General features: G+C 37.5%; 5 protein-coding genes, 1 long non-coding RNA gene and 1 other non-coding gene across 16 annotated transcripts in view; 5 read left to right on the top strand and 2 right to left on the bottom strand.

Moving 5' to 3' along the window:
- The window catches only part of LOC106872565 (nucleolar protein 10), a 328,579-nt gene extending 287,272 nt beyond the window's left edge, over positions 1-41,307 (top strand). The window contains exons 3-21 of one of the 2 annotated variants that reach the window (XM_014919596.3): positions 18,281-18,880; positions 23,636-23,681; positions 25,135-25,233; positions 26,493-26,608; positions 27,495-27,631; positions 28,479-28,544; positions 29,761-29,821; positions 31,093-31,169; positions 32,214-32,292; positions 33,272-33,421; positions 33,747-33,866; positions 34,866-34,944; positions 35,600-35,727; positions 36,803-36,901; positions 37,609-37,689; positions 37,896-38,084; positions 38,654-38,946; positions 40,108-40,210; positions 41,061-41,307. In XM_014919596.3, coding sequence (XP_014775082.1) covers positions 25,173-25,233; positions 26,493-26,608; positions 27,495-27,631; positions 28,479-28,544; positions 29,761-29,821; positions 31,093-31,169; positions 32,214-32,292; positions 33,272-33,421; positions 33,747-33,866; positions 34,866-34,944; positions 35,600-35,727; positions 36,803-36,901; positions 37,609-37,689; positions 37,896-38,084; positions 38,654-38,946; positions 40,108-40,210; positions 41,061-41,198 — 1,977 coding nt within the window. In that variant the 5' untranslated portion in view covers positions 18,281-18,880; positions 23,636-23,681; positions 25,135-25,172 and the 3' untranslated portion in view covers positions 41,199-41,307. Of the gene's footprint in view, positions 1-18,280; positions 18,881-22,516; positions 22,650-23,635; positions 23,682-25,134; positions 25,234-26,492; positions 26,609-27,494; positions 27,632-28,478; positions 28,545-29,760; positions 29,822-31,092; positions 31,170-32,213; positions 32,293-33,271; positions 33,422-33,746; positions 33,867-34,865; positions 34,945-35,599; positions 35,728-36,802; positions 36,902-37,608; positions 37,690-37,895; positions 38,085-38,653; positions 38,947-40,107; positions 40,211-41,060 lie in introns of those variants that run through there. The other variant, XM_014919595.3, reaches the window with a different exon arrangement.
- Positions 41,308-43,565: 2,258 nt separating this feature from the next.
- Positions 43,566-49,283, top strand: LOC106872563 (ATP synthase subunit C lysine N-methyltransferase). Its single transcript, XM_014919591.3, has 4 exons — positions 43,566-43,952; positions 46,090-46,227; positions 46,444-46,494; positions 48,078-49,283. Exons 1-4 carry the CDS (start codon positions 43,566-43,568, stop codon positions 48,270-48,272), a joined length of 771 nt encoding a protein of 256 aa, XP_014775077.2. The 3' UTR covers positions 48,273-49,283.
- Positions 49,284-51,867: 2,584 nt separating this feature from the next.
- LOC106872562 (tRNA-queuosine alpha-mannosyltransferase) lies at positions 51,868-63,299 on the bottom strand. Of its 3 annotated transcripts, none has more exons than XM_014919589.3 (8): positions 63,175-63,299; positions 60,582-60,749; positions 59,518-60,000; positions 58,227-58,336; positions 56,948-57,092; positions 55,714-55,784; positions 54,248-54,339; positions 51,868-53,108 (listed from the first exon to the last, which is right to left on the bottom strand). In XM_014919589.3, exons 1-8 carry the CDS (start codon positions 63,234-63,236, stop codon positions 53,013-53,015), a joined length of 1,227 nt encoding a protein of 408 aa, XP_014775075.2. In that variant the 5' UTR covers positions 63,237-63,299; the 3' UTR covers positions 51,868-53,012. The 3 variants fall into 3 exon arrangements, with proteins under 3 accessions (XP_014775075.2, XP_014775074.1, XP_089213078.1); XM_014919588.3 differs by lacking the exon at positions 63,175-63,299 and adding an exon at positions 62,433-63,054; XM_089356952.1 differs by lacking the exon at positions 63,175-63,299 and adding an exon at positions 62,722-62,888.
- A 20-nt stretch (positions 63,300-63,319) lies between these two features.
- Trnat-agu (transfer RNA threonine (anticodon AGU)) lies at positions 63,320-63,393 on the top strand. The gene has a single exon. It is a non-coding gene; the product is annotated as a tRNA-Thr (tRNA).
- Positions 63,394-73,712: 10,319 nt separating this feature from the next.
- Positions 73,713-111,128, top strand: LOC106872564 (ADP-ribosylation factor 1-like 2). Of its 5 annotated transcripts, none has more exons than XM_089356950.1 (5): positions 73,713-75,041; positions 101,193-101,360; positions 101,458-101,568; positions 103,554-103,678; positions 109,050-111,128. In XM_089356950.1, exons 2-5 carry the CDS (start codon positions 101,213-101,215, stop codon positions 109,209-109,211), a joined length of 546 nt encoding a protein of 181 aa, XP_089213076.1. In that variant the 5' UTR covers positions 73,713-75,041; positions 101,193-101,212; the 3' UTR covers positions 109,212-111,128. The 5 variants fall into 5 exon arrangements, with proteins under 5 accessions (XP_089213076.1, XP_089213077.1, XP_089213075.1 ...); XM_089356951.1 differs by having other exon boundaries at positions 73,948-75,045; XM_089356949.1 differs by having other exon boundaries at positions 74,626-75,003.
- LOC128248683 (uncharacterized) lies at positions 76,683-82,398 on the bottom strand. Of its 2 annotated transcripts, none has more exons than XR_016243008.1 (2): positions 82,308-82,398; positions 76,683-76,985 (listed from the first exon to the last, which is right to left on the bottom strand). It is a non-coding gene; the product is annotated as an uncharacterized LOC128248683 (long non-coding RNA). The 2 variants fall into 2 exon arrangements; XR_008264838.2 differs by lacking the exon at positions 82,308-82,398 and adding an exon at positions 77,630-77,768 and having other exon boundaries at positions 76,848-76,985.
- A 10,846-nt stretch (positions 111,129-121,974) lies between the features above and the next one.
- Positions 121,975-134,154, top strand: LOC106872566 (proteasome activator complex subunit 3). Of its 2 annotated transcripts, XM_014919597.3 has the most exons (9): positions 121,975-122,164; positions 125,687-125,719; positions 127,392-127,535; positions 128,489-128,537; positions 129,448-129,566; positions 130,128-130,196; positions 131,484-131,606; positions 131,899-131,985; positions 133,526-134,154. In XM_014919597.3, the coding sequence occupies exons 1-9, from the start codon at positions 122,141-122,143 to the stop codon at positions 133,604-133,606; spliced, it is 729 nt and encodes a 242-aa protein (XP_014775083.1). In that variant the 5' UTR covers positions 121,975-122,140; the 3' UTR covers positions 133,607-134,154. The 2 variants fall into 2 exon arrangements, with proteins under 2 accessions (XP_014775083.1, XP_014775084.1); XM_014919598.3 differs by lacking the exon at positions 125,687-125,719 and having other exon boundaries at positions 121,996-122,164.
- Positions 134,155-142,500: the final 8,346 nt, after the last annotated feature.

The following is a 142,500-nucleotide window of genomic DNA, read 5'->3' as shown; positions in this document are numbered from 1 at the left end:
GATTAACTTACACCCTCCCCCAAAATTGCTGGCCTTGTGCCAAAATGTGAAACCGTTATTATCATCTTGTATAACACAGCAACTTCGGTGGAGAATGTAACAACTTGTCAGTTGTCCACAACCGGTGCAATAAGGTAACATTTCTCATCCAGATTCCAAGAATTATGCAGAAGATTCGTGCCGTTCCAAGCAACAGTTGTTTTTTGGCGAAGGCTGTACCCTAACATAGCCGCAGTCTAATCATTGAAACCAGTCAACGAATAAAGAATAATTCTTTACCATAAAAAATTCTTTTGCTGTTGACGTTGAACTTGTTATATTTTTTATACTTAGTTATTGACAAAAATGTTTGTTTGTTTTGCTCAGTCAAAAGTTATTGGCTTTCATAATGGTAAATTCTTTGAGAATTAACGAGGATCTTGTGTTTTAGGCGTTCTTTGATATCGGATGCTTATTTTCTTTGTCGTTTATATATATATATATATATATATATATATATATATTCCTGTATCTCTTACATTTTTTTTCCATTTGCGTCTTTTCATTGTTGATTTCATTCGGGATTAAGAGATTTCTTTCCCTCTCCCTCTCCCTCTGTCTCTCCCTCTCTCTCTCTCTCTCTCTATATATATATATATATATATATATATATATATATATATATATATATATCTCAGTTTTCCATTTTGTTGACTTCGGTTAAGTTGTTCCAATGAGTAGATTTTTAAGAATTAGCCACTTTCCTTTGTGAATACTTTGGCTATAGCACAGATTACTCGCTTTATCCTGTCAATATCGATGCTACCATCTGTTTCCTGTTCGTTTCCAATGGACAAAGTTTTGTTGTTTTCTTTTTTTTTATTTTTATTTCTTAATTGTTGTTGAAATCTTATCGTCAAGTTTATCTTTCCTTAGTCCAGATCGATTTTAATTCTTTAGATGATTGGCGTATTCAAACTTACCAGATTTAGAATTTTCTACTGTTAGATCTTTCAGATATTCACTTTCATTCATATTTTTCTTGATAGCATTCTGGTTTCCGCTCTTATTGGTCAATATTCCCTAAGCATACCAGAGTTTGATTTTGCTGTGATTTTATTATTTATTTTGTTTCTTTTGCTTCTATATCTACCTTCTTTTCTTTTTTTCTTTTTCTTTTCTTTTTTTCTTTTTTTTTCAGTGTTTATAACTTGAATGTTGTTTATATTGTTGTTGCTAACCTTTATGTTCGTTGTTTGTGTTTTCGCTATGTATCATCTAAGCTTGTGTGAAGATGTATGTCCTGGTGGTTAAGGTATTGCACTCACGATTGTTGGGTCATGGGTTCGATTCCCGAACCGGACAACGAGTTGTGTTTTTGAGCAAAACACTTCAATTCTCGTTGCTCCAGTCCAATCAGCCGTAAATGGGTAACCCTGATGCGGAATAGTCTTCCGATCAGGAGGAATGTTGACTTGCTCGCTTAACTAGCAGGGTGGCTTCATTCGAAGGCTAAGACGATGCGAAGCGCATTGTGACCGGCGACGTGTAACAACATCCGATAGTCTGGGTGATACCGTGATACCGTGATTATCTAATCTTAGGAACGGTTGTGTGGTTGAGAAGCTTGCTTTGAAGCCATGTACTTCCCGGTTCGATCTCACCGCACGGCACCTGGGTCGAGTATCTTCCACTATAGCCTCGGGCCCACCAAAAGCTAACGGGTGAATTGGATAGACGGAAAGTGTGCGGAAGCCTGCTACGCGTGTGCGCACGCGTGTGTGTGTGTGTGCGTGCGTGTCTTTGTGTGTCTCACTCTCACACCGCTTGACAACACTGTTGTTCTTTCTCCCTTTCAAAAATGCCGTCTTGGAATAGGAAGATACCTAATCTGAAGAGAAAAGGTTTCCACGCGATTTCAGCTTGATGAAAGTAAATTCTCGACACTGTTTTGAGAACCGTTGGCAGAAGGAACTTAACTTTAACCGGTCGCAGTTCTACCAGGTCAAACCGAATGAACCAAGAGATAGTCGTTCGTTGTTGAACGGATCGACTAGCTTTCATATCGGCCTTATTCAGACAACATTAACTAATCACACACATCTGCATAGATACATGTGTGTATGTATGTAAGTAACTGCGTGTGCTTGCATACACACGTAATCATATGTATGTATGTATACGTCCAAACACTCATGTACACACACGTACATATATATACATACATATACATGTCTGTGTGTGTGTGTGTGTCGATATATATGTATGTACATATATATTCAGTTATTTGTGTGTGTATATATTTATATATATATATATTTTCTTTTATATATATATATATATATATATATATATATATATATATATATATATATATATATATATATATATATATATGCATATATATATATATACATACATATATATATTTGTATAAATATATGTGCATATATGTATATGTATATATGCATATATATATGTGTGTGTGTGTATGTGTTTATATATGTAGATATATATGGTTATTCATATATACATAAATACACACACATGCATATATATATATATATATATATATATACACAAACATATGCATGTATTGCTGGTGCTGTAATGGTCCCTTGGTGGGATTAGCTAATGGACGCCAATATTTTCACAACAAACTAACACCACACCGTTTTAGAAATTTTACAAACATCTTTCTGGAATTTTAGTGAAATTTTTTTTCCAAACTCACCGTCTCAGAACCTATAATTCCTAAAGTGATCATTTTCATTTTATCTTCTTTTTATATGACTTATTTATCTACGCTTGGATTTGTATATTTTGACGTTTATTCATATGTAAAGAAGATGAAAAACTCATAAAAATGTCATCTTAGTGTTCAGACAATATCAGGCTTTAATGGGTTTCAATTACTAAAAGAAACTGAGTCTCTAAACAGATATTCAGTGCATTAATATGTGCGCATGTGCGTGTGTGTGGTTGTGGGTGTGGATGAGTGTGTGTGTGTGTGTGTGTGTGTGTGTGTGTGTGTGTGCATGCATGCCTACGTGCATACATACAAACATACATGTATAGCATTAACGTATATAGATGTACATATAATATTATGTATATATATATATATATATTATGTATATATATATATAGATATGTATATATATATAAATATATATATAAATATATTCATATAGATAGATAGATAGATAGATATTATATATATATAAATATATATATATATATATATATATATATATATATATATATATATATATATATATATATATATATATATATATATATATATATATATATATATGTATGTATGTATGTATGTATGTATGTGTGTGCGTGTGTATGTGTATATATATATATATATATATATATATATATATATATATATATATATATATATATATATATATATTTGTTTGTGTGCCTGAGGATACGTGCGTGTAAATAAGGCGAGAGAGAGTGGAGAAAAGGGTTGAACGAAGGAATGAGTGAAAGCGATAAATCAGGGACAGAATATACTAAGTTTTAAGTTAGTGTAGCTGCATACGCACACCAACACAAACACATACATACATACATACATACATACATACACACATACATGCACATATACATGCACACATGCGTGCATACATCCATGTTGTTTCTTACGAGTGAGTAGATATACATACACGGTCACACACAATGTAGATGACGTGGTGAGTGTAAGAGAAGGTAAGAAACAACAATTAGCAGAAAAATATGAGGTTTTTAGTGAATCTTGGTCCACCGACACAAATACCCACAACCCACACACACACACACACACAGACGTGCACACATTAAAGGTATAAGTATATGTGTGTGTGTGTGTGTGTGTGTGTGTACGTATGTGTTATTTCGTGCATGCATAGTTTCTGGTATGTTTATATACATATATATATTAAACATTTATACTTCCATAGATATTCGTGCACAAATACAAACATCCACTCGCATAACTACAATAAATATTTGATTAAAAGCATTTAACTCAAAGAGGCAAACATAAAAGTCAAATAAACAAGAAAGATAAACACAAATGAGATACTTAGACGATGTAACTATCATGTAGACAACGGTTTCACGGTACATTGAGACATCCACTAAAGTACATCACCGGAATGGCTTTTACATGTTTGTTCTTTGTGGTTCTAGGTTCGAATCTTGCTGTAGCTGACTTTCTTATAAACGCTTTTGTAGTCGTTAAAATGAATTCTAATCATCATGTGCTGAAGTTGACGAGCTTTTTAACGCTTAGCCTCTATTTGTCTTCATTAATTAAGTTTATAATTAAAGGCATTCAAACTGTGATAATTGTCTTCTCTCGTTTTTATTATTATTATTATTATTGTTGTTCAGTAATTTTATTTTTATAACGTGCTTTCACTTCACTACCGAACGCAGCTCTGTGCGCCTTGGGTATGTGCTGTGGTTTGCTGTGGTGCTCTTATGTTTACTGTATTGAAAGTGTTTTACATAGGATGTGTGCAGTACCCAGTAGTGCAATTTTCTGTATGTTATATATATTTGTAAGTCCTGGTATTTTTGTTATGTATTTGTCTGAATATTTTTTTATTATACCTAAGGCACCTACTATGATAGGAATTGTTTCTGTTTTTAGATTCCACATTCGAGTTATCTCTATTTCCAGGTCTTTGTATTTTGAAAGTTTTTCCATTTCTTTTAGAGAAACGTTGTCATCTGCTGGTATTGATACATCAATTAGAAAGCATTTTTTTTCTTCGTGATCTTTGACAACTATATCTATTATTATTATTATTATTATTATTATTATTATTATTATTATTATTATTATTATTATTATTATTATTATTATTGATAGTCTTTGCACAGCTTCCAGCGCTGGAGATGTACTACGGTGCCAGCTGTTCACTACCATTGAACTAAGGTAATACCCCTTATTTCTCGAGCACCTTCCGGAGTATTCGAGTGGTTCCAAGCAGTGCTGTTTTCTGCAAGTGCTCCACCCTTATTGCAGCCCCTATTTGTTCCACGTACTTCTCAAGATTATTATTTATTTTTTGCACCAGTTGAAGACACACGAGATGTCGAAATATCGTTCACTAGATAACAGGGGCACTCTTCTTTTAATTTTGACTCTATATCTTCAGGAGGAGTTACCTCAATCCTTTCTATATTAACCAAAATGAAGTAGATTGACAAATTATTTTTTGAACCAGCTGACTTTTCCATACAACTCTTTATATCTGCATTAAAGTCTTCATGGTCTCCTGAGCGACAAGAGACGAATAGTAGAGAAAAGATGAGACCTTCATCATTAACGGCCTTTCTTTTCTCTTCTCGACTGGTAAATTTCTGTCAGTAATCAGCAAACGCCAAAGAGGCATCGGTAAGTTTCAAGTAACCAGTGATCAGGCACCAGATTCTTGGGTATGGGTTGATCTTTCCCAAAGAGGGCCTGCATCAGTCTTAGAGAATAGAGCAAAGCCAGAACAGTAGATGGCAGTGTGTATGTACTATGACTCCTTATCAGGAATTGCTCAGTTTCTGTAAAATTCATTTGGGAACCGACTTTCAGCTTTGTTCATTTGTTTCAATACTCTTTAATGAAGAGGTTATGTTCCTAGATTACTCCAGGATAGCCTTCCTGTCTCCCGCGTAGTAAATCAGGAAAACATTTCTTCGTGCAAAGCCAACAGCTCTACTTGTTACTCAAGAGAATCCGTTGTCTTTGTCATTCAAAATAATAAAGATGGTCATTCGTTCAAGATGACTCTAATAGGGTCTGTAAGCGCCTGGCCTTTTGTCAACAACAAAATCATTTTCGCAAGAAGGCACTGGTTCGCAGTGTCCAGCGTAGCAGCTCAACAAAACGGTTCCTGATATAAGCCTTTTCTGAGATTCATTCTCAATATGTCAGGTAAGATGCTGAGGTTAGCTTGTTGTTATAAATTTACCAGGTAACAATCCGGATTGTTGAAAGACGATGGTTGGTAAAGCAACCGGAATCAAACTCGTTAAACAACAGATAATGATGTGGCTTTCAATAACTTGAAAATCGAAACCGAATTCCAGTTTCGATTGGCCAAGAACTTAACTCTTTCTCATTATAGTTTGCTTGGATACAAGACGCTGCCATTGCTTTCTTACTTTGATGCAAATGCCACAAATTTATAGAGATGTCTTAGAATCGTTGTTTCATAGAATACGAAATGACGAAAAATGAGATAAACACTGGTAGTGTTTACACTAACGATATAAAGAAACACAACTAAATAATCAGTGTGTAGGTCTCTAATTTCCTGAGCTCAAAGTCTGCTTTCAGAGAAGTGTTTTTGGTTTTGGTTTTTGTGTGTTCTTTGTTGTTGTTTTTTTTTGTGATGTATGCAATTAGAACCATATCATAGTTTATCACCAATATCTGGGTGTATATTAATGAGCAAAAACAAAACAAAACTTGCTGTAGAGAAATCTCACTGACCAACCAAGTCACAACGTTATTTCTGCACATTTCAAAAACACTTCTGAGTTATTGAAAGCAATAAAACTGTATAATGAAGAAAGAAGGAGAAAAGTGAATAGAAAATGTGGGATGGAGAGAGGAGGAGATAAGAGAGAGAGAGGGGGGAAGAGAGAGAAGCTCATAAAAATAGTAAGAGATAACAGATACATAGACTGAAAGAAACAAATAAAATGAAGGAATGTATGAGAAAGAGGAAAGTAAAGAGAAAGAGAGAGAGGGGGAGAAAGAAAGAGAGAGAGAGTAAATATTATGTAATGGAACAGTAATAGAGTCGTCCGTTTCCGGATGACCGAATGAATGATCGTGTTTATGGAAATGTTGTTATATCTGTGGTTATCTTTATTTTATTGCAAGTATCATTTAACGCCTTCAGGATATTCGTGGTCGATATAAACAGAAAGACGTTCTACTGTAAGACAATGATTTCTATGTAAGTTCAACTGTCTAGTTCGGCGCCTGGCCATACAGAGCTTATACACAGCCAAGATTGTATTTTCTCCTCCATCCCTCCCAGAGTATAATTTCCAGCAATATAAAGCTATTGATACGATCTCTTCACAAAGAAATATGAAAGTCAAAAGAAATAATTCTGTTAAAATTATGACTCCATAGGCGCAGGAATGGCTGTGTGGTAAGAAGCTTGCTTCCCAACCACATGGTTCCGGGTTCAGTTTCGGGCAAGTGTCTTCTGCTATAGCCTCGGGCCGACCAAAGCCTTGTGAGCGGATTTGGTAGACGGAAACTGAAATAAGCCCGTTGTGTGTGTGTGTGTGTGTGTGTGTGTGTGTGTGTGTGTGTGTGTGTGTGTGTGTGTGTGTGTGTGTGTGTGTGTGAGAGAGAGAGAGAGAGAGAGAGAGAGAGAAAGAAAGAGACGCTATGGCAATTAGTTGTAAAGAAATTTCCGACAGACTAAATGTCCAGCAGCGTTCTACAGCTGGGAAGAGATGCAGGCTATCCTGGGTCAACGTCCTATTGGATTTGCATCCTTCACACCGAAAATTACAATGCATCAATCCTTGTTTATCACGGCTGTTTGGTTCCAAACAGAACACCACATTAAAAGAATCAGTTTATATGGATCTCATATAATGAGATATAATGAATATAATGAATATAATAAATATAAATGAATAATAGAACACATGGGGGGAAAGGTTTCGTTCCAAGAACTCCAGTTGTTCTGAGCATTGTAAATGGTTGCTGGGGAGCGATTTTGCAGTTCAAGCAGAACCTTTGACTGACCAGATCAATTCATGATAAGTATCACAGTTCACAATTGATTGTGCCGTGTTATACCGGATCAGTGATGAATGAATCAGTGTTAATCGAGGGTAGATGCACAAGAAAATATGCTCCCTATTGTGGATATGAAGTCTCATCGTGCAGAACCCTTTCCTGTGGTGGGAATCAAGTATTTTGTAATTCGGGGATGGCCGAGGTATCGCAGGCGTCTGCACCACTTCCGTGGCTGCCCGACTCGTGTGGGCACAGATTCGCTGTAAGATAGACGCCATGATTGTTCAGTCATCCGCGCAGCTGCGCCCTTCGTCTCTGCTGCTCCTCTTTCAAAAGTCATCAAAAAATCACACACACACACATGCAGAAACATACACACACACGCACACAGTTACACACACACACATACATACGCGCGCACACACACACACACACACACATATGTGTATGTGTATGCATATGCGCGCCTGTGAATGTACTCGTGCAAGAGTAACTATAAAGACTGACGAAACATGGTCGAATGGTTAGGAATTTTGCTTCGCAATTTCAGGACCCTTGGTTCGATCCCACAGCGTAGTTATCAGACAAGTGTCTTTTGCTGTAACTTCAGATCGATTCAAGCCTTCTGAATGAAACTGGATAGATGAAAACTGTACGGAATCTCTGTAATTTAAAAGGTACAGCTTTGTTATATACCGCGTCCCGCTGATTTTTTTCTTCACATGATTACGTTAAGGATGCACAAGTCTATGGAATACTCAACCATTATTTCAACGAGTAATGAGGTAATTCAGTTGATCAAACATCTACTCATCATCGAACCCGACGAAGAATCGAATGCATTTCTGCGGAAGTGTGACTGTGTGGTAAGAAGCTTGCTTCCCAACCATATGGTTCCAGGTTCAGTCTCGCTGTGTGGCACTTTGGGCAAGTGTCTTCTACTGTAGCCTCGTGCCGACCAAAGCCTTATAAGTGGATTTGGTAGACGGAAACTGAAAGAAGCCCGTCGTATACATGTGTGTGTGTGTATGTGTCTGTCTGTCTGTGTTTGTCCTGCACCACTGCTTGGCAACCGGTGTTGGTGTGTTTACGATCCCATAACTTAACGGTTCAGCAAAAGTAAACCGAAAGAATATTTTTTAAATAAAATAAGTAGTAGAGCCCATTCATCCGACTAAAAATTCTTCAAGGTGATGCCCCAGCATGGCCGCAGTCTAATGACTGAAACCAATAACAGATACACCGATAAACGAAATAGAAAATAGTTTCAGATATGGAAGACGCAGTAATTCACATGAAACATTGAATGGAGAAAAGAGAGAAGAAGAAGAAGAAAAAAGCATTGATTGATGTAGAAAAGTTTGAAACTTCAAAAATTAATGACATTTTCCAATCGGTAACAAAACACACCTCGTCAAGTATTTGATGGAGATATATCTTTAAAAAAAAAACAAATCTACCAGGAGTAAACATGAAATTATTTAGAATCGTATTTCCTAAAAGATGTTAGCGTGAAAAACTGATGGAATTCGACATTAATAAGTAGAGTATAAAACGACGTCGATTAGAAACATTTGTTAATCACATTAAAACTGGTTCCTTCTAGCATTTTCGGTGGTTTGTTTATTTGTTGGTCTGTTTGTTTGTTTCCTCAATTCGTTTTTTTTTTTTTAATCTTCTGACATCGGAAACTTTTCTATTGATTAAATTTGTTATTAACTTTGACCACTTCGGAAAATTTCTCGGGGGGAAAAAGAACACGTTTCTTAGTATATGATTTGTTTTCCTGTATTATTCACTTTTCCTTGTTTTTCTGTTTTCTGTTTTCTGTTTTTTATTCATGTTGATTAATACAGCATACAATGTGTCGCCACTTGCACGAATATCCACTGAAACACCACAGTCCATCACCGCCATTACTGATGCAGACGATTCTACACCTCACTTTCACTCGCCTTCCACGTGGTATCATTTCGAATTAAATATATCAATACGATCTGTTCCCCCACTAATCTTCAATTCTCTGTACGCATTGTATTTAACAATAAGCATACCAAGTAAAGATGTGTTGCATATGTGTAAGCATGTGTGACTGTGTATGTGTGACTGTGTGTGTGTGTGTGTGTGTGTGTGTGTGTGTGTGTGTGTGTGTTACCGTTCCTTTTAGGTAAGATCAACAAAAAAGCACTCCATCCAATGGGAAATAAATATAACTTAATGCACACAGTATAAAGGTAAGAGCTACTAATAGTTTCTTGCTGTAAAGGCACGTGTCTTCACAGCAAGAAAGTATTTGTAGCTCTAATCTTTATACTGTGTACATTAAAAGATATATGTGCGTGTGTGTATACATATACATATATATATAGATAGATTTACATATATATACATATACACATATTTATACATATATATACACACATATACATATACATGTATATACGTATATATACACACACACACACACACACATATATATATATATACATATATATAAGCATATATATACGTATATGCATATGTATAGACACACACACACACGTATATAAAAATGTCTTTTATGTCGAGTTATAAGTAAAATTTTACATTCAACTGAAGGATTGGTGACAGTGACTTTGAAGTCCATTGAATACTGAGCAGGCCGAAACTTCGAAATCACTGTCCCACTCTACTTGTAAAAGTATAATATGTATACATGGTTGTATGTACGCAATATTGTGTAGTTCATTTGGTCGACAATCTCTTCCCAATTGCTTAACAGAACTCAAAGAATTTGGATCACTTTAATACTTGATATGTGTGTGTGTGTGTGTGCGCGTGTGTGTGTGTGTGTGTGTGTGTGTGTGTGTGTGTGTGTGTGTGTGTGATTCATAAACGTTTCTTTCCTTCTATTCTCTTATTACCTCCCTTCATTTACATACCTCTCCCTTGTTCTGGGCGCTTTTATACACCAAAAAGCACTTCCTGTTCGTCCCTTCCCCGCCCCTCCCTCCTCCTCCTACTGCTCCTTTAACCGAAAGCGTGACGGATCTCTTACGTTTAAGTCACTTCGATATTAATATATTGATTGTGAAAGGAACCAACAATGTTTAACATAAATAAATCAACAGGGAATTCGCGCATATCGAAATAAATACACAGATTGTATGTATGTATTATGGATACATACATACATACATACATACATACATACATACATGCATACATGCATACATACATACATGCATATACATATGTATATATATGTGTGTATATATATATATATATATATACGCATATATATATACATATATATATACATATGTATGTATATGTATATACATATATATATATATATATATATATATATATATATATATATATATATATATATATATATATATATATATATATATATATATATATATATATATATATATATATATACATGTATATAGATATATATATATGTGTGTGTGTGTGTGTGTATGCATATTATGTATGTAAGAATGTAAGTATACACAAACACACAAAAATGCATGTATATATACATAGATACATATATACATACGTAGGTAGGTAGGTAGGTACGTTCGTACGTACGTACTTACGTACATACATATTATTCTTAATTTCTGATGGTCTTCAACGGCCATGTTTTTTTTTCTGGAAACCATTCTTGGAGATTAATTGTATGGAAGCCACCATTTTCCTTGTTATAGCGTTCCCAAGTTTCCAATCTAGTGACCATAAACTTGAAATTAATTAATTTACTATTTAATGGCACCATGTCACACAATTGTAATCATTTATTTCTCTCTTGCGTGCCCCCATCTGGCTTAAATAGATTTTGAGTGAAGGATTGCTTTGGTTGCAATCTGCATTTCAGATTCATTTTATAGCCAGGGGAAGACGGCGAGCTGGCAGAATCGTTACCGTGCCGGACAAAATGCTTAACGGCATTTCTTCCGTAGACTTCGCCTTTAATGCCTTTCGGGGTTGATAAACTAACTACAAATGGAGCATCGTGGTCGAGCTAAACGATCTCCCCTCCACACAAAACTGATGGCCCTGAGCCAGACTTAGAGATGAGAATATAACTAGCGAACGGGGATAAAATATATGGTTCAGTTCGCTATAAAAGCGAAATTCTGTCTGTCCGTGTGGGTCCCCTGTATCTCAATCTACATTTGTTCTACTTGGATATATTATACCTTTTTGGAATCAGGATGATCCCAGGATTGAAAATCTGCCCTTCATTTGGCTCCTGAACATCCAGCATTGAGATCTCATGTAAAAGCATTTGGGTTGCTATTTCTAGCAAGTAAAGCTTGGCTGATTCATGCCATCTTCGATGGCGTTTGTCAGATGACGTCAGAGGTGAAGGGGGAGATAAATTTACAAATCGCTTTGTTAATTTCATGTCGAGATAAGAACTTTGGAACAAATTGGCCAACAGTTGGAATTCAACTTGGGACTGGAACAATAGAATGATTGCATTACGGAATTAATTCTCATCCGTTCTTCACCTCTGATCAAACACCACCGGGGATTATAGTCATTATAGATGTATTATAATCATGCTAATTAGGTCTCTTCAGTTTTGAGCCGAAGGCCCAATGAACCCTCCATAGGATCTAACTTAAAAGTCCGCGCGGATTAAGGCTTTTAAGCTAGTGTTAAATAAGTGAAAGCACGTGGCTTAACAGTTAAGGCTCACGATCGTAACGTTGTAAGTTCAATTCCTGGAGTCGAGTTGTGTCCTTGAGCAAGACACTTGATTTCACATTATTCCAATCCATTCAGCTGACAAAAATAAGTTGTACCTCTAATTCAAAAGACCATATTTGCCACAATCTGTGTCACGCTGAATCTCCCTGAGAACTAGGTTAAGGGTACACGTGTCTGTGGAGCGCTCAGTCACTTATACGTTAATTTCACAAGAAAACTGTTCCGTTGAGTGGATCAAGTGGAACCCTCATTGTCGTAACCAAGAGACTGCCATTTATCTTCCCCCTCATCCATCCGTCACTCAATAATTCCTGCTTCATACTTTAATCAATGATATTGTCCTCACGTTGAATGTTTGAATTATGTTTAGATTTTAGAATCTTCTCCATTTGGCGAAAGTATTCTTTACTGAGAAATCCCATCGTTTCTACACTTTTGATTTTGTTGAATTTCCTGTCAAATATTTATATTTGTCTTCTACGTTTAATGATTTAAAGTTGATCATCATTATGTTGAGCTATTCCAGGGCTTTTTATGGGGTTTTCCCCCCGCTTTATGTCTATCACTGCATATTTTTCGATTCTAAAAGTCACTGCGATGTCATTATTAAATATCCGAACATTATTAAATCATTATTAACATTATAAAATATCCTATTTGTGCAGAAACGCAAGCACAAGACCACCTTGCTCGGCAAAGCTGCACCAACTGAGGTTCCACCTCCTACAGACAGAACAGGATTGCAGGGGCCCATAGAAAATGCGAACTGCGCAAATCCAGAGCCAACTGCTCGCCTTTAGTCCCAACAGACCACCAGTGCCAGATCCTTCCAAGCGTGCATCGAACTAATTGGTCACAGCTGGACATGCCCTGCCCCGTCTTCTTCTTCCATTTGATGTCTTTGGTCATCGTCGACAACGACGAACGAACTAATAACAGTTTCTACGAAGAAGTTCTTTATGTTGCTGTAAACTTTAAATTACCCATAAATAAGAGATTATTGATATTATTAATACTATCATCATCACCATCACCATCATCATCACCATCATCATCATCATCATCATCATCATCATCATCATCATCATACGAAAACTGTGTTATACTCAGCAGAGGTGTTATCCTGAGATTTGGTAACAAAAAGTCTCCTCTAATTTCAGGAATTTGTCATGCAATTCTTGGAAAACACGTGACACTTTTCTGCAAGTCGACAATACGAGTCTCAATTCCAATATTCTTCAGCTTCTTCGGTTGCAGTTCGAGCGACTTGCTGAGTATATCAATCAACACGGGAACAATTTCTGCCAGTGCCTTCTACGACAATCTTTTCATTTCTCTCTCTCTCTTAGATCCTGACATTTTTCGGTTTATCTCAGATTCTTTGATATCTTCTTTCCAATAATAAAGGACAACAAAGTCGTTGTTCTTTCTGTCCTCCGCCATGATATCTAATCCCCTTACTTCAATAATACTATCATCGTTCTCTTCGGAGAAATTCCATCAGATATTATGAATCACTCACGAATGACAGCCTCTAGATCATGTTCATATCAATTTTTACTCACTTGATGCGGCCCTCAGGCATCAGTCTGCCGACCAGCCTCGTCAGCAGATGTCGTACTGCCACGTGGTGCGTCTTTGCATTGCAGTGCTTCTCCCCTGTTCGTCTATTTTTGCGATGGCTGAAACGAGGGAACAGCGTGTTTCGTGAAATTCTGTTTTCTGCTGGGGAAAACGGCAGCCGAAGCAGTTGTCATGCTTCAAACAGCTTACAAGGATGCTGTCATGTGCAAAACATAAGTTTACGAGAGGTTTTCATGCTTTAGGAATGGTCACATGTCGCTTGAAGACCAGTCTCGTTCAGGACGACCATCGACCGCCCGAACGAATGAAAACTCATAGACTGATCTTGGAGGACCATCACCAAACAATTGACGAACTTGTTCATGTGACTGATGTGTCCTGGAACTCCTGTCAACGAATTTCGGGCGAGGAATTGCGAATGAAAAGAGTTGCAGCAAAATGTGTGAATCGCTTGTTCACGGAGGATCAAACGCAGCCAAGACTGAATCCGTGTCGTGAACCGACAGAGCAGCTGGAATTTGTTCCAGACCTTCTTTGGAAGGTCATCGCTGGTGACGAAAGCTGGTTGCTATGGAATTTGCAGACGAGGAAGAGATGGAGTAAAAAAACGATGGAGGCATCAAAAGGCATCACTTCGCAAGAGTTCCAGGACTGCTTCGAATAGTGGAAAACGTGTCTGGACTGATGCATTGCTTCAAAATGGAGAATACTTTGAAGACGATAAAAGAGTAAATATATAAAACTAAGTGAATAAAATAATATTGCAAAATTCCGGTTTCTTTTGGGTACCCCCTCGTGCAAGACTAACAGCAGCGCCACTATCGTCACCTCTATCGTTTTTAACTAAGATCAAGGCGAATTTTATGAGATGGATTGTTGTTGTTGTTGATGATGATGATGATGTTGTTGTTGTTGTTGTTGTTGTTGTTGTTGTTGTAGTCTTTCACACTTTCTTTACAATATCGCATTGATTATTCTTTCCATTCACCTCTATCTCTTCTTCGTCATTTTCCTTATCTTGGTCCTTCTCTTATCTTTTCCCTTTCATTCCTCGCTTTCTCGTATCTTCTCTTTTCTTCCTTTCTCTCTCTATCTCTCTCTCTCTCTCTCTCTCTCTCTCTCTCTCTCCCTCTCCCCCTCTCTCTCTCTCTCTCTCTCTCTCTCTCCTTCTTTTCCTTTTTTTTTTCTACTTTAAGCAATTCTTGATCACGATCTCTTCTGGTCAACGTTTTGTTCGTGAGAGATGCCACCAAAGTGTAGGCCTGCCTGCCTGTCCTGATATCTTACGGAAGGCAAATCTGAAATTTCTTTTCCTACACGCCTCTAATGTAAAGTTGACAGATTGTGAGAGTCTTTTGATTAATATGTTCAACTTTATAATCTTTGTACTTGGAAGCTGAATAGTTGCAGAACTGTTGACCAACAACTTATTATGATATCTTAATACGTTGCTTCCTACCGCGAACCCTTAAGTTATTTAATCTTTCTATTACAGTCACCAATGCCCAACACACACAGCTCAAATCAACATGAAGAAGATTTCTTTGCGTGACATCTTGGGCAAGCGTCTTCTACTATAGTCTCGGGCCGACCAAAAGCCTTATTTTTGTATGTGTGTCTTTGTGTCTGCATTTGTCTACCTATCACCGCTTGACAACCGATGTTGGTGTGTTTACGTCCCCGTAACTTAGCGGTTCGGCAAAAGACACCGATAGAATAAGTACTAAGCTAACAAAGAATAATTTTTGATGTCGATTTGTTCGACTAAAACCCTTCATAAAAGTGCTCCAGCATGAGCGCAGTCAACTATCTGAAACAAGTAAAAGAATAAACGAATAAAAGAATTCACACACACACACACACACACACATTGACTCCCGACTGTCTCATGAAAATAAAGACTCCTTCAGCAGAAAATCTTGTGATCTATAATAAATACGCCATATTTATTTATCTGTTTAGTCCTGGGAAGCAAACAAACATGTCGTGTTGATCAACAGTAGAATCTTAAAAGTAGCATTTTAAATAATATGGAAGCAACTTTTGCTAGCTATCGGCTGTTTTCTTTAACACAATGTTTGCTTTTAAAAATATCTTTTCTTCTTTTTTTTTTTAATATATCTCTTTATTTATACAACTCGCTTTGTTTATTTTATTCTTATAAATATATTTTGTATAAATTTAATCTGCATGTGTGTTTATGTACGTTTGTATTGTAACAGACCTTTCAATAAGACGTTGACCGTTTTAAAACTATAACTATTATTAGTTATTTAACCTTGAGGAAAATCGTTAAGCACAATTTACTTGCTTGTCTATTTTTCTAGCTTATTTTGTTCCGGTTATCCACAGAAAAACATCTTATGACGACTTTTCCTATAAAATTTACTGCGTTCCTACTGTAAATAACGGGTATGTGCGTTCAATTTTCCGTTCTGCTGATGATTATTGGACGTACGAAACATTTATTGGTGCCTTGAGCAATTTCGGTTAAATATATAATCTTAGTATAGATTGGTAGATGGAAACTGAAAGAAGCCTGTCGTGTGTGTGTGTGTGTGTGTGTGTGTGTGTGTGTGTGTGTGTGTGTGTGTGCGTGCGTGTGTGTTTGTGTGTCCGTGTTTGCCCCCCACCATCGCTTGACAACCGATGCTGATGTGTTAACGTTCTCGTAACTTAGCGATTCGGCAAAAGAGACCGATAGAATAAGTACTAAGCTTACAAAGAAAAAGTTCTGGAGTCGATGTACTCGACTAAAGACGGTGCTCCAGCATGGCCGCAGTCAAATGGCTGAAACAAGTAAAAAATAAAAGAATAAATTATACAAGCTCACCACGCCGTCGTCAACAGGCATAGAGAGAGCTGCACAGAATGGCTATTGGCTTCACAACGGTTGATGGAACCAGAAATCAGAATCCGGTTTCACCGAAATCAACCGAAACTGATTTCTACAAAACGATCGACCTTCAACACCGTAAGGTTTAAACGTGATCTCATTAAGCGATTTTATTGTTGTTGGTTTTTGTTTGCTTTCTCTTTTGTTTGCGTTTTGTTTTTTTTTTGGTGTGCTTTTCACATTTGATGTTGTTGTTATTGTTAATGACATAACTGTGATTATATTGCCTCTCATTTCCGTTTCGTTAACTTAATATAAACTGCAAAAAAATATATATCACAAAATAACTGTTCATTACAAAATCAATCCCACCGCTACTTAGAGAATTTTTTCATTCGTTGTTGTTGTTGGTGGTGGTGGTGGTGGTGGTATCATTATTATCAGTAGAAGTAGTAGTAGTAGTAGTAGTGAAGAGAATTATTATTATTATTATAATTATTATTATGTTGTTGCTGTTGTTGTTGTTTATAATGTTTTCGTACTTTTAGTGTAACTTTTGACTGAATTACAAATATTTCCGTGGGGGCGGAAACGCCAAAGAATTGTAAATTGTTTAAACGATAAAAAAAAGAAAAGAAAAGAAAAATATAAATAAAATATTAATATGTAGAAAATACGAAGATGAAAGAAAGGGAAACAATTAAATTTGATTAGTAATTAAATTTGATTAGTAAAGTCAACCAGCAAATTGTCTTTTTCTATTTACTGTCATAGGTGTTGTTGTTGTTGTTGTTACTGTCCCTGTTGTCGTCGTCGTCATCATCATCATCATCATCTTCATCATCATAAAAGCACTCGAAAGTGATAATACCGGAGGGACTCTCTTTCGGAATTTAATAGGATCAGTGAGTAATGTGTGTGTGTGTGTGTGTGTGTGTGTGTGTGTGTGTGTGTGTGTGTGTGTGTGTGTGTGTGTGTGTGTGTGTGTGTGTGTGTGAGCGTGCGTGCGTGCGTGCGTGCGTGCGTGCGTACATGAACACAGTTTGGCCATGTGGTAAGAAGCTTGCTTACCAACCACATGATTCCGGGTTCAGTCCAACTGCATGGCACCTTGGCCAAGTGTCTTCTACTATAGCCTCGGGCTGACCAAAGCCTTGTGAGTGGATTTAGGAGATGGAAACTGAAAGCTCATATATATATATATATATATATATATATATATATATATATATATATATATACGTGTTTGTGTATGTGTGTGTGTGTGTGTTTGTGTGTGTGTTTGTGCTTATGATAGTAGGAGAGGTGGATGGTGGGAGGAAGGGTGGCTTGGGCAGTACCTGAGTGATGACCATATATAATATATTCTTCTTTTATTCTTTTACTCGTTTCAGTTACCTGATTGCGACCATGCTGGGGCACCGCCTTTACTCGGTTGAGTTGACACAATGACTAAATCCATTCCAGTCGTGAACATCTTGCTTTTCTGAGACGCAGAAAACCTTAAACATCATTATCTAAGATCCCCTTCTCTAAAACTGTTGAGTACGATTTAAGATTGCTTAAACTGTTGTTTCTATTAGCTAGGCTCATAACATACACTAAACAAGCCTCTTGCTGGCTCGTTTCGTTTCCGTTGTGTCATTTACGATATTTCTATGTTACTTTAAGACAGGTAGTATTTCAAGCGAACACTTTTCTTCCACTGTAGTATATTCTCTCTTCTGGTGGTGTTACTACTTTCACAATCGTTAACCTCACCGCGATAATTGCTAAACACTTTTCTGTGATGCAGATGTTGCTGCTGTGTTATTAGCCAGACTTCACAGGTTGTTAATACAGACTTAAGATCTCTACTTCCTTCCTGCATTGGAAATGTAGTCTGTCCACATCCCTTTCGGCGTTAAAATTTCCGCTTAGCAGTTGTCGATTCTTACTTTCGTACATCATGCGTCTGTAGTGACCAATTTGGAAGGATAAATCGAAGAGACACGGTAAGTAATGTAAATGTATTGTTTTCAGGATGTTTTACACTGGAAATTCTTAGAACTATATTTCTTTTTTTTTTTCTTGGGGTTATTTATATCTTACATTTTCTTAATGGATTCTTATCTATGTCTTATCTCGTGCAATAATCGGGTAACTTTCTAAATGTGTGTGTGTGTGTATGTGCGGAGTGAAGTTCAACAACTAAGAGAGTAATGATATAAATAAGAAACACACACGCCTTGTGAAATACAGGTACCAAGGGTTTCCTGATCAAAATAAAAACAAGACGGTTTTGTAACTGCGTTCGATGTAATCGAGGTTTTAATGAGCATGCGCATTTAGAAAAAGACAGAGGGAAACCAAAGGGTGATAATCAACTGCGCGGGTAATATAAGTAGTTTTACGAATATCAAAAAAATTACTCAACCAAAACCGGAATGCGTTGTGATGTGTTTAGAGGTTTAGCCTTAATTCCCGCTAAGATATGTTTTGTAACTTGCGGACATGAAGAAACAATCTCACTCCTGGTATTTAGTCAGTCTCCGACGGTTTTTAAGTTGGTCTTTTTTTAAGACACAGTTTTTGAAGCAAGCATACGGAACATATGTGAAGATGTATGTATAACGCCTATATACGCCTGTGCGTTTGTGTGTGTAGGTACTACATATACATATGCTTATGCATGCATACATATTATATTCACCTCGTATTTACAATTGTTCTATTACACTAATGCACAAATATATACGTTGTCATGTTGCCAAGCGAAACGACGCCGACAGTCAGTAAATAGCAATAAATAATTGCGCTTAAAATTCGTGTTTCTTGTCATATATTCTTCGAACGAACGCAGCAAAGAACAACAATACTTTCGTTACGAGATCGAAGCATGTCTTCAGCTTGCTTAAATGGAATAGGGTTTCTTGCGCCTCTTCTATTACAGGCTTGACTGTGTGGTTAAGAAGCTTGCTTTGCGATCACGTAGTCTCGGGTTCAGTTCCACTGCAAGGATTATAGATCAGAGATACTATTTCATACAAAAAAGTAACAATTAAATAAGTGTTGAAATATTTATCTTTGTGAGTATTAAAAGTTTAATTAGTAAATACTTGTGCTGTAAATGAACAATTTAAAATAAGATAATTATTTGTTTGCTCGTTAAATTCGGTGTAGTAAATGTAGACGTAGATATGGAGGAAGGGATATTTTTAAGTAGCATAACAGCAGACAGAACAGACGATACTCTCAACTTTTCTAATCTAGGCACAAGGCCCGAAATTTTGGAGGAGGGGACCAGTCGATTAGATCGACTACAGTACGCAACTGGTACTTAATTTATCGACCCCAAAAGGATGAAAGGCAAAGTCGACCTCGGGGGAATTTGAACTCAGAACATAAAAACAGACGAAATACCGCTAAGCATTTCACCCGTCGTGCTAACGTTTCTGACAACTCTCATTTGCCAGAAAATAACTCTCTCTCTCACTCTCTTTCTCTCTCTCTCTCTCTCTCTCTCTTTCTCTCTCTCTCTCACACACTCTCTCTCTCTCTCTCTTTCTCTCTCTCTCTCTCTCTCTCAATGAGGATTGTTTGAACCAGCTCAATTTACGAGGGTCCGCGTGAATTCATTGAGGCATTGGCCCTGAAGGTTGGGATACTCTTGCTATACCAGTACCCGTCACATTCACTTGATGGGATTAAAATGATTGTGTTCTGCTAGAGGGTAATTGTACTAGAAAGGAGAACAGAAGGAAGAGGACAAGAAATGAAGAGAAAAATAGGGAGAAAAGTGGGCAAATGGTGTGAGGTTGAAGAGTATAAAATGAAAAAGATACGCTAGACGAGGAGAAAAACAGAGAGAAATAACAGGAGAGGGCGCTCGCGTGTAGCAGTGAGACACATATATATATGTGAAGACAGTCCCACGACATAAAAACACAATATTTAAGCACCTACAGTACACACACATACGAAAGCACGTACATCTAATAGAAAATGCACACACAAACATACAGAAATAGATACATTTATACATTGAGACACACACACACACACACACACACACACACCACCACCACCACCACCACCACCACCACCACCACCACCACCACTGCCACCACTACACACATCTCATAGCAATTAACTACATTAACAAACGAACGAAACATATAAACAGACAAAATCACACAAATACAAAACAATTTTTTGAACGAAAATCTGGATAAGTTGAAGCAATCGGGAAGAGATTATCAGAAAGCTATTTCTTGGAGAATTAATATATATCTATGATATATTTAAAACATTTAAATATTTAATTATATATTTTATGAATAATATATTTCAAATGTTTCTAGAGTACATGTTTGTTTTTCATGAAAAATATACACATTTTACAAATTTAATGCATTCGGTTTTTGTTTCCATAGTTACGGCAATAATAAGCAGTCTGATGTTTTAAACAAAATCCGGATTCACTTAACATATACGCATACATACATACATACATACATGCATACATGCATACATACATACATACATACATACATACAAACAAAAATATCCTGTTGTTGATGTTGAAATCCCAATGAAGGATCCTTGGATCTAGGTTAGAAACCGGCTCTTTTTCTGTTGGCAAGAAATCTTGAAATAAAACTGAATACTGACATACATACATACATACATACATGCATACGTACGTACGTACACACACACACACACACACACACACACACACATCCATCCACACACACATCCATATACATACATGCATACATACAGTCAGAAACCCAAGCAAAATAAAATTTTAAAATAGTGTAATAGGTGTACAACAACATGTCCTTCGAACTCCAGTGTTTGACCAAGGTGCCATGCAGTGGAACTGTACCCAAAACCGTGTGGTTGGGAAGAATATCCATTTTCTATAGGGAAAAACTATCGGATCGTGCGAATTGTCCTGTTCCTCGCCCTTCTCTGTTCGCCAGTAAGTGTTTTCAACCATAGCCTTGGGTCGACTAACGCGTACTGGAGGCCGAAGCTGGCATTTCAGACTAAAAAATTATCTATGCTATGAAGAGGAAAACAAAAATTTGTACACAAAATTTTAACGATTCTGTCTTCTACATAATGGTATTAACAAAAACAATTGAAGTGTAGATGTTTGTAAGCCATTCAAGAACACACACACACACACACACACACATGGAAAAAATATGGTCCAGGGGGAGTAACTCTTACAAAACTCTTTTAACAAGTTAAAGTCCGACAATCTGACATCGTAACTTGGTTCTGTCTTAAAATAAAACTGGAGAGCATATTAAATAGTGCAATCAAATACCTGTAATAAATATGGAATAGTCATAGATAGAACGCTTTTCATCATAGGTCTACGCATTCAGGACTGACCTGCGACTAAAACATTTCTGTAAAGACAATAAAACGTATTAAACCTGAACATTCTCCTAATGTCCTCTGCTGTGAAGAATGAAACCACTGAAGTTCGTCCATAAATTAACGAAGAAAAAGAAAAACAGGAAGCTAAAAAGTAAATTAATGTAAAACGTAATTTGTATTAAATTAATGACATATACTGCATAAGCGGGAGTGGAATATTTTACCATGAGAGAAAAAGTTCGGTTGACACCGGTATAAATTGCAACATGGTTTCTCAATGTGGACTATTTTATTAAATGCCAAGTTTTTATTTCCAAAATGCAATTTTCTTACGCCAATGAAGTGAAAATATACAACTTGAGTGCAGGGAAATCCCTTCCTGAGGTAAATCATTAATCTTAAGTGTTTTTTTTCTTTTTTCTTTGAGTTTACTTCGATATCATTTATGTAAAACTTTCGTCTCATTCACGTGGTGTTGTTTCAAAATAACTTTGTTAAACGATATTTCGTTCTTCGGTTTCGATCGGTTTTTAGAAAGAGATTCGAATTTAAAGAAATACATTTAATTAAAATATGATTATATTATTACAACTATATTATATAATCAAATTGGGAAAACATAATTACTGGTTATTTATTCCTAAAATCTCCGATTCTGTAACAAATGTACGTTTTTACTCCAGGATTTCTCATTTAGAGTGGAATTGCTGATTAGAAGGATGAATAATTAATGAAGTAACAACAAAAAGAAGCAACTCCACCAGCTATTGAAACTAATTGGCAAACTGTAATCACTTGAAATTTCTATTAAGTACATTGTAGGCGATGAGATTAGAACCCAAATACCTTAACACACTGCCTCCCATCATCATGTCTCGCGTGTGTTTGTATGTGCTATGTATATTCTTTCAGCCCTTCGGAGTCGATGAAGTAGGAGTCCAGTGCAGTGAAATGGTGGAATTGTTAGATAAGTTAAGTCTTGTGGAATCAACTCTGGCTCTTTGCTTTCTAAGTTCAAATTCTGCTAAGGTGCTAAATGGCAGGGCCAATCACTACGAATATAGGTATATCGCATGTAACTGTAAATGGCTAGTGTGGAGAATGAGGAACTACAAGTAGCATGGATAAGCGATGAACAGTATTTTGAAGCTTTCATCCAACAGTAGATCAACAAAACTTGAATAGAAGGCTCATATTTTCTGTGATCACCAGCACTGACCTGGGGCTAAATAGTAACAAACGTTGTTATTTACAAGGTTTTTTTTATTAATAAATGTGAAATGTAAGATACATTCTGAAAATATGTCAACATCTCGTTCTTAGCTGATGTTTTTGGTAACTTTTCAGTTCTCTTTTATTTTCATTTCCAGTGGCTCACAGACAGAAAGAAACGACAGTTACAGAAAAATGATCTTGGTATGAATTTTTATCCTCTCAGACATTTCCATCATGATTGTTTATTTGGTGCCACCTGTTCCCATAGTTGGCTCTTCGTTCACTCAACACCTTAGGGATCATAGGAGTTTGCTTGATCAGAGCTAAGGAACAATATCAGTAGGGATCAGTGTAAAAGTTTCAATATGATTGGTCAACCTGCTAAAAGAACATACACCATTTAAAAAAAATAATAAATAGGGGAAATACATTGGATGATATAGTCCTTGATACACTATGACTTAGGAACAGACAGCAGAAATAGTTGTGAGATCACAATTCAAACACCTTTGGTAATCGATCAGTTTAATCAAGGTTGACCTTAGACTAAGCAGCAGCAGTCTGACTGATGTTGTTACCATGACAACAGCATTTAATCTGAAAAAAGTGAATTTACTATCCACAAAATTTACAGTTAGACAAGTTATGAGTGTTTATTGCCAATAACATTGTGGACCAGTAACTGTATACTTCAAAGAATTCATTTCAGCATTAAACAGATACGTCCAGTTTAAATGCTAAAGAGTTAAAAAAAAAGTGGGGTATCAAAACAACCCCTAAATCAACCACTTTTTCACACACAACTGTTGTCCATGATTGACATTTCAACTACTACAACTCTCTACTAGAAGTTGAAGATATCAAAATGAATCCTTGACCCACTTTATATTCAGGCAATGTTTTGTGACCTGTTAGAAATAGTATCCAAGCCTCTCTCAAATCATGCCATACTAGGCAACAACACATTGGAGAATATATGTGTTGTATACCCCTCAAAGAAATAGACTGGATGGTCGTGACTGGGACTCTTTTGGTTACAGTCTGTTTGATCAGAACTGATCTGAAGCTAAACAGAAACATGAAACATTTACCAAGTTAGAGACATCATCGTTTAACGTCTGCTTTCCATGCTAGCATGGGTTGGACAGTTTGACTGAGGACTGGCAAGCCAGGAGACTGCACCGGGCTCCAATCTGATCTGGCAAAGTTTCTACAGCTGGATGCCCTTCCTAACACCAACCACTACGAGAGTGTAGTGGGTGCTTTTTACGTGCCTCAGGCGGCACTGGCATCAGTCATGCTCAGTGAATAACAAATGCTCTGATAAAACTCTTTACAGAGTGAATGAAGATATTAATCACTTTCCTTTGATAATTCTTCTTTAGGCGCCATGTCCTGAAAGTGAGTCATGGGTGACCATATCCTGGCACAAATCTCTATTCTTTGTTTTCTGTCACAGCCTCTTTCTTCCAACCAGTCAAGCTTCTCCTTCTTCTGTTTCTTTTCCCTTCAGCCTTTCCAGTCGTCACTAATTTCTCCCTGGGCCCTCTTTCCTCATCACGTAACTAAGAAATCTCATTTGCTTGGCCCTTATCTCTCAAAGTAATTTTCTATTTGATAATTATATGCCTTAATTCTTTCTTTGTCTTATTAGATATACGTCAACGAATTGAGTTAATCCAGGATTTGGAAATGCCATCTCTGAGCTCAACTATCAGTGTTACACCAGATGGCAACAATATTTATGTCACAGGTTAGTAAACAACAGATTCTTTGCTTACAGACTTTAAGATGTGAGTATATGGCTGAGAGGACAAAGAAGGAGTTTGGGTGACCTATGTTTCCATATATTCTCTGTCTTTTTAGTATCACTCACAAGGCTTGTGTTGACATGAAGCTATAGTAAAGATACTTGCCCATCTGTGTTAAGTTGGATATATATAAAGATTACCTTTTGGCACTAACACTGCTCCCATCATTAATAATTAATTTTCAGCACATTAAAAGCACCCAACACTCACTGTAAAGTGTTAAGAAGGGCATCCAGCTGTAGAAACCAAGCCAAATCAGACTGGAACCTGGTGCAGCTCTCCAGCTCTGGTCAAGCTGTCCAACCCATGCCAGCATGGAAAACAGACGTTAAAGGATGATGATGATGAATGTATACAACAAGAACATGACTTGACACCTTTAACCTCCAGATCCATTTTCAATTCATTTGAAGTCAGTCAGTTTTTCACTTTTTACATTTTGGTCAATTCATCCTTGAGATACAGGCATCGTTGTGTGAGAAGTAGTTTGCTTCCAACTGCATGGTTCCAAGTTCAGTCTTACTGCATGGCACCCTGGGTAAATGTCTTCTACTATAGCCTCAGGTTCCTTATGAGTGGATTTGGTAGAGGAAAACTGAAAAAAGCCCATCATATATATATGTGTGTGTGCCCTTGTGTCTGTATTGGTCCCACAACTACCACTTACATCCCTGTAAGTTAGTGGTTTGGTAAAAGAGGCTGGTAGAACATGGCCACAGTCTAATCACTGAAACAAGTGAAAGATGAAAGACATCTCAATCCACACATGTTAGAAGAATGTCAAAATATATTTTACATTAGGTTGTCTCATTCCCCTAAACTTCAAATTCAAATTTTGCCAGGTTCAACTTTCGGCTTTAATCTCTTTTAAATTGCCTTTTTTTTTTAAGAACAATACCAGTAATATACTGGAGCCATTTTATGGGTAAATAAAAATATTTACTCTTTCTGTGGAAACAAGTAAATTAATGAGATCATACGAGGGTGAGTCAAAAAATAATGCCATTTTGTTTAGGACAGGTATAATTACCAACACAGGAACATGTATCATACATCAAAATGAAGCTGGTCCTCTGTGGATCACATCCCTACTTCTCAACATAGTCACTGTTTCTCTCAACTTAGTTAAGCCCCCACCATTCTAGTTCTTGAAAATATTTACATTTGTCTTTTTATTTCACTAACTTTGTTTGTGTTGCAGGTTCTTATAAGCCCCGTGTCCACTGCTATGACCTTACAAATCTCTCAATGAAATTTGAACGAGGCTTGGACAGAGAAGTCATAAAAACAAAAGTACTTTCTGAAGATTATTCTAAGGTAATACACCCCAAAATGGTTTGAATTAAAAAAAATTTTTTTTTTTATATATATATATATTTGATATATACGCTACACTCTCGCACCCATTACGCTCTCAGAGTGGTTGACATTAGGAAGGGCATCCAGCTGTAGAAACATTGCCAGATCAGATTGGAGCCTGGTACAACCTTCAGGCTTGCCAGTCCTCAGTCAAACCGTCCAACCCATGCCAGCATGGAAAGTGGACGTTGAACGATGATGATGATGATAAAAACTGCCACCAAATCTCAAAAGACTTCTAACAAAGACAGTGTTCACATTAGAGAAAGAAATAATGCAGGTAACGAATCATGGAAACACTTATGGGATGTCTGAAATAATTGAGCCAGGAACAACCAAAAGATTCAAGAATGAGAAGGAATTAAAGGTAAATGCAAACATGAATTGCAAAGCAAAAAATCTCATCTACTGCATCACATGCCTACAATGAGTGAAAATTACATTGGAGAAACAGGATCCAAATGAACCAGCCATGTGAGAGTGCACAAACAGCAAATTAATGATTCCTCTCTTAGAAATGTTCTATGTTGTGAACATCTAGACATTTATACAAATGAAAAATTTTTTTAATTTCCTTTTTATAAAATGAAAGATGAATATTTTGTAAGAATTCTAAATCTGAAACTAAATCACAAATAGTCACCAACTTCCTTTATATGGATGATGATGATGACCTGTGAAAGCGTTTACACACAATACAAAAGGTTCATGTCATTTTGTTTTTCAAAATAACTTTTATATATTTGTATGTGTATGTAAGTTGAGTTAAGATACATAGCTATCTATCTATCTATGTATATATAGATAGAATAAATATCTCATTACATTCTCTCCTCTCTTCCAGTTGGTGTTCCTTGAAGTCAACCGATATGTGGAGTTCCATAACCAAGCTGGCACCTACTACTGTACCCGTGTTCCAAAATATGGTTTTGATATGTCTTACCACACGTCTCTCTGTGATTTGTTTATTGTTGGGGCCAGGTTTGTATATTAAGGAACAATTTTCCAACATTTTAGCATCAGATAATGGTATTTAGAAAAAAAATATTCCGCCATCAATCATCTTTTCAGGGAAATAACAACAAATTCACAATGGAAAAAATGCTTTTACTACATTTTGGATTGTAGAATGTGATATGGCCACTGTATTTAGCTCCCCTTCCCCCAACACACTTGATTGCCACAGTGCACGCCATCAGAAGAATCATTGCATTTTGCATTTTACAATATATCTCCTTTCCTAAGTGAAGAACAGCAATTGGGCCTCCAAGATGCAGTCCAAATGTTTGCGACAGAGTGAACTCCATTTATAGTACCAAAGAGCTCTTAATCTATAAATAGTATCTAATCTTTCAACAGAATACTTGTGTGGCATAAGTCATTTCCAGAAGCTGAAATTAAAAGAAATACAAATCAAAATTCAGTTAACAAAAATTAAAATATTTCAATTAAATTTTTTTATCAGCTGTACAAATTTCTATTTTTAAATCTCACAACGAGAGATATTCAGTAACAGTACTTTAGAGTAAAGATTGTTTTGCCAACATAACATGGCAGTCCTGGTTTAGGACGAATGTTGCTGTAATTTAGCCCCAGGAGACATCGTCTCCAGCTGGTTATGTCTCCTGGGGCTAAATTACAGCAACATTCATCCTAAACCAGGACTGCCATGTTATGTTGGCAAAAACCTGTGCAATTTCTGATTAGTAATAAATTTTTTTATTTTACTTCACCATTTAACATTTGTTTCTATTCGTGTTTTCCCTTTTTACTTTTTCTGTTGTCGAAATAATCTAAATTTTTATAAATTTCTTTCTTGCTTCTCCAGTTCCCAGGTTTATCGTTTAAATCTTGAGTTGGGCAGATTTATGTTACCATTTCAAACAAATTCAACGTAAGTTTTAAACACTTTTGTTTAACTCTTTTACCAAATATTTCCTATGTGGACCCAGCCCACCTCTATCAAGTACACCAATTCAGACCTGCACCCCTCCCACACCCCTCTTCATTATCCTATGTCTCTTTCCGTTTTAAAACAGTAGAGTGTAAGTTAAGGGAAATAGGAAGAGTTACCTTCCTTGCAATACAAAATCACATAATGGTTGGAAATCGTATATTTTACATATTTTTTGCGATCGCGAAATCTTAGGTTTAATCCCACCGTGGGGCAAATGTTTGTTGCCATATCCTCAGTTGTGTGAAGCCTTTTGAGGGAAATTGATTTGGTAGAAACTGTGAAGAAGCCCAACTTGTATATGTATGTGTGTGTAGCTTCATCTTGATATTATGTGATACTTGGAAATAAGCATCATCATCACACAAGCAATGCTGTTCCTTTCCAGTCTGACTTTGGGGAAATATTGCCTTGCTTGGAAACAAGTAAGGGTTGGTGACAGGAAAAGCATCCAGCCATATAAAATCTGCTTCAATAAATTTTATCTGACCCATGCAAGCCTGGAATAGTGGACATTAAATGATGGTGATTGATGTTTTAGTGGCCAGTGTGACAATAGCAGAGGTTGGTTAACTGAGTGGATGTGGTATTGGAGCAACTTGCTCATAGGCCGTGAGGTAAATCTGGTTTAAGTGTTTCTCGGCAGAACATTTTATTTACCATTTTCTTGGGACACCTAGCTACCAGGTTTCTGGTTTAGATCAGTATTAGAGAGTGTTAACCTGCAATGAACTAGCATCCTGTCCAAAACATTTTTCTCTCATCAACTTTGAAACCAGAATTAAGCTCTGTCCCTTAACTTCTCTTCAGAGATTGGGAGGTAGTGATGCTTGTTTGTCTGTTTTTGTTGCCTTTTTTGTCTTTTATATTTCACAATATGATGCAGCACGGAATTTTGTTAGTGATCAGGTCGCGATCTCAAAGTGACGAAAATATTTTGTCAAATCGAATTTAAATGTCAAAGTGAATCTAACGGTTTTTGTGTGTTTCTTAAATGGCTTATAAACACCTTCCACGCTGCAATTGTTTTCGTTCCAGCACACGATCTCAGACCAGGTCACTTGCTATGCAAGTACATCTCCGTAATATGATTTCTAACACTGTGTAACAATTTCATATGCCTCAATACAAACAACTTTTATTTTTCTCTTCACAGAACATCAAATTGCTGTGATATGAACATGTATCATGAACTCTTCACTTGTGGAACAAGAGAAGTAAGTGTGTTCAGTTTTTTTCTTTTATCTTGTAATTATTTAATCAGTTAATTGTTTTGCATAACAATTAAAAGGATCAGGTTATGACCTTTGTAGACCAACCCCTGACATAATCATACTTCAACTTCTTGTCACTGGCACAAAGCCACACTGAGATGGAATTTATCCAGTCAATAATCAGCTTGAGCATCTATAGAACAATATTTGGACTGGATGGAATAGAATTGCAAAGGTGTGCAATTCTTTTGTGTAGTTTTCCATTCTTCATATCAAAAGCTGTCTGCATAAAGTTTGTGTAACAATGGTGCTTTTATAAAACAGTGACAACTGGACATTGATGGTAAAGGATCTCTTGTGCTCGTGGTTGGTTGGTTGGTTGGTTGGTGATTGGTTCAATATGCAGTGTGAATCTTTAAAACTAATAATAATAATGAGTTTAGTGTTTACACTGCTCAGGTGCACAACAACTCATCAAAAAAAAAAAAAAAACCAAAGGTGGGTGAATGGTAAATTCAATAATGAACAGGTAGTGAACAGTGAACGAGTCACTAAAAAAGTTGGGGTCATCAAGTGTACAATTGGCAAATTTTGGGAAGCAGGGAAGTTTTGAAAGATGTAGTGTCCTGACAGCTAAATGCTGGTAGTTTATTCCATGCTTCCGCAATTCTGAGCATGAAAAAATGTTCCTGAAAGTCATGGATGCTGTGTTAAACAGGTGGAACTCAAAAAGTGGCCCAAGGTTTCAATTACAGCAGAATGAGTTTTCAAGGAATTCCCTGTTTTATTATAGTTTAAATTTGTCATTATGTTGGTTTCAGATCAAGTATATCTATGATGACAAGTATCTTGTAGCTTTGAAATTTTGATGATGTGATTGTATATTTTTAGAATTACATTGTCAGGTAGGTGTGAGAGGCCAGATCTTGCCAGGTAGAATATTTGGACAGGATATGGTCGGTTTAAATACTAAAGGGTTAAGGCAGTGAGGTGTGATTTCAGGGATATTTCTTTGCTATTTCTGTCAGATACTGCTATGAATTAGTATTTCCCTTGGTGGTTCATGTTACGGACAGCCTTGCACTTATTATTAAAGAGAAAAAAATGATAATTAAATAACTACAGAGACATCCAACAGCCACCCACTGATGGATATTCACACAAATGGCTGAATTTTCAGAACAATCCAACATTTACCGTTAAACAAAAGTAAAAAGAAAAAACAAAGGAAAACAGAAGGGGTTAAATTTTGTTCCCTTATTTTCTCATTTCAGGGTACCATTGAATGCTGGGATCCACGATCCAAGACCCGGGTTGGCTTGCTAAGCCCTAACTTTAAGGAACACATAAAGTAAGCAGGCTTCTTCTGATTTTGTTTATCGTTTATTTTTTATTTGATTCGGTCATTAAACTACAGCCATACTGGAGCACCACCTTGGAGAACTTTTTTTTATCGAATGAATTGGTCCCAGTACATATTTTACTTTTGTTATTTTTAAGCTTCATAATTATTCTGTTGATCGCTTTTGCTGAACCACTAAGTTATGGAGATGTCAACAAACCAACACTGATCATCAAGCAGTGGTGGGAGACAGACACACACACACATATATATACCATCATCATCATCATCATTTAGCATCTGCTTTCCATGCTGGCATGGGTGAGACAGTTTCACTGAGACTGCTAAGCTGGTGAGCTGCACCAGGTTCCAGTCTGATCTGGCATGATCTACTACGGCTGGATGCTCTTCCTAACACCAACCACTCCACTCTAAAAGTGCAGTGGATGCTTTTTACATGACACCAGCATCAACCACAACTACAATTTCACTTGACGAGTCTTCTCAAGCTCAACATATCACCGAAACACATATACGACAGGCTTCTTTCAGTTTCCATCTACCAAATCCACTCACCAGGCTTTGGTTGGCCTGAGGCTATAGTAGAAGACATTTGCCCAAAGTGCTATGCAGTGGGATTGAACTTGAAACCATATGGTTCGGAAGTAACTTCTTACCCCACAGTCACATCTGCTCTTTGGTTTTTTTTGTGAGAAAACAACATTCAGTATAGAGGCTAGTATATGTTTAGCCCTGAGTCACTCCTGATTGAGCAGGCCATGACCACCTCATCTTATTTATCCAGGTCTGCAATATTCATGGTGTCCTTTAATTTTTTAAGATAGAAAAGTGTAGTTTGAGGGGTTTTAGCTATTATTTCTAACAAATTGTTTGACTAAGTAGAAGCTCTCTCATTAACTTGGTGATGATGATGATGATAACAATGTTGATTTATGTCATATCGTTTATGTAATATAATGAGTTGGTTATCCTTGCAATTAGAAGAGAAAAACTTCCTATTGTTAATCTACATTATTTTAACTCTCTTTTCAGAGTCGACAGCAAACCTGCCGTAACAGCTCTTAAATATCAAGATGCTCTGAAATTTGGTATTGGAACCAGTTCTGGTCATGTTAGTCTTCTCCGTTATGTCTTCTTTGTTTACCTCAAGTGCTATTGTTAATATGTAACCCAATAGAACCTGTCACATGGTTGGGCTGTCGGCAATGAAACTGGTAACCTCACTAAGTCTGCTTGGTAAGGAGAGTGATTTCTGTTAGACACCCTGATGGACTAAAGAACAAAACCTGTCAAAAAGCAAATGAACTCATGAGATCAACAGCCATCTTATGGCTGGGAGTAAGAGACCCCTAGTCTTTGTTTAGACATCTCTCTCCAAGAAAAGGGAACTTCTGATGTAACCTGTGACTTCATTTGCCTCCAGTGATGTAGACTGGTTCTTTTGAGACAAATGCATACTTCTATATTTTAGAGATGAGGAATTATTTACATTTGACGGATATTTGTCCTCATCTTGTTTGTTGTTAACACGTTTCGGCTGATATACCCTCCAGCCTCTATCAGGTATCTTGGGGAAATTTCAAACCTGGGTTCTAATTCCTAAGGTATTTTCTGGTGTTTTTGTTGCTGTTGTTGTTGTTGTCGCCGTCGTTGTCGTTCAGGTCACTACCTGGAATCAAACTCGGAATCTTGGGGTTAGTAGCCCGCACTCTTAACCACTCCATTGTCGTCACCATCGGTAATTATTTTATCTATAATCTGGCACTCCATCAGTTATGATCTGATCAACTAATGTGCAAATGGCTGAGCACTCCACAGACACACATACTCTTAATATCGTTCTCAGGCAGCTCCAGCATGACACAGAATGTAATAAGGCTGGCCCTTTGAATTAGAGGTACAACTTATTTTTGCCAGGTAAGAAAACTTGAGCAACATAAAATAAAGTGTCTTGCTCAAGGATATTATATGCTGCCAGGGATTGAACTCATGGCCTTACAGTCATGAGCCAAATACCCTAACCATTAAGCCAACCTGACATTTTGGCCCTCCTTTACAGTTTAATGTTAATCACTCTTCAATGATTTCAGGTATTATTATATGATCTTCGTTCCAACCAACCACTCTTAGTCAAAGACCACCATTATGGTCTCCCCATCAAATCAATCTATTTCCACAACCAAGAAGATCTTGTACTTTCACTGGATGCCAAAACTCTTCGCTTCTGGAATCAACTCACAGTAAGTTTACAGTTTGTAAATGCTGTACAATATTTGTTGTTATTGACTAAAATAAGTACCAGTTGAACACTGGGGCTGATGAAATCAACTTACACCCTCCCTTGAAATTGCAGGCCTTGTGCCAAAATATGAAATCATTAACTCCTGCTTATTTTATCATAATGGCTCACACCAAGGTGTGGGAGATATTGACCCATATATGATATCGAATTCCACTATAAAACAAAAACAAATTAATTTTATTAATTAAGTGGAAAAAATTATTTTTGAGCATGCGTCAATATTATATTTCTTTTTATTTATTTTCTGTGTTTCTTGTTTTCAGGGTAAAGCATACACAGCTATTGAGCCAGGTGTACCCCTTACAGATTTAGCTGTCTACCCCAACTCTGGTATGGTGTTCCTAACGAATGAAGCTCCTAAAGTCCTCGTCTATTTCCTACCAGTAAGCAATCACTTTCACTAAGTTCCTTCTATTTGCCTTTATGTTTTTATATATTTATGAGTGCAGGCATGGCTGTGTGGTTAAGGAGTTTACTTGCCAACCACAGGGTTTCAAGTTCAGTCCCATTGTGTGGCAGTTTGGGCAAGTGTCTTCTACTCTGAGTAGATTTAGTAGACAGCAATTGAGAGAAACTTGTCATATATTTATCATCATCATCATTATCGTTTAACATCCGCCTTCTATGTTAGCATGAGTTGGACGGTTTGACTGAGGACTGGTGAGCCAGAAGGCTGCACCAGGCTCCAATCTGATCTAGCAGAGTTTCTACAGCTGGATGCCCTTCCTAATGCCAACCACTCCGAGAGTGTAGTGGGTGCTTTTTTATGTGCCACCGGCACAGAGGCCACTGACATCGACCATGCTCAAATGGTACTTTTTACGTGCCACCAGCACTGGCATCAGCCTCGCTTGAATGATGCTTTTTATGTGCCACACACACATATCATTGTATCAACCATACAATCTAGTGTTGTTATACACTGCTGGCCACAATGCACTTCCTTGCATTATTGTAGCTTTCAAATGCTACCACCCTGGTGACTGAATTGTCAGAGCAACAATCAGAAGGCCAGTCCGTTGGAAGGGTGACCCTCTTACAGCTGAGTGAACTGGAACAATGTGAAATGAAGGGTTTTGCTCAAGAACACAATCTGCCACTGGTCTGGGAATTGAAACCATTATCTTGCCATCATGAGTGCAACACGTGTTGATGTGTCTCCTTGTCGGTCATTTCCAGTATTCTGCAAAAACGTGTGGCCATTGGAAAATTATTAGCTTACTTGGAAACGAGCAAGGTTTGGTGGCAGGAGGGGCATTATATATAAAGCCTGCCTCAATAAACTTTAGCCAATTCCTGCAAATATGGAAATGGCGATGTTTATATGTTGTCCAATATGAAAGACTCACAGTTTACTGTTATTGTTCATGGTTTCCTTTCAGTCGATTGGTACTGCTCCAAAATGGTGTTCATTTTTGGATAGTTTGACTGAAGAACTCGAAGAAAGCAAAATAGAAACAGGTAAGTTTGGCTTTAATTTTATTTTGTCTTTGGACTTTTATGTTGTTGTTTAAAACCTCTTCAAATTCTAAAGGGTTTTTTCACTTTGTGTAGGCACAGTCATGGCTGTGTGGTTAGGAAGCTAGCTTCCCAGTTGTATGGCCTTGGGTTCAGTCCCAATGCATGGCCCCCTTGAGCATGTATCTTCTATAACCCTGGGCCAGCCTAAGCTTTATGAGGGGATTTGGTTGATAGCACCTGAAAGAAACCTTTTGTGTGTGTGTGTGTGTGTATTTGCCTCCAACACTTCTATTGTCACCCAAACACGCTGAATGTCCAGTCAGTCGTGTCACATTGAGTTACAGGAAATTTCACCACAAGCAATTTTGCTGTAGGAAAATTTATTGTAAAGCAAAAAAAATTTAGCTGTTTTCTTGAAATGGTAACTTTCTCAAGTAACCTACCAATCAGAGAAAGATAATTGCCCAAAACTCGGTTATCGTGTTCTTGTGTTTCCTTAACAGAAAATTTTCCTACAGCAAAAGCATTTGCGGTGAATTTTCCTGACACGGTCACATCATAGATTTCCAAACAGCTCCACCAAATCTTCTCTCCACACATTGCTACACGAGTCAAAGCTTTTTCTCTAATCTCACACGTTTGGTAAATATTTCAGTATATGACGACTACAAGTTTGTCACACGAAACGAACTGGAAGAGATTGGTCTGTCACACTTGATTGGTTCCAAGATGTTACGTGCCTACATGCATGGTTACTTTATGGACACCCGTCTCTATCATAAGGTAGGGGCAACTGCTACCATATTTTTCTTCCTTTCTTTTTTTTTTTTTTCAGAAGAGGAAGAAAGACCTTTTTCCCATATTTTACTTAAAATTAAGATTTTGCTGTTTATATCAGAACTTAGAAACTTCAAGAGACTTAAAATAAATCTTATGTTTTTTTTGGGGGGGGGGGGGCAGGGTTCGAGGGTGGAACTCAAAATAGATAAAGCTATAATAATAACATGTAAATATTGGGTTAAAATATGCCCATCGATAGAAAAATGTCAAAAGCTGCTTGTGGGACTTGAACCCACTTCTGTAAATATGACAAGACATTCTACCACTGGACCAAAGCAATTTTTTTAATTTCTCCATCCATTTTAGAAGTTTTGTTTGTACCTATCAGAATTGTTTGTTGTTTATGTCATAAGGATTTAGAAACTTTGAGAAACAAAAAATAGATCCATTTTTTTATCAGTGGGACTCAAAGAGGATCAAAAATTCAAAGGATTTGTAAAAGATGGCAAGAAAATGAGGAAAGCCTGTGATTCTGCAGAATGGAGAGGAGGGTACCATAACCATGAACTTATTAAGTTTGCTCAGTTTGGTGAGGTTAAGGAGACTAATCTTCAGTTTAGGTTTTTGTAAGGCATCATTAGCATGAAGTTTGTAGGTGAAGCGGGTCTATACATTGTAGGGGTTCCAAGAGAGGGAGAGAGGCAGGGCTGTTTCAGTTAAATGAGGCATTCAGTTATTATCAAGCGTTATTGCAGAACAAACAGGATTCGTAGAAATTCCACTTTATATAAAATGTTCTTATTTCCATTTTAATGCATAAATTTATCGATCTTCTTGACACTCATTATTTTAGATATTTCCTTTACGTCTTCAGTTTTCTTCCATAGTGAAGGTTGCATAAAGTGTAACCCTCAGATACATGCATTGAAGACAGGTAAGAACAAACAGAGGAAATAATATGTTATTATCATTATATAAATAGTATTTACGGAAAGGAGTGTCGTTGAGGGTTTGTTTTTATAATTTCTTAATAACAATTATCATTATTATTTTTTTATTTTATTTTATTTTTTGCAAGGCAAAAGCAATCATTGAACCGTTTGCATACGATAAATACAAGAAAGAAAAAATTCGAGAAACGATTGAGAAAAGTCGAACCACTCATGTCAAACTTGAGGTTTGTATTTTAATAACTTGATGAAATGTTAGAGTGAAAGGTCAAATGTGCGAGAGTTGATGAAAGGTCAGATTTGGATGTCTTTTTAACCTTTCAGCATTTAAACTGGCCGAATCCAGCCCAAGTATTCTGCCTGTTTTGTGTTCAAACTAACCAAGTCTGGTCTTTCACACTTACCCTACAATGTCATTCTAAAAATAAGCACTTGCATCGTCAATTTGAACTTTGGAAGAAATAGGAATAGCATTAAGAGAGCACATTGGAAATGAGATTATTCAAGAGCAGAGTGAAAGATGTGATTGCAGAGTCCCAAAAGCACAATTTCCTCTGGGCTGGACATGTCATCAGGTTCACAGACAACAGGTGGACCCATACAGTTGCCAAATTATATCCAAGAGATCTGAAATGGCCACTTGGAAGGCCTCCATGCTGATGAGAAGATGATCTAGTTAAGCAATCTGGGTCCAGATAGAAAAGAATGGTGCAATCAAGACAGAATTGGAAGCACATTGTGACCAGTGGTGTATAACAGTATCTGACGGTCTGGTCAATACTGTGTACTGTGATATGTCAAAACATGTCCACGACTTTTATCAATGATAACATTCGTTCAATTACTTTCTCTTTTCCTACATACATTGCATGCACTGAATATAAATATGTGTTTATATCATTTTTGCCTAATATGGTTAATGTTCTTGGTGCAGAAACTGCCTCCTATCAACAAAGACCTGGCTCTCAAGCTGATGGAAGATTTAGAAGATGAAAAACAAGGCGCTGATGCCAAGGTCAGTAACTACAAGCTTCTGTGCATGTTCTCTATATATTCTCAACAGATATGTGTGTATATATATATATATATATATATATATATATATATATACACACACATACATACATACACGTGTATAAACATGTATATATGTTTGTGTGCCACCAAAGATCTCTATGAATGGTGCCATCTATTGAAATATTTTCTCTTATTTCCCCACAGAAATCAGAAAAGCTGCCAAACCTCTTGAAAGACAAACGTTTTGCCGCCATGTTCCACAACAAAAACTTCCGAATCGATCGCACCAGCAAAGAATTCCACTTAATCAGTCCCCTAATTACGAAACTTGAAAAAGATCTTCACAAGAAACAGAAAAAGAAAGAAGTCAAAGATCAGTTCAAACCTGTTGAGGTATGCACCCTGGCTCTTGTTACTCCCTCCCTCCTCGTTCTTACTCTTTCTTCTGTCTCTTCTCTCTTTCTTACTATTTCTCCTGTCTCCTCCTTATTGCTACTCCCTCCCTTCTCTTTCGTACTCTTTCTTCTGTCTCCTTTCTCCTATCTCCTCCTTATTCCTACTTCCTCCCCTCTCTTTCTTACTCTTTCCCCTGTCTCCTCCCACCTTATTGCGTCTCCCTTTCCTCTCCTTCTTCCTCTCCCCCAACGCCCATATTCCCACTCCCTTCCATCTATAACTCTTCGCAATTCATTTCATATTATCTTCTTAGTTTTCTCTTTCTTTTTCTCCCTCCCACTCTCTCTCTTTATACCTCTCTAACCCTTGTGCTCCTCAAACTGACAATGACTGCCCCCTCCCCCTTCATCTTGAATCTGTTTCAGTCACTGGACTACGACCATGCTGGGGCACCACCTTGTGAGGGTTTAGTCAAACAAATTGACCCCCAGGGCTTAGGTTTTGTTTGGTACTTATCCTACTAGTTTTCTACTTCATTCATGTTGCTAACTTTCCATTCCTTACAGCAAGAAGAATTGGAAGGTAAAGCGAGTGAGGACGAATCCAGCACTGACGACAGTACGAGTGAGGAAGATGAGGTGAAAGTAAAGGAAGAGTTAAGGGAACAACATCGAAGGGTTGAGGGGAAAAAGAAATTGAAAGAAAAGAAGAGAACTGTTGAGAAGGACAAGAGAGGAGGACATGTTAAAAATGATTTGACCAACACTGAGAGCAAAGCATCTGCTGAGAAATCAAAACCGAAATTCTTTGAACTCAAAGAAGGTGATGATGTTTTATCAAAAGCAAAAAAGAAAAACAAGTTAGTATTTCTCTATTTCTAGTTTTCTTTTGGTTTTGTTTTTTTATGGTGTTTTGTATATTTGTACATGCGTGGCTGTGTGGTAAGAAGTTGGCTTCCCAACAACATGGTTCTGGATTCAATCCTGCTGTGTGGCACTTTATGTAAATGGATTTAATAGAAACAGAAAGTGAAAGTAGCCCATCATAAATGTGTGTGTGTTTGTTTGTGTCTCATTGCCTTGGCATTGCATAACAGTTGTAAACGAGTGTCACTGTTATACAAGCAGCTATGTCATTCATTCCCAATCTTCTGTAAAAAAAAAAAAAAACATGGTTGGTTCCCCATCCCATGGGGGTGGAATCTTACCGGACGTGGAAACAGGTGAGGGTTGGTGACAGGAAGGGAATGTGGTTGTAGAAAATCCACATCAACAAATCCCACCCAATCCACACAAGCATGGAGAAGTGCTCGTTAGATCGATGACGATGACGATGATGATGATGATGATAGCCTAACACTGATGATTGTTAGTAAGTTCTTGGCATGGTTTTCATTTTTAACCCACAACAGCAATTGATCAGCTGACTAGTTCTGTGTCATAAATCAGCTCAATCAAGGATGACCTGTGGTTAAAAAACTTTACTCATCACTTACATGTCATCAATCTGCTTGATCATGACTGACCTAGATTAAACAATAACAACAACATTACTGCCACCTCCACTGAGATTCGAACCACTCAGTCATTTTGCAACTAATATTTTATGGTTTGTAATGTGTCAAGCTGGCAGAATGGCCAAAATGTTTTGTGGTATTTTGTCTGTTCAAACTCCTCCCACCCATCTCCCTCGAAATTGCTGGCCTTGTGTCAATATTTGAAAACAATATTTTGTAGTTTATTCCAAGCGTGATCAATGCCAGGCACGCTTGACTGGCTCCTGTGCCGATGGCGTGTAAAAAGCCCCCACTACACTCTTAGGGTGGTTGGCGTTTGGAAAGGCATCCACCTGTAGAAACATTGTCAGACTGGACCCTGGTGCAGCCACTGGCTCTCCAGACCTCAGTCAAACCATCCAACCCATGCCAGCATGGAAAACAAACGTTAAACGATGATGATGATGATCTGTATCTACATTTCTGTTTTCTTTTTGTTTTTTTTGTTGTTTTTTTGTCTTTTAGGAGAAGTTTGTTTGAACGTTTGAATGAAGAGAATGAAGATGAAGCCAAAGCGAACCGAGATACTTTATCAGGACACATGGAATTCTCGTTCACATTGAAGAAGGTAAGTTTCCTACAGACTGTGTATCTTCTCTATGGGAGCCGGTCCCACCCAAGTCATGACTCCTGGGGGTCCTCCTGCTGCTTTCCAAAATTCTGTCTCCACTGGGATTTGAACCTGAATTGTTCTTTCGTTCCCAGGTCTGTGTTTCAGCCACACATCCCCCCCCACACACACACAACAGGTTTCTGTACAGTTTCCATGTACCAAATCAATTCACAATGCTTTGGTGTATCCAGGACTATAGTAGAAGACTCTTTCCCAAAGGGCCATGCAGTGGGACTGAACCTGGAAGCAAACTTCTCGACCACACAGCCGTTCCTGTGCATGTCTGATCCCATGGATTGGATTCTTTCTTTGGAATAAAATAAATAGGGTGTTGTGATCCCTTTTCTGGGGCTGCAACTTTAGCAGCCACACTGATGACATCCTCAATGACACCTAATTTAACAGGGGTATGGGGAATAAGGTGTCTTGCCCCAAGATATAAGAAAAACACATGCAGCAGATTTGGATGTGAAATCTCAGAATTAATTATCTGATAGCTTAAATCACTCAATGGACATTTACCATGCTAGTAATAACAGCCAAAACAGACTCAAATTACAGTTTATCATCTTACAAATAAAGAAAGAACACTGATTAATGTAGTCCTAGATACACTATACCTGAAGGAAAAAACAAAATCTGGAAATAAACAACAAATAAAATAATTAGAAGCTTTAAAAAGGAAAGGAAATTTATGAATATTTTTTAACTGTGGCCATGCTGGAGCCCTACCTTAGTTTTCCTTTTGTTTTTAATTTTTTTATATTGTCATTTTAAATAAAATGGTTTCTGTTCTTTATTGCAGGACAAAGATGAAGAATTGGAACATAGAAAGAGAAAAGAGCATCATTTGGAACGGAAGAAGCTTCGTAGATCTGCTCATGATATCACACGCAACTTCAAATCGAAACCAAAGTTCTGGATGGGGAAACGGGTTGGATAAAATAAACAACAACAACAATAATAATAATAATTATCATTATTATTATTATTATTGTTATGATAAGGGGTTGGTTATAAATAATAATAAAAAAAGCAATTTTTATATTTAACTCCTTCTCTTTGATTCTTTGGTATAATGGAATGGTTGTTTCATTATTGCATAGGTTATATATTTATAGTATTTTGTAAATACCTTTTTGTTTATAACTCCTTGCCCATGACCTTCTCACCAAAATGCCAATGGTGTTTAAACCCAGGTTACCTTCATTCAAACGATTCTATGGTCCACAGGTAATTGCTGTTTTAACTTGGGTCTGTCAGCCAAACGAGTGGACATACCTTACAATCCATTGTTCCAGTCTCAACAATCCTCCATACTACGCACTGGTGAAAATGCTGCACACTGTGGATTGTGGTGGCACAGTGTGACAGTCTAGACGTGTTATACTCTCTTTCTCCAATAACCATAGACACTGCAGAAGTAGACAAGGTAGCTCAAGTCTTGAAGGAGTTTCCAAGCGACTGCTGACCCTGCAATAATTGGTAGCCAAATCCCTGACTATACCATTTTAAGTATGGTGGAGCAAACAAGATAAAATATTTGTGGAGTGGTTGGAGTGCATGGTGCAGTTTTCTGCCTAGCCAACTCTTGTCAAACCATCCAACATGGAAAGCAGATGTTAAATGATGATGATGATAACTGACCAAAAAGGAAGACATGTTAGTCATGGTTAGTAAACAATTCCTGTTACTAATGGTGTTGCTTACAGTTCCTGTTACTAAATGGTGGCAGGGACAATGTAATAGGCAGATAAGAAGTGGAAGAGTTGTTATTTCCGTTGGCAAAATGGGAAGATACTCTGGGGAATGTAGTTCTAGACACATCATCTTCAGCATTAAGTGTCCCCCTTTCTATATGTGCATAGGTCAGACAATTTATTGCAGCAGATTTTCTACAGCTGGATGCCCTTGCTGTCACCAACCTTCACCTGTTTCCAAGCAAGGTAATATTTCTCTATGGTTTGACATGTTTTTCTGAAGTGGTGAAGACTGACCTCAAAATTTTAAGCTTCTTGGAAGGGATGACAAGGGATTTAGATTAACAGCAATATTCTGTGCTTGAAAAGACTCCTCCATCTCAACAGAACCGAGATTCTTTCAGTCCTTCACCCACGACTCCTCATAAACCCATTCTTCCATCAATCTTCTGTGGAACCCTATTTCCTTCCTTCCTTCATTTCTCTTCCACTAAACTGGTATTCCCTACACACCCATTCATTCCCTCTTACTAATCATGTCTCACTATTCGCATTCTAGCACTCTTACAGACCAATTCAACCTTTTCTGTTTCTCTGTCCTATTCTGTCTCATATTCAGATTGTATCTCGACCCCCCCCCCCCCTCAGATGGCACACCACATATATTTACTTCTTCAGCAAGACACCTGCTCCTGTCCCCCTCTCTTGCTTTCTTATCCTTCAGTACTATAATATCCCAATCACTTGAGGCAAGGAGTGTGTAGGGTCTTGTCTTACAAATTGCTTGGTGACCTTACAAGTGCTGAGGGTCACAAAACAGCACCGGGTACACTCTGTTAAGTTGTTGGTGCAAGGAAGGGCATCCAGCTAATAGAAACCATCTGTCCATGTCAAACCATTCAAGCATGGAAAAGGAGACGTTAAATGATGATATATATCATCATCATCATTTAACGTCTGTTGTCGATGCTGGCATGGGTTGGACAGGTTTGACCAGGGCTGGTAAGCTGGAATGCTGCACCAGGCTCCAGTCTGATTTGCCATGATTTTCTACGGCTGTGTAGTGTAGTGAGTGCTTTTTATGTGCCACCAGCACAGGGGCCAGAAGAGGCTGACACGGACCACATTCGGATGGTACTTTTTACATGCCAATGGCACAGAGATCACAACTACAATTTCCATTTGATTTTCATTTTGATGTTGATGTACTTGACTCAATAGGTCTCCTCAAGCACAGCATGCCAACCAAAGCCTTGGGAGTGGATTTCGTACACGGAAACTGAAAGAAGACTTTCGTATATATTTGTATGTTTGTATGTGTGTTCCTACCATCGTTCAGCAACCAATGTTACTGCGTTTACGTCCCCGTAACTTAGCGATTCGGCAAAAGACACCGATAGAATAAGTACTAGGCTTACAAAGAATAAATCCTGGGATCGATTTCTTCGAATAAAGGCGGTGCTCCAGCGTGGCCGCAGTCACATGACTGAAACAAAGTAAAGCAATTAAAAACTATGCCATTTTAATCCTGAGCAACGCCGGGTATCTCTGCTAGTATGTATGTGTGTCTGTGTATATATATATATGTATGTAAAGCTATTTCGAAAATCATGTCTTTGAAGAAAGACCAAATCTTCCTCGAAAAAGCTTTTACCCTGAAATACAAGGGAGATAATTACAGTTCACTATTTACACTTGAAGCACGTTTCGTCCTCAGAAGCACCATGAGTGATGTTGAGGTAATAATATCTGCTGAAAATCAGAATATAAACACGAAATATAAATTAACTACGACTGGGGCAACAATATTAGGAATATCAGGTGCGATAGCAGTGGGTTTCTATGCGGTGGTGACACCTTTCTTGTCTCCAGCTCTTCGTAAAGTGTGCCTTCCGTTCGTCCCAGCAACCACGACTCAAGTTCAAAATGTGATGAGGGCATTAAGAGGCTCAAGTGGTGGGACCTTACTTGACATTGGCAGTGGTGACGGTCGCATTGTAAGTTCGATCTATCTTTCTACTTTAAACATACCTCATCTTGCTAATTTTGTATTTTAATGTAACCTTCCAGCTAAACATTTGATGAAACAACTTCTGGTCCGTACAACAGATGGAGCTTCCTCGTTGTCATTTTACCTGCTAAAAATAGCAGTCAAATCTTTTTCAGATCACCTTCTATCGTCCCCCCCCAAAATAATAAAATGACAGGTAAACGAGAGCAGCTAAACTATGGTCTTCGCTTTATTAAAATGTAAATATTGTAGGCTCGAAATTTGTGCGAGAAGATAAAGTCAATTAAGTTGACCCCAGCACACGTTGGGCACCTTATACGTGGAAATTGCGCGGTTATTTTGAAAGCGATAAGTTTCTTGGAATTATTTTGTGGAATCAATATCTCAGTGCAGTAAGTACTGTGTTTCGTTTAGTGGAATTGTGGGCCCCGGTGCCCGAAGTACAATAGTTATCCTCATTGTGGGTCTTACTGAACGAAGCCCAACCTTATGAACTCTTCTCTGATATGAAACTAAAGATGTAGTCCAGAACTTTAAAATTTTGCTAGTGTTGCCAAAGACCAACGTAGTTATACCGGACCATGCTAATAACGTAGCTAACATCTTCAGTTTCGTTCTATCCTGTTTGTTTCAAGAGTTACACACGTAAACCTTGGCAGAATAATGGCGATTCTGTTATTGGTTTCAGTCATTGCAATGTCTCTTTGCCGGAGCGCTTCTAAGATGCAGTATTTCTCATCGACCTCGGAAGAATGTAAAGATAAATAGATCGAGAGCGGGATTTGAACTCACAGCGTGAAGGGGCATTGCTAAAAGCGACAAAATACACTGGGTTACAAACTTTCACAAAAGTTTTGGTTGTCTTATTGTTTTGAGTAATTTTAATGCAGAATTTTGTGCTGATTCCAAAAATGTGTTTCTTTTTTTCTCTCCCATCGACCGTTTGCGAGATATGTCGAATTACACTAATATACACATATCAGCATACATCACGTATCGTACATACCATCATGCATCAATTGTCTGTAAACAAAATCTCTAACATCACTTGATCACAAGTTGTTGCGTAACGTAACTCTTGCTATAAAACATTTTTCTACTCTACCAGTAAATCATTCATTCCCAAAGTTTATATTTTACCTCCATTATTCGCATCCATCCCTGCCTATTGCACACTCGATACAGATGAAGGAAGAATATGACAATGTAAAATTGCTCCTTGAGAAAGTATAAGTTTAAATGGGATGTTTGTGGCGACTTTAAAATGTTTGCCTTCTTACTTGGATTACAGGGTGTGTACACTAAGCATTCGTGTTTTCTTTGCCTATGGGGCGATCATGAACATTACCAGAAGGCTGAGTAGCCCTCACGAGATGACCTCCAGCCAGGAAAGCTAAATGTTATAAGACAGTGAATAGTCAAAAATGGCCTTCATAGAGAAAACTGTCTCTGTTTCCACTGCAGATGACACATACGCAGCTTTACAAACACAGCCTGCACACCCACCTTCACATTCCATGACTACCATTGGGATTGATCAGATACCAGACAAGGATTCTGGATTATTTTTCCAGTTTTTTTTACTTAATTTTTGAGAGCGGTCAGGTCCATTTTTAGTATTCTCGTTTGTGAGAGCAGTCGAGTTTATTTCAGATAATTTCTTTTTAAAAATCACCTCTGGCTAATCATTGAGAGGACGTTGGTGTTGCCTTGGCAGAGGTTTGCGCTCTCTGAGTGCTTTTGTTACAATGATGAAAGGCAAAATCAAGCTCAGCAAGATTTATTGTTTAGTTCCAGTCAACCCTGACTAGGCAAGCTTATGACCCAGAACAACCCAACCATAACCATCTTGCCTTTTTTTGGGGGGGAGGGGGTTACCTTGCACTACATTATCTTATGTGCCTTTCCTTCATTTAAGACAGTAAGGTGCAATTTGAAGGAGATTTGGATGCTATGTCCTGCAAAACGTAAAGTGATTAAGCAGAAGTTCATTCATTAACTTGACCATATCAGAATTTAACACTTTAGCACTTAATCAGCCAAAACGTTGTGTTAACAAGAAACAAGATGAGGACAAAAATCCGTCAAATGTAAATAAGGTCTTGCTTTGTTCTTTACTCCAGGTGTTAGAAGCAGCAAAGCATGGTTTCAAGGCGACAGGCGTTGAGCTCAATATCTGGTTGGTGCTCTACTCTAAATTTAGGTCATGGCGACTGGGATTGAACCAACGAGCTGGTTTTGTAAGGCAGGACTTGTGGAAGGTAGGTCTTTTGTATAGAAACATTTCTCTACGAATCCTCATCATTTAACATCCGTTTTCCATGCTGGCATGGGTTGAGCAATGTATATATATTTATATATGAAAGTATTTTAGCTTTTACTTGTCTCAGTCATTGGACTGTGGCCATGCTGGGGCACAGCTTTGAATAAACCTTTATTGCCATTTTCATTGTTATTTTTTCTTTATGTATTTTCAGACTGATTTGTCAGAGTTTGATAACATTGTAATCTTTGGAGTGGAACAAATGGTGAGCTTTACATGTTTATTTTAACTGATGTTTGTTAATATTTATTAAAACTTTCACTCCTTAGGGAGCTCAGGCCATCAGTGACATTCCTCCACTGTTTATGAGCCTGGGCTGTCTTCTCTTCTCCCAGATCTTTTTCATTTTGAATTATCGTCGATGCTTCTGTAACCGTGTTTTTTTATCTTGATTGGAGTGTTGGCCCTTTTTACTCCTGGGAAGAGGTGGACCGTCTTAGTCTGACCCTTGTCCTTTAACACATCCAACTTAGAAGGTCCTACCGGAAGCTTGCACTCTGCTAGCATAGCTCTCAGGATACTGAGGCTCACAATAAGCTCTTGGGATATTAAGGACAAGAAGTGTTCCTTCTCCCTTGTTTGTATGAATAATTGTTGTTTGGCTGTAGATCAGCCTTGATCAACCAGAACTATGTTCTACACATGACCAACTCATCATCTTTCTGTTTTTAGACAATATTCATTGTGTCCTTCCTTTTCATAGGGCAGAAGAATGTGACTGATGAAATTAAGCTGCTTTTTCCAGCAAGACAAGTGACTCAGTAGAGACCCACACATTACCACTTGAGCAAGATTCATTTCTTTTGTTAAACAAATATTTTTTTTCCACATGAATGACTTTCCCATTACAAATAACCAACCAGCTATGAAAAAGCTTTTTTTTTCTATTCTGTTTTGTTAAGAAGTCTTAGCAAAGTGGAATTCTTGCTCAAGGGCCGCAATGCAGTGGTTGTAAGAAAGTTTTAACTTATTAACCACACAGTCCAAATTTAAATCTTACTACAGACCTAATTGCCTGGCTTTGTGCTGTATTAAAAATGATTAAAAGTTAGCCTTGTGCCTATGTAAGAAATTATTCTTATTATTATATAGTAAGGTGGTGAGCTGGCAGAATGGCTAGCAAGCCGGGCAAAATGCATAGTGGTATTTCGCCTGTCGCTACATTCTGAGTTCAAATTCTACCAAGGTCGACTTTGCTTTTCATTTGTAGTGACCCCTGGTGGTCAAGCAGGAAAGCAACACAAAAAAGGGATTTAACGAGAGTAATCTCCCTCGACATTCCAATTACCTTCCAGGGACTTCCAGTTCATCCCTTATATAAAGGAACACAGGTGACCCCTCTTTCTTGCATGCAATTATAAAAATTATAGGATGTCACATACCGACATCACTATACATCCTTTCGGAGTCAATAAAATAAGTACCAGTTGAACACTGGGGTCAATGTAATCGACTCATCCCCACCTCCCCCAAGCTGCTTTTGTGGCAAAAATTTGAAATTATTATTATTGTTGTTATATATTAAGACGGTGAGCTGGCAGACGGTCTTGTTGGTAGACTTGCAGCATTTTTGTCTCAAATTCATTCATACATCCTCGTTTATCGTGAATGTTTGGTTCCAAAAAGAAACCATGTTAAATCAATCAGAGATAAATGAATAAAGGAGCCTGTTCACAGTTGAGTGTACCATGTTGTCCCAGATCAGTGATAAATGAATCAGTGATAAACGAGAATAGATGTACGTTTTTAAGTCCAATATCATTAACATTTTATTTCTTGTTCTTTCAGATGATGCCACTAAAAGAGAAACTAAATAAAGAAATGGACAGCAGCATGTCTGTTGTGGCCTGCAGATTTCCTTTTCCTGATTGGGAACCATACCAAACTATAGGAACTGGCATTGATACAGTGTGGCTTTACAGAAAATCTTCTTCACCCAGCATGAAAGAACACAGCAATGAAGACTTGAAGATGGAAAGATGACTTGCAAACCACGATTATACTGAAGCAATTTGAAACTAACAAGTTCCAAACCAAGACAACACATCCATCTCCTCTGGTCAGTCACCTTCTTTATCATATTGAAGGCCTCCCTTGTGGTAGTTGAGTGATGTATAACGATTACTTCCAGTTGAGGTAAATGTTTCATTACGAATGAAATCATTATTTGGTCACAGACCATTTTACTGGACAGGAGAAACCAGTTTTAGTCACTGGCCAATGAGAAATAAACAAAGTTCTTCACTTTGCAGCTACCCTTCACATTGAAAGCATTTGTAAGCTGGATCGTCACAGCATATATACACAGATGTGCAGATTCACTTGTATATACATCTGTTCCTGTATACACACCTCATTCTCAAACACATCCCTTGTATATATTCCCACAGTATACATGTAAACTAATCGTGCTTTCCCTTACAACACTAGTAGTAGAAGAAAGTTCTCCAGACATTCTGCTGTTAGTCAATATTGAACCAGGTTAAATTACATGGCTTACTTGGTCAAAACAAACATTTTATGTGGAAGCTTTTTTTACCAGCCACATTATTTTACCACATTGACTGGTCAATCAATGACCAACAGCAAGCAATAAAAAAAATATTTCAGTCAGTTTTTCCTGCAGATTAAAATCTATTTCTATAAACTTGTACTCTATATTTTACTAAATTACCACATCTTTTTCTTGTCTTGCAAATAACTTGGTGACCTCACCATTATCAGTGACGCAAGAAAATATATACAAGAGTAGATAGACAGCCGACAACTAATGAACTGCTGTCTCTTAGAGTTGATTCATCCATTTGTAATGGGAATTTTCTTGATTTCAGCTTTTCAACAAGTTGTGTTACAATATCTTTACTCATTTCATCTATTCTTCTACTAACAGTATTGTTACTGAGTAGCATGGCTTGAACCACTTTGTCATCTTTTTCCAGGACTGTTTTAAAAAATGCTGATATTGATGGTTTAATAAAATCCTCTGCAATAGTATGACTTGTTAATTTTCGTATATGTGTGTGTGTGTATATTACCAGTACCATAAATCTCTCTCTACCTTTTTCTCTTCTTTCACTGACACTACCCTTTACCTCCACACCATTCAATTCTTTCGTCCCTCACCTCATTTAGCACCACATTTCTCGTGTACCAGGATTTTTGTCGGCAGAGATAAAAGAGAAGCTACTTTTAGACACCCACACACGCGTAAGTCTGTCTCCAGTTTATTTCTCCATAGAGAATTAAGATGGCATTGCTTTTAGTACTGACCAGTATTTATTTTTAAGTTTGCTTAGAGTGTGTATAGCACCTTGGGCAAGTGTCATCTTCTATAGCCCTGTGAGTAGATTTAGTATATGGAAACTGAAAGAAGCCCATTGTATATACATTTATATGTATCTGTCGCCCATCAGTGCTGGTGTGTTTATGTCCTTGTAACTTAGCAGTTCAGCAAAGGAGACAGACAGAATAAGTACTGGGTTTAAAAAGAAAAGAAAAAAAAACAAGTACTGTGTTCGATTCATTTTCAAGGTGGTGCTCCAGCATGACCACAGTCTTATGACTGAAACAAGGAAAAGATAAAACATTATGCTCACATTTAATGGTTTCTGATTAAGCTACAAGGCCAGCAATTTTGAAGGGAGGGGTTAGTTAATACCACAGACTGGTACTTTATTTTATCAACCCCAAAAGAATGGAAGGCAAAGTTGATCCCAGAATGTAAAGAGCCAGAAGAAATACCATAAAGTTGTTTTCTAATACTAATGGTTCTGTTAATTAACATCACATATAATAGAACGAGTTTTATTTTGTTTTTGTATTTGGTTTGCCAGATTCTTTATGTGAATTTGTGTTTGGGGAGAGCCATTCTGTTTTAATGTCTTATTAATTAACACACACACTGGTTCAATTTCCACTCATTTACTTATTTATTTAATTTTTTTTTTTTCTTGTAACCTCTTCAATAGTTTTTGATTCCGTCCGTTATCAAAGCTGCACTTGTGTGTGCATGTGTATACACATATATGTATGTATGAATGAGTTTTAAGTTGTCCATATTCTCCAGCACACAATACAAACCATTTCCATAAAAAAGAAAACACAAAACTTTTTTATATAAAATTTTTTTTTACAAAAAGTCATAACATAAATAATTTTTTTTACAGTACTGATAAATGACTTTCTTGGAAAAATACTCTTCCATACAAGTTACAGACTTTGAATTGGGGGAAAAAAAACTTCAAAAAAAAAAAAAAGAGTGATTGTTAATGTGAATCTTTCAAATCTAAAAGATTGAAATCTGCTGTGCATGAAGTTGGTGTGGTACCCCAGTGAGTCCCTCAGTTTTAGGGTCCTAGGGATTTCATCATGCAGTGTCTCCATATGAAATCATTACTGGAGCCTGGTGTTGCCATCCGGTTTCACCAGTCCTCAGTCAAATCGTCCAACCCATGCTAGCATGGAAAGCGGACGTTAAACGATGATGATGATGATGATGAAAAGCAAATGTTGAAAGAGTCATGCAAGCTACGAGAGCAGCCATTCACCTGACAGCAAACCTCTTTAACATCCAGCAATCAACTGCATCTTGTCAAATACAAATTAAAATAAACCTGAAGCGAATTTAAATATTTACCTAAAATAAGTAAATAGGTGACCAGAAGCTTCCTTCCCAACCACATGGTCCCAGGTCCAGTCCCACTGCATGGTATTTTGAGCACCTGCTATAGCCACGAGCTGACCAAAGACCTGCAAGTGGATTTGGCAGACACAAACTCGTTGTGTGTGCGTCAACTGGTGTTGGAATGCTGACATGCTGGTAACTTAGTGGTTCTTCCATGAAAAACATGGGGAAATATTACCTTGCTTGGAAAGAGGAAGGGCAACATCTGGTTGTAGAAAATCTGCCTCAACAGATACCATCTGACCAATGGAAAAATGTGCCTTAAATGGTGATGAATCATTGCAAACATTTACATTCAACGTGTGAACTGATGGACTGATTGTATCTCAACAAACTACAGCATCTTACTACAGTTTGTTGATTGTGGAATGATTTCACTGAAAAAACAGTAACTTTTATATTTCAATGTCAAATGAGCCCAATTACTCATAAAGGTAATATTAAAAATGGTATGATGGCATTATTCAATTAAAATAATACTTAATTTACTCCAAAATAATTTTAAATTATACTTGAAACAATGCGGTTAGACTAACTACATTATATATATATATATATATATATATATATAGTTATGTTGAGAATTTTTTTCAGTTTTCAAACAAATGTTTAACATTATAGTTTGTCAGAAGATTAGTTATGTTGTTGATATATTTTATTTGTGGAGTGAGATCGTTGCCAGTGCCCCTGGACTGGCTCTTGTGCGGGTGGCACATAAAAGACACCATTTCGAGCGTGGCCGTTTTCGTGCGGGTGACACGTAAAAGCACCCACTACACTCTCTGAGTGGTTGGCGTTAGGAAGGGCATCCAGCTGTAGAAACTCTGCCAAATCAGACTGGAGCCTGGTGTAGCCATCTGGTTGCACCAGTCCTCAGTCAAATCGTCCAACCCATGCTAGCATGGAAAGCGGACGTTAAACGATGATGATGATGATATATATATATATATATATACACACTATAAGGATACTAAGTCAACTGCAAATGAGACAATTATGATTTTCCTATAAGTTACTTCCTATGATCTGTATATTTATTTATCACAAAATCTCTTACAGCCTCGTGTAACTACATGTATTCTCATCCAAGATAGAGATGAGTATCAATGTTCCCATGTGGCAGGCTTGATAATTATTGAGATTTCTTTCTACATGAAACTATTGGTAGCCTTTCCACCTTGTTTCACATTTATGTGCTTATTCTGGCATATATATATATATGTAAAAAATAGAAGTTGAAAATGCCCTGAGAGTAGTTAAAATTTTTTTATTATATTTAAAGATTTAACCGGTTTCACAGTTTACACTAATTTTCAAAAGCTGAGATAGATGTGTTATGCTGCAATTGCCTTGTTTCTGACTAGTGTTTGAAGCTTGGCCTATTTTTACAGGGACCATATGCCTCAAATTAATACATGTTTTGGATAAGACTTGATTGGTAGAGGATAGTGATTTGTAGTGGGGGAACCTACAAAAATTTTTAAGACTATATCTATTTTCACACACACACGCACCTGTATGTGTGTATTTTCTCATGTTAGAATAAAAGTAGGGTGTCGCTGCAATGTTGAAGCAAATGCTTTCGTAATTAGATGCTCTTTCTGCTGCTGCTAAGCCCTTCAACTTAAAGCAGAACCATTAAACAGACTTAGGTGCTTTTCTAAGAGAGAGAGGACACACCATAGCAGTCAGTTGAATCCAAACATAATCTGTGTGAGACGACTACAACTCACAACCTCGCAGTCAACACACATACAAAACATACATTGTATCTCACAAAACACTGTATTTCCATCACCAACTGCTGGTCTTCTCCACTTCATCTTCAAATAATGAAATATGATATGTATTTTTCTATTAAATATATCGCACTCACACCTTACATATATATTTTTCTTGCAAAAATTGTCCCAGATTTATTTCAGATATTTCACAGATTTGGAAGATGAAGTGCTTCACAAGCAGCCAGGAAAGCAATTTTTACCGTAAGGTCAGTATGGAGTGTGTCCTCGACTGAAAAATCTTTGCCCTTAACATTCTCAGTCTATTTTTGTCTGATCTGGAGAGACAGTTCCTTTCAGAACCTCCTCATATGATTCTTTGAGTTGTTTCCACATAAAGCGTTGCAAATCAATCTGAAATATAAAATCATAAGAGATAGATTAATATATAAAGAAAACAAATACAAATAACATGACCTCACCCGTTTCCAAGCAAGGTAATACTATCTTTTCAGAGTTTGACATGTTTTCCATGGATAAATGGAAATGAGTAGCCTTGCCTGTTTGTCAGTGATGCTCATTTACAGCTCTCGTGGGAGCTCTAAACAAGGATACACTCACACAGATAGGCTTCTACCAGTTTCTGTCTATTAAACTCACTCACAAGGTAAGCCCAAGGCTACAGTAGAAGACTTACCCAAAGGTAACATTATTTACATTTGATGGATATTTGTCCTCATCTTGTTTGTTGTTAACACAATGTTTTGGCTGATATACCCTCCAGCCTGATGAAGGCACCTGATGGAGGCTGGAGGGTATATCAGCCGAAACATTGTGTTAACAACAAACAAGATGAGGACAAATACCCATACCAGCATGGAAAATGGATGTTAATCAATGATGATGATGATGATGAAGAGGATTTCTTTTAAACATGGAATGGGTATGAGGATCCATTTGTGTAGAATATGAATCAAAGGGGTCTGTAGGTCTAAAATATGGTTGGGGAACACTGCTTTAGGGGTTGATAAAGTATTGATTAATAGCTTGCCGCCAGATTTCAGGCCTTGTTCCATTCTAAGTAAGTTCGTCTCTGTTGAATTCTCCAACATATCCTGTTGGATGTTGAATGTAGTTAAAACAAGGGTTTGGTGAAATAATTAAGGCCTGCCATAAGACAACTGCAGATTAACAAAAAAACCTTGGTCGTGTGATCAATCAGCCTATTAGATGTTCTTATAGACATCATTGGCTACAATGCCCTTTACATCATTTTAGCTTTCAAATGATACCACCCTGATGTCTAGGCAATCAGGCAAACAGCCCCTCCACACTCGATTGGAAAGCTATTCTGTTGCAAGTGTGACCCATTTACGGTTGAGTGGACTGGAGCAACATGAAATGAAGTGTTTTACTCAAGAACACAATGTGCTGCTTAGTCCAGGATTGAACCCATGGTCACCAGATCATGAGTGTAAGACCCTAACCACTTGGCCAGGCGCCTTTAAAAAACACCTCAATAAGGATAGAAATGAAAATTTCATAAGCTTTACCTTTTCTGGTAATTTTTTAGTCAAATGTGGGAATTTACAAAATCTCTTCAACTTTTTAAACAACTGATGTTCTGTGTTATAAAGGTAGCATTCTAAAAATAAACAAAAAGTAATTAGATGAATCAGTTTAAATATGTAATTTACAAAAGGAAATAGAAAAAAATACCATCATTTTTTAAACAAATATTTTAAATATTCGTTTTGTTAATTTTAAATGATGAAAAAGAAAACTGATTTTATATTTCGATTCTGCTCACAATAAACACACGTACGTACGTGTGTGTGTGCGTGTGTACCTGCTTATGTTTGCAATTAAGAACAGATGTTGCCATTGTCAATAAAAGGACCAGTCAATAGAAATCAATTGTTGAAATTAAGTAAATATTTAAGTTGGCTAAAACTGTCACTCAGAAAACAGCCATCTTGTTTCTCTGGTGGATATCTTCACAGAATAAAACTGACAAGGACTTCAACAACATTCAAGAGATAGGAGGAAAACAAACAAACAAAAAGAGAAAAAGGTGAAAAATGTACAGACTGGAGGAAGATAGATACACACACACACATATATATATATATATATATATATACATATATATACACACACATACATATACACACACACCCATATACACACAAACACACACATACATATACATACATAGATATCTGATCGGGAGAAGAATATAGGCTTTAACAGTTGGTATTTCCGTATTTAATATGGCTGTGTGCTTAGGAAGTTTACTTCCCCACCGCAAGGTTTCAGGTTCATTCCCATTGCGTTGCACCTTGGTCAAGTGTCTTCTATTATAGCCCCAGGCTGACCAATGCCTTGTGAATGAAATGGGTAGAAGCCCTTCACGTGCATGCATCTGTCTCTCTCCTTTATGGTAATGAGTAATAAAAGAGAAGCAGTGATGTTTACTAGTCAGAGAGTGAGCCATGCTATGGATAGTCACAGAAGTGGTAAGAGACAGCCAGGGTGCTGATAAGCGGGAGTGATGGCTGGCAGTAGAGAAGGGTGATGCGAGAGAATAATGAAGGTCAATAGTGGTCTTGGATAGAGGGAGCACTAGAGAAGGGCGATAGTAATTACATTGAGCTCAGAGCTCAACTGGCACTTATTTCATCAACCTTGATAGGATGAATGGCAAAGTCAACCTTGGTGGAATTTGAACCCAGAACATAAAGCTAGACTAAAAGCTACTGAGCATTTTGTCCAGTATGCTCAAGACTCTACCAGCTCACTGCTTTCACCTTAATTACAATATTAATATTAATTATAATAAAATGAGGTTTGAAAACATGCACCCAATGGGAAGTATATTTGTCTGGTCTATCATTGATAGAAAATCAATAGCAATAAGATACGATAAAGAATTTCAGTTAAAGTTAGACATTAAGCATGGAAGCAAAGTGTTGTAAGAAGTTACATTATAAGACAATAATACTTGGAAGATACTTACGTGGAAATATTTCTGGATAAACTAATTTATTTGGACAGAGAGGGTAACAGCCATAATAAACAGCTTCAAGCCTGGAGCAATAAAATTGAAAATAACGTCAACACCAAGAACAACAATATTGGAACACAACTGAAAGGTTTGTCTTGGTGTAGAATATGGATCCTGTCAAACTGTCCAAACCATGCCAGCAGGAAATATAGATATATGATGGTGGTGGTGGTGGTGATGGGGGGAGGATTATTTTTCCCTGCACTTCCATAGATTCTTATCTTTGGGTTTTCAAGAGAATATAAAGTCATAAGATGAGAGACATTGACACCCCACCCAACCACCACCCGATATGACAACAGTGTATTTCAGCTAACCTTCGCTTCAGCCAGAACCCTAACTCACTACTACAAGCCCACAAAACACTTGTCAGTTTTACTATGCTCCCACAGCTTATAGCGGTTATCTTTATCAACCCCGCAACACCACTTCAGAGTTGATGGCCTTAGTCACAGAAACAGTACATCGCCAGTTCCTGAATCTGGCTGACATCCTCTCATTTGGTTGTCTGTTACTACTGACATAGACACTAAATTGTCTTAGTTGTAATGGTAGGTTCAGTTAAGAAATAGAACATGAGATCCAGTTCAGCATCCAGAAGGAGGAGAGAGCAACTGAAGACCAAGTACACTTGAGTCCACATAGAGTCCAAAGGTTGGCGTTAGGAAGGGCATCCAGCTGTAGGAACCTTACCAGATCAGATTGGAGCCTGGTACAGCCTTCTGGCTTGCCAGTCCTCAATCAAACTGTCCAACCTATGCCAGCACCGAAAGCAGACATTAAACAATGATGATGATGATGAAATGCATAGCATTAAAATCATTAGTATGCCTTGCGAAATACTTCATTGTATTTCAACCAATTTTTACACTCTGGGTTCAAATGTTGCCAAAGTCAACTTTGCCTTTCGTCCGTTCAGGGTCAATAAAATAAATACCAGTAATACACTGGGGTCAATGTAATCGACTTACCCCCTTCTCCATACTTGCTAGCCTTGTGCAAAAATTTGAAAGCAATATTATTTACCCAACTGTACAGATGAGAGGTAAAGATATTACATGGCAAACATGAAAAAAAAAACCTTCACAATTAGGGTTTTTTTTATCTGATGAGACACTTGAGGCAGATCCCAAAGATATTAGATGTGATGGTGATCAAAGAAAAATGAAAAAGCACATATACTTACATTGATACTCCAAAGAATTCATGTTTTGCAGTGGAGACAACAACATCTGCCGTTTTTAGAATTTCATAATAATCTTTCTTGTCGTCAACAAATCCCCAAGTTTTGAGATGAATTTTTAATTTTTCCTTTGATTGTATAAAAACATCTGAAATATATGAATGAAAGATCTTATTAAATGATTATTTTAAGTTAAAGACAAAATACTGAATTTCTTTTTTTTTTTTTTGCTATTCTTCCCATTCTTTATTCAGCATGTGGCAGTTTTCATAAGATATCTCTATTTATGCACAAAATATATGATGTTGTTTAAACCCAGGTTAATCCTGATTGTACAGACTTATGATTAAAGATATTCAAGTAGAAGTATTCAGAAGTGTTAAGACTGATCCTCTGGTGGTGTAAAATACTCACAGCTGTGCCATGTAAAAGCACTGAGGCACATTCTGTAAAGAGGTTGAGCATCCAGCTGTAGAAATCATGCCAAATCAGACTAGAGTCTGGTGCAGCCCCTCAGCTTACCAGCCCTGTTAAACAGTCCAACCCATGCCAGCATGGACAATGGACGTTAAATGATGATGATGATGATTGTCTTTATTTGAGATGACAGAAAGATTTGGCTGCTGTTTCTAGCAAGTCAAATAACCACTTAGAAGCTCCTTTGATGGCTCATAATACACAAATGAAAATTTCTGAATATTATTTTAAAATTTTTACAGATGATTGAAAATAGGTTAAAATGAAAAAAATAATTATTAAAACTCCTTTACTTCAAGTAGAAATGGAAATACTCGGTGTCCTATAAATAGGACACTGAGATAATGTGATATAGCTTATTTAATAATTTCATTTAGTGTCTTATAAATAGGACCGTGGGACCTAATGGGTTAAAACACCAAGATAAATTTACAATTTGGTTATTAAGCCAATGAGTCCCATAAAGGGATTTGACTCAAGATCATAGGGTCATGAGTTCAATTCCCAGCATATACATTGTGTCCTTGAGCAAGACACTGTATCTCACATTGCTCCAGTCCACTCAGCTGACAAAAATGAGTTGAACCTGTAATTCAAAGGGACCAGCCTTGTTACATTCTATGTCTCACTGAACTTCCTTGAAAACTACATCAAGGGTATGCGTGTCAATTTCATGAGCATGCTGTTTGGTTGATCGAATCAACTGGAACCCTCAACATCATAACTGATGGAGTGCCAAGCCTACCAACCCATTCTTCTAAAAAGAAATACAATACTTACGTTAATTAAACATTAGAGTAATTACCTGGAACTTCAGAAAAGCTTTGGCCAATAACAGAAACCCAGAAATCAAAATTTTCTTCATGGAGCCAATTCAAAACATTAAAGAATCTTTCTGGATCTTTATCATGTTCCCTGACAAAAAAAGTTTTTAGAATGTCCATCATCATCATCAATACACTTTAACGTGTTGTGTTTTTCAAAGTAGCACTAATTAAATGGGTCAACCATAACTAACATTGGTTTCATATTTTGGCACAAGGCCTACATCGATTACATCAACCCCAGGATTGTGAGTTCAAGGGTTACATGGTAAAGAGCAATGTGTTATTTATAGATTACAAATTCCCAGAACCATCTCAGAAGTAGATTTGGAAATATGTAGGAGCTGGTAATGTGTGCTGAGAGGAGTTGGACGGTTTGACTGAGGACTGGCAAGCCAGAAGGCTGCACCAGGCTCCTAGAAAAGACTGCAGTGAATGGTAGCATCAGTTATGATTATGGTAACAAACCGGCAGAATCATGGTCACGCCAGGCGAAATGCTTAGCGGCATTTCATCCAGCTTTGCATTCTGTGTTCCAATTCTGCAAAGATTGACTTGGCCTTGCATCCTTTCAGGGGTCAATAAAATGAGCAGCACTCAATCACTGTGGTTCGTGTAATCGACTTAACCACCCCAACACCCTCCCCACCCTGAACTTGCTGTTTTTGTGCTAAAACTTGAAATCCAAAAGAAATAATTCATTTTAATCGTTGAACCCAAAATAGAGAAAGCTATAAATGACAGCATGTAAATAATGGTTCCAATAAACAAATTTGGTAAGACAAAGTTTCTCAAATGCATAAAGAATTTTGAAGGATTGCTTTGGCCCCATGGTGGTAGAATGCCTGTCATGCTTACAGTAGATGTGAATTTGAGTTTCAAGGGCAGCCTTCAGCTTTTCCTATTCAAAGGGGTCTTTTAACACAATATTTACACACTATAAGGTGGCAAGCTAGCAGAAACGTTAGCACACTGGGTGAAACGCTTAGCGATATTTTGTCTGTCTTTATGTTCTGAGTTCAAATTCCGCCGAGGTCAACTTTGCCTTTCATCCTTTCAGGGTCAATAAATTAAGTACCAGTTGCGTACTGAGGTTAATCAATTGACTGGCACCTTGCCCCAAAATTTCAGGCTTTGTGCCTAGAGTAGAAAAGAATATTTACACACTCTTATTTATAGCTTTATGTACTTCAAGCTTGACTGTTAAAAACGAATTAGTTAAAAATATTTATTTGAGAAGATATAACAATCTAACCAAAATTATTTACTTACCAACGATGAGGCCAAACAATATGTAATATTTTACCATTCTCTTGAACAGATAGCAATATCTCTGGTTCCAAAGTTTTATCCCTGATGTAATCTACAGTATTTTGCCAATCAACTGCAGAATGAGTGCCATTAGTCAAAATTTCATCTTGTCTTCCATTGATCAAGACTTCATTGTTCGTCTCAGATATTTGTTCTGTAAGTGTTGAGGATGAGCCACATTCTTCAGTTTCTTTCAAAACTTTCTCTAAGCATTTATCCATCATGCAGCCGTGGGTTAAATGGGAGTATTTGTTTTCTAGCAAGCTTTCTGTTGGACAGTCAGGAAAGGATAACGGGAAATATAGGACTCGGCACTTTGGCATGATTTTTTTCATGAGATTCTTTGGATGATAATCAGGAATGATGTTGAGAAATCTGTTGATGTTCTGTAGAAATGTGTTCTTATTGAATTCAGAGTTGAACACTACAACATCAGCAACAACACTGTTGAAAGTATAAATTGAGATGTGTCAGATTGATGGCAAAGCAGAGGGAAAAAGGTAAAACAAACCAAAAGTTATTATCAATATTTCAGCTTCAATAAACCCTCATTAATGAATAGAAAAAAAAAGAAAAATTGTTAAGTATTTCTTGGTAGATAAAGCAATTAAGGATATGAAAACAGGGAAAGCCCCTGTGTAAAGAAGTGCTGATCTCTAACTGTGGAGGGAACCTGTGGTAGAGGTAGACCCAAGAAGACATGGGATGAGGTGGTGAAGCACCAACTTAATCACGAAAAACTCTGTTGTTTCTTTAAACCTCTTAAAATGTTTGATTACATTGTAATTAAATTGAAACACACAGGTAGTGTATCCTATTAAATATAATACATTCTTACAACAGTTAACACAAAGTATACTCCATTCTCCATTCCTAAACAATAATGAATTTTTGCACAAAGTTACAAATCTATAAGGAGAAAGCAGGGTTGAATAAATCTACTCCAGAGAAGTCAACGCAGACAGATAACTAGTACTTAACTAGTTCTGCTTTAATAATCGTAATAATAATTAGAATGTGCTTACCATGATAAAATCTGATTGTACCCATATTGAAAATCCCTGGTCTGTTCTTTCCTGACAGGATAAATTAGTTGGTTTTCATGAAAATAGATAACTTTATGAAGTCGAGCCAAATCAGGACGCAGTGCTACCAATTCAGCAAGGTTCAATACGGAACTTGTAAATAAGGAACTGGGGAAAAAGAAGGGAAAAAAAGGACATTAAAATTCTTATTTTGTATTATTATTCACTTTCCAGTGACATTAAGTTCTTTGGTTTTATTTTTTTCTCTCTTCAGCGCTATGAAGCAGAAGACCTGTTACTTAGGTTCCATGGCATCTGAGTGACCAAATCACAACATAGCCCCTGAATGAGACACTGGCTCACTGCAGGATTCAAGGCCAGCAATTTTGAAGGGAGGGGGCAAGATGATTACATTCGCCCAAGTACTTGACTGGTACTTTATTTTATTGACCTCGGAAGGGATGAAATGCTTTCTAAGCCTAGTACTTATTCTATCAGTCTCTTTTGCCAAACCGCTAATCATCAGTTGTGTTTTTTTGGGGGGTGGGGGGACAAATACAGACACACATGTGAAAAGCACTATTCGAGTGTGATCGTTACCAGCGTCGCCTTACTGGCACTTGTGCCGGTGGCCATAAAAAATATTCAAGCGAGATCGTTGCCAGTGCCGCTGGACTGGTTCCCGTGCAGGTAGCACGTAAAAAACACCATTTGAGCATGGCTGTTGCCAGTACCGCCTGACTGGCCCTCGTGCCGGTGGCACATAAAAGCACTCACTAGACTCTCGGAGTGGTTGGCGTTAGGAAGGGCATCCAGCTGTAGAAACTCTGCCAGATCAGATTGGAGCCTGGTGCAGCCATCTAGTTCGCCAGTCCTCAGTCAAATCGTCCAACCCATGCCAGCATGGAAAGCGGACGTTAAACGATGATGATGATCATATATATATATATATATATATATATATACGACGGGCTTCTTTCAGGTTCTACCAAATTGACTCGCAAAGCTTTGGTCGTCAGAAGTGAAACTGAACCCGGAATTATGTGGTTGGGAAGTAAGCTTCTTACTGGACAAGTAACTAGTTTAATGAAAACTTGGTTCCGCGTTCAGTTCCACTGTATGGCACCTTCAGCGAGTATCTTCTATTATAGCTTGAGCCGACCAAAGCCTTTTGAGTGGATTTAGTAGACGGAAACTGAAAGAAGCCCGTTATATATATACTCGCACACACATACATGCATGTCACATCACTGCTTAACAACCGGTGTTGTCTTTGTGTCCCCGTCACTTAGCGGTTCCACAAAAGAAACCGATAGAACAGATACTAAGCTTTAAAAGAAAATAGTTCTGGGATCAATGTTTCACTAAAATTCCTCGAAGCGTTGCACCAGCATGGTCGCAGGCTAATGATTGAAACAAGATAAAATATGTATTATGGTCAAGTTCTATTATATACATTATATAAGTGAGTCTTATTACATAACAATATTAAAACTGAACACGTATTACAATTATATTAAAACAATATACAACTACTATATTGAATACTGGACATATATAAATATGTACGGAATTATTCGATTACCAAGTATCTAGAAACTAATTATTAAGACAATTAAGAAGCTAATTAAGGCAATCTTCCACTAATTAATTATTATACGAGATGAAAAGTGTTGCGAAAGGTCAGATGTCTTCCCTTCCTCAAGACATACGAACATGTCCCAGTTTATGAACTTTCTCAAAACAATACTAGTTTCATAACAGCTGACGACAACTTGTGTCTGCACGCTTGTTATGAGTCGATCAGATGTAATTGAAGAAATTTAATTTCGTCTATAAGACACAACAAACCTGTAGTTGTTTTCATTCTCTGGTATAACTTCACTAAAATGTAAAGCAGATGTTCTCGCTTTCCAATGCCATTTTTTGGCCGGTAACTTGAAAACGCAACATTTAGGTATGTTTGTGGCTAAATAATCAATCAATTGTTTATGAGAACCGCCGTAAAAGGCCTCCAACAAAATTATAGTCATTGTGTAAATAAATAGGAACAGTGTGTCAGCATATGAACTGCTGTATCCAGCAAAAACTACCCCACGGTGTATTAAAACATTTTGAATTTACAAGCTCCAGCACTCACATGGGGAACTGAAAATGAAAACATAATGTAATTGACATCCGGCGGGAAAGAGTGACATCCGGATTAGCATACGCCAATTAAGGAGGCACTTGTGGAAGTTTTTAATTAATATTTGTGAAGCTGAGCTGTGACTAATTAACTCTGATATTTTCGAATTTCTAATCAATGAAACGAGAAAGATTATCGATGTCATGAAAATAAAAACAAAATATTAAATCGCCAAACATAGTTTATGCCCGTGTAAAAATAAAAAACATGGATTAAATGATAAACAACGTTGTTGCTGATGCAAATTTAGTGCCGCGTTTTATTTGGTGGGTGATATTTAGCAAGAAGTGATTCGATTTGATAAAAATAGAATTCAGTTTTGAAAATTACAATAAAAATAATCATATCTTCAAAATTTAAATACAAAAACCAAATAATAATTTTTTGTAGCCTACACACACATACCTGAAAACGCACACACATTTACACACGTACAAATATAGGTACACATCCATATTGACACACATCCCGCACGGCAGCTTGAGTTAAAAGTTCGCTGTGTCTCTCTCTCACAAATTAATTTATCAAACAGAGCTCACTAATTCGTGGCGGCTCCATAGCTCAGATGGTTAGAGCGCCAGTCTAGTAAACTGGAGGTCGAGGGTTCGAATCCCCCTGGAGCCTTGGCTTTTGCACTTTTTTATAATATTCTTATATTGAATATATATAAATATCAAGTGGCATTGGTTTCGTCTTACATACTTTCTGCAATCATATTCCTTGTCATATCTGAAACTTTTTTGACATTTTGCCGTTCTGAGCACACGTTCGAGCCCCAGAGCTTGTAGTACTTATTTTGTCGATCGCTAATAATCCGATTGCCAAGTTACACGACATATAGGGACACAACATAGTCAGCTGTATGATTTTTCGACTGGTGTGAACCTACGCGTTTTAATCTTAATAAAGCTCAGTTCATTTAATCTTATTAAGGCCAGGAATAACTCCATTGTTGAATTACAAAGGATATACAATTATCATTTTTGGGAGTATTTAATCTTCCCTTCAGAGATGAAAATGTTTAAATATTTACATTTATAATGGTTTCACATTTTAGCGCAAGGCCAGCAATTTCGGACAAATGGGTAAGTCGATTACATCGACCCCAGTGCGAAACTGGTACTTATTTTATCGAGTCCGAAAGGATAAAAGGCAAAATCGAACGTAAGGACAAACGAAACACCGCTAAGCATTTCGCCCGGCGTCCTAACGTTTCTTATTCCTTTATTGCCCACAAGGGGCTAAACATAGAGGGGGTAAACAAGGACAGACAAACGGATTAAGTCGATTACATTGACCCCAGTGTGTAATTGGTACTTTATTTATCGACCCCGAAAGGATGAAAGGTAAAGTCGACCTCGGCGGAATTTGAACTCAGAAAGTAAGGGCAGACGAAATACTGCTAAGCATTTCGCCCGGCGTCCTAACGTCTCTGCCAACTCGCCGCCTTAGAGAGAAAGCAAGATTGAAAATTCATAGGAATGAATATAAAGCATTGAGTTATCTCCCTTCGCCTGACATAAAATATAGTGTCGAGAAATATTGTTTTAATAAGAAAAGGTTTACTATGTTGACAATAAAAAAATACAACTATACGTAGTTTTTCTATTGGTAATATGAGCATCTCTAGTTTCTACAGAGGTTCATAGCTCTACTAGTAAAAAGGCAGCTGGTTGCTATGTCGAAGAAAACGGTAATCTGAGCCTGGATGAGCTCGATTTCTGTTAGAAGACTGCGAAGATTGAAATCGCATGAAGCCAAATGGAACTGTTTCAAATAATAATATATGTAGAAGAAAACAAAATATTTTCAGTGCCAAAATATCCTTCATTAAATGAGATTTGCACAGTATCAGCAATGCTAAATCCCTAGTGCCAACTTACACGAACCGAAACCCGAAGATATGTTATGGTGGTGGTGGGGGAGCTAGAGAGAGATTCATCAGAGACACATTGTGTGCAATGAAGTGGGGTGGGAGACAGAGGGGAATGGAATGCAAAGGGTAGTGAACGTGGGTGGAGGGAGGGAGGGGTATTAGGGAGATGAGTCGCAGGGACGTGAATAGTGTGCCTTTAGGAACACTTTGGTGGATGGGTCACCTGTTTTAATTATTTGAATTCTTCTGAGGAAGGAGCTGGTCTCTAACAAAGATACAAAGCTCCATCGTAGGAATGGAGATAACGAAAACAATGTCACGTTTTAAATTTGAGAAAAGTCTTGCACATTTTTATTGTTCCACTGACAGATTGTATTTGTAATGGGAGAGTTAGGAGGTTGATTGCTTTTTCTCAAAATCCAAGCTCATCCAGATTGAAAGTTAAGCATTTGTGTGTGTGTGTGTGTGTGTGTGTGCGTGTGTGTGTGTGTGTGCGTGTGTGTGTGTGTGTGTGTGGTGGTAGTGATTGTAGTGGTGGTCGTAGTGGTGGTCATGTTGAAGGTTGTTTTGGTGCTGTTGCTGACATGGTGGTGGTGGGTTATGGTCGCTGTTGTTTAACTGCTGGCAAACCTCAATCAAGCGGACCTATGATCAAAGGTATTCCAGCCATGACCATCTTGCCTTTGCTTCAAGTATAGTAGGTTGTGGTATGAGAGAGAGAGAGGTCTGGCTGGTGTTTCTAGCATAGGCTCCTTCCTTTTCTCACATTGTGCAGTGATAGTAACAATGTAGTTGAGACAGAGGTGAAAGGTCAAGATTACAGATAAAGATGATAGCCATTCTTACCTGAAGAGAGGCAGCAACCAGAGTCTGTCCTTTATGTTATCTGCACCCCCACCCCCACCCCCATCTCTCCCCCACACCTGTCTTCAATGACCCATAACACAATGCTGATAACAATGATAAAGAAGTGATATCTGTTTTATATTATCATGGAATCATCATTTAATCATTTACTAAGAATATTTGCACCAAAGTTGGCAAAGTGGCAGGAAGAGAAGGTATGAAACCAGAACAACTTCTTGAGAGATCAGCCATTATCACCTCAGCCCATGTTTTCTTTGATCTTCGTCTTCGATTATTCTTCCACATGAGTTACCTAGTATTTCTCCACTCACCTATTTTGGGCAGGTTGTTGTTTTTGTTGTTGTTGTGGTGGTGGTCCATACTCACTACATGTTCACACCAACACATTTGTCAATCTTGCACACTACGGCTTATTCCTCTTATGCACAGTTGTTTTGTTTTTTTCTTGGCTTATCTATGTCTTGTTTATACCAAGTCAGGTCAGGTGTGGAGGCCTGCACCATTGCAGCACGTCACTGCACTCACCATTTGTTGGTATTTTGTCAGGTCATCACAGGCAGGGCCAGCTCAAGGTACTGACAACTCAAACAGTTTACCGGGTTGCTATCTGCTTTTTAGTTTACATTTTCAGTTTTTCTCCTTGTGAAAGCTTTAAAAAATTATACTTGTAAGGGTACTGAAGTTCAGCTTGCCCAGGGCACCAGAAACCCTAGGGCCAGCCCTGATCACAGGCAACCACCCAAATAGTATCCCAGTCAGTTCCCATCTCCACAAGATATTTCTTCATCTACCATGACCATCCAGTGGTTCATATCACTTCATTTCTTTCCAGCCTTAACAATCCTCTACATTTAGTGCCCATGTCTTACTACCATCCAGTATCACAGTTCATATACATGCATCATACTATCAATCCTTCACAGTTGTTTCCTGAATAAATAAGTTACAAGTGAACAAAACTTGTGATAAAGCTTTGAAACTTATTATATGTTGAAAGCATAATGATATTTGTTAGGCAGCTGATGAAGGATGTATACATTTGATTGCTTATTGACTGTCAACCATTTTGTATCTTGTATTTTTGAAGGTATAAGTTCTCCTTCGTTGAAATGTTAGTTCTGATAGGGTTGAACTTACTTAGGGGTTCTTGGTTTCTCAGTTTATCGCGATATCGTTGTATATTTTATTCCAAACATTCATATTGCATGGTTGTCCTTCATAGGAATTCTAATTTAGTAAAGTTAATAATTGTTTAAGCATTTATAGCTTACGGATAAGCTATGGGGGTGAGGTGGGGGTGTATGTGTGAGTATAGATAGATACTCTCACACAACCCATGCTAGCATGGAAAGCGGACGTTAAACGACGACGACGACTCACTTATATGTGTATGTACATTCACACACACACACACAAGTTTGTATGTACATGAAGCAATACCTTATAACCCTTTATGTTGGGTCAAACTTAACAATTAAAAGGAAGAGGCCATCAGCAACGGTTTCTAATAGCCTTCTCTCAGCCTATTCTGTAGAAAAAGGAAAAAATGTAAAGTAGTTTCTCTTCTCACCTGAGAAAAAGTCAGGCGAGAGAGATGGGTAGAAGAGAGAAAGAGGGAGAAGTTTTTCATTTTTTTTTTTTTGTATTTGTAAAACTAATTAATCTTTGTACCACAAGGAAGTATTTATAACAGCCGAGAAAAGTGAACTGGCTAATTAACCTGATAAGCACTAATTGATAAAATATAATAATAAGCAAACAGAGTAATGTTCAGTTTATCTTGAGGCAAATTGGCAGAGAGAGAAAGAGAGAGAAACAGACAGAGATAGGCAGATAGAGGGGGAGTGAAAGGAAGGCAGCGGAATGAACATCTATGTCTGGGCTATTCGTTATTTACACCTCTTTTGTATGATGTATGCTGTGTGTAGAAATAGATGAACAACTGCTAATGCAAGGTTCCAAACAGCCACAATGGTGAAACTTATGTAGGGATAAAAGATATAAATTCTTTTGAATGAAAAAATGAAAAAGTAAGGAATCCATTTCTTAACTTCTGAACCAAGGTGTTATGTGGAATCAAATAAAAATAGAAAAGGAATGAAATTTATTTTGTTGTGTCTGGGGAGAGTCATTTTCTTTTAGTGCCTTATAATTTAACTCACTCACTGGTAAAATTTCCACTTGGCACTGAATGAGAATGACTCTCCTCAGACACAACAGAACATGCTTCAACACACATGATAACGATTTCACTTGCCTCAACAGATCTTCGCAAGCAAAGACCCGGCAAGCCAAGTGAGGCCATAACCAGCTCATTTAAGAGTACCCTTCAATCATAGGGCAATAAACTGCACTTGCAAAAGACCTAAAATTATATATATATACATACCTACGTACATATGTATGTATATGAGTGTGTGTATATATATATATATATATGCATACATACACACACAAACACATATATATATACATATATGATGGCCATCCACTCATGACCAAAGAAGACCAGATAGATAGATATAGATATATATATATATATGTATATACATACATATATATATATATCATGACCTTTCTTTCTGAGTTTACCATAGTTCACATCGATGAGTTCTTGAGAATTGGTTATTTTCCCTAAAACTATATATATATATATATATATATATATATATGTGTGTGTGTGTGTGTGTGTGTGTATGTATGTATGTATATATACACACAAACACACACACATACATACATACATACACATATATATCATGACCTTTCTTTCTGAGTTTACCATAGTTCACATCAGTTCTTGTTCCCTGTTGACCCTTCAAAGTAAGGCCCTCTAACTACCTCTCCTTCATCTGTTTTCATTTTGCCATCATTTCTGACCCGGCCCTTTCTAACACCAACCCCTTTACTGAGTGCTTGTGGTCCCCACACCACCCCTGGACAGATTTTATGTTCTCAACAAGACAAAGTTAAGGGTCCTCTTGACTTTATTGAAGCCTCTACTCATTTGTCAACCACTTCACGAAATGCACTGCTATTATGATACACACATGTCAATACATTCATGCACACAGACATGTGTGTGTGTGTATGTGTGTTGTGTACATGTGTGTGTGTGTGTGTGTGTGTGTGTGTGTGTGTGTGTGTGTGTTTAAATGGATATATATCTATATATGCATGTCTATCTATCTACCTACCTATGTACCTATCTATCTGTCTATTTATCTGTCTATCTATCTATCTAGCTAGCTATTTTATATATATGATGGGTCATCCCATAAATAATGCAGTTTTTTATACTTCTTTTATTTTTCAAAATTAAGAACAAACTTCTTTTTTAATCTAAAATATACTCTCCTTCGTTTTCTACAATGCTCTTCCTTCTATCTGACAGACTTGCCAAGTACCTCTTCCAAAATTCACTTGTCCATGACGAAAAACACTCTTCCAGTATTGTTCTGACCTCGTTTACAAAATTCATATTTTTTTCCATCCAAATGATTCTGAAGACTGCAGAATAAATGATAATCAGATGGGGCAATGTCTGGTGAAAATGGTGGGTGGGGATAATGGTTCCCATTCAAACTACTCCAGCCTTTGAAATGTCATCCTCACTGTATGTGAACAATCATTATCCTGATGGTAGAACACGTTTCGTCTTGAAACCAAAGATGGTCGTTTTTCGTCTAGCACTGACTTGAATGACTGGTTGAATGACCAAATCCAAGCTTCTCTGCTAGTTCCTCAACAGTTACAATGGACTTTGTACCAGCAGAGTTTACAAGACATCCTTGTCAAGCCCGACAGATCTTCCAGGACAAGGCTCATGTTTTAGGCTGAGGTTTCCAGCTCAGGATTTCTGGAACCACCATTGACACTGGCTTATGTTTATTGTCTGATCCCCATATACTGCATTAATATTCCTCTTACTTTCCGTTGCATTGTTGCCTTTATAGGACCCATAAAACAAAACAGGCTGAATATGTTCCTTTGTCGCTTCTGTCATAGCTTTGAAAAAATAACTGTTAAAATCAAACTGCACTCTTCAAAACTTACACTAAGAATAAGTACAAAGTAAAATTCTTCCTTGCTTTTATAGCAAGTTGATGTGGGTAATTTATCTCGTTCCCCTCTGACTTTTATTTCGTGCAACTGAAAAAAACTGCATTATTTATGAGATGACCCAATATATATATATATATATATATATGTACACACACACACACACACACATAGAATGAGAGAGAAGGAGAGAGTGAGAGACCATGGTGCAGTGTTCAGGTTTGCCAGCTCCTGTTAAACACACAAGCACACATATAGTGTGTGTGTGTGTGTGTGTAGGGTTGCTGGAACAAGCAGGAGGAATAAAACTCAATAGATAAGAGAATGTATTTCCTCTTTGGTTGTAAAGTTAGAAAACTAATTCAAAAGCTAAGATTTCCATGCATTGCACTTGGTTCCTGATTCCTGGATGCAAATTTTGCTGCTGAATATAGGTCTCACTCTCAGTAAGGCCTGTGGATGTGGTAGAGTGTTGCACTCACAACTGCCAGATTGCGGTTTCAATCCCTGTACCAAGCAGTGCATTGTGTTCTTGAGCAAAACACTTCATCTCACATTGCATCAATTCACTCAGCTGCAAATGAGCAAGCATACAAAAGCCCGGGATGTGGTGATCTCAGCCACTTATACACCATGGGGACCAAGTAGCCAGGCTCGATGAATCCTGGGCCATGAGACTCTACTTACATTACTATTCGTATATTACAAAATTAAGAATAATAACAACAACAGCAAACATTGTTTGATGTCTGAAATATTTCTAGATAAGTCTATCCAAAACGTTGACATTTGAAACCTCTTATCAGTTCCTCTTTACACCTTGAGACACAAATCTGACAACTGCACAATTTTATGAAACAATCACAGAGATTTTTCTTGTTTTATTTTATTTATTTATTTATTTTTGTAAGTTATGCGTCAGTATGTAGATCTTAACTCTTACACATACACACACACACAAACACATACAGACACAAACGAACAAACACACACACAAATGAGCAAGTACACACACACACACACGCATGCAAACACATACATACACTATACTTACACATACAAACTTTCCTGATTTTATGATTGAATTGATAAACATTAAGAAGAATTTGATATTGAGGTACTTCAAGATTCACACTATTACAAACATCACTGGCTTTACACACGCACACACACACATATATATATATATTACTCTTTAACAATAATAACATTGACAGTTGACAGTGACTTTGAAGTTTTGGCCTGCCAAACCATCATCAGATTGTCCAATGATGGCTTAGCTGGCCAAAACAATATTATTCCAGTTAAAGAATAATAAATTTGTACTCTGCCAAAGAATGGAGTAATCCTTGAGATAAATGTATAAAACTGTTTTTATTATGTGGCTGACGCTGGTGTCACGTGACTGGCACGTAAAAAGGAACATGTATCATACACCAAAATGAAGCTGGTCCTCTGTGGATCACATCCCTACTTCTCAACATAGTCACCGTTTCTCTCAATAGCAATGTTCCACCTTCAAATGAGAGCATGTATCCCTGCCCCGTAAAATTCTGTTGACTGTTCTTTGAGCCACTTCTCTACAATTTTCAATTCCTTCTCACTGGAATAATGTTTGCCTCTCAAACCCTCTTTCATGGGGCTGAAGAGATGATAGTCCAGTGACGAGGAAGTGAAAACTGTAGTGAAGAATTTTTAAACCCAAACCAAACATGAACAAAGGAGATCTACTGTGAGCAGCTTGAGAGGCTTAAGTCAGCGCCAGCAGAAAAACGACCATCTTTGATTTCAAGACGAAAGGTGTTCTTCCATCAGGATAATGCTTGGCCACATACAGCGAGGATGACATTCCAAAGGCTGGAGCAGTTTGAATGGGAAACGATGCCCCATCCACAATATTCGCCAAGCATTGCCCCATCTCATTATCATTTATTCTGCAGTCTTCAAAATCATTTGGATGGGGAAAATATGAATTCTGTAGACGAGGTCAGAACAGTACTGGAAGAGTGTTTTTCGTTACGGACAAGTGAATTTTGGAAGAGGGACCTTACTAGTCTACCAGATAGAGGGAAGAGTATTGTAGAAAATGAAGGAGAGTATATTTTAGATTAAAAAAGAACTTTATTTATCTTAATTTTGAAAAATAAAAGATGTATAAAAAAAACTGCATTATTTATGGGATGATCCAATAGTATAGAAAATGTAGTTCAGCAAATTCCATCTGACCCAGCAAGCATGGAAAAGTGGACGGTAAAGGATGACGACAACGACAGCCATGCCTGCCCCCATGTTATGATTGTATAGCCACAATCAATATTTGTTATGCATCTGGGATAGCTGTGGAAATACGTACGTAAAACCCTACACGTCATTCATGCTTTCAATATGAAGATAAAAAAAAATTACTCATGCGTAACAGTATCGGCTGATTTTTATTCAATTGGTTATTTTTAACTGCTGAATACTGTTGTTATTGCTCACAACACAACTGTGAAACAGATTTAGAATGCATTTTAATTGGTCACGAAAAGCCAGACAGAGTTATGTGCCTTCCTTACAGGCACAGCACAAGATTCAAATTTATGGCAATCCTTCGGAGATAGTATCACAAAACTGAGAATTAAAATCATTTTGTTTTATCTATTTTTTTGGCAATTTCTGCATTATTTTTTTTTAACCTGAGCAGTGAAACACACAGTTGCACACTCTCACACACATATGTACACCCATTGTCTTTCATGTCCAAAGCCCTCTCATACACACATATATATATACCTAAGAGGTGCAGCAGAATCAGAGGAAGTAGTCATTGTGCGTGTAAGATATACAGGAACTAAAAACATGAAGAACACACTGGAAATACATTTCATTCAATACCCAAAGAGATCTTTAAGGATGGTAGAAAGGTTCCATTACCTAGGGAACCAAATTAGCAGTAGTGGAGGATAGTCTGAAAGCAAAGTTGTTAGAATAAGAGCAGTTGGGCAAAGTTCAGAGAGCTTGGTGAAAAAGGGCCTCTCTCTAAGAGTGAAAGGTTGATTGTTTGATGCCTGTGTGCATACAGTTATGCCACATGGTAGTGAAACATGGGCTGTGACTGCAGAAGATATGCAATGGCTTGACAGAAATGATGGCAGCACGCTTCACTGGATGTGCAGTGTCAGTGTGCGTGTACAACAGAGTGTGTTGTGAACGAAAAATTGAGTGCAAGAGGAATCAGACGTAGTGTAGAAGAGAGAAAACTGAGCTGCTATGGGTATATGATGTATATGGATGAAGACAGCTGTGTAAAGAAGTACCAGTCTCTAGATGTGGAGGGAGTCTGTGGAAGAGGAAGACCTAAGAAGAGGTGGGATGAAGTGGTGAGAAGTGATCTTCAGATGCTGAGCCTCACAAAGGAGATGACAATGGAACCAAGACATTTGGCGATTTGCTGGGTGTGAGAAGACCTGTCCAGCAAAGTAAAATTAAGGTCATAAAGGCATGTCCTCTATGTCCATGCCCCCTTCCCCCACCCCATACACAATCTGGCCTTGGAAAACCTCTCCCCCACATCCCACCTTCCCAACACCTCACCCCCACCCTTGTTCACCACTCTCTGTATTCCCCCTCCCCTCTATCTCCTGCTCTCCCTCACAAACCTACCTTCACACAATATGTCCATGCTGAATCTCTTACCCCACAACATACCCCTTACCGTATTTCCCCACCTACCCTCTAACTGTGCCCGCTCCCTTCCACCTCCCACTCTCCTTGTGCAGTCTTGCAAATTTACCCACCTACTCACCCTATCCAATCCCTGGCTCACTTCGCTACACACCCCTCCCTCTAACTTGGGTGCACTCCCTCTCACATCTTCACCATCCTCTCCCCCTCTCTCTGTCCTCCTCCTCCTACTAAGGTAGCCTTGTATCTCTTCCTCTTCTGCAAGACACCTATTTCTGCCCTTCTCTTCATATTCTAACTTCTCAGCACAGGCCACCATCTTTAATACTGTTCCCCCACGTCCACCTTAGTTGAAGGGGGGGGGGGGGTCTTGTCTTACAAGTCACTTGGGTGGCTTCATTTCTGCTGGTGCCACATAAAGGCCACCAAGTACGCTCTGCAAAGTAGTTGGCACGAGTAAGGCTCTCCAGCCATAGAAACCATGCCAAAGCAGGTGGCAGGAACTGGCTCAGTCTTTCTGCCTAGCCAGCTCCTGTCAAGTTGTCCAACCCATGCCAGCATAGAAAACAGACGCTAAATGATGATGATGATGAGTGGTCACTTTTCCCTCATGCCTTTCCTGTCAGATGTACTTTCTAACCACCGGTATATATTCCTTTCAAAACCAAGCAGAAGAATAGCGTGTTAAATTACTCAACTCAAAGCTTGTCAATGTGTGTCTGTAGGTCGATAGCCATGCGTGAGAACAGGTGTGCTCTCTGACCAGCAACACATGGTTTTTTCACAACATTTGAAAATCTCAGTCATTCAGACATTCCTTGGAGTAAGTAAGACAACCAGGCAATCATATTCTACGAAATTCAACAGAGGGAATCGTTCCTTCTGCTTGATTTTTCCAAGAGCATTTGTATCATCATCATCACCATCATCATCTTTATCATCGTCGTCATCATCATTTTTCTGGTTTGGTTCTACCGTTTGGATTACTTCATCCTCCAAACTTTTATCCACTTTAGAGTCGTTTCTCTACTTCCTTTAACGAGCAAATTAATAATAAACAAACTAAGACAGGAAATGATGACCTAAAATCTGTTATTGTCACTCTTGACTTGTCAACAGTGCCAGGTAAACTTATCCAGGCTGGCAGCAGTATTACTCACCAGCACAAAAAACCAACGACTACAACAATCTCGCTGCTATCAACTTTTTAACAATTACCTGCGGTGCCACAACAACACAACCACTTTAGTCCGCTCCTTCTCTTCTTTCTCCTCCACCTTCCTTTTACAACAGTCAATCTCTTCACTCTTCTTACTCATACTTCTCCTCTTGTTCAACACCAACCCCAATCATCATCATCATCGTTATCATCTTCTTAGTTGTTGTCATTGCCATGTATTATTAATATCATCACCGTCGACTACGTCAATATTTGATATCTGTCAAGTGATAACCGTATCAACGACAGCAACAACAATAACAAAACCGATTACTTAAGCCCAACCAACACTGTAAACAGAATCAAATGCGTTAATCGTTGTTGACATTAACAGAAAGGAAGTGCAGATCGCAAAGACTGACAAAGCAAATAATTCTAACGATTATTAGAGAAATAACATTCTGAAGACGAACACAGCTTATTCTAGCACCAGCACGACACATCACAACATAAAACAGAGGCAACAAGTTTGGACAAAGTTGTTACCGAACATATCTTATAGAACACAAGACACATCAACTTTCTATTCTACTTAATTAAAGACGTAAGTTTTTTTCTTCTTACTGATTTTCGATCCAAACCGCAAGTACTTCTTCTTCTTCTTCTTCTTCTTATTATTATTATTATTATTATTATTATTATTATTATTATTCTTATTATTATTTAGTTTCGATTCCGATGTGACTTTATATATTCCTAACATGTTAACAACTTCCATGAAAAAAAAAAAATTAGGCATAACTACACAAATGTGCTCCACAATATTGTTTCTTCATACCTTTCAGGAAACAAGTAAAACAAAAAAAAAAAATCTATGTCATTTTAATCCGGAGCAAGGCCGGGTATTTCTGCTAGTGTATATATATATATATATATATATATATATATATATATATCATCATCATCATCATCATCGTTTATGTCCGTTTTCCAATGCCGGCATGGGTTGGACGGTTCAACTGGGGTCTGGGAAGCCAAGAGGCTGCACTAGGCTCCAGTCTGATATGGAAGTGTTTCTACAGCTGGATGCTCTTCCTAACGCCAACCACTCCGAGAGTGTAGTGGGTGCTTTTTTACATGCCACTGGCACAGGGGGCCAGAGAGGGCTGGCATCGACCATGATCGGATGGTGATTTTTACGTGCCACCGGCACGGGGATCATATGTATATATATATATATATATATATATATATATATAGTATAGCCCTAACCAAAGTCTTGTGAGTGGATTTGGTAGACAGAAACGGAAAAAAAAACCCCATTATGTGTGTGTGGGGGTCTGCCTTTGTGTCTGAGTTTGTCCCCTACTACAACTTGATAACCTGTGTTGGTTTGTTTACGTCTTAATGATTCAGCAAAAAAAAAAGACCAATAGAATAAGTACGAGGTTTTAAAGAAGTACTGGGGTCGATTCTTTCAACTCAAAATTCTTCAAGACGGTGCCCCAGTATGGCCACAGTCTAATGACTGAAACAAATAGACGATAAAAGAAAAAATGGATCTTTCTTCTGTGAAGTAATCTTTCCAAGACATGTTCAAAATGTTACAAAGCATGGCTATGTGGGTTCAATCCAGGATAGTTTCAAACCTTTCGGATAGTGTCCAAGAAGAAGAGACATTACACAGAAGTTCCTTTTCAGAATCTCTGACAGCTTAGGTTTCCATTCTATTTTTATCATTTATTTGTTTCAGTTAATGGACTGCAGCCATTCTGGAGAACTTCCTTGAAGTGTTTAGTTGACTAAATTGACTCCAGTACTCATTTTAAACCATGTTATTGGTTTCTGTTGCTGGCCTGCTGTTATGGGGATATAAACAAACCAACACCAGTTGTTAAGCATTGGTGAGGGTGTTACAAACAGGAACATAAAGGTACACACACACATACATAGACAAGGGGGTACTGAAAAGTTACTGACTTTGGGTAAAAGAAAATACAGGAGAATCAGTTAATTATGATTTTATTCAATATATTCCCCTCTCAGATTCCCACACATATCGCAGTGGTCCTTCAGTTCATCTAAGCTCTGTATAAGAACTTAGAAGGTTGGTCCTCCAACCACACCCTTCACAATACCCTTAAAGCCAGGAACTTTTCAGCACCCTCCACCACATATATGACAGGCTTCCAACACAGTTTCTACCAAATTAACTCACAAAGCATTGGTCAGTCCGGGGCTATAATAGAAGACGTTTGCTCAAGGTGCGGTGGTGCAGTGGGACTGAACCAGGAATCACCTGGTTGCTGAAACTTATTTAAGTGCTGCCCAAGTTTTACTGATACATAGAATTTCCTGGTTTTATCAGGCTTCCAGACTATGAAGCAATCGTACCTTCCAAGCTGTAGCAAATGAATTTCACTTTAAGTATTATCATAGAGGCCGATCTTCCAGACAGTGAAGAATGGAGTGGCTCCTGTAATTATAGCTGGCATAAGGACTAAGCCATCAGAAAATCCGTATCTGTTAATTGTGGAGCTTGAGTATCTCGAAGTTGATTTTGTGGGCATAAAAACATGCCCTTTGCTGTAAATAATAAAAATTATATGTAAATATAATTATATAAAAAAAAAGTGCCACAATAAAAAAAACCTGCTGCAAATTGCTATAACGTGTTTCTATGCAACTGGCATTAGGGCAACGCCGGGTATCTCTAATAGTTCATATGTGTGTGCATGCATATGAATGTGTGTGTGTGTGTGTGTGTATATGTAAGGGACACCTGATACCCTAAGCACAACCAATTCAAAACGTTTTCTCGACACATCCATTGTCTGCGAAGTGCCGAATATAAAATAATAACGTTAAAAATTCTCTATTCACTCGCGTCATCCCCCACTCCGTAAACTATATTACATATAACTTGCTTTTATTTTTAATTGTATATGTTTAACGCTAAAACAGCAACAGGCAATATGAACAAAGTATTTAATTCTAAGTAGGGCAACATGTTAAAATACTATTTTTTCAATTCTTTCTAATTAATTACATTAGAAAAAAAAAATTGCAATTTATAACTTGCAGCTTGGTAGACCTAATTAGTGGAGGCAACTTGACAGTACACCCCTTCAGAGACACCTTAAGCATAACTCGGTCTGGTTATTTATATACATAAATATATAATCATAAGTTCTGTACATGAACTAGTGAGAAAGTGAAAGGGTACCCACATTTAATACTTTACGAGTTGGTGACAATTATGTTATATACTTCACCCTTCCGCCTTTCAAACTAGTTGACTGGTAGAAAATATGTGAGTGACTGTCTAATTGTATATTCATGCTTGAATGTGGCGGCGGAGAAGCTACGCTTAATTATCTCTCTCTCTCTCTCTCTCTCTCTCTCTCGCATACATACATAATACACACACACACAGCGTTCTTCATTTATACATCGGTCGTATTAAAATATGTACAAAGTCCAGCAGAACGGCACAAGGACTTAGAATCCACACACAGCACGTATACAGACTCTATATAGACATAAATACACACACAAACACGGTGTTACTCTGTGTATCTATCTATCTATCTATCTATCTATCTACACACACACATACACTCAGTCTTTTGTATTTTTACTTGGATGTCTCAGCGAAGGCGGTGTACCAGTCGGGAACGGCCTTGAAGAATTTAATGCAACAAGTCGACACGACACCAGTTCTTATTTTAAGTTTGGTATTTATCCTACTGATCCCATTAAACAAACCAACACCGGTTATCATGAGGTGAAGGTGGGACTCATACAAGGATGCGCGTCCGCCGGCACACACGTATACACAATTTTACATACATATACGACAGGCTTCCATGCAGTTTCCGCCTACTAAATTCAACCACAGTGCATTCGTTAGCTAGAAGACGCTTGCCCAAGGTGCTACTCAATGGAGCTAACCCTAAATCGTATGGGTTTATTTGGACAGCCTAACTGACCTCGTTGGCGTGGCACCTTGGGTGTCTTCTCTCTTACAGACCAAAGCTGATCAGTGCATTGTAAGTGAATTTGTTGGATGGAAAATGTACAGAAGCCTATCGCATGTATGCATGGCATGTGTGCCTCTGTGTTACTAGTTTGGGAAAGACTTCCTTTTGTAACCCCCCCCCCCCCCCTTTTTTTTTTACAGAAACCCCGTTTTCGGGTACGGAGATTACGAATCTGAAAAAAAAATTGGCAATTTTTTTTTTTTTTTCAGATTCATAATATCCGTACCCGAAAACGGGGGTTTCTGTAAAAAAAAATAATAATAAATAAATAAATAAATAATAATAATAAAGTGGGGTTTTGGGGAGGGTACAAAAGGAAGTCTTTCCCTAGTATGGGTTCACGTCCTCATAACAAAGCGATTTGACCAAAATGTGACCGACACAATAAACACCAGCTTTAGGGTCAATTTGATTGGCTGTAAATCCATTAGCGCTGTGTCCCAGCTTGGCCGCAGTCTAATGACAAACAAAAGAGCAAAGAGATTGTCATATATACACATCAATAGGAACAGCTGTGTAAGATGGCAATTTACTAATTTTAGATTTACAAGGGATATAGGTTATCGGCGTTGTTCTGGCTCGGTGGTGCGTAACCTTTTTTTTCTTTCGTGGCTCACATAATCTTAATTATCATTCACGAATGGAAAAACAAAAAAACAAACTAAAACCACGAGGTCAAACTAATAAAACAAAAAAATATGATACCAACATATATATATATATATTCAGTGGCTTCCTTGTTCCTTGCATTCAGGGTATTAAAATTGATATTCTTAAATATACAGAAATAGGTTATTAAATTTATCCGTTTAACCCCAGGTCTGTCCTTATCAAACAGACCTATGATCTGTATATGTATATTTGTATGCATGCATGTGTGTGTTTGGTTGGTACATGTAAATGTTCTGTGATGTATATATTCATATGCATGTATGTGTATATGATCTGTATATAGTACATGCCAGATGAGTCCTTATCAAGCTAAGGCCTATGATCGAAAACAATCAAGTCTACATTTTTTCCCCTTTATAATGAAGTGTTTTATCTGAGGTTACTATTTCTAGCAGGTCGAGCGGCCACGTAGAGACTCCCAATGGCTAGTTTTGAACCAAACCCTTCGTAGAAGCTAGATTATTTTACTTTTACTATGACATACCCTGCCCCACTTTATAATCTTATACATTCAATTGACAAGCATGTGTGCATATTGTGCGTATACTAGTTGACAAGCCGTTTTTATTTCCTTTCTCGTTCAATAAACCTCTAAGTACTTTCGTGGTGACGTAGTAATTTTTGTCATTGTAAGGACTTTTGGGATATTTCGTTAGTTTTGTCATTGTCGGCAGTGTTACAGTGAAGTTTGGACTCTGTTTATTGTCTCTGTCGTTCCCTCTCTCATCCGCCAAGTAAGTTGAGGAATTTTCTTAAAGTGTGTAGGAGTGCTCTCTCTCTTCCTTTCTCTCTCCCCTTCTTTCTCTCTCTCCCCCTCTCTCTTTCTACAATACACGTCGAAATTAATTAACACTACTATAAGACATCATTTCAAAGTTTTTAAATAAGTATTTCCAAGTAACTGCAGCGACTACAATACAACCCAACTAAAAAGTTTAGCCGTCCAAACGACAATTTATTGCCATCTTTATCCATCGTATTTGTTTCCTCATAACTTTATTAATAATGCATATTTTCCAATGGAATCTTGTACAGTTACTTTTTTCTCTGAATAAAAATAATTAAAAAGAAACAATTTCATCTACATCTTCATAAACGTAACTACAAAATTTCATTTAAAATATTAAATCAATAAGGGAGCCCACTGCGTGTTCATTGACCCTGCTAGAAATAGTAGCCAAATCTTTCTCAAATCGTACTCAACTTTTCTTCAAAAAAAAATTACACAGAGGACAATATACAAGTAAAACTGGAGAGTCACAGTTGTAACGTCGTTGACGAGGTCATATGCCTGTAAAACTGACATGGGGCAAAGCAATAATAAATAACCTTAGACATTGCTGTTTAGATCGGAGTTTCTTTCGGAGATTTGAAAAAGAAAATGTCTGTTGAAATTCTAAGTTGTACGTTGTAGTCATATCAAATTCTCTATTGATTTCGTTTGATTAGTCACAAGGCTAACTTTTTTCTGTTGTGGTTATAGTTATTTTCTATTCTGTGCCCACCCACATATTGTCCGATGACACACACACACACGCATATTGTCCGAAGAATAATAAATTTGTACTCTACAAAAGTATGGAGTCACCCATCAGATTAATGTAAAAGAGTTTTCGGAACATAAAAACCAACATTAATAAATAAATAGATGTATCTCTCTCTCTCTCTCTCTCTCTCTCTCTCTCTATATATATATATATATATATATATATATATATATATATATATATATATATATATATATATATATATATATATATATATATATACTTTATTGAAAAGCAACAGAAATATCACAAAAACTGTTATTCAAAGTTTCACGTTCCCGTTCGTCGGACAGTTTTGTTAGATTCTAAACAAAACTGTCCGACGAACGGGAACGTGAAACTCTGAGTAACAGTTTTTGCGATATTTCTGCTGCTTTTCAATAAAGCATATTACTCTACCTCTGGTATTTGAGTACTCTTTTTTTTCCCTTCTTGTTTCGCATATATGTGCTTACTCCGGTATATATATATATATATATATATATATATATATATATATATATATATATTAGCCGTTAAACGAGTACAAATATGTTCTTTTGGATGTACAAACGAGAGGTGGACGAAATTCAAGGAAGTATTCAATTTATGCAGTCGAGTTTATTAGGTGCGATTTTTCAGGCAACAAGTTTATGAAATAATGAGTAGCGACGGTCTGAGTTTGTCAGCTTTGGACGGACATATGCATAGGTGTTGGCTGGGAAACAATTGTATAGTTACACCCTTACATACAGACATAGATACAAACATACGTAACTCAGAGAAAAGTTCAAGGAAAATTTACAAGCAATTTTAAAAGTCTAGTCTGCGACATGATTCCTTAGTAAAGGCAGATCACTGACGGGGGGTGGGGAACTCCGAGAAACCATTTATAATGAATCTACTGCCTCAAAAATTTCTTCATTCATTCATACACATACACGCACAATTCCTCGGCACATTTACACGTATATATACATAACGTGTGGGTGAGAGAGAGAGTGTGTGTGTGTAATAAGTCACCAGTCGAGTCATAGAACGAAATCCCTTTTGTTTCTGAATTAGGCACAGATTTCGAGGGGAGGGGTTTAATCAATACCCTTTGCCATTACTTGGTTGGTACTTTTCTTTATCGATCCAGCTTGTATTTGAACTTAGAACATAAAGAACTGGAAGAAATTCCACAAAGCATTTCCTCGACGCTGTAACAAATCTGCCGGCGAAGCACGAAAGTCAAAACTGTTTTCAACATTCGGGTCGACAAGGAAGTCTCTACGTGGTCGCTCGACCTGTTAGAAATAACAACTAAATCTCCTCGTAAATCCCGTCTTACTACTTTAAAAAGAAAAAAACATGTTGTATAATGTAATACTAGATATTGTATGTCTGAAATAAGACGAGATGGTCACAATTGGAGCGACTTCGACCACATGTCCGCTTGATCGTGGCTAATACTCTGTCTCATTGTCATTCAATTGAAATTTACACTTCTTTTCCCTTCTTTACTCATAACCTTCTCCTCCTCTTTCCCTATATGTCCTCCCACTGCGCCTCCCCTCTTCCTCCTTTGTCATCATCGTAGGTGTGGTCGTCTTCGTGCTTTTGGCAACACGTCAATTTGTGTGTGTGTGTGTGTGTGTGTGTAAAGCGTATCTTGTTTTACTCACCGGACTGCGCCCATGATGGAGTATCAACTCGAAAGGTTTAGTCGAACAAGCTGACACAAGGTTGTCAAGCGGTTGAAGTAGGGCGGGGGGGGGGGGCAAAGACAAACACCCATACATCTCTACAATTGCTCACAGCTTTCGTCTACCAAATCCACTCACAGGTATTGGCAGCCAATAGTAAAAGATATTTGCCGAAGGTGCCGTCCCGTGGAACCGAACCAAAAACCCCGTAGTTGAAAAGCGAGAGTCTTAACCACACAGCCATGCCTCTATCTATCTATCTATCTATCTATCTATCTATCTATCTATCTATCTGTCTGTCTGTCTATCTATCTATCTATCTATCTACCCATCTATCTATCTATCTATCTATCTATCTATCTATCTATCTATCTATCTATCTATCTATCTACCCATCTATCTATCTATCTATCTATCTATCTATCTATCTATCTATCTATCTATCTATCTATCTATCTTTCTGCCTGTCTGTCTGTCTATAATATGTGTATATATATATATATATATATATTGTATATGTATGGGTGTGTGTGTGTGTGATTATCATTTAACGTCTGTTTTCTGTGCTGGCATGGGTTGGATAGTTTTACAGGATCCAGTGTGCTGCAGGGCTGCATCAAGCTCTAATGTCTGCTTTGGCAACCAGCTTCTATGGCTGGATGGCTGGATGCCAACCATTTCACTGACTATTTTACTGTGTACACTGGGTACTTTTATGCCTCTGTCACCAACACAAGCAGGGACAACAAAAAGGAAAATGTCCCCCTCAACAAAGTGGGGGATATGATAAAGGGACAGACCCAGGTGTATTGCTATAAAGGAGATGCATGGCTACCCTGCATTATGAGGGTGGGTAGGAATGGTTGGAAAGAAGATAAGAGATGGTTGTAACTCGATGCCAGAGCATCTCAAGGTACAAGGTCTTGTAAGAGATACATGTGTGTGTGTGTGTGTGTGTGTGTGTAACTTAGTCTCAGGAAAAAAAGCAGAGCAGGCCACAAGCTTTACTCAGGGACTCTGAGACTGACAAGAGAATAGGGGGTAAATGAAATACTACAACTTCCAGGTTATCTTCTCACCTGTTCTCTGATCTGGTTATTCGCAAAAGTGTGAATTCCCCTCATGACACCCAAGGGTCAGATAGGGGTATCTAACAGAATGGCTGGCTATATTTATTCCCCAGGACTTGTTATCATCCCATGTGAAGGTGCATGGGTTAGTGATCAGGGTATTTGGCTCATGATCGATTGTAAGGTCGTGAGTTCAATTCCTGGTAGCACATTGTGTCTTTGAGCAAGACTCTTTATTTCACATTGGTGTAGGTATAGCTGTGTGGTAAGAAGCTTGCTTTCTAACCACATAGTTCCGAGTTCAGTTCCACTGTGTGACACCTTGGGCCAACCAGGGATTGTGAGTGGATTTGGTAGACAAAAACTGAAAGAAGGCTGTCGTGTGTATATATATAAATATATATTTGGGTATGTGTGTCTGTGTTTGTCCCCCCACCATTGCTTGAGAACTGATGCTGGTGTGTTTATGTCCCCATAACTTAGTGGTTCAGCAAAAGGGCCCAATAGAATAAGTACCAGGCTTACAAAGAATAAGTCCTGGGGTCGATTTGTTCGACTACAGGTGGTGCTCCAGCATAGCCGCACTTAAATGACTGAAAGAAGTTAAAGAATAAAAGAATATATAAGGTTTTTGTATGTCAAGCTTTAATTAATTGTTCAAACAAATTATATGTGCCAGGCTTCTATTCATTACAGTATATCCTATCGTATTCTTTTGTCTGTTTTTATTGTTGTGCATCAGGTTCAATTCCATGCTTATACCATTTGACTGGTTTAGAGGCAGACATCTCCTTGTCCCCGTTTTTGACCTCATCCACTTTGTTGAACCTCCAGTCATACAGGAAATTAGTCATGACTCAGAAAACATGGTAATCTGATGGTGCAGGGCTTGGACTGTAGGCAGGATGAGGCAACACTTTCCAACCCCCAAAGTTCTTCAAGATTGCACATGGTCACATTGGCAGTGTGTGCTGGGGCGTTGTCATGCTGTTGGAGTGCATTGCTCAGTATGTAGAAAAGGAGTAGGTAGTAACTCTATAAGATGTACCCGGTGCAAGCTATGGACACATAAGAGGTGCAGCAACATCAAAGGCAGGTTAACTAGCAAGTTAGTTTTTGTTTGTGGCAGATGTTCAGGTGCAATAAAGACTGTAAACAAACAGGAAACAACTTCTATCTCATTCCAGGGTGAAAAACTAGAGGTAGTCGATAGCTTCCGCTATCTGGGCGACCAAGTTAGTAGTGGGGGTGGGTGCGCTGAAAGTGTAGCTGCTAGAATAAGAATAGCCTGGGCAAAGTTTAGAGAGCTCTTACCCCTGCTGGCGACAAAGGGACTCTCACTCAGAGTAAAAGGCAGACTGTATGACGCATGCGTACGAACAGCCATGCTACATGGCAGTGAAACATGGGCTGTAACTGCTGAGGACATACGTAAGCTCGCAAGGAATGAAGCCAGTATGCTCTGTTGGATGTGTAATGTCAATGTGAATACCCGTCAGAGTGTAAGTATCTTGAGAGAAAAGCTGAACATTAGAAGCATCAGTTGTGGTGTGCAAGAGAGACGATTGCGCTGGTATGGACATGTGGTGAGAATGGATGAGGATAGCTGCGTGAAAAAGTGCCACACCCTAACAGTTGAGGGAACCCGTGGAAGAGGTAGGCCCAGGAAGACCTGGGCTGAGGTGGTGAGGCAAGACCTTCGTACATTGGGCCTCACCGAGGCGATGACTACTGACCGAGACCTTTGGAAATGTGCTGTGCGTGAGAAGACCCGGCAAGCCAAGTAAGATCGTTGCCAGTGCCCCTGGACTGGCTCTTGTGCGGGTGGCACATGAGATGCACCATTTTGAGCGTGGCCGTTGCCAGTACCGCCTGACTGGCTCCCGTAGGATTTTCGAGTGAGATCGTTGCCAGTGCCCCTGGACTGGCTTGTGCGGGTGGCACATAAAACACACCATTTCGAGCGTGGCCGTTTTCGTGCGGGTGACACGTAAAAGCACCCACTACACTCTCTGAGTGGTTGGCGTTAGGAAGGGCATCCAGCTGTAGAAACTCTGCCAAATTAGATTGGAGCCTGGTGTTGCCATCCGGTTTCACCAGTCCTCAGTCAAATCGTCCAACCCATGCTAGCATGGAAAGCGGACGTTAAACGATGATGATGATGATGATGAATGTACAAGAGCTTGATGATGATGATGATGATGATGATAAATATATATATATATACACACACTCACACACAGTGTTACCATCTACTAAATCCATTCACATGATATTAGTCAACCCAGGGCTAAAGTTGAAGACACTTGCCCAACATATTGCTGTACAGTAGGATTGAACCTAAAACCACATCGTTGCAAATCAATCCTCTTACCCTAACCCTAACCATGCCTCCCACTAAATTATATAAATCTTAAAACCCTTCATTGTGTTTTTCAAAATGTTTTGTGGTTGTCTTTGATTTTGATCTTTGGTTAAAATTCTTTCCACCCATATCACCCAAAGGTGCTTCATGGTGTTCAAAATTTTGACTGTCTTTGATTTCAACCCCACAGAATGAGATTAAAAGGAATAACATGACAAGTAAAATAATGTAAATTATTATTACCCCACCACCACCACCACCACCTCCACCACCACCACCACCTCCATCACCACCACCACCACCTCCACCACCACAGACACACAACTGTGAATTAGTGACACGTGCTACTCTTCTGAAGTTCTCCAGAAAAATTCAAACCAAGCCTGCGATCAGATTTCAATTTTTGCTTCAACCAATCCTACTTCAATTATTTGATTAATGTCCTTGGGAAAAATTACTCTCCCAGTTTTCCACTTCCCTGCATTATTCAGTAACAGCCACTGTGTGTGTGTGTGTATGTGTGATTCTGTCTTAATTCTCAGTGTGAACTGATTCAATTCTGAAAGGCATGAATGCCATGGTTTCCTAGTTTTTATTATGTGGTTAGCACCATGTAAAAAGCACCCATGCCAGCACTATATAAAAAGCTCTGTAAAGTGGTTCGTGTTGGGTGAAATAGACAACTGGAGCCTGGCACAGCTCTCCAGCCCTGCCAGCTCCTCGTCAAACCATCCAACTCCTGCCAGCATGGAAAATGGATGTTAAATGGTGAATCTGCTGATGTTGATGATGATGGGAAGAAATGGCTGAGTGTATATAAAATAAGATCCAGCCCATGCCAGCATGGAAAGCAGATGTTAAATGATGATGGTGGTGGTGGTGATGATGATGAGGAGGAGGAGGAGGAGACAGGTAACTTTACATACTTATTAGAAAGCAGTCTATTATTTCTCCTGTTTTTGGTGCATGGTGTAGAGCTGAAAGTGAAACTGTTGATAAACAAAGTTTGCAACTCTTTTCATTCACATCCTGCTAACAAAACAGACACAGGCATCATCTCTCATTGCTTTCCCTTTATAAATTTAAGGCCCTAAACTTAACTAAGAAATTACCATGAGCACCTAGTCCTTAAAATGTCAGGTATTCATAGCCCGTTATCAGCCAGTATCATATCCACCTTTCGTTTTTATCAGCAGCTTGTAAGTGGTACAGTGAGCAAAAATTTCTGGATGCTCCGAATATCGTCAAAGAAGCATTGCATTAGTTTTTAATACAGGACTAGGTTTCTTTTACATTTGGCAATTATGCACAATTATTGCAAACCTCTTAGGCATGTCTAGCACTTAGAAATGACATACATACTTGCCAGTATCATCAGTGTAATATATTTGAGAGTGACAAGTAATAGACAGGCCAGGCTGGTAGTGTCAACAGCTTGGTTAAAATGTCGGGGGATCCAGAAATGATATACAGGCTTGGTAGTATCAACAGTCTTGTGTGTCTGAGATTCATGAGTAATACACAGGCCAGGCCTTGCAGTGTCACCAGCTTTGTATATCTGAGATCCAAAACTAGCATACAGGTTTGGTCATAAAAATAATATATTTCTAAATCTCTCAGAGAGATTTATGCAGTAGCAGCATGATAAAGTGATAGCATGTTGTCAACTTAATGTGACAGTCCCATGAAAGGGAAGAATGCTACTGTTATTTAGCCCTAGGAAAGAAAAGGGACAGAGTGAAGTGAAAGGGGAGGGAAGGTGAGACTGAAGGGAAGGCCAGGAAATGTGAGAGAGGGGGAGCGAAAGAAAGAAGGGTGGAAAGAACAAAGTAAGTGTGAAGGGGCTGAAAGAAAGAATGAAGGAATAAGAGAGTCGTAAAAAATTTAGCAATATATATATATATATATATATATACATATATACACATATATATATGTATGTACTCACGGGAGGAAGTGGGTGGTGTGTGCATATATTAGAGGGCATCCATGTTGAAAGATAGGCATGGGGGAGATGTGTCTGTAATGTGGGGTGCAGATGGTTTTTTGGGGTGTGTGGAGGTGTTCAAATGTGGGATACTGGGTGTGGTGGAGGGTGGTGTGGCAGTGTGAATGTAATGTGAGAGGAAGGTGTAGAGGAGATGAAAGGGACGGTAGGAAAAAGTTATAAATGGTGAGTAAAAACAGATAAAAATATGAAAAATAAGAGGTACAAAGTCAGAAGAATAAATAAATAAAGTGATTGAAAACGAGGTGGAGACGAAATGCAGTGAAATGTAAAAGAACAAGTGTAAAGGGAAGGAAGTTAGACAGATGGAGAGAAGTTCAGTTGCGAAGGTGAACAGAAGAGGAATCTGAGGATGGCAGGGAGTGATTAAAATGAGTTTAAAGATCTGTGAGTAAAATCTGAGGTGGAATGGCAGTAAAATAACGACTCCAGTCATGAACAGGATGTGAAGAAATTTATATTTTTCTTTGCACCCAGCTGTAAAAGGCATACCCTAGAGTATAGTTAAAATTGCATCGAATGACATATTGTATATATATGTTAAGTGCTCAGGTTGGTTTATCACTCAAACTCAAACTTAAACTGTAAATGAAACAAAAGTGATTGTTGTAGTTGCCTAGCAATGAATGGCTTTAAGTGGTTCTTCGTTGAGTAGGAGGAAGATATATCTTAGAAAGAAAGAGTGAACAGACAAAACATGTGGCATCACTTTACAGCACGGAACTCATTATTCAAACACAACTGCACAGTTGCTAGGGATTAAGAAGTTGTTAAGAAAGTACCATTCTCTATCAAAGACAGGTCCTCTGCCTTGATGCAATTTCTTTGAACCAACCAATCTATGTCAGCATGGATGTTCTTTTCTACTCTAGGCACAAGGCCAAGAAATTTTAGGGGAAGGGGGCCAGTTGATTAGATCGACTCCAGTATGCAACTGGTACTTAATTTATCGACCCCCAAAAGGATGAAAGGCAAAGTCGACCTCGGCAGAATTTGAACTCAGAACATAAAGACAGATGAAATACTGCTAAGCATTTTGCCCAGCGTGCTAACGTTTCTTATTTCTTTATTGCCCACCAGGGGGCTAAACACAGAGGGGACGTTTCTGCCAGCTTGCCACCTTAATGTCAGCAAGGATGCTGCGTGTAAAATGATGACACATGCATATATATACTGAGAAAAAAGAGGCAGTCAGAATTTTGGATAATTCTTTATTAGTACTTTCGCTTCTTTAACTGAACTTTTCAAGACAAAAATTATGACCAAAAAATGATTTTTTTTTCTTTTGGTTTTAGTTTTTGTCTTGAAGAATTCAGTTCAACAAATGGAAACACTAATAACGAATTTTCCAAAATTCTGACTGCCTCCTTTTTCTCAATATACAATATCTGTACACCACATCAAACACTATATATACATGTATATACATACACACACACACACACACACACACACATACATACATACATACATATATATATATATATATATATATATATATATATATATATATATATATATGTGTGTGTGTGTGTGTGTGTGTGTGGAGGTGCAATGGCCTAGTGGTTAAGGCAGTCGACTTGTGGTCGTGGGATCACAGTTTCAATTCCCAGACCGGGCGTTGCGTTTATTGAGTGAAAACACCTAAAGCTCCATAAAGCTCTGGCAGGGGAGCCTGGCAAACCTTGCTGTACTCTTTCACAACTTTCACTCTTTCTTCCTGTTTTTGTTGCACCTGTATTTCAAAAGGGCCAGCCTTGTCACACTGTGTCATGCTGAATCTCCCCAAGAACTGCGTTAAGGGTACACGTGTCTGTGGAGTGCTCAACCACTTACACATTCATTTCACAAGCAGGGTGTTCCGTTGATTGGATCAACTGGAACCCTTGTCGTCTTAACCGATGGAATGCCATGACGACGATATGTATATATATAAAGTTAATAAAAGAAAATGGAGAAGAGAAAATATAAGGGATACTTGGTTAACTTTATTTGTATCACTGTAAAAGTAATACAAAGTAATACATATAAGATTCAGAATATAAAGGGACCGGATCAACAAAAATAACCAAAAAAAAATCGCCCTATACTCTTGCAACCCCCATCCACTACTACTCCTGCTACATAAGGTGCCACCTGGAGACTTCCTCATCTCTTTCTATCTCCTTGGACGTACCTTTAATTTATTCTCACTCTCTCTCCTAAATGTGTGTAGCCATCAACTCTTCCCTCGCACCTTAACCACCATCTAACATACGGATGCAGCATCTCTCCCTCCATGGATTTGTTGACTTGCAAGATCCATGCTGATGTTGAGAGTGCCAGTGACATGAAAACGCACCCAGCACATTATAAAGTGGTTGGCATTAGGAAGGGCATCCAGCTGTAGAAACCTTTCAAAAGTAGACACTCGAGTATGATGCAGTTCTTCTTGTCAATCTGTCCAACCCAAACCATCCAGCATGGAACATGGATGTTAAATGAGGATGATGATGTGTGTGTGTGTGTGTGTGTGAAATACTACTAAAAGCCAGATTTACTACAATGCTACACTTCATATCCTTAGATAATTTATCATGACAAACATGTATGTTTAAAACTGACTCTCAAAGCTTTCCCCTTCGTTACTGCATAATTGTTAATTCCCTTTGTAAAGTAAATGTGTGCTCCAATAGAAATACTACTTATATATCTTGGACTGCACTGCTTCTACATAAATGAGAACCCGTTAATAAGCCTTTCATGTGACTCACAAAATCTCAATCCTCCCTCTAAACTTCAATCCTCAATCAATATTTTACAGCCAGTAGGGCGGCGAACTGGCAGAATCGTTAGCACGCCGGGCGAAATTCTTAGCAGTATTTCGGCTGCCGTTACATTCTGAGTTCAAATTCCGCCGAGGTCGATTTTACCTTTCATCCTTTCGCGGTCGATAAATAAAGTACCACTTACGCACTGGGGTCAATGTAATCGACTGAACACCCTCTGTCTGTCCTTGTTTGTCCCCCTCTATGTTTATCCCCCTGTGGGCAATAAAGAAAGAAATATTTTACAGCCAGTAGTTCAGGAATTTCTTCTCTCTCTCTACAATGTTCCCTGATAATGTGAAATCCCCCAGTTGAGTTACCTTCATCTCCTAATGTCGTCACAGAACAGGGTACTGTGTACAGAGCTGATCGGGTGCAGCTTCAATACAAATGAGCATCTGTAAAAATACCAAACTTGACAAAACCCTCAACCACCTAGATGTGACTTTACAACCAACAGTTGACTATTTTCTCTTCCCTGTCTCCTAATAGCACCTCTGGTGACATCCCAGTTGTTTTACCAGCATCTCCTAGGCCCTACTACAGCACCCATTTCTCTTTCTCCACTGTCGTCTCTTCGTTAAAAGCTTCGCTAAATTCCAGCCACTGTTAAATCCGCTCCTTTTCTCTCAAGACTTCATCGGTCATTTGGTTTAATATCACCACACGGTCCGTGGGTAGCTTCAGTAGAGTCCCCTCTACGGCAGGTATTTTGCACCAGGTGTCAAATCTCAGGATAACTCCTTCCTTCTAGTCCACCAAACTCGTAAGTCCTGAAAATGGGTCGTGAGAAGTACCTTTGTTTTTCTGAGCCATTAAAAAAAAATCTATGCCTGTATAAGTTCAAGGTGATTACCATTCATCATTGACCTTATCAATCTGGCAAGGCATCCAAAGGTTGCCGCCCCTTGGACAATGTGTGTATGCGCGCGCACACACGCTATATGTATATATATGTATATATATTGAGGGTGTGTACTTCTTTCGACATTATCACTGTTCATGATACAAAAGTGATGATTATGCACATTTAAGTCCCCTTTATTTTAAATCCCATCCGAAGACTATTAACTTTTCTATAATATTACACCTAATGCAATCCGATAGAAATACTATCTAAAGGTAAGCTCGATATAATATGCTGCCGAATCCGCGAACGGATATCGATCACCGGTCTAATCTGTTCAGTTCAATTGTATTAAATAACACATTGTTTGCGATTGCTTTCTGTAAGACGTCGATGACACAACACAGCTCCCTTTATATTATATACATCGCCTCTATAAAATGGGAGAAGTTGCGTGTCGCCTCCGAACGAGAGATCAATATTTGTCATCACATCCGTTTGATCATGCGCTGAAAAACCGATCAGGACACAACATTTTATTAGAAACCATCGTTGATTCGTCAATATATAAAGAAAACTTTTTAGAGTAGTTTTCGTAGTCGATAAAAGCAAATTTTAAAAAATTAATAAAAGCAAAAATAAAGTTATGAGGGGGAGTAAAAAACGTATCTAAAAAAAAAATCGAACGAAACCCGAAATAATTATTTCCTTAAGTTCTTCCGGGAATGGTGAGTTCGCGGCAGCGGGGTCGACGACGACGGGATCGGTAGTGGTTGTGATGGTGTAAGCGGCGGCGGGATCGGCAGTAGTAGTAGTAGTAGTAGTGGATGTGGTAGCGGCGGCGGGATCGGCAGTAGTAGTGGAGGTGGTGGCGGCGGCCTGGTTTGACCTCTTACGAAGTCCTAACCAACCAATCAAAACACACAACAGTAACAACCTGACGTGGCATATAAAACGCCATCTCCTTCTTCGTTTTTTTTGTCCGCCATCTTAGTACGGTGCTGCAGAAAGACCGAATCACTTCCAAACATTTGGACCGTCTACATTAACTGCTGCAGATAAAACACTTTAATCACATCGTCGTTAAGAAGGTTTCATTTTTACTTTATTTTATTCAGTCCTTTTTTTTCCATTTCCACACAAACCATTCTGTTGTCAGTGATGTTTCTTAAACGGGAGGCTTTTTATTTTAATATATTCTCAGATTGCTCGACCTGAGTTTGCCTTTTTATCATTTTCCACTTTAATACCAGACAAAATGGAGGGCGTTTCTACTATTATATACATATATATAGATACATAAATATATAACATACATACACACACACACATATATATATATTTATTGTATCTGTGTGTTTCCCGAGTATTCTGTGTGTTGCCAACATTGTCATTTATTATTAATCTGATTTCCTTTATCTTGTCACATCCCCCATCACAATTTGCTTTTCGTCCACACTTTAATGATAACTCTACAACTCAAAATAAAAAAAAAATCCACCCCTCTTTCATTGATCTTCATTTCCGCTGCTTTGAAATTATTTTCCTCTCCAATATATCCCGATCCAAACTGTATTATTATTATTATTATTATTATTACATACGACGACTCGACACTGACATTTTGGTCTTCACTGAAACCATGGTCGTCGCCAACTTACGATATTATCGTCTCTATTAAAGACATCCTGATCTATTTTTTTGTTTTTTTAAACATTTACGTATATATATACACATATATATGCCGGCCGCATTTTTTCTTCAATCCATATTAACCGTCGATTGTAAATTGATCATCTGAGGATTAAATTTAGGTTTCTCCCCAAGCTGGAATGCTAAGAGGACCAACCCTATCAAGTGGGCTCCATACACATCGGTTTATATCATTTTGTCTCCTATATTATCCATAAAAAAACCGACAGAAATTGCCTCCTCATGCCTTGTTAAACCATTACTCTTATACATGTCTCACTGTTAACCATATACACATATACATGATGTATATTAAACTATAGTTGCCGATGTAGAAATCACCTCGAAGGTATCTGGTTTGTGTCGTACTTAAAAATGGAGGCTCCATTTTTCTATGAAAACCACCAGTTTTGTTGCTGTTTCTTCCACGAAGCCCTTTTTGAATTTATTGTATCATTTTTGTCCACGACTATTTTAAAATTTATCTGTTGCTCATTGCTTACTTCGTCCCTGATGCTTCTTTATAACAATCCTACAGACATCTGTGTGTGTGTGTGTGTGATTATATAGAGATATTATATTATATTGTGTTATCGACGTTAAAGATAGAAGGGCGTGTTTGGAAAGACGGCGACATCTAAATCACACGCTTACCTTTCATCTGTCGCCTAAAAACAGGAAAAGTCCCCCCTTTTTCCCTTAAACATTTTAGAATCAGAGCAGTTAGTACTTATATCGGCATTATTATACAATCAATTTCATAGATCGAACACTCAATTACGCAAGCTTGTACAACGTTTATGGACTAAACAAACATCTCCTATATATATATATATATATATATATATATACGCGACACATACGTTTTGAAAGCTCTTAATCGAATAGTTCTGTATGCTTTTAATTTAGATTCCTTTATAATTCTTACAAAATTTACAACAATATACGTATTCTCTTGTTTAGGGACGTTAGCCTTTATGTGACTATTTCACTAGTTTTTCGCTAGTTTATGGCATTATTGTCGACAGGTTTTTATTTTGTTATGCAAAGGCAGGTTTTAGGATTTCGAGATGTTTCAGTAATCAACAAATGTCTTTATTTTTTTAAAACTATTCAATAAAAACACTTGCAGTTGACCGACCACGTTTCAGTTCTGTCCATAAGTTTCTACAATTGACTCACACATACCCTAGCTTAAAAAACATGTATGTATATATATATATATATATATATATATATATATATATATATATATATTAACGAAATAAATGAATACGTTTTACATTGGTGTCCCCTTTGCGAGAAGTAGCTAAGAGGATTTTTCTTCATTTAGTTGTAAAAAGTGTTTATGTATTAATCTGAAAACTCTTATAATATAATGGTTTCAGTCTTTCAACATGAAATATCTTGGTGTGGTGCTAGCTTGAATGACAATATAATGATTAACACTGGTGAACGCCCTCCACCACCAAATATATATATATATATATATATATATCCCTCGTGTACTTGTGTTATCTATGTATCTAATATATATATATTTATGTATATATATATTTATATATAAGGTTGTGGTTGACCCAGTTGTGTTAGTCCCTGATCCTGTTAATTTTGAACAGATGATGCAATGGGATTCGACTTTATCGGCAAGATTTAAATCTGGGGGCGGTGGAAGATAGTTCGCATTCCTGTCACGTGTGCGTGTCTTTTTAGCTTTAACCTGACAGCATGGCCGAGTTTCGTATTTAACAGAAAATCCCTAATCAATTTCACATCTCACGTAAACAGACATCAACGGAGATATCGAACTCACATCCTTTCCTTACACACGTGACTCCATATATATATATATATGTATATCCCCCCCCCGTCTTGCTCGTTTGTTAACGATTATCCTGATTATTGGCTCAAACTATCTCGATGTGTGGCTGTTCTCTTTTATAATTCTACTATAATTTTAATGACGATTTTGCCGTTTCTATAATCACTGATGTCGATTACATTTTATTGTGGAAAGAAAGCATTGTTGCTTAACAAATCAAGTTAGGCGTTGTTGATTTCGACGAAACCTTAATTTCCTAGGTATGTAACAGTGACTTTCATGTTCATTAGCAAGTCTCGACTACGTGGACAGGTAAAAACACATCCCTTCCTCTTTGTCTCTTTCTCACCGGTAGCCTAATTATTTTAATGCTAAGCAGTTGCGTTGAGCTTTAGTAGTAGGGTAATCCTCCCTTTTTAAACAAATTTTCGCAAATCCGATATACTTTTAAAAGCGAAGGTGTTAAAAATAAAATAAAAACCGAGCGGTGGTGGTGGTGGGGGGTCTGTTTCTTTCCACTCCGCTGTTTCGTATTTTGGTTTGGTTTTCCATGTTCAGTGTCGAAGTGTGTTAATTAGCTTATTGTATGTTCGATCTCCTCTTCGCATTATATCTATAGTTCAGTTTGATAGGGTAAGGGATCAGAATTTCTTTCGGGAGAGTTGCTGCTGTCGCCAATCTGAAATAAAATTGAGAATGGAGATGTTGTTACTGGAATTTCGAAATAATGCATCTTTTTTTATTTTTTTATTCTATTTTGTGATTCTACGTTCCTTTAATAATTGATGTACCACGTGATGGGCGGATTCTCTCCCTTACTTAAACCGGCTGTTGAGTAGTGAGCGTCATTTGTGCAATAAAGTCTCCGGTGTACCTGATGGATTTTTTATTCTATCGTTTTCGGGGACTCCAACATAATTCCTTCTCGTTCGGCAACGGTCTGCCTCCTCAGAATTCAAACACGAGTTATGTAAGTTATCTGGAGCTCGTACAATTCCCCACGAAATATTTGAATTTATCAGTGATCATTATAAGGACGATCAAAATAATTGCCTAAAGGATATCAGAATTAAACTACTGAAACTTGTAAGTAGCCAGTACCAGCCTACAACTTGAGGTAATCTAGCCAGATAGGATAAATTTCCCCAAGCTTTTAAGCTCCGGCTTAAGAATGCATCTTGAGTGTTGGTTGGGATAGAACACGAGAAATTTAATGTATGTAACGGGTATAATATTCAGAGGAGTTGAATGAAACACCAAACTTGGAAATAGTCATGTTTCAATCCTGAGTTTAAAACTTAAGTTTAAACAATGTGCAAGAGTTTATAACTGAAATATCCTTGTAAATAGTATCATTGTTGTTACAAAGTATTCTAAACAGGAAAGTTACTATAACAGTTACTTTTCTAGGATTTTTTTCTGTAAGTGTAAATATGACAGTAGAAGGCATACCATATGTTATAAGTATGAGAAAAAATACCATTTTTCTCAGGTGTGCAAATCACCTAATAAACCAATCAAATGCCATTATAATCCAGGTAATGAAACAAATCTCCAGTGTACTAACATGTATCAATTTCTTTATTGAAGCATGGAGGACAATTTTATCCAAGTTGATATTGCTGAGCAAAATGCTTCAGTTACTAAGCCATTCATAGACAACAATGTGATGGTACGGAAATAGCTTAGTCAACAATATGCAGAGGTGTCATTTGGAAGTTGGGATGCAAATCTTAGTTTCATGTCTCAAGCATTTCAGTCTATAATAACCCCCCAAACTTCTGTAATGTTATTAAATTTTTCTTGCCTTAAAATGTCACCTGTTGCATTCTTCACCCCTTTAACTCCAAGCACAAAACTTATTGCTACACCGCTGAGGTGTAAGCAAATGACAAATCATAAGGTGAAGTAAGCTATTTAATCAAAGGCAGCTTCATGTATTGTTTGACTCACCATGTGATAACAAAAATTTCAATACCCTGTCATTGATCTCTCAACCACTGTCAACACACACACACTGGTCTTAGCATTTTCCCCAGTGTTTGTCATTGACAGTTTAATACACACACACACACACACTGTCTCGACGTTATTTTAAGTGAGCTCAATATGAAACATGACTGTTACCAATTTCCACTGGCAGTTAAAAAATGTTTTCATGCTGCTGCTTGAGCTTTGGGACAATCTGTATCAGTAGACAGATAATCTTACAAATGCTCTGACATTGTTTTTAGTCATCCCACAGAATAATCTGAAATCTGCATATTCATATTTAGATAGGTTAGATCGGGGTCCCCAAACAATTTTATACCGAGACCTCTGATGTAGGTAGTGACTCTACTGAGGATTAATGGCAGCTATCTAAAGATATGTATAAAACATCTTGACTCCTTTTATAGAAAAAAATGTATTTTTTGTAAGACAAGCCTCAATCTTAGTTATTGCATTTGAGACTACAAAATAGCTGAGCCTGATAGGTTGCCTTTTGTAAAAAAAAAAAAAAAATTCACTGGACTGCTAGTTACAACAAATGGATAGCAGCTCTTTAGATGGTAAATTGACCGAATAGTTGTAGCATTGGATGGACTGCCTTGTGGGATTTGTTTCATCTCTGTTTTGGGTGGTGGATTAGTTGAACTGTAAAAATGCCAGATCAGATTCGTTCCAGCTATTTGTGTGCTTAATCCATTGCCTGGCTTAACACCACTAAAACCTGGTGCTTTGGGCCTTTCCTCCTGACTAAAAAAAAATTTTTTTTTCTTTTTTTAATGACTCCTAACAAAATTTACCAGGTTTCCCATTTCTCAAGAAGCTACAACTGCTTTCAAAACAAAAGCAAATGCTTTTAAAAGTGACTTGTATCCTATTTGAGAAAGATGTGGCTGAAGTTGTTGGTTGCTTACATAAATGGCAACACTACCTCGTGGGGAGACAATTTTCTCTCTTTGCAAATCAAACCCTGTTTAACCCTTTAGCATTTCAACTGGCCACATCAGCCCCAAATATACTACTTATTTTATGTTCAGATGGATCCAATCCAGCCCCTCACATCTATCCTGCAATGTCCTTTTAAAAATAAACCATCACATCAAAATCTTGAAGCTATAAGGTAATTAATTCAAAACAATGTGAATAAATAAGGATTACATTTGACAATAATTTGAATGCTGAAGGGTTAATAGAATTCATAAATACAAAATAATGTCAAAACATTTTACTGGGGTGAGGGATGAACTTCATATAGGTTTGACATATTCTACTGATGTAGAAAACACCATGTTTGTCGATGTCTTAATCAGCCATATCAGGCCTGAATAGTCTGTTCTGTTCTGTTTGAACTGGTTAAATTCAGCCTCTCACCTCTCCCTTACAAAGTCGTTCTGAAAATAAACAATCACATCATTTGAAATCTCAATGCTATGAGGAAATGCACGATTAATTCAAAATAACAAATAAGCATCACATATGACAATAATCTGAATGCTAAATGGTTAAATGCGTTGATTAAATTAACACTTTTAATGTTTTAATGACAAATTGTTGCACATGTCTTATAAGATTGTTGTATTATGTAAAGGCAAAAAAGTCTTGTCTTCTAATACAAATTTCCACAAAATCTCCGATTGCCAAGTATGCTTCAAACTAAAGCCTAAATTTCCATAATCCTATGATTCAACATCTTGTAATGGCCATTCTGGTTATCTCTCAAAACTGTGTCTTAGCAATTTTCTCTATTTGGAATTCTTGATATTATTCAGTGATAGAGCTCAAATTGTTTTTATAGAATTGCCAAATTTTCTAAAACATGGAATTTTGAAAAGCAAAATCACCAAGGAAAGTGGCAGTGGGAGAAGCAGACATGAAGGAAGTCAGTATTGTTGGCTTAAAGTCCTAGAATTTTCTAAAATCTTGTTGGAAACTCCTTATTTTGGAGTGCTTCATTGAATTTACTCCCTACTCCCAGAACTGCTGCCATTGACGCTCTTCATTATCCTTTCTTTTAGATGCTGTTCCCTAGTGACGTTTCTCTTGGCCATGTCCTAAAAACACTTGCAAAAGTAATCCTTTAGTAGAAGATAAACTACTGGAATGTTTGCTTATATTCAGATAAGTAATGGAATGGTAGAATTTTTGTCACAATAGCCAACATTTTCAGTGAAATGCTTAGTCTTATGGAATCAGACTGACCAGTTGTTGATTCAATTTCTTATAACACTTTTGGTTATCATTGTTCCATGCAGAGGCAGTATTCTTCAATGATTATGTGATTATTCCACTGAGTTTTTTTTATTGCCCATTACATTTCCATAAAATCTTATTTTAGGCTATCACTGTTAACTTTGCTAATTTTAGTCTCAATTGGTTTTTGTGTTTTTTTAATTTTAATGAAGAGTGAAATATCACAGTATCACATTATGTATTGAATAAAAGTCTGTGTGTATCTCTTGTTATTACTCTACTTATAAACAAAATGAAAGGTTTTGTAGTTTCAAGAAATATTAGTTTGAAAGTAAGTTTAGGATATGAAAGTGTACAAGTCTATCAAAATGTAAAGTGTCATCTTTTTTGAGTTACCTATTTTATTACAAACTAGTTTAGAGACCACAACTTGCAGCTATTTAATATTTGACATATGTGAGCATAGAATATGGAATTAGAAATACCTTTATAGAAATGCATTATTCTATTTTTCTTCCCTGGTCAGACAATTTTTTTCCAAAAATACAAGATTGGATTTAAATTGCAGCAAAACTGAGAATTTGAACTATTTTCGTTTTCCAAGTTAAAGTATTTGGGTTTCAGGTCTCCTTCCTTCACACACACACACACACACATATGTTACAGAACCTGAGAGCACCAGAGTTTTAAATAGGAACCGTAAGCTGTGTTAGACAATTAAATAAGTCAAGTATTTCCTGTTGTGATTTTCGTTTTTCTTGCTTTCTTTTTTAAACAGTTTCACTTGTAAATGTGTCATGCATATTTTCCTTCTTACCCCAGTTAAGTTCCAGAACATTTTACAGCTTTCTGGTGATTTGTCTAAGATTTTTGTGTTTATGAATTCATTATTGTGAAGCATTGTTGATATGTGACTGAGGAATAAATAATTTAACTTGTTGATAGTTTATAAATTGTATTTTTGAAATACCATTTCTATAAAAAAAAATGTTCATTTGGGAATTAACAACTTACATTCTTTTGAAATCTCAATCTGTTACAACAAAAGCACTTGATTACTTTTAAGTGAAATAATTAGCATCAGAGTTGTGATAGGTAATTTGTTTTTTAGTTCAATCAAGTTTAATATTGAAATATTCGAGTTTATACACGTCCTAAGTAAGCTGAATTAAACGTATAAATCTAAGCTAATTGCAGGAAATATTTCTTTTAATTCTAACTCTTATCTACTTAGATCTATCAATGTAAAATATTAGTGCACAGTTTTGCCTCCATTCTTTGTGTATCATCTCCCCTCAAACAGTCTGTAAATAATTTCACCTTAAATTTCTCTTGGCTTACTTTCTTAAATTCCTAATATGCATTTTGAACACTTATTCCATATGTCGTTTATCAAATTTCACTGTCATTAATTATACAATCAGATATTTGGTGTAACTTACTTTTGAGATCATTTGAACGCACACTACAAATAATGCATTTTGGAATTGAATAGATCTTAATGCATAGTTATTGATGAGCCTATTTCTATGCACTGGAGTTTTAATCTTTGATATGCTATTTGTCATTGTACCACTGCCAAAGTGGAAATGGATGGTTTTGCAAAATGGTTTCTCAATTTGTCAATATATCCAGTCATGTTTTTTAAAATCCTGTTCAGTATTTTATTTCAATATGCTAGAGATAGTTTTATGGAATTTCCATTTTCTGGTTAAACTTTATATCTTAATCATTTCACTAATTATCTGTATAATAATTATCTTCAGATGGGTTCTGCATATGCAGCCTTTGGTTCAAGACACTAGTCATGACCAATTTGCCTTTAGTTCAGGCATGAATCATGTTAATTCTTTTTCAAGCTGGGTAGGGTACGATTTAAGGGAAATTTGGCTGTTGTTTCTAGCACATTGAACAGCCACATACACTTGGTTGTGATTGTTGTAGTTCTCTGTTAATGTATAAAATGTTTTATTGGTGATGCTTATTTAATAATCTTTCATGTTTTGTGTATCTACATTTAAAAATATTAATGGCATTTTAGATTAATTCTCTTTCTTTCTCTCTCTCCCTTTAGGTTAAAGAAAACCTGCCATCATGGGGAATGTGTTTGCCAGTTTGTTTAAAAATTTATTTGGGAAAAAAGAAATGAGAATCCTAATGGTTGGGCTTGATGCCGCTGGAAAAACAACAATTTTGTACAAGCTCAAATTAGGCGAGATAGTTACCACTATACCTACTATTGGTATGTTGATGTTATTAGTGAATACTTAATTTTTATCTTGCTATTGGAAACTTTTTAATAAATATTTACATTGTAATTATAATTTTCTCTCTTGCAGGATTCAATGTAGAAACTGTAGAGTATAAAAATATAAGTTTTACTGTTTGGGATGTTGGTGGACAGGACAAAATTCGACCTCTATGGCGCCATTATTTCCAAAACACTCAAGGTAAGTTGAAGAATGAAGTTTTCAAATGCATTAATTTTTTGGGGCAGCATGTAAGAATTTTTGGGTTATGTTTGAGATTTTGTAATTGTAAAGAAGTGCCAATCTCTGTGGAGGGAACCTGTGGAAGAGGTAGACCCAGGAAGACATAGGATGAGGTGGTAAAGCACAATTACTCTTGGCCAGTGCCAGTGATACAGAAAAGGCACCCACTACACTCTTGGAGTGGTTGGCATTCATTGGGAAGGGCATCCAGCTGTAGAAACCAAGCCAAATCAAACTGGAGCCTGATACAGCTTACTATTTCCATTCAAGCCATCTAGTCCATGCTAGCATGGAAAATAGAGATCACAAAAAATTGTAAATGTAGTGAAGTCGACCTTAGTGGAATATGAATTGAGAACCTAAAGACAGGTGAAAAACTGCTAATCATTTCGCCCAGCGCTCTGATGACTCTGCCAGCATTATGCTGCTTTACTAGAATGTAAATATTAAAAATACTTCTCCATGAATTTCAAACAACTTTTTACGTAAATGTAAAAGAAAACTATTTAATGTTTTATGCTTTGAGATATTTCAGTATTCCTGCTGATATCATTTCCAATGTTTTCGCCCTGAGATGTAACAGTGTCCATTGTCATCAATAAACGTTGTTTCCTTGCTTGCATGGATTAGTTCACTAAGGCCTACTTCCTATGGCAGGATGCCCTTCCTCTCACTGCCCTTCACTTGTTTCTAGGCAAGGAAATTATTATCCCATGGCCAGACATGTTTTTCCACAGAAAATTAGAAATGAACAACTGCATGTGTATGATGGTGACACATGTTTACAACAATCTCATGCTATGAAGACAAGGGTACAAAGCAAATACTTACACAGATAACAGACTTCAAATAATTTAAATAGGCTTTCTAATGTTAGTAATGCCCTGTAATTCTTAAATTTATGATGCAAATTGGTGTAAATACATTTTATGTATCATAAATACATTGCTTTTCTATATCAACCAACCTAAATATTTTAATTTCATAGGCACTGTATTTACTTTTTAGAGGTTCCTGGGTCTCTTGATAACTTTTTCAAAGTCAAAAATTTGGTAGATTTAGTTAATATATATATTTAAAATTTACCCTAATGTTGAGTCAAGCGAAGTCATTGTCATGGCGAATGCCAGCACCCGTGCTGGTGGCACATAAAAAGCACTATTCGAATGTGGTCGTTGCCAGTGCCACCTAACTGGCCCTCTTGCTGGTGGCACGTAAAAAGCACCACTACACTCTTGGAGTGGTTGGTGTTAGGAAAGGCATCCAGCTGTAGAAACTTTGCCAGATCAGATTGGAGCCTGGTATAGCTTTGTCTTGCCAGTCCTCAGTCAAACCGTCCAACCCATGCCAGTATGGAAACCAGACGTTAAACAACAATGATAATAATGATGATGAATGTAATTTAAAAGAATAATTTAAGAATGAAATTTCTTTTGCAGTATTTTGAGTTATTCTTTTACACTTTTTGCAGGAAATTAGAAATAACTTGAGGATGGTTATTTCACAGTTAGTTGAAAACCTAGTTCTAGAAATAACTTGAAATGTTCATTAGTTTTAATTTTTTAGCCGTTACATTTGACAGGAGTTGACTTCTAAAATGTAGGTTTACTATGACTTTATTAATTCTTCCATTTTTTTTTTTTGTTGCTATGTATGTAATGTATTGTGGTGCTTTGGGAACAACTGAAGAACCTCTGCCTTTGAAGTTATTTTAAACTCTTGATTATTTTGCCATTTTAGCATGTCCTTTCTTGTATTTAAAGAAATCAGTGAAAATGACGTCTGTTCTTGTGATCGTTACCAAGCCTTTATGTTAGAAAGAGCATTTGACTTGCTGAATGGGGTTACATCTTGTCGAGAATTTCAGTTTTTTTGTTGTTTTTTTTTTAATTAAAACATTAAAAAATTTCTGTGTAATGGAATTATATGTGAATTGTTTCCAGGGTTAATTTTTGTTGTGGATAGCAATGATAGAGAAAGAATTCAAGAGGCCTGTGAAGAATTAAACCGGATGCTTAATGAGGATGAGCTGAGGGATGCAGTGGTACTTGTTTTTGCTAATAAACAGGTAAATGCAATTATGACTATTTATAGAATCATTTTCCCTTTGCTGTAGATAGCTTGATAAATTGCTTGAATCTCCAAAGACGTGTTTGAACTGCATCACATGCTTTAGAATCTAGTGGTGTGCAGATAGCTTGTGGAAAAGAATTGGTTAAGTCTCTTATCAACTTTAGTATTTGATTGGTATGTTGTGTATGCACCCCCCCCCCCCAGTCAGAGATAGAAAATGAAAGTCAGAAGAGAAGTTTGTGAGGAAAGATGAGATGGTGGTGATGCAGTTCTTCTATTCCAAAAGGTGATTGAGGCTCTTGAGAGGAAAATGCAGGTTTGCTCACTTAGCCATGACTGGGGCCTTTGATAATGAAGTGGTATTTCCCATGCATAATGCAAGTTTAACCTTTTCGTTATTGTAGTGATTTTGAGATGCTCTATGTTTCTTTCAGTTACTTTAAATATAACAAAGAATTTAGTAAAATGACTTAGTTACAATTAAGCAAGTGGTAGGAACATAAATTGTGACTAAGGTCTGGTGGAAGATTTTAATTCAAAACTTATGAAAACAAGACATTTGTACTCAGAGCCAGTTTCAGCTGGGTTGGTCATGAAAGGGTTAAGGCCAGCACTTCCACAAGTGTAGTTACTACTCACTTGGCTTAGGCCCTGAAACATAGCAAGTGATATAAGATTGGTTGAATTACATGACTTAGTTTTTGTTTCTGGCTCCAGCCATCTGAACTTCTGCACATCAAGTATACAACCCAGAATGAATTAGGATTGAAAATATTTATGCATAATAAATAGGTCTGTTTAGTGGTCAGCAGCTCTGTTAGTTCTGGCTAATAAATCGATTGGCTGAAGGATTGATTAAATATGCAAATTGCAATGTGCAGTGATTGCTTTATGTTAAACTATTTGAAACGCATGAAAGCAAAATAAATGATTGATTCTAATTGGTGGTCAACTTTGGATCTACAAATTGTACTTGACACAAGAAATGAATAACACTCTGTATGGAATACCATAATATCAAGCAAGTTCTATTTGCACAGAGTGCTTAAAGAGTGTCTTGCCTGGATTTATTTAATCCCTATTTTCCTTTATTTTGACTCCACACATACTTTCTTGTGCTTACTACGGATTACCTTCATAATGGAGAAACTATTCGTCAACGTATCTTTGAAGGATATACTCATACCATCTAAGAAGGAATATTTAAAAGTCCTAATTGACAAGACCAATTCTGTTATACACCGAATGGGTTGGAGGGCATATATCACTTTGATTACGCTAAGCAAAGTGATGGGCCTCTTGATAAAGCTTGTGACTTCAAGTGCTGAATTTGAGGAAGAACTTTTGAGCATTGTAAAGGTCATAAAATCTCAAAGCCCTCTGTGTCTACCATCATACCCCACATACACTAGCCCCTTATGTACCTCTATATTTCCCTCTCCACTGCTCCTACACTTTGCACATCATTCCACTACTTTCTGTTCTATTCTCCATCCCTGAGCCACCCCTGTATCTGTCACCTCTAGTACTGCCCATCTGCAGCCCCCACCCTATTTCATCACTCACTGCATTAATCCCTTCCTCCACCTGGTTACCTCTTCCTCACACTCTTATGACCCACTCTGTTTCCTCTCTTAGGTTCACCTTCTTGGACCTTGAGAGTTTGCTCTAGCACTCCATCACTGCCTTCCTCCTCTACAGCAAGACACCTGTGATTTTTTCCCTTTCAACACTGGCATAAAGCCGCCCATTGTCACCTTCTCTTCCTCCCAAACCCTCTTCTTATTAGCGATAGCTTTTTTCCCCTTTGTTTCTCCTCTCTTCACTCTTGTAAGTTACATGGCTACATCAGTAGTATTGGTAGCATGAAAAGAAGCATCCAGTCGTAGAACCCATGCCAAAGATGACCTTGGAGCTTGCAGTTTGCCACTTTCAGTCACACTATTCAGTCTATATTATCGTGGAAAGTGGACATTGAAATATGATGAATTATTGTGTATAAAATGCAATGTGTCATTCTGCATTCATTTTTCGTTGCTGCCATGGGTTGAATGGATCATCGTGTATCAAATGTTTTTTATTTTAAGTTAACTACCCTGGTAGAGGGGTTAGAAGTTACAACTCATTATACATTCCATTTTTCACACCTTTTCTATAGCTGATGGGCCCTTGTCGCTATATATATATATATATATATAAAATTACTAGCTTTGCCTCTAAAATCATTTGGTTATCGACCAATATATTGAATCAGAATGGTAATTCTGCATAAATTTATTGAATTGATATCTATAAAAGGGAGAAGCATTATTTTTCACTTAAAATTTTCCTTGCCTGTCCCTAACCCACTTTAAAATGAAATACAAAAAAAAAACAGTACAGCTGTGACAGTTCAGTCAATATTTCAGCAATCAATATATGCACTATATAAACCGTATAATGATGTACAGTATATTTCATGTGTGTGTGTTTGTATGTATTTATGTGTGTGTGTGTGTATATATATATATATATATATATATATATATAATTAAAGTGTGTGTGTGAATATATATATATACACACACACACACACACACACACACACACATTCTGATTGAATCTTCCATGCATTAACATGTACCTCCTTGCGACAATGTAAACTTTCATTTAATCGAGATGTCCTTGGCCGGAAGAGTAGCCTGCAGTATACACCTCACCTGGATATTTACCACTTCTGAGAGGTTTCTCTCACTCTGAAACCTATGAAGCCCAGATCTTTCCTACTCCATTCCGTAACTCTTGTATTCTTATTCACACACCAGGCAACCCTGGTCACCTACAGTGAAATATAAAAATAACCTTTTTCAATTTATTGTCCTTCGACACGAAAAAAGAATCCACAACCTTCCCTCTCAATAAACCACTATTGTCCATGAAAGGTGTTATTTTTATATATATTTACTATGGATTGCTTGAAGCTAACTTTCTTCCTACACTTGGATTTTACATTTATAATGTATATATATATATATATATAAATAAATGTATGTATATAAAATATACATTACTTAAAATAGTTTAACTTCCATTTTCTTTGCTTGCATGGGTCAGTTGGAATTCTGTGAGGTTTATTTTCTATGGTTTGATACTCTCACTTCATCCTTTTAATGTCCATCTTCCATGCTGGCATGAGTTGGAACCCCTTGACAGGACATTTTTTCATAGAAGATTGGAAACAACACCGCTTGTTTCATGGTGACAAATACAAGATCAGATACACAGCGGATCTCTCATTTCCTGGCAGTAACTCTCTCTCTCTCTCTCTCTCTCTCTCTCTCTCTCCTCTTTGCCACATTTTGCACATTCTTGCCTCCCACCTTTGTTACTCATCTTCTGTTTCGCATACATTATATTCTTTTGATCATCTTTGAAACACTCCTTCCCTTTCTCAGTGTGCTGTGCCCCCAATGTGACTGAGTATAGGAGACCTGTTCTGCTCACAACACATTGCTTCCAGTCAGAATTCCACTGTGCCTATTCTGACTCTCACCACCAAACTGCTCTCGACCATTTATATCCACTTCCCCTTCCCCTCCTGTCACACTGTCTGCTAGCATTCTCATATTCCTTTTCACCCATTTAAGGGTACCCTTCTATCATAGGGCAATATACTGTGCTTGGAAAGACCTGCTGAGTCAAGTAAAATCATTGTCATGGCCGATGCCAGTACTGCCTGACTGGCACCCTTTTACCAGTGGTTCATGAAAAGCACCATTTGAGCATGGTTGATACCAGTCCCACTGGACTGGCTCCCGTGCTGGTGGCATGTAAAATACACCATACTAACGTGGTCAATGCCACTGCTGCCTGACTGGTCCCATGCCGGTCACACATAAAAAGCACCATTCAAGCTTGGTTGATGTCAGTACCGCCTGACTGGCCCTCATGCAGGTGGCATGTAAAAAACACCCTCTACACTCTCGGAGTGGTTGGCGTTAGGTAGGGCATCCAGCTGTAGAAACTTTGCCAGATTGATTGGAGTCTGGTGCAGCCTTCTGACTTGCCAGTGCTCAGTCAAACCATCCAACCCATGCCAGCATGGAAAACGGACATTAAAGGATGATGATGATAACATCTTGGGCATCCATCATCACTCTATCTCTTGGGTCATGTTGACTTCTGACACCTCAGTCTTGTTGCCTTGAATACTCATACTTACCGTATTGAGTACTCCTGTCCCTCATTCCATTTGCACACATCCCTCTCATCACATCTTTTGTGCTTTTAGTTGTTATGAGAACATAGCTTCCTTTCTAGTACAACGTTTTGGCTGATACACCCTCCAGCCCTCATCAGGTGTCTTGGGGAAATTTCGAACCTGGGTTCTCATTCCTAAGGTATTTTTTTATATTATTATCATCATCATCATCATCACTGCTTGGAATCAAACTCAGAATCTTGGGGTTAGTAGCCCGCACTCTTGACCACTATGCCATGTGCCTGTGGGCATAGTGGTTAAGAGCACAGACTACTAACCCCAAGATTCCGAGTTCGATTCCAAGCAGTGACCTGAATAATAATAATAATAATAATAACATCGAAAAATAGTAATGAGAACCCAGGTTCGAAATTTCCCCAAGACACCTGATGAGGGCTGGAAGGTACATCAGACGAGATGACAAATATGTCAAATGTGCATAATTCCTCATCTCTTAAATATAGAACAGAAAAGAAAAATTTGCTCAGAAAGTATTTATTAATTTCTCATGCAAGTCTTCAATATTGCACCCAACAATTATTTGGACAAAATATTCTAACTAAAATTCATAATCAGGCTTAGATTTATTTTATTTTATTTTTATTTATTCTTATTAACTGAAGTATTTAAAAGTGAATTGTTTACATGCATAGAAGAATTCCTGATACTTTAGGACTTTTTAGAATAATAATATTTGCAGCCATACTTGACCTGTATTCTGCATTTAAGGCATAACGGAATTGAAATGAAGACCATCCAACTCTACTGTAAACACATTTATTATATTGGCAGGATTTGGGCTTAGAAAAGTGGTTACAGGGTTTGATTATAAGGTTTAAAAAAGAAGAGTAAGTTGACTGCCTGATTAAGAGCTGAGACTTTGATACAGTTAATGTCTCTTGCTAAGAAATTAGTCTACCTCTGAACAAACACTGAAAATGCTTCTTCAGTGCACTTTTGCAAAAGTTCTTCCTCCTAAGCATAAAAATTTGATGGGGAAGAAGAGTAAAATTGAATATATTTGTCTGACCTTGTTTGAATTGCCTTCCCTCTTTTTTTTTTTTTTTTTTTTTTTTTTTGTGGTTGTTTAATGGTTTTCTAATGTTTCCCATTTTTATTTCAATAGGATTTACCAAATGCTATGAATGCTGCAGAAGTGACTGACAAGTTGCAATTGCATGGCCTGACTAATAGATCCTGGTATATCCAAGCAACGTGTGCAACAAGTGGAGATGGATTGTATGAAGGACTTGATTGGTTGTCAAATCAATTGAAAAGTGGGAAATAAGTTCCAAGGAGGAAATGTTTGTATGAATTCCAAAAGTGGCTGTCTGCGGGCTGACTGCTGCCTGTCAGTATGCGATCACTTTTGCTCATTCCCTCAGTTTCACATTGTCTGTACAGTCCGTGTTCATTTGTTATTCAAATTCAGTGTCAGGGTTTCAGTTCTTTCTCTCGCTCGCCTGTTGGGAAACTGGCCCTTACACAATGTAAGATAAATTTATAGTTCTTTATGGTCAAAGTATTCAGCTATAGACTATTAATAGGGGTTACTCAGAATGTTCTTCTCGGCAGCAGCAGTGGTGATGGCACTCTGCCATGGTAGTAAAGATGGTGACTGTTTCTTTTAAATTACCACCATCACCACTGCTGCAAATAGGTAGAAAATTAAATAAAAAAAAAAAAAAATTTGAAAAAAAAAATTGAAAAAATTGAAATGCCATCAGCTCCATCAGCTTTTTTTTTTGTTTTTTTTTTTTTTTCCGTTCATAACAGAACCTTTTTCTGTTAAAGTTTAATTAATTTACTTTATTATTATTTTTTTTTCTGTAAATTTTTGTCTCCTCCTTCAAGTTGCTTGGAATTAATGATGTGGACATTCTAGTAATCATAGAGGGTGGAGAATCATTTTTTTTTTCCCAGAGAAATAAAGCAGAACTATTGAAAAAAAAAAATATTGAATCAGCAAAACTTAACAGCTTGGTATTGGTCAGTCGGCCTCTCATGGCATCTTCTTTCTTTCTTTTTTTTTAACTGTTGGCTGTAAACTTTTAAATCTAAAGTGTGCTTATATAATGTTTTTGTTTTTTTTTTCTCTCTCAAACACACCATTTTTTTCTGAACCAAGTTAGACATTCCATGCCCCTTCCCCTATTTCTGACAACTAATGCATTCTTCAAAGACTATTTCCACTTTGGTACTAATGAACTCATCACTTATCCCTGGGGTATTTACTGCCGCATTTGCATAATTAGCTGTGGGGGTGGGGATTGCTTCTTAAACTTTTGTTCAATTTTTTTTTGTTTGTGATTTTTAGGCATGGCATTAGAATTACATTCCAGGTTAACTTTGCTTCATAAAATTTCTTTTTTTTTTTTCTTTACTTTTTGCAAAAATTGAGCTACCTTTATTTATCTTTATTTAAAAATTGCCATAAGAGGCATCTAAATTTGTTTACTTATTCCTATTTCCATTGTGCTATGACTAATCTCATTGCCTGAATACATAATCTTCAGCTATAGAATGTGAGAAATAAGAGTGATAATTATATAGATATTCTCTATATAATTGGCATTATATGAGGGGGTATCTGGTTGTAGGTATCATCAGAAAATTGCAGGGATAGACTCATCTGTTATTTGGAAATTTAAAAAGAAAAAAAATTGAAAAAATATTTGGAAACATTTATTGAGGAGTTCTTGCATATTTATAAGTCAGCTTTAAATTGTATGCAGAATTTTATTTTAGTTGTTGTTTTTATTTTAATTTTATTTTCTCTAATGTTAGTTGTGTTCCTCCTCCTCCCACATTTCCACCACTGCATGTTAATACATTTTCTACTGATTCGTAGTTAGCATGAAATTAGTTGCAACCAATAAATAATATATATTATATCCATTGCAAATCTTATGTTGAACTTGACAATACCCTTCCCAATCTATTTTTCCTATTTCTGTGATGTGATAACAACCTACCAAGGTGGGCTTGTTGCTCAACTTCATGCAATAACACCGTTTTTTTGTTCCTCTGGAATCACTTAAACGATAAATTTGAGTTGGCTGAAAGTCTGCAAGTGCAGTTATTTTGAAATGACTGACCACCACTCCTAATAGCCAGTAATTCTTGCATGTCATTTGCATGGATTATTCAAATGTATACTGCATACAGATCTAATAAATATTTGAACTCCCCTTTTCATTGCTAATTTTCTCTTTGAATTTACTCTCTTGCTTTTCATGACAAGATTTCGAAATCATTCATTAGTTTGAAAAAACACTTCACTATGTTTCTTTCTTTTTCTTTTTTTCTTTTTTTTTTCCTTTTTAACAAAATTCTCTCAGTACTTGGTCTGATTACCGTTCAATGTAATTCCAAATGTTCATATTTAGCTTCAGAAAAGCCTTATCAATTAGCAACCAGTTTTGGCTTAATTTTAATTTTAGATTACTTAGCATAGAAAATGGTCAAATGATGTAATTAAACAACTGTAGGATATGTCTTCACCATTTATCCACTGTTGCTATTGGAAACGATTTGTAAATCTTGCTTGGAGCTATTGATGATTGAACAGATTGAGATCTACTGCATGCTGCCATTGTCTTCTTTTAATGTTTTATCTGCCTTACACCACTTTCTCCTTCTTCTTAATTAACAATAATTTAATTTGCTGCCATTGCTGTTTTGTGAAAAACTGATATTTTATTTCATTTAAGATATTGTAAATTATCCTAAAATGGTGGAGATATTTTCATACATAATATTTAAAAAGCACCAATGAAAATTTGTTTTGCAAACAATTTACCTAAGCTAATAGGCTTTAAGGTAGCTTGAGAAAAAACTTTGGGAAAGAAAAGATTTGCCTCTGTCATTTTCATGGCAAGTCCTATAGCTTATTTTAGAATTTGTAAACTTACAAGATGTATTTAGCTTACAGAAATCTGATATGTTCTATGAAATTTACCAAAATTTGTGGAATGGCTTTCTACGTGGCATTGAGATTAATCACCCAATGGTTAGGATACTGTTTTATTCCAAATATCCTAGAAACCAGGAGCTAGACACTCCTGATCTGTAGAATAAGGCTTTCTATTATATTGACTCAAATGAATTATTCATTCTTGTCCCTTAAGCTGCTAATTGTTACTTTAATCATTTTGGCCATTTCACTCACTTCTAATTAGGAAAGTATTCACATTGTATAGCTAGTTTTTCTGAGATCATTAAAGAACAGTTTTTCCTTGTGTTATCTGAAGATGATTCATTTTAATAAAAATTCATATCCATCATCTTCAGAAAACAGCTTTTCACTTTCCTTACTAAAGAATTCAACCAAATACTGCTCAAAGACCTTTTCATTTCTTTTTATTACTTGACAAACTATTGCACAATGCTATTTGTGCCGGTGTAACAAATGATTTGTATTCTAATTCAACAACGCATTTTGTTGCCAACTGTATGAATACTTCACTTAATTCATTCACTGCTCTATTTGTAACAAGAATCTTGAAATATTCCTTCAGCTTGTATTAATTATTTCAGCAAAACTGTGGTGTTCCTTAATTGTCTAAAAATTTTGTGATTCAGGAACGAAAATAGCTAAGATAAATTTTGAATATTTAATTCTCTTGAAGTGACTGTAGATTCAGTTTATTAGTTTATCAACTCTATATTATGGGAGACCCCACTGTATTTGTATTTCGTATGCAGAGTGTTCCCCTGAGATATTTCCCCTTACCTGTATTCTTGATATTCATAATCAGTATTACCACACACATTCACACACTGTGTCACTACTGGCCTTGTCAGTTGAGTAGCAGGTTTCACTGAAGCGTATCCATAGCTTTTACTAGTTGGTTTTGATGACCAGATCCACTCTAATCTGCATTTTATAATCCAATTTCAATTCTAAACACTGATATTGGGTGGTTTTGTGTAATTGCTTGGATAAGCTCATTTCTACATCAACTTACCTATGTTTGCATGGGTCAGGTGAGTATTCTCCACAGCATCCCACCAATTATTGCTTACTTTTCTCAAACTACTTCAGCACCCTGAGATCAGCTTTTTCGCTCGTTTTACCCAGGCTCACACTTTCTTCCCACATGGATCTGCTGGCTCTTTTACTCAGTTCTCATCCCTATGCATTACATGTTCTAATAGTTTTACTCATCTCCCTCTTCTATGCTACATCTGATTCCTCTTGGTTCATCTTTACCTCACTGTTCATATTCCTACATGTTACATCCAGCAGGAGCACGCTCTATTTCTTCCAAGCTTTAACACACTCACTGCATCCTGTTCCCATCTCTCTCACTACCATGCAGCATTACAGTTTGTACACAAGCATTGTGCACTCTGCTTTTTGTTTGACAAGGAAATCCCCTGTTTGGCAGAGGTAACTCCCTGAACTTTCCTAAGCTGTTCTTATTCTGGCAATTATATTTTCAGAGCGTCCTTTTTCACTGCTTTAATTCACCCTGGTAGTAGAAACTCTCTGCTTCTGTATAGGTTCACAAGCCAAGCATTGGAAAACAGAAATAAAATGGTGATGATTATATGTCTGACTGCTAATTATTACTCCTGTGCATATGCCACCACCTACAAAGCTTGTTAGCCTACCTGTGATCCTACCATCAAAGATCACAATCAATGTACAAATATGGAATTTTTACCACTGTATTAAGCCTCCATTTCCTTGATGGCAGTGCAGTCCTGTCTTCTTGTCTACCTACTAAAACTTTAGTCTTTTGTTTCTGTGCCTGGAATTTCTCCTCTAATTCTTCCGTAGACTCTGCTATAAGTACTCGGTCATTAGTATATAGTCCTCTTGAACAGCTGGTCTTAAACTTTGGTGGACTATAACAGAAGAATGGCTGAGAAGTGGACATTGTACGTGCCTCCCTGCATAATATACATCTTCACTTAACCCCTTATCACCTCTCACTTTGTTGATTGCATCTCTGTACGCAGCTTGCATTGCTCTCACAAACCACCCAGTTCGTCTAGTTTTCTTCCCGTCCACTCAACTACAAGCTGGGGTACCCTGTCAAAGGCCTTCTCCATATCAACAAATGTTAGAGGTTCTCTCACTAGGAAGAGTGCGTCAATACTATCCCAAAACTTCAAACTGCTTCTTATCTAAAAAAATACTTTCTTCCTAATCAATTTGATGCCTCTATAGTTCTTAATTTACCTCTGCCTTTGTGGCAGTTGATTATGCTGTAGCACCAGTATCACTGAATTTGCTATGCAAGCAAGCACCTCCACAACTGGGTCCCTGCTGAGCCGGCTGTATTTTTATATCCTATATTACCTCAAGTTAACTCACCATTGGGCTGTAGCTATCAGCTATTATTTTTTTTTTAAAGAAATGCTCAAGAGATGCTAATTGCTTATGTAAATTTTCAATTGCTGACAGACAAGCAATTGACTACTTTTGCTTTTCCTCCTGGGAATCTTATTTATTCTGTTTGACCAATAAGTATTGCATCATTTTGGGATAAATCTTTGTCTGTTGACTTTCTCCAACCGTAAACTATGCATTCAGAGTATCAACTAGTTACAGCTCGTTGTGCAAAAGTCGTTGAAATGTCTTTAGTTTCATTTTTGAACCCAGCACAGCATTAGTGCCATGAAATTATGATAATCATCAGTTGCCATTGTTACATTGTATATTGAATCTGGATACTGGACACTTCTATTGATTAACCAAATGAGTAATTAAATTAATTGCACAACCCTTGGGTGCCTTTACCAGTGACCTTTCCGCTTGCAAATCTTTGGACCAGGTTTGCAGTTTGTGGATCTTTCTCTATCTGTCTCTCTCTCTCTCTAATATCCTGTAAAGAGTCATGGCCATTGCTTTTCCTCCTGACTAAGCAATTAAAAATAAAATGTATTAGAGAAATGGCCAAAATGTATATAGTGCCACTGATTATTCAACAATATTTGGTTTTCTGACTGCTGTGAGGTTTCAGAATGCGAGACACAATGTCACATGGTATACAGTTATGTACGTTTTTGGCAGGATTTAAATTTTGCCTCAACCGCAGATGGTCGAAAGGTAATAGTGTTGGATATTTCATTTCACTCTTCAGCTTTTCAGATGTATAACGTTGTGACAGAAATTTGTGATAAGAGCCACTTTGAGTTTAGTCAGCAAAGCTGTTGCTTCAAACCAATACGGGTTATCAGGTGATGGGACATACACAAAGAACCATCATTTAGCATCCATTTTCTCTGCTGGCTTGGGTTGGAAGGTTTGATGTGACCTGGTGAACTGCAAGGTCACATTGAGCTCCCAATCTTGGATTCGGCATGGTTTCTCTGACTGGATATTTATTTAATCATATGTTAATTCCTCTGTGGTTTGTTTTACATTTATAATAAAATATATACAATAATAAATATATATACACACACACACACACATACACACACACACGGACGGACGGACGGACGGACGTGTGGCAAGTAGCTTGCTTACCAACCACATAGTTCCGGGTTCAGTCCCACTGCGTGGTACCTTGGGCAAGTGCCTTCTACTCTAGGCTCAGACTGGCCAAAGCCTTGTGAGTGGATTTGGTTGATGGAAACTGAAAGAAGCCCGTTATATATATGTGTGTGTTCTCCCACCACCACTTGACAACTGATGTTGGTTTTTTTTTGTTTGTCATTTGACTGTGGCCGCCTTTAGTCAAAGAAATTGACCGCAGGACTTATTTTTTGTAAGCCTAGTATTTATTCTATTGGTCTCTTGTCAAACTGCTAAGTTACGGGGATGTAACCACACCAGCATTGGTTGTGAAGTGATGGTGGTGGGGGGACAAACACATATATACGACGGGCTTCTTTCAGTTTCTGTCTACCAGATCTACTCCCAAGGCTTTTGGTCAGCCTGAGGCTGTAGCAGAAGACACCCCCAAGGTGCCACTCAGGGGGACTGAACTCAGAACCATGTGGTTGGTAAGCAAGCTACTTACCACACAGCCACTCCTTGCGCCAATGTTTACGTCCCCATAACTTAGTGGTTCGGTAAGAGAGACCGATAGTATAAGTACTAGGCTTACAAAGAATGTCTTGAGTCGATTTGTTTGACTAAAGGCAGTGCTCCCGCATGGCCACAGTCAAATGACTGAAACAAAAGAATACGTGCTGTTTCTGTGTCCTGGATTTTCACCTATTGCCAGGGTCGTGGTTGGAACATATTAGTCGAGGGGATTACTGTATGCATGCAGACATACACAGACCCACAAGGAACTTCTATACAAACCTACCTCTTCATCCACACATAACACAATATAACAACCTGTGCATAAAACTGCACAAATCATATTGCAATCCACAAATATCTAAACATATGCAAAATTGTGCATCGTGCTCTTTCTTTGCAAATGTAGGGGTGAATTGAACCCCCCCCCCCCTTACCAAACTGGTTCAGTTTGGTAAGGATATTATGAAACCATTAGCATTGAAACCAACCGTATCAGACTCAGACTGGCCAGATCTGGTCTCTTGCACGTATCCAACAATGTCATTTTAAAAATCAAATAATCTTGAAGCTAAAAGATAATGCCCAATTAATTCAAGACAATATGGGCATAGTGGTTAAGAGCACTGACAACTAGCCCCAAGATTCCGAGTTCGATTCCAGACACTGATCTTAATAATAATATCGAAAAATACCTTAGGAATGAGAACCCAGGTTCGAATTTGCTTGCTCAATTCTATTAGAAGCTACACTAATCAGAAAGTTTACATTTTGTTTAGTTTGTAGTTTAAAATTTCTTTTTCATCATCATTTAACATACATTTTCCATGCTGGCATGGGTTGTACAGTTTGACAGGAGATGGTAAGGCTGGAGGGCTGCACCAGGCTCCAGTCTGTTTTGGCTTGGTTTCTACAGCCATGCATATCAAGTGCCTTGCCCTGCTGTAGCCAAGACTATCATAAGCTGGTTTAGCAAATGAAAGATGAGATTGGTTGTATGACAATTGAAACACAACAAAACATTTGTTCACATTTATATAGCAACACAACTTCTTTCAGGTGATATTGGCTTACAGTAATTACAAAAGAGAAATACAGATTACTTACGTTGGCATGAGACGACCCAACCAGTTTCAACATAAAGGGACATAACAAAATACCAAAAGCCATTTAGTTCAACTCTACCCATCGTCACTCTCCAGTTGTCTATTGCTTCACATGTTTAGAATTTCCTGTTGCTTTCAGTCATTGGACTGTAGCCATGCTGGAGCACCAACATGAAGGATTTAAGGAAACCACTAATCCCATTTTTTCTAGTGTGAAGCTTATTCAGTAGGTCTTGTTGCACCACTAAGTTATGGGGATGTAAACAAACCAACACTGGTGATCAAGTGGTAGGAGGGACACACACATGATGGGCTTCCACACAAGTTCTGTCCATTAAACACTCATTAGACATTGGTCAGTCCAGTGCTAGAGTAGAAGATATTTGCCCAAGGTGCTATGCAGAGGGATTGAACCTGAAACCACATAGTTAAAAGTGTGCTTCTTAACTACATGGCCATTCCTTTCCAGTTATTTAACAGAATAGTAATTGCAACAAACATTGAATGAAGACTTCTTTGTAACCAGACAATTTGAGGTTTAAACCAGAAGTAATGCAGCTTTTTTTTTTTATTAAATATCATAAAACATCCAAAGTGCACAGGTCGGCAGAGCAACTCTTTATACCACTGGTTCCCAACCAGCACCCAAATGACCCTTGTTTTGTTGAAGAGGTGAATATATGGCTTGCCCAGCTGGAAAGAGAGGGGGTGAGGGTGCATCTCCAAGCTACAAAGTGAATATGAGAGAAAGAGAAAGGGTGGGTGGGTACCTCACACCTGAATGGAAAGATATACTGAATATACCTAGATTTGAAACCATTCCAAGTGAGGCTTATATCACAGTATCAACCAGTCCATCAAATTCTGTTATACACCACTGATCACAATGCGCTTCCAATTCAGTCTTGATTGCACCATTCTTTTCCATCTTGACCAGATCATCTTCCCATTGTCATGGACGTCTTTCAAGTGGTCTTTTCTAATCTCTTGGATATAACTTGGCAACTGCATGGGTTCACCTGTTGTCTGTGAACCTTGCACCACGTCCAGCCTATATAACTCTTTATAATGTGACCAGTTGAAACCTTCTGGGAGGAAAATGTTTGTTGGTGACATGAAATTAAAGCTATTACCCATGTATCTGAAACTCCAATGACTTTCAAGGGTTATGCAAAATTTAACTTATCTCTGATTTGACATTTAAATAAAAAAAGCATACATGATTAAGAGGCTTTTTGAAGATTAGGTTACATTTTGCTGTCCTACTCAACAGTACCAGACGTAATATTCCCAACGAATCATTCCTCCTTTTAGACAATGGACCAAACCAACCTGTGAACTTAAATAAGCTTTCTGATAGTGTGAGAGTAGAATGCGTTCTATGCTACAGCCAATGGATCAATGTGTAATAGCTAATTTCGAGGCATATTACCCGAGAAGAACTTTCAAACAAATTATGGAAGAAATTGACAGTTAGAGACTTGTGGAAGAAGTTCAACACAGTGGATGCTGTGGATAACATAGATGAGTGAACTTTGAATGGTGCTTGGAAAAATATATGGCCAGGCTGGATCCATGGAAAAATGTTAAATTATAATGATATGACATATTAGTGGTCTCTTTAGCATTTAAATGGTTCACTCCATTGCAACTCAGAGTTCTTGATAAATGCATTATTTGAAGCCACAGAAGGAACTCTTTGATACTGAAAATGATAAACAGAGTGAGGAACTCTTGAGTTGCGATAGTAGGAACCACCAACTTTGAACAAGTAAACTCTACTAAAGATATAGAATATTATTTCTTCTGTTTGTATATCCAAACATGCATGGGTGTACAAACACACACATACATCTATAAGGTGGTTCGTGTTAGGAAGGACATCCAGCTGTAAAATCCTTTCCAAAACAGTGAAGCCTGGTGCAGTCTTCTTGCCTAGCCGACCTCTGTCAAACCGTCCAACCCATGCCAATGTGGAAAACGGCCATTAAATGATGATAATGATACACAAACACACACATATATTAGGTTGTTCCAAAAATAATAGCTGATTTCAGAAACAAAAACAGCCATACCAACAATCCAACATACATCCATCATCAGCTGCCCTATGGATACTATTATGGTTTTGAAACCTGGGCAGTTACCACTCAATCCGGCGGTGTATGCATATATATGGGTGATATTAGTTGCAGAGCCTAGGGCATAGGCAGTGGAACTTTGTAAAAGAAATTACAATGGATTTTGGGGAAAGATAAACAGACACACAGACAGATTATTGTCTTGGAAATATAATATCAGAATCAATCGTCTCAGTTTCATTTACAAATGTAAGGTCAGTGGATCAGGTCTTCATGCACCTTTCAATAGTGATAGCTAAGGCAGCAGATACTTTTGCCAGCTGTAGTGATTCCAGGAAGGCACCATGAAGACAGACCTCATAGTTAGCTACAAATAGGAGGCATTTACTTTTTATAGAAAGCTATTTATACAAATAACTATGGAAAGCCAGACTGACTTATCAAGTTGTCTTGCATTAGATTGAGCAATCCTTGTGTCCAAGAATAACAACACTGTCTTGGTAGAGAACTATAGCCTGCCTTAACATTATGTACAAACTGTACACAAGCTGCCGGAAATAATTCTTCCAAGAGCATTGGGAGTCAAATGATAAAGTTGCTGACAAGTCAGCTGGTGGAAAGAAAGGAGTGCAGTAAACGATGTGGCACCATCTGAAGTAAGGAAGCATGACAGAATAGTTTGGTTCTTTTCTTCATTCATGGCATTATTGTTAGTAAGAAAGAAGATAAAACTCTCTCTCTCTGTCAGGTAAATGGCCCTACTCAATATGTAGTAAAGGAATCGGAAGAAATTCCATTTGCTGCACCCAGTTTAAATTATGGACACATAAGAGTTGCAGTGGAATCACAGGTAGATTAACAGATAAAGTAGTCTTTATATGTGGCAGATGTGCAGGAACAATAAGCACAAAGAGCACACGGGGCTTAGATTCTCTGAAATGCTCAGGACGCTCTCTTGAAGTTGTAGATAGTTTCTGTTACCTAAGTGACCAAATTAGCAATGGTGGAGGATGCTCTGAAAGTATTGTTTCTAGAATAAGAATTGGGCGGATGAACTTCAAAGAGCTATTCCCTCTGTTGGCAACAAAAGGAATCTCTCTCAGAATGAAAGGTAGACTATATGATGCTTGTGTATGAATGGCTACACTCCATGGTAGTGAGACATGGGCTCTGAATGCAGAAGACATGCATAGACTGGAGAGAAATGAAGGTAGTATGCTCCATTGGATGTGCAACATCAGTGTGCATGTATGACAAAGTGCGAAAAGTTGAGAGAAAAGTTGGGCATAAGAGGAATCAAATGTAGCATGCAAGAGAGAAGGCTATGTTGGTTTGGATATGTGATGTGTATGAACGAGGACAGCATAAAGAAGTGTCCATCACTGAAAGTGGATGGTACCTGCAGAAGAGGGAGACCCAGGAAGACGTGGGATGAAGTGGTAAGGATTGATCTCAGGATGTTGGGCCTCACAGACGAAATGACAATGGACAGAGATGTCTGGCGATATGAAGTTCTTGAGAAAACCCGTCCATGTCAGCAAAACTGAGTTGTAGAAGCGCTGTGTCCCCCACCCACACTTAACAAGAAAACTTCTCCTCATACACCCTACCATAACAAACCAAACTACATCTCTTCTCTTCCTCACATTTCCACTTCCTGCACTGTGCTTACCTCCCACTCCCCAATCTTGTCCTCTTGGCCCTGTGCCACTGTATCATTGCTCTCCACAACCCTGTGACCTGTGTGTTCCACCCACATGCCCTGTCTCATTGTAACATTGCTATCTGCTAGCCCTGCCCCAACAAACCAATCTACATCTCTTCTCTTCCTTATATTTCTTCCTTCAGACATTATCCCACTCCCCAAACCTATCCTCACAGCCCTGTTCCTCTGTATCATTGCTATCCAATAGCCACCCCTGACTCTATATATACCCAGGTTTGTGCCACTCAATCCCCACCTCTGCACCATTTAATCATGTTTCCTTTGCAATTCCCTGCCACTTATATAATGGCGTTCAAGCATCAATCGTATATCCTGACTTGCCAGCTCTTGTCAAAACCATCCAACCCAGAACTGCATGGAAAACAGGTGCTAAATGATGATGATGATGATGACATATGTTTAAATTTATATATGTAGGCAAAAAAAAAAAAAAAAATGTGTGTGTGCAGGTCTTTGTGTTTTGCTTTCCACCACCGCTTATAAACAATTGTCAATTTATTTATGTCTCCGCAACTTAGAGGGATGGAATAAGTACTCGACTTAAAAATAACGACTAGGGGCGATTTGATCGACTATAACTTCCAAAACGATGCTCCAGCATCGATGCAAACCAATGACTGATACATGAAGAGAATACAAGAATATAATATATACTAATATATACTTTTGTTATTTACACCACCTGTCCTCGTCTGTTGTTATTATTTGTATATTCTCCCATATATATATATGCACACACGCACATGCATTTATTCACTTGTACTTTTCTTGACGATATTGTATATTAAAACGTAACAAAAATTTATCGCCATGCATATCTACAACCCGACACCATTGCACAGGTACACGCTTACAAGAATTATACATGTTCCAAGTACTCAACTGTAGTTCAAGAAATGACCAGTAGACACTGTTATCTGCGATAGATTGAAGTGTTATCTATTCAATACGTTTGTGTCAAAGTTCTTTTTTTTTATTATCTAAAATGGTTTCCTGTATGTAAATTGTTAGTATATTCCTGAAAGGGGTATTTAATAAATTCGATACTGTGCTTTTGATAAAGTTCATTTAAATAAAACAAACTATTACATATTTGTTTCATATTAATTAAATAATTGTTTAATTAATAATTCTGCTTTTCGGTGTCTAACTATGACGTCATTTTCGCTGTGATGTCGGGTGCATGCCGGTGAGTGAACTCCCTTGGATTGCCGTTCTCTAATCTTCGATGCAGGGACGCCAGAGAGAATTTGGCGCAAGTTTGTCTTAAGTTTACAATTTACTTTTGGTGCCATTTCGTCTTGTAGCCACGTCATGTCGAACAATGTTGACCAACAGGTAAGTAGCAATTAATACAATGACTGCACTATGAAAAGAACCAGCCATTAGAGTGTCGTTATACGTATTAGGATAATAAGTGCTGTTCAGATAAAGACACGCACTGCTTTCCCACTTGGCCATGTGTTGGTAAAAGATCCTCAATGCAATTAAGACAGCATGTTAATATAACAAGCTTTGTTTAATTGAGAACTTGTTAATTAATGTAGGACCATCTGTTATATATATATAGCTTACATATATACATAAGGAGCTGCGACTCTATTAGTCTTTTGTGTCTCTTTACAATGGAAATCATTTGGAAATATAAAAAGGAAAACGAAATACTCAACGAAATGAGTAAAAAAATTCAATTTAAGACATTTTAAAGATTGTTTCAATTAGGATTTTTATTTACATTGCATAAATAACGAAATCCTTATTTAAACTAGACATTATTATGTGTTAGAGGAAAAACAAAAAAGCACATGCGACTGGCTCATTTAAAAAAAAAATATTTGTCATTATTTTCTGTTTTGTAAATATTTTATAAGTAAATATTAATTTACTGTCACACAGGTATAAACAAATGTCTCTAGGCATACAAAGTGCTTTTTGTTTTCCAAATCTTGATCGATACTTTTTATTATCTGATCAGTTTGATTGGATTATAAAAATAATTAGGATAACTGCAATAGTTATCAATAATAGTAATTAGGATAAACCAGGATATGATCCCTTTATAGTGGATAACCCTCACCTGATAACGGTGTGCCTTTTGAATTAATTTAAAGAAAGCACACATCAAAATTTCGATATCTAAATTTTAATTCTTTATTTAAAAAAGGGGATTCATGTTTTATATGTTTTTTTTTTTTCAAAGTATCAAATTCTTTTATTCATAAGATCAGATATTTATCCTCATTCAACCATAAAATATATTAAATTCTTTAGCGAGTTGAGGAGCTTCCATATGGAAAGGTGTCTAGTAGCTTTATCATCGCAATACGTTGACAAAAGTCTTTGTTTTCATGTTGTAACGTTTCCGTAGAATTCGATTTAAAGATTCCAGTCATTGATATAATTAATGCCCAGGAGTGATTGACAACAAACCAAAAGAAATGCAGATGGTTAAGTATATATGATTGGAAATATTATTTTCCATAAATTTAATAGCACATTTTACGATGTATTGATAATTATCAATATTCAATCTCTGAATGCCAAGCAGAAAATAGTGCAGTTCTTGTACTTACTTACCATGACCCTTCCAGAGAACGCGTTCGAACAGGAGTAATTTGGAATAAAGAATTAATCGCAAAAAATCGATTGAATCCGTTCAGTATCGTTCAGATGACAGAGTAAAGACATATTTCCATATATTCATATATTATATATCTTATCTATGAAGAACTTCCACACCAGCCATAGCAATATAGTTACGTCCCTTACACCACTCCACGTGATTTTTCGGTCCATAGTTACCAATGGCTAACCAAGAAGGCGACTGCATCGTAGAATCTTTTCTGAGAATTATGAAAACAGAGAAAGATTAAATATGCTATAATTCTTATAGCTATGGCCTCAGCATTCGAGGGAGCCTTTATATCAGAAGTGGAGAGATTCTCGCTCACATTTAAATTTTGAAACGGCTCATTGACAAATTCTCTAAAAGTTCGATAGAAAAACACTTTTTAAACCTAAAAGATCAACGCATTACTCATAAAGTTAAGATTGTTTATCTCATCTCAGATGCATCTCAATAGGTTCTTATAAATTTGTAATTTCAGCCCTTTCTGTCACCTCCCCCCATTTCTGCTATATATGTTCGCTCGACTAGCTAGAAATAGCAGCCAAATTTCTTCATGTTGGTGCTACGGAAATGTCTTTTTAAAAAGGAAGAGCTTATTTGTTGACAGAAATAGTAAGCTGGTGGACTAGATATCTGACAGCAATTAATTTGCCCGAATTTAAATTAAAACTTTTTTGTCATCCTCCTGAATACGGGAGCCTGTTCATTTGGCTATACTCAACTCCAATTCTATTGGGTTGGTGCACGATTGTTGCGGCTTTTTTACAACAAAATTTTATTCAACAAAAACAATGACAACATTTAACAAAAACATCTTTAAATGATGGTCTGACCGTCTGCTAAGCAAATCGGAAGCAGTAATTGAAGTAGATGGTGAATATACCCCGGAATAATCATTTAAAGATGTTTTTATTACGTGCAGTTATTGTTTTTGCTGAATAAAATTTGTTGAAAAAAAAGCCGCAGTAATTATGCACCAACCCAATATAAGCGATCTTATCTCGACTGTCTGAAAGTCTGTTGAGGCTTTTTTTTCTTTCCTGACTTGGAGACCTAAAGACCTTTAAGGTTTCATTGTCAAAAATAATTTGACTCTGGTTTATATCGATATTGGTAAAAATACACTAAATCAGTCCCATCAAGATTTGAACTCAGAATGTAGCCTTCAAACGTTTACTCTGACGCTTCACTGTTTCTACTTTCTTATCATTACACTAATTAATAATAGTCAATTTAATTAGCCTTAATTATATATTTTACATATGTATGTATATACCCACCCTCATATGCTGGGTAGCCCAACCCATGCCAGCATGGGAAATTGACGTTAAATGATAACTGATGAGTATCTGGGTAAAAGTTATCTCCCACTTAATCGAGGGGGCTCTTTCCTTCCCTTCTTTTTCTGTTTTGTAACTTATATGGCGACCGCTGGTGGCACAAAAATATAATTTTAAAAAAAGGGAGTGGGGAGAAACACATCCAGTACACAGTGCAAAGTGGTTGATGTTAGGAATGGCATGCAGTTGTAGAAATCATGTCAAAAGTGACATTGGAGCCCAATGCAATCCTGAGGCTTGCAGGATCTTGTTAAGTGAGGCTGTGTGGTAAGTAGCTTGCTTACCAACCACATGGTTTCAAATTCAGTCTCACTGTGTGGCATCTTGGGTAAGTGTCTTCTACTATAGCCTTGGGCTGTTCAAAGCCTTGTGAGTGGATTTGGTAGATGGAAACTGAAAGAAGCCCGTCATATATATATATATATATATATATATATATATATATATATATATATATATATGGATGTATTTGTGTGTCTGTGCTTGTCCACCCCCCCACCATTGCTTGACAATTGATGTGAGTGTGTTTACGCCCCTGTAACTTAGCAGTTCGGCAAAAGTGATTGATAGAATAAATACTACGCTTACAAAGAGTAAGTCCTGGGGTCAGTTTCTTTGACTAAAGGTGGTGCTCCATCATGGCCACTGTCAAATGACTGAAACCAGCGAAAGAATAAAAGAGTTTATAAATAAATCAACTTTGTCATCATTAAACTTGTGTTTGGAACATAACTGAAGAAAAGCTACAAACCCCAAGATTCCAAGTTCGATTCCAGACAGTGACCTGAATAATAATAATAGTAATAATAATAATAATAATAGTGATAATATTGAAAAATACCTTTGAATGAGAACCAGGTGTTGTAAATGATTTTCTTTCTTCTCTTTTAGGTAGCAGCTTTCAAAGAAAAGTTGAAAACAGATGTAAGCTGTTTTTTTATTTCTTTGATTATTTTTCTGTTTTTAATTTGTCACTTTACAAATAAGAGTAGGCATAGTTGTGTGTTAAAAAGTTTGCTTCCCAACCATGTGGTTCCAGGTTCAGTCCCACCGTGTAGCACCTTGGGCAAGTGTCTTCTACTCTAGCCTCGAGCCAACCAAAGCCTTGTGAGTAGATTCGGTTGACGGAAACTGAAAGAAGCCCATCGTATGTGTGTGTCTGTGTTTGTCCCCCACCACTGCTTAACAACTGGTGTTGGTGTGTTTACCTCCCTGTAACTTAGTGGTTTGACAAAAGAGACCGACACAATAAGTACCAGGTTTTTAAAAAAATGTATTCTTCAAGGTGGTGCTCCAGCATGGCTGCAGTCTTATAACTGAAATGAGTAAAAGGTAAAAGATTGCTGACCACCATTGTTGGTGGTCAGCAAGGTAAAACACATTATTGTTTTAGCCTACTTCAGTTGCCCCCATATCGTCCTATACCAGTGGTTCCCAGCCTTACTCTGCAGACCCCTGGCAGTCTGCAAAGGTAGTACCAGGGATCTGTGAACATGTGGTGTGCCAATTCGTATTTGTTACAAACGCTGTTTCTGTCTCTCATAAATAAACCTTTAATGCCATTATGGCTATGCTGCTCTGTGTTTATATTTTGTGCCAAAATTAGAAATATTTTTATGATGGGCTGAAAGAGAAAATGCAATGCAGTTTCATTGCATTATTTTCCCTCTGAATTGGTATTCGCTCAGTCCCCTTTCATTTATCTTTTGTTATTGATAAAATTGGTCGACCTATTTGATTGTTTACTCTCCTGAAATGCATGGCCTGGTGGTCAATGTGAGAAATCATCATCACCACTACCACCACCATCATTGTTGTTATTGTTGCTGCTGTTGTTAAGGTGGCGAGCTAGCAGAATCGTTAGCGTGCAAGACAAAGAATTTTGTCCTTTTCCATGTTCTGAGTTCAAATTCCACTGAGGTTAACTTTCCCTTTTCCTCCTTCCAGGGTCAATGAAATAAGCACCAATTGAGCACTGGGGTCAGTGGAATTGACCAATACTGTCTCCTGGAATTTCAGGCCTTGTGCCTTTAGTAAAAGGAATTAGTATTATTAGTGCTTGTGCTATGTAAAAAGCACCCAGTACACTCTGTAAAGTGTTTGGGCATTAGGAAGGGCATCAGAAACCAGAACAGACAAATGGAGCCTGGTGCACCCTCAGCCTTCCCAGCTCCTGTCAAACCATCCAACCCATGCCAGCATGGAAAAACAAATGTTAAATGATGATGATGGTGATTAGTAATGGTGATGAGCTGTCAGAATCCTTATTGCATTGAAGAAAATGCTTCTCGGTAATTCTTTTGGCTCTTTACATTCTGAGTTCAAATGCTGCCAAGCTCGTCTTTGTCCTTCATCCTTTTGAGGTTGATAAAATAACTTACCAGTCAATTACTGGGCTCCGTGTAATTAACTTGCCCTTCCCCTCAAAATCTCTGGCCCTCTACCTTTAGTAGAAACAATTAGTAGTAGTAGTAATACTACTATGTTATTGAAGATGTGCTGCATTCCTTTTAAATATTTCCTGCTTGTTAATTCAAGTTTCAACAAATATAAAAAAGAAAATGATTTTTCTGTTTTTTCTAAACGTTTTTTCCAGGGTGAAGTTCTCATCAAAGATGTCTTTCCGCGGAAGGTTGTGGAATTGGACAATTTATTCAAAACATTAACATTAGAACGAGTAAACGACATCCATTGTGACTTGAATGTCCCTGTACCAGATCCTGTGTTGGTTGAAGATTTGGTCAGTAACATTCTTAGCTCTCCAAGCTTTCTCCATTGAAAGATTTTTAGATTTCTGTTCCATTTCCACAATGACTCGACAGATTTTCTTCCATCTCTTTCTTCTCTTTTTTTTTTACTTTATCTAATGTTCTTTTTTTCTTTCTTTTTAGAAGTTTTTAGAGGAGTTAGAAATATTTAAAATTATTTAAAAAATTTAATTCATTTCTTGTATGATCACATCTCCTCAGATGTGTTCATGAGAAGAATAGAAACTATTGTGAATTGCACTGTTGAATAAGTTTTAAAGAATATTATTCACACATAATTATGACAATTAAATTTACTCTTGAAGTCTTGTACTGCAAGGTGTGTCTTTAATACAAGGTCTGATCAAAGACTCCGACACACACCAATTCTTTGCCATTTAATCTCCTACAAAATAGTTTCCTTCTGAAGCTACACATTTTGTCCAATTTTAACTTTTGTCTTTTTTAAATCTTTTATCCTTCTTTCAACCACCCTAAACACCATGCAGTGCTTTCTTCTTTCTCTTCATTTATTTCCTGTTTACTTCCACCCATGAACTTCTCTCTCTCTCTCTCTCTCTCTCTTTACCCTAACCCTAACATTCTTATCTTTGTCCTCTTCCTCTTTCCACCCTTTTATTATTCTCCACACTGCATCAAGTTCTCCATTTTTTTGTTGCTTTCTTTCTTTAACCCTTTCGCATTTAAACTGGCAGCCATACGTTCAAGCCAGCTAGATCCCAGCCTCTTCCACTACAATGTCATTCTAAAAATAATCACATCATTGGAACCTTGAAGCTATGAGATTATGCACGATTAATTCAAAACAATGGGAATAAATAAGCATTGTGTTAGCTAGAAGAATAATCTAAATGCTAAAGGGTTAACGAGCCATTTATGTCTTTCTTCGTTACACTCACTATTTCTCTGTCCTCTCTTTTTGTAGCCATCAAAGAAGAGACGTCTGGATCAGAACCATGCAAATCTTGATAATGGTAAGTTGATTTGTCAGGGCAAAATAGACCAAAATTGTATTTTTTGTTTTGTTTTTGTTTCATTGTTTAATTGTGATATTTTGTTGTTGTTTCACTCTGGGTCAGCTATGTAAAGAATAAGTTTATGATAAAAAGCACTCCAGCCATGACGTTTCGTCTTTTTTGTAGATCTATAACTGCACTGTCCAGTATGGCCTTTGTTTAAAAAATGTTTTTTTTTTGTTACAAGAGCAGGATATTATTTAAATGGGATTTGGCTGCTGTTTCTTGTAAGTTGGGTGACCATGTAGAGCAGTGAAATTTAGAGAAAGAATAAAATCTTGTACTGATTATACCTGTATTTTAATTAACTCAAATTAATGTACCTCATCATGAAAAGTGACAAAATTGTTGGTAGTTGACATCTGGGATAATTTTAGTAACGGATCAAACAGGCAAGATGCAGTTGATGTTTATCCATAATGTTATTGCTTTTACACCTGTTAATTAAATTTACCTGCCCGTAAAAGTCAAATTTAATCTGCAAGATCAGCTAAAGTTACATAACTATAATCCACTGGCATATAAGCATCCATTGACAAAATTTCAAATCTTTATGTAAAAAATTAACAAAGTTACAAGCAAATATTGTGGACATCCCTCTTGAATTAGAATAATTCAAAATAACATGAACAAAAAAGCATTACATTTAACACTAAAGGGTTAAATTGTTGCAAAAAGGAACGACACATGCAGTTTTAAATATTGTAAGAAGATGGGATGGTCATGGCTGGATTACTTTTAATTTCAAATCTGCTCAATCAGAGTCAACTAGTTGAAAAACAACTTTCAGACTAAAACCAAAACCAGAAAATTTTTTAAATGGAAAGATGACCAATTTTTTGTAATATTTGTTGATATTGTTTTCCAGTTCAAGGTTCAATGGTGTTGTGTCTTCCACAAGGTAGTATTCCCACAAATAAAGAAATCTCTCATCTAATCCAGACATTGAAACCCATCATTAGACAGCTCGTTGATCACACTAATATGGTAAGCTTGCTTTCTCTCTTATTATTTATTCATTAGCTTCATATTATTATCTACTTCTTTAAACAGACTGGGGTCTTAGTCTCATTTTAACCCTTTGCCTGTCTAAGGTATTTTTGTAAGGTAGTTCTTAATGTCCATTGTTTGTTTTCATACTTCTAGTTAACCTTTGTTTCTTATGTTTTGAGTAATATAGAGTTTTCCTTTCATAAGTCCCAAGTTCCTTTGGTTTAAAAGAATTGGGAATATGTATTATATATATGATGCAGGGACATCAGGGAAATATGTGTTGTGTATCACAAGAGATACACAGGACAGGCAAAGGGTTAAAACAGTCACCAAATCTCCCTCACTTACATCTTTAAATAAATACTGGGGGTCAATCTATTCAACTAAAAATTCTTCAAGGTGGTGCCCCAGCATGGCCACAGTCTAATGACTAAAACAAGTAAAAAAAAAATATAAGATATTTGTAAGATTGTGTTGTTTATATTTTGTTTATACCTGGTCTGAATGTTCAATTTGAGTTACCCTTATTTAAACCTATTCTTTTTTTCTTTCCAGTTAAAAATGTGGATTTCTTTTCTCATCCCCAAAATTGAAGATGGCAACAACTTTGGTGTGTCCATTCAGGTAGAGTCAATCACTCAAATGTATGTGTATGGTGAGAGAGAGAGAGAGAGAGACACACACAAAATGTATACACTTCTCGAGATGTATGATGGTCTTTGGATATATATATATATATATATTTTTAAAGTATATATATATATATATATATATATATATTTTTAAAGTATATATATATATATATATATTTTTAAAGTATATATATAACTGAAAAAATATACTAGAGCAGCACTTAAATGTTCCATCTGTCGCCCGCTGTTTTAACTGTTGAAGTGCTTCGTCACTTGCAAATATTAGTATTTGGTTTGAATCATCCGTCCTGCTGTCATACTTTAAAAACGTCTCATCATTGTCAAGGTTGGAGTATTCCTACCTTGGAATGGAAAACCCAGGATTTGTAAGAGGGGTGTCAGGATAGTTGGAATCCGCTTGCCTCCAACGTCTAATATTCCTATTAAGCTGTGCAAACGGAGGTATTTGTGACAATGTACAGTTGTTTAAAATCTGAACTTCACCAGTGATAACTGAGCAAGGGGCACCTCGAGATGAAATAGACTTCACTTTAATATTTGAAACTCTTATCCTTGCATTTACCTCTGCAGCAGTTGAAGCAAGATTATAGATTCCAGTGTTCTTCAGCTCTTTAGACTTTTCATCTGTTTGAAGTCTCACCTTGCACACACAATTTTCGCACCTCCAGTATATCTTCAATCCATCTGCATTCTGCTTATTTTTTGTGTATATATTGAAAACTAGATTAAGAGCATGTCTGTCTGTGGAGTGCTCAGCCATTTGCATGTTAATGTCCTGAACAGGCTGCTCCATTGCTGGGATCAACTGGAACCCTCATCGTTGTAACCGACAGAATACCAGAGTGGTTGGTATCTCATTTGCTTTGTCTTTGGTAGAAAACAAATCAACTTTAAGTGAGCAAACCTATGACCAAAGACAATCAATCCATGACCATCCCATCTCTGTTTAAGGATAGTGTATCTAGATTATATAATCTTGGATATGCACCTTCCATTTTTAAAATGGTGGGATATTTCTCAGGTGTAGTGACCAAACAATTCTTTATGGTTCTGAGTCTTGTAACACTGAAATGAAACATGATGGAGGATGGGGAAGACCTTGACTTTGAAGAAATGAATGAAGTCTACTACATCCATTGAGTAATTTTTCATTCTAAATTCATTTACATACACAAACACACACATTTCATTTCCCGTGGTCTAATTTGTCTCTATTGAGAGTTACAAAATAATTAATTCTTGTTTAAAACACTTTCAGGAAGATACTTTGGCTGAGGCGAGACAAGTTGAAACAGAATCTGCTTCTTATCTGGAAATGATTTCACGCTATTTTGTAACTCGAGCAAAATTGGTGTCAAAAGTTGCTAAGTATCCTCACATAGTAAGTACAATCTTCGTTCAAACTTTTCAGGTGCGAAACTGCATTAGCCCCCCCCCCCCCCCCAAGACTTTATAAGAGGTGTTGAAAGTGTCGTCCTTTGTTTTCAATACCCAAGTTGACTCTTTCTACACATGTTTTGAAACAAATCTTGGATGAAAAATTTCCCTGCAGAGAGACTCTTTGAACACCTTGTATATAATAAATACATTTAGATATTTCCTTGTCAGTTGTTGGTTGTAGTTTCTACAGAAATTGGTTTGTCTACTTCAATCAAGATGCTTTGCTTTTCCAGGATGATTACCGGCAATCAGTACGAGAGCTAGATGAGAAGGAGTACATCAGCCTGCGTCTCATGACCTGTGAACTCAGAAACCACTATGTAAGTCTTGCTTCCCAACCACATGGTTCTGGGTTCAGTCCCACTGAGTGACACTTTGGTAAATGTTTTATTCTACAGGCTCAGGCCCACCAAAGCCTTGTGAATGGATTGGTTGACAGAAACTGAAAAAGCCTGTTGTGTGTTTGTGTTTGTGTCTGTTTGTCCCCAGGCCATCATTTGACAACTGATATTGGTGTGTTTATGTTCCCATGACTTAGCGGTTTGGCAAAGAGTCTGATAGAATAAGTACTAGGCTTACAAAGAATAAGTCAGGTTGATATCTGCGACTAAAATCCCTTTAAGGTGGTGCTCTAGCATGGCTGCAGTTAAATGACTGAAACAAGTAACACAATAACAGAATAAAGCCTTGTGAATGGGTTTCGTCAACAGAAACTGGCAGAAGCCTGTGTGTGCTTGTCTCTCACCACTGCTGACAACTGGTGTTTATATCTCTGTAACTTAGCGGTTTGGTGAAAAAGACTGACAGAATAGGTACCAAGCTTAGAAAAAAGCAAAAGAAGCACTGGGGTTGATTTATTGAACTGAAATTCTTGAAAGCGGTGCTCCAGCATGGCCGCAGTATAGTGATTGGAACAAGTAAAAGATCTGTGCAGATTGTTGTAATGTTGGCCATTTGAAGGCATCTTTTCCCCGTCTACTTTTTGTTAATTTATTGCTGCTGCACATCTGTCGTGTACAAAATCTGGTCCAACAATTTGATGGCCCCTTTCTAAAGCATTTCCTTTGTCCTTGTAACACTTGACCAAAATGCTGTTCTGCCAGGCATTAGGTTTGTCCCTGTGGGAAAACTCATTTAAATAAAAGGGCTGGGAACCACTGTGATAGGCTGTGGTTAGCTTACACTTGGTCACTTTGGCTTATCACAGATTCACTCCATTTGTAATCTTCCTGACAGTCTCTGTTCTGATTCTGTTGACTGCAGGGGACTTTGAAAAAATTTCAATGGCTGCGTTAACATTGATAGCACACCTTATGAGTTTAATTAAATTATTAGATTTCTCAACAGCACAAGGAACAAATATAGACGAAATAACAAAATAATTAGTAATTCATAACCCTTTGTCATCGCTTTCCATGTTTGTTTTCAGTGTTGGCATGGTTGGAACAAGTCTATTGTGTTGCATTTTATTATTTTTTCTTCTTGATTTAGTTGTAGCTGCTTTGTTTTTCATCAACAGCCAAAAGCTGTAAACTGTTGGTCTACAAAAACCTATCATTGGCATTGATTGGTTGTCTGGAATTATGAATGAACCAGTGACAGACAAGGCTAACCACACTCCGACTTCTGCAATCTAGCGATGCTTAATAGGCCGATATAATTAGTTCAAAATGCCAAGATGGTAGAGAGAGAGAGAGAGAGAGAGAGACCTAGTTGCTTAACTTTTATCTAAGGGTGTGAATTGAGGGAGATTTGGTTGTTGATGTAGTATTTTGATGGATCAGATAGGAGTTGTGTTGTTGGTGCATAAATTATGTAATGTAACGTTAAAACATTGTTGTTGTCTCCCTTTATTTGCAGGCATCTTTACACGATGTTGTCATGAAGAATATTGAGAAAATCAAGAAACCACGTTCAGCCAATGCAGAGAATCTCTATTAAAACTTCATATGTTCTCAGTCTTAAACAAAATATTTACAAAAAAAAAAAAAAAAAGAGAAAAAGTCAAAAAACTGAGATAAGAAATACCTACATTCCGGGTTTAGTTACCTTTTTTAATATTCTATTTCAACTATTTTTAAGATATTTTTTTCTCAAAAAACAAATATTTAAGGCCATTTAAAAAACAAAAAAAAGAGAAGAAATAATGACATCAGTTTAATTAAATCAAATTTAAACAATAGCCCATACCAAAAAAACACAACCTAAATATCATAAAACATTAAAATGTTAAGGAATTGGTCAAACCTCCATATTTCCCTGCCACCACCAGTTTTGTTGTCTTCTTTTATCTCATTTTTTGACATTCTTCTTCAAATATCAGCTCACTTGGTATCTCGAATGTCGCTTGTTTGCCCAGAATGAGTTTGGGAAACAAAGGGCTCAGGATCAGGAAAAAAGGGAGCAGCAATTAATGCCAACTTGCATGCTTCTGTTTCATATCTAAGAATAAAGCTGCCAATTTTTTTTATTTTTTTCTTCTCATTTTATAGCTTGTCTTTTTCGTTTTCATTCTTGTGTGTGTGTGAGATAATCTCATCATAATCTCTTATGTCTCTTTTCCATGCTCAATGGACAATGAATGGCCACTTGCAATGGACATTGGTCCACCTCCAGCAGAGCCACACTCTAACACCTCAACTGTATAAAACAACAAACAAAAATCACGAATCTGATATTAATAGAGCTTCTTTCGTTATTATTTTTTGATAAGCCTTGAGGCTATTTGTGACATCACTGCCTGAATAGGCAATGATATTGTATATATATTGTTGGGAGATTCAGCTGTTATGTTGCTGCTGAACATCTGTCACTGAGGAACTCATTGCAGGGTGAAATCATGTAATCTGACATTTCTGACCCGTAGCTGTCGGTTCTCGTCTGTCAAGGATATAATTACGAGTGTTTTTATGCACCATGTGTCCTTATGAGATCCACTTTCAAGGTAAATAACTCAGTATTCTATGTTCTAAAGCAGCATCCAAATTAAATTGGAGATCAAGGATTGCTTTTTGGTGTTAATACTGCTTCTGTTGCTGTTAATTATATATGTATATATATATATATATATATATATATATATATATATATATGGGCAGGAGTGGCTGTGTGATAAGAAACTTGTTTTCCAACCACATGGTTCCGGGTTCAATCCCACTGCGTGACAACTTGGGCAAGTCTCTTCTACTATAGCCACGGGCCGATCAAAGCCTTGTGAGTGGATTTGGTAGATGGAAGCTAAAAGAAGCCTGTCATGTGTATATGTGTGTATGTCAACAAATGTTGGTTAGTTCATATCCCCCGTAACTTAGCGGTTCCGCTTAAGAGATCGACAGAATAAGTACCAGGCTTTTAAAAAAAAAGTACTGGGGTCTATTCGATTAAAATTCTTCAAGGCAGTGCCCCAGCATGGCCGCAGTCTAATGACTGAAACAAGTAAAAGAATATCGTTCAGCAACTTATTTACAGCTGAGGAGGCTGGAGCAATGCGAGATGTTTTGCTCACGAATACAACACATCACCCAGCTCGGGAATCGAAACCACTCTTATGATCACGAGTGCAATATCCCAGCCAGTAGACTTGCGAGGCTTCACGGTTACAATCATTGATAGCCGAGAAACTAAATCGCAGTTCAATATTACTACTATGACTGAAATGAATTAATATTCAAAATTTAGTATAGAAAAATATGTCTGTAAAAGGCTGCGGAATATTTAGAGCTCTTGAAAAATCGACATTTTGAATATTTAGTAGAAAATTACCACAAAAAACGATGAATTAAGTCGAACGGATTAATCGAATGATTTGATCAGAAATTTTGTAAGGCCTATGTTACCTCCCTTGACAAAGGGAAAATACTATCTGTATCCACTTAGGGTTATTTCCCTTGGAAATCTGTTCACAACCTCTCCGTGTCCCACTCCCATCGAACACAAATCAATGGCAACAGTGGTATAGATATCGATCTGATTCGGACAATTAACAACTGTTGAATGCATGCATATTTTCTGACCTTCATAACCCAATGATGCTTGAAAAAGAATACAAAGTAATGAGAATTATGTACATTTAAGGTGGTGAGGAAGGAAAATAATTCACACCGGTTCTGCCATCTTTGTGTTATTAGACATAATGGAAAATGTCTCTTGAATAATTTATTTGAGTCGCACACGCACAGACGCTTACAATGACACTCATATTCTTTCGCCCCTCTCTCTCACACACTCACATACATTTACATACGCATGTACTCTCTCTCTCTTTCACATAATCCCATATTTTAGAGGCATAGTTCCTCTACACACGAATCGGTAAAAACCAAGCTTTTTAATGGTTTACCAAATGTTTGCGTTCAACGTGTGTTGCACTCGGAAAAATAGTCGAAAACGTTAGTTGCCGTAGTTTTTGTGTGTATCTTAGAGAAATATGCCTTTTCTGTGTCTCCTTTTTTTAAAGGAACATTTAAGGTGTATTGCGAAGAGTGAACGGCGTTGGAGAGAATAAAGATTAAAGTTGTAGTTGAGAAAAAGTTAGCTGAAATGAAGGACTGGAAGCCATCTGAATATTGGAAAAGAGTTTCTCATGATGATTTGCGACGGGTGTCAAAATGCCGACCTCATGACTGCTGAAAGTAGGGACACAGCAAGAAGGAAGAAAACAGGCGTTCTGACCGCATCCGCACGCCAGAATCCATCCCCACGTCTTTGAACAGGACCTTTGGCTCAATTCAGAATCTACGGGAAATGGTGGTGAATCCCTAGCAGGAGCGGGTTGCTGCTGAAAAGTCATATGTATGACTGCAGGATTCGGTTTCTTGCCGTACCTCCGGAAAGAGTCAGAAGTGACTGTTGCCGAAATTCCTTCGACTTCACCAGCCTCAATTTCTGGCTTTCTAATTCACCTGGTTCTAATCCTACGGATCACCAGCCGCTCTGCCTGCCACATCAAGGTTGACCTCGTGGCCAAGGTCAAGCAGGTGCTTGAAGGTTTTTCCAAGAACACAGTGAAGAACACATACGCCAGGTTCCGGAACCATCTTGGAAGCTGAAAGCGGTAACTTTGAGGAAACTTATCTCTCAGCCATTTTCCTGAATTTTTAAAATAGTTTTTTTTTTGGCTGCGACATTGTGTTTTATTTTCCTTTTATGAAAATTGAGTTTTCGGATCGATAATGCTTTGCGCTATTTTTCACCTCTCTGTGCTCCGTGTACAAATCCCGCTGGGGTCATCTTTGCCATTCATCCTCCTGGGACCGATGAAAGAATGTATTAGTTCAAGGCAGTGAATTTATGGAATTAGTGGAGTATCGGACGAGTTGACTCACAATATCAGTTCCGTCTCTCTACACTCCGAGTTCAAATCCTTCTCGAGATCAACCATACCCGTCGCTTTCGGGTTGATAGGACAAAGTACCCGTCAAGAGAATGAGATTAGCAGAATCGTCTTTGCGGTATTTGTTCCGACTATTTGAATTCTTGTACAGGAGGGGGCGGGGGTGGAGAGCGGAATTGAAAGAGTTAATCCATCGCCTTGTTTAAAAGTACCCAACGACCAGCACCTGGTCCTTGAGTTCCCTTTGCTGGGTTTCCTGTCATTTAGGCTTGGTGTTTTGTCTGAAGATAACTTCGACGGTCCGAAAGAAGAAAATAAAGGGTCATGGATGTTGATTGATTCTCTCTCATCACTACTTGGCGAAAATACTGAGGTCCGTGTTTAACTGAAGAGGTCCAATAAGACAGGAACATGCCAAGAATGATCTTCCATAAAAACCGTTTTATCCATTGTTTTATCCTTGACATATAAATATTTCTAATTAGCTTTTTAAAATGGTTATTGCATTAATTATGTTAACACTAATTTAACTATTACTACTGCCATCGTCCATGTTATTTATAACGATGATGATGATGATGACAACGATAAAAAAGGGGAAATAATGATGACGGTGGTGATGATGATGATGATGATGATGATTAGCCGAAGGAGAATGAAAAGAAGGAGCAGGAGAATGCGGTGGAGTTAGGGTTAGGGTTATAATGGCATGGGAGATGATGATCGCTGCTGCGGCTGCTGACGGTGATGATGATGATGATGATGACGATGGATGCCGGTGATGATGATGATGGCGATGACATTGACGACGACGACGATGATGACAGCAATGATGTTGTTCTTCTAAACACTGGCAGGATGGTAACGTCGCAGAGAGTAAGGTCCTCAGAGTCCTAATGGGTTTTCCAGCGATCCCCCCCACCCCGTCCCCATCGCAGTCAGTTTCGGTGGGGGCAGGAGGAGGTGGGATCGGAAAGAAGAAGGTCTTGAAACACAACACAGGATTACTTTAACGACATGGCCATATTTTTATAGTTATCATCTCGAGGGTGCTGCTGGAAGGCACGGGGAAAAGCTGGGTAGCGGTTACACCCATAACGCATCCTCTCACATACACACACACACACACACAAACGCACATCCACAGACACGCACGCACGCACACACACACACACACATATATACAAGCATGCATACATGCACGTACACATACACACGGGCACACACACACATTCACATCAAAGCACACCCATGGACATATGTACACACATGTATACACACACATGCGCACACCCATACACATACAAGCACACACACACACACACACACACACACACACACACACACATTGTCACTGCAAATACGGATGAAGTGAACCGCCCTCGACTTCCTAGAAATAACAGCAAGTCCTTCAAAAAAGGCAAATACATGCTGCTGTCTCTAAAGGGGACACACTGGTAATGTTATCCGGTGTATATGACATGGTGGTCATGGGTGGAATGACTTTGATCGTAGCTCTGCGCGATCAGGACGCACACATAAATACACGCAACACACACACACATACACACACCGAAAGCAAAATAATCTTCTCCGACCCCAGGATGAATGTAGGGCCGAAGTGGATTGAGAGATGTATGTGCGTGTGTGTGTGAATACGTGTACGCTAAGGCAATTCCATGTCTATACGTACATATGTGAACATAGTTATACTATCATGCATACATCTACGAACTGTACTTATGTATGTGTGTGTGTGTGTGTATGTATGTATGTACGTATGTATGCGTATATGTATGTATGTGTGCGTATGTATGTATGCATATATAAGCGTGCGCACACGCGCACAGAGATACATCACCCCCTCGCCACCATCCTCCCTCATAAACCCATCCTTATGTTTATGTTTAGTGTTGTGTGTTACTTTGTACGGAATCAGATCCATTTGGCGGGACGTTGTGTCTCAGAGGAATGTCAGCTTCGCCAATGGGAAACATGCTGAGACGTTGTCACTTTTACGAGATAAACTTTACAAGGGCAATTCTGCAGATTGGCTTTCACTCACCACGCTCTCTTATACAAGAAACACACACGCACACGCACAAGTCACACATATGCATTTACGTATGTATGTATGTATGTATGTATGTATGTATCTATCTATCTGTGGCCATCCTTGCTTTTTAAGCTTGGATGTAAATGGAGAGGCGCAGTCGGCTCGAAATGTTTAGGACTTCGCTTTGCAACTGCCATTTTCCAGCTTCACGTTTCACTGCATATATAGATATGTACACGTATACGTATGTATGTATATATGTATGCATATATGTATATATATGTATATATATATATATATATATATATATGTGTGTGTGTGTGTGTGTGTGTGTGTGTGTGTACATACGCACACGATGAAATGGACTCCAAAGAGACTGGTGTTGGTTTCCGACGGAAAGACTTGTACACACACACACACACACACACACACACACACACACACACGTAATGTTTATACACGTATATTTGTATATCTGACGGAATGCACCGCTCTTGCCCACACGACAGCGCCCTCTACTACAGGCACAGGCCGACTAAAGCCTCGTCAGTGGATTTGTGAGACAGAAACTGAAAGATGCACGTCGTATATATACATACATATATATATATATATATATATATATATATATACACATGTTATGTGAATGCGTCTTAGTGTGTGTGTTTGTACCCCATCACCGCTTGACAGACGGTGTTAGTTTGTTTACGTCTCCGTAACATAGCTGTTCGGCAAAAGGGAACGATAGAGTAATTACCAGGCATAAAAAAGAAGGGGAGGGTCGATTCATTCGACTAAAAATTCTTCAAGGTGGTGCCCCTGCATGGCCACAGTCTGTAGTCTGAAAGAAGGAAAAGATAAAACTAAAATACACACACATAATACATATATACAGACATATATATACATACATACATACATACATATACATACACACACACACACATACATACATAATACGTACATACATACATATACATACACGCGCGCACACACACACACACATACATAATACATATATACAGACATATATATACATACATACATACATATACATACACACACACACACATACATACATAATACACATATACATACATACATACATACACACACACACGCACACACACATACAGATAACTATCAGAGACGGCAGATATATAGGCCGTCGGATGAGATACTGATTCAGATAAACACACGAGATACGATAGAAAGACATGTAAAAGCCATTTTAACATATTTCTTTACGGAATTATTTTAATTAGGGTTTTGATGTTCCCTACATCACAGACCTGCATGCCATTACCTCCAACAACACCCAGGCCCCCCATTGATGATGCCACCCGTCATTTTTGGCTAACGTGCACCACCCAAGCGTCCTCTACATACAACCTTGTGTTTGTTTATCGATGATGTCTGCGCATCATAAACCACGGCATGCCCAGGCCACTACTCTGCGGGTACTGACAGCAGATAGACCGCTTGACCACCGGGACGCATTCCTTCCACAAGAAGCAGAAGAATATACGCTCCAGCGTAATTAGATAGTGGCCAGGTCAAGCGGCAGACGATGACGGACGCGATATACGCGTTAGCAACATCTGTCCGACCTTTTAGAGGTAGCTTTCTTTCGGCCCGTTTCTGGGTGAGAGATCCGCTGTAAGGCCGCACACATCTGTCTCGGATCAGTTATCATTTGCCCTTCGTAGTCCGGCAAGGATCGGATCGTGGATTTATTGCCACGCCGTGCCTCTGCCACTTTCATCCCTTCGTGTCTAAGTGCTCGTGCCTGAGCTCTGACAATCCAACCTTCGGGTTTCGCGTTGAAGAATTGGTCGAGTGCCAATCTAATAATAATAATAATAATAATAATAATAATAATAATAATAATAATAATTTCAAATTTTGGCACAAGGCTAGCAATTTCGTGGGTGTGTGGAGTAAGTCGATTACATCAATCCCAGTGTTCAACTTGTACTTATTTTCTCGACCCCGAAAGGATGAAAGGTAAAGTCGACTCCGGCGAAATTTGAACTCAGAACATAATGAAAGACGAAATACCGCTCAGCATTTCGTCCACCGTGTTAACGATTCTACCAGCTCACCGCTTCAATAATAATAATAATAACAATGATGATGATGATGATGATGATGATGATGATGATGATGATGATGATGATGATGATGATGATGATGATGATGATGATGATGATGATGATGATGATGATGATGATGATGATGATGATGATGATGATGATGATGATGATGATGTGAACACTGACTTATTATGTAGGTAGGTAAGGTTCAGCAACTTGAACTTTACCGTGTCCAGTCTGCAAGGCGTAACTTGAAATGACTCCTTTCGGCTAGAAACGCCATCCGTAGTTCACTGACTTTCAAATAGTTGCTGACCCCAGGCAGTAGCGGATGGTTTACCAGGTTTTGGATTGTCTCTGGGGTGTCGTTTCTGAGCCGCTATAAAGACTACGATACCAGAATAATTGCATTCGTTTGTAAACTCTCTTCCTCTCTGTCTCAGCCTCTCTGTCTGCCTGCCTGTCTATCAGTCTGTCTGTCTGTCCGTCCGTCCATCTCTCTCTCTCTCTCTCTCTCTCTCTCTCTCTCTCTCTCTCTCTCTGTTAGTATCTTAGAGACACTAAACTCCTCTCACACACCTGTTTATGTACACACACACACACACATACACGCACGCACACACACATCAATAAACTGAATGAAAAATAATCTCGATCCGCGACATATATCTTGCTTGGTTGTGAGGTTAAGAAGCGCGCTTTGCGACTATTTGGTTTCGGGTTCAGACCCATTGCGAGGCACCTTAGTTAAATGGCTTCTGTTATAACTCCGGACCGACCAATACCTTCTCAGTGAATTTGGGATGTGGAAACTGCGTGGAAGCTTGTCATGATTGTGGTTGTATATATATATATATATATATATATATATATATATATATATATATATATATATATATATATATATGTTTATATGTTTATATGTATGTGTGTGTCTTTGTGTTTGTGCTTGTCCGCCCTCCACACAATTTAACAACAGTTGTTGGTTTATTCATGTCCGCATGACTTAGCAGTTCGGCAAAGGGAACGATAGAATAAGTACCAGATTTAAAAACGAGTAGTGGGGTTGATTTATTCGACTAAACCCTTCGAGGCGGTGCCCAAACATGGCCAAAGATGCGCGCGCACGTGTTTGTGTGTGTGTAATAGGCATAAATAATGGGCTTTACGTATTAATCGTGCATGATAGACTTGTAGCTATTACAGATATGTATTTTGGATGCGTTCATGGTTCAATTTAATCAAACGATGTAATGAACGACCATTGCAATGCTATCTTCGTTGTGTGTGTATATATATATATATATATATATATATATATATATGCACATAAAAGACACCATTTCGAGCG

This window comes from Octopus bimaculoides, chromosome 9 (assembly GCF_046866305.1).
Source record: "Octopus bimaculoides isolate indiv1 chromosome 9, ASM4686630v1, whole genome shotgun sequence".
Classification (NCBI taxonomy): domain Eukaryota; kingdom Metazoa; phylum Mollusca; class Cephalopoda; order Octopoda; family Octopodidae; genus Octopus; species Octopus bimaculoides.
Note: the sequence above shows the minus strand (reverse complement) of the source record. Positions and strands in the feature narration are given on the sequence as shown.

What these genes read in the sequence shown, in the direction of transcription:
- LOC106872563 (XM_014919591.3), top strand. Translation starts at nt 43,566, where the DNA reads ATGTCTTTGAAGAAAGACCAAATCTTCCTCGAAAAAGCTTTTACCCTG. An exon ending in GCAGTGGTGACGGTCGCATT is followed by an intron (nt 43,953 to 46,089) that starts GTAAGTTCGATC and finishes TCTTTACTCCAG; the next exon opens with GTGTTAGAAGCAGCAAAGCA. An exon ending in TAAGGCAGGACTTGTGGAAG is followed by an intron (nt 46,228 to 46,443) that starts GTAGGTCTTTTG and finishes ATGTATTTTCAG; the next exon opens with ACTGATTTGTCAGAGTTTGA.
- LOC106872562 (XM_014919588.3), bottom strand. Translation starts at nt 62,614, where the DNA reads ATGACTATAATTTTGTTGGAGGCCTTTTACGGCGGTTCTCATAAACAA. An exon ending in GAGAATGAAAACAACTACAG is followed by an intron (nt 60,750 to 62,432) that starts GTTTGTTGTGTC and finishes CTTTTTCCCCAG; the next exon opens with TTCCTTATTTACAAGTTCCG. An exon ending in CTAAAAAATTACCAGAAAAG is followed by an intron (nt 53,109 to 54,247) that starts GTAAAGCTTATG and finishes TTTATATTTCAG; the next exon opens with ATTGATTTGCAACGCTTTAT.
- LOC106872564 (XM_089356950.1), top strand. Translation starts at nt 101,213, where the DNA reads ATGGGGAATGTGTTTGCCAGTTTGTTTAAAAATTTATTTGGGAAAAAA. An exon ending in TTATTTCCAAAACACTCAAG is followed by an intron (nt 101,569 to 103,553) that starts GTAAGTTGAAGA and finishes AATTGTTTCCAG; the next exon opens with GGTTAATTTTTGTTGTGGAT. An exon ending in TTGTTTTTGCTAATAAACAG is followed by an intron (nt 103,679 to 109,049) that starts GTAAATGCAATT and finishes TTATTTCAATAG; the next exon opens with GATTTACCAAATGCTATGAA.
- LOC106872566 (XM_014919597.3), top strand. Translation starts at nt 122,141, where the DNA reads ATGTCGAACAATGTTGACCAACAG. An exon ending in CGAACAATGTTGACCAACAG is followed by an intron (nt 122,165 to 125,686) that starts GTAAGTAGCAAT and finishes CTTCTCTTTTAG; the next exon opens with GTAGCAGCTTTCAAAGAAAA. An exon ending in TTGCTAAGTATCCTCACATA is followed by an intron (nt 131,607 to 131,898) that starts GTAAGTACAATC and finishes TTGCTTTTCCAG; the next exon opens with GATGATTACCGGCAATCAGT.